Consider the following 144,179-nt stretch of genomic DNA (forward strand, 5'->3'; position numbering starts at 1 on the left):
CCAGTATTTGCACATTTTGAGTGTTATACTCATTACAGAATTATGAAACTTGAAGTGAAGGCATTTGATGGAGTATCCTTGACACACTAGCCATTTTTTTTTTCACCTAAAAACTTGTATCATACTTTGAAGTCATTATATTTTACACAGGATCTATCAAATGCCACAAGACCAGATATTTACACGTCATTTACAAGACCATTTTTGGTAAATTAATGTCCAAACAAGCACAATTTACGATTTTATAGTTGACATTATCTCATTTGTCTATAGAGGCGCGAGGTGAGAACTCAGTCTTTCTTGTACAGATAAAGGTTGCAATCAGATGTACCGTCAGGAGTATCTGTTGCCGCATTTAAATGTACGACCTATAGCTAATTCTCTGACATTGCCATGAACAGTTGGCCAAATGAAAATATGCCAACTCTTTGTATTCCACTGGCCATGAACATCTCACGCTGACATCGCTGCCCTGCTTTAACTTACTCAAGTGACAGTATTCCACGTGTAATATAAATGTGACTGGTTTAGGACTTAAATCTGGTATTAACTAATGTCAGATATAAAATCGCGTTGGTTTTGTATAAGAAATTGTTTATACCATCATGAGCGCAGCAGAACTGGGTGATAACGTCAAAGTTTTCGGCTTACCTGTTGTATCTGGGTCTCCAAAAAGAAATGTGATAACATCAACGTTTTCGGCCTACCTTTTATATCTGAGCCCGAAAAAGAACTAGGCCTTAACGTAAAGGGTTTTCAGCTTTTCGGGCTACCTGTTGCATCTGAGCCCGCGACAGAACTATGTGGTAACGTCCTTGTCTTCGGCTTACCTGTTTGTATCTGAGCCCGGAACAGAACTAGGCGTTAACGTAAAGGTTTTCAGCTTACCTATTGTATCTTGACCCGAATCAAAACTACCTGAACGTCAACGTTTTCAGCTTAACTGTTGTATCTGAGTCCGAAACAAACCCAGATATTAACGCCAAAGTTTTCAGCTTACCTGTGGTATCTGGTGGCCCATGCTCTACATCATTACTTTTAGACTCCGAGCTATCGCTATTGCTTTGATCTCCAATTACCACTGCGGTTAGCGTCATCAGAGCTAAAAAAAGTACCGTGGCTGACTTCATCACTACGTCTGTGCTATCCAACAGCGCCGCGCGGCCGACGTCTAATGCTCAGTAATAACACTATCACTTTTATAACTCAGGGACCGACATGCTTGAGATGATAAGAATCAGCATCCATGCGGTGAATTGGAAGAATTTGAAATATCGAGGATAGGACGAAAAGGTTTGATTAGTTGAATGACACTATAATGTGATTGCCTAATTGAAATTTTATTGAATATGTCCTGTAAGTGTTGTGGCAGTGTCAAAGTCCTTCTGCGTATTGTGCAAATGGAATTATTACTGCTATTAACAGGATATTGCTTTCTGACTTTGACTAAAACCTGGCACCTGACCTGTTCTCTTCTTACAAATAGATGACGCCGTAAATACTGATATTTATCACTGCAGTGCTTCAGTTCAGTTTGATGAATTTCTATTGCAGTCAGAACCCTTGACATCGGATCTTCCTCTATATATTTTGTGAGTACTACAAATAATGATTTAAACATTTTTTTTTGCTGCTAGGTTATTTACCTTTGGCATACTTAACTTGTTAAGCTAGTTCCCTCCCCCCTCCCCCAATAGCATGTATATGTCATATACTCCTAACTGCATGCAGCGAGTGGACTCTGAACAGAAGAAAAATAGGAAGTCTAATTGAAATTCAATTGTTGCTGGTGATAAATGGTTGTGTTATTCTGCAGTTTTCTTGTCTGGCCATATATGTTTGCAAAAGGCATCGAACTTTAATTCCACACAGGTCTATACATGTATACATGTCACATTCAATCAGTGTTAGATCCAACGATATATCATTCTGATGTCACAATGACGCTTTTGTGTAAAAATTCCAGTTATTTCAGTCCCAGCTGACATTCTTACAAGACGTGTGAGCTTTATATCACCGTTTATTGAAATTTTTCACCATTTGCCTACGTGCTAGGCTATAATCGTATACATCTTTATCCAACTTTATCGTTGATTATTCACCATATCCAGCTATCCATCCTTGTCCGGCCTTCGTACTTATCCCTCCCTATCCACTCGTAACCATGACTATCGAGACTTACCCACTGTTATCTGAGCGCATCAAAAATGACCAGTCCTTATCCAGCCTTACCCATCCTTCTTCTGATTTATTCATCCTTACCCAGTCTTTTCCATTCGTATCCATCATTATATACCTATATCTTCATACCTGTTTATCATGTATCCATCCGCATCCGTCCATATCAGTTCTTCTCTACTTTAATATCCAGTCTCATCCAGCCAAATCCATATTTATCGAATCTTATCCAGCTTTATGTTTTTACCAAACTGCCCTAAAGTCGTATTCATCATTGTCCAGCCTTTATCCATCCGTCTGCATCCTTATATCCTTATCCGTCCCTATCTTTTTCTTTTAACTTTTTCTTCTCCTCGCAAAACTGAAGACATGTGTTTCTACAGTTACAAAAGGATGGAGATAGGCCTATAGGGCGTAAGATCTACATCGAGTTATTAATCAAATGTCTCTCTCAAGAAAAGCAACTCTAACTGAAATCATGTATACATGGTATTTAGAAGTTCCTTTGTAAACCTCTCAACAGTCTGAATCATTGTCAAAGTCCGATGTCAGAGTCAACAGTCTGGATGATTGCCAAATTCCGATGTCAGAATAATCATCTGATTTACAGAAATAAACACTGACATCAATCAGTTAGAATCAGTGATATGTGACCTTCAGCGTGGGCATTATGTGACAACCCTCCGCCTGATACAGATATCACCCCAAATGTCATCGTCATATCCGGGCACTTCTGTCTTCTTATGAAAACTAATTCCCAGTGACGGACAACGCCATTTATAGATTAAGGTGATTGACGATAATGTCAGGAGTGATTTGGGGGATCGAAATAAAAAAAAAATAAGACTTGTGCTTCCCAATGGGTTATTAAGATTACCTAGTTGATGAAGTGGGAAAGGTTACAAATAATTGCATCCAGCGTATCCACGCACACACCAGGGTATTGTAGTCTTATAGTTGTAGGTTTTTATCCGGATAACATTTAGTAGCCTAAAGGGTAGAACTCGAGGAACAAGAGTTCTGATCTTCATCAAAATCATCGTTGTGGTGTAAACGTGTATTTGCGATAGGTCGGAAGGTGATGGCGACGGTGGAGTTAGCGGGGGTGGTTGGTGGTAATGTTTTGGGAGGGGTGGGGTTAAGGGGGTGGAGGGGAGAATGGTTTTCTACATCATCGATGAACCAAGCCGAACCTCACGAATATCGTTGTGTTTATTTTCTGTTTTCATCCCACAGATACGCAAACATCTTCCTAACGGAAATTAACAGGCCGTCATCCTTATCCAATCAGATGTTTTCCTGTTGGCAAAGAATTGATGCAAACATAACATCTCAGATGTGCCAGGCAAACGCACTGTATACTGAAAGAACTTCAATGCCTGATGGACTAACTTTAGGAGGTTATCAAAGAAGTACTTTGAAATCACGTTTTAAAATGACAACTGTATTTTACTTCCGTTTTAATTCTCACTCATATACAGGAAGGGAAAAGTGCATGTGCGATTAGACTTTACCTGCCATCAGCCGTGGTGCATGCCAACTACATGGGCATGTTGTTCTTAATTCGTCATTGCTTTCCATCGCTAGGGAAACTACTGTCTGATTGGATACTGTATTTATATCAATATGCATTAGTCGGGTGGATGGGTTATTTCTGTCTGTTGCATCAAAACAGCTAACATAACTGTCCACAAAGTGTCGGGCTTGATAAATGAAGATGTATAGGCTGAAGCAACTTCGTATATTTCTGATCGATGTTGAATTGACCAAGATCCCTTGAGGCCCGTCATATAAATTCCCTTGGTTTTAACGAACGAATGAATGATAATGGCTTAACGCCACATCGGTTATATTTCAGCCATGTCGTGGCGGTTGTTATAGTCGACCAGTAAGCCATCGCTTCGAGAGGTTCAAGCTCAAACAACCACATCTTTATAAATGGTTTCTTCTTAGACTTATTTGATGAAGCAGTTATTTAAATTTGAACACAACCAGGGTATTATTCGTTAAATGAAATTACAGTTTTGAACAGCACTGTTAAGGAAACGGTTTGAAGAGATTTAACGTGACCGAGAAAAACTCGAAAACTGTAGCAAGACGATACTGCATAGACTGTTTCATGTAAGTACAGTAAGAGCTGGAATTGCGAATCATGTGAGTAGTGCATATTAGTGCACAGGATCTCCGGGTTCTGATGTGTATATTTGTGTGTGCAAAGCATCTAGCCTCCTAGAAACTTATAGATGCTTTGTAAAAGTGCGCAAGTGCCAGTGCATTGATCTAACGTGTGGAAACGAATTGCCCTAGCTGGCTCATTAGTCTAAGGCGTTGCTCTCTCCGCAGACTCTCAGCCCATTGTGCACTGAGATGGTGTATGTAGGTTCTATTTATACTCTTTTAGATTTCTTGCAGCCATAAAACGGACCGCTATCCGTATAGCAACTTCTTGAGAACAGCGTTAAAACTATATCAGACGAATATAGCAAATACTTAACGACTGAAAAATTGGAAAATTGGAGAATACACATTTATGCATGCAGGTTTACGCCGATGTCATCATTACCAACTGAAAGATGATGGGACGCCATCGTGTCAGTGGGTTATAACAGATGGGCCTGACATCTCTAGTTCTCCAGGTACATGTAAGTTAAATGACTTCAGCCCAAATGATCAAAATAGGTCTTGAGCTATTGTCCAGAAGACTGAGTGAGTGATTGAGTGATTTTTTTTAGGTCATATGACGACGAAGGAGTCCTTAGAGTGCATGTACATGTAATGTGCCTCCTTGTAGGACGGATTTCCACCGCTCTTTTATCTTGCGCTGTTTCACTGAGACGAAAGCAAGTAAATCGCCCCTCCTGAGCCATTATACAGCTAAAGGTCAACCATGCTAAACCATGCTAAATTCATGCTAAACGCCAAGCGAGGAAGTTACAACTTCCTCTTTTAAAATCAGGCATGATCCGACCCAAGATTGACCCTGGATCTATCACCTCCCGAAGCGGTCGGAAGATTGAAGATTGAAGCAAGGTGATTGACTGAAAACAGGACAACTGAAACAAGATGGTTTACATACGATCCTTGTACAGGATTACATCTAGGTTTATTATTTCAAAAACTAATTTTCATTTTACTACTGGTCTTATCGAAACACGGTTTTCGACCAACAACAAACAAGATGGTATTTTACGATAAAAACAAAGACGAAATGCTTGAGTTATTTTTCTTTTCAGCTAAGGAGCTTTGACCGGTTTCTGTCAGTTGACATGAATTATTGACTTATGCTTACCATTACATCATGCACATGTAGTGATGTGTTCCAACAGGAATAAGAAGCACTCACAGGAACGACTCAACGGTTCTGGAGTGATGCCCTCCGGCAAACATTCGTTTGTATACGGTGAAATAAACCAACAACTCCATACATTTATCTCTAGGCCTATAACCAGTAGTATACAAAAGAACAACAGTTCTGTCACTTGAATGCCTTGACGTGTATAATTATGGTCGCCATTTAAAACCCAAGGGGCGTGTTCAAAAACAACAGAAACTACATGCACCAAATAAATCGTCTCGTAACAATATAGCTAATATAAAGTCTATAGTCGGTTTAATGGCCCGTGTCATCCAGAAAACAACACATTCCTACGTACAAGCAGTCTTTCGAAGGAAGTGCAGACCATTCTGTTAAACTATGTCATATAATAATAATATATTATTTGATACATATGCTAAAATAATTTGCTAAAAGAAGATGTCTGATTGGTTTAATTTTCTTGCTTGTTTTGATTTTTGAAAAAAGAAACCTACAGACATGGGGGACACGTTTTTAGTAACGTTTTCTAGATATATTGTCTGTTTATATGGTTTGTTGTTTGAGCACTGCTTATGTTTATTTACTTGTTTGTAGTTTAACGCCATATATAATGATTTTCCATTTATACCTCGGTGATAAGTTTTATGGGTAGAGAAAGCCCAAGTACCCGGGAATAAGCTGTGTTTATAGATTGTCGTAAACTCCCCCCTCCCCCACCCCCACCACATCCCAAGAACTTATTCCTAGCTAATATTGACAGGAGTGGTTTGCTAAAGTCAACACAACAAAACATTAACGTCACTTGAATTGCGAAGGAAAGCGGTACAAAACAGTTGTATTTGTGTTTGCGGGTTGTTAGGGACTTTTATGTCTCTATATGTGAATCTGATCAAAATAGAAAACAATGCACGGCTGTAACTAACACTACGCACTTTAGCATGCACTAATTGCCTTGGGGTAATTATAGTCGGCGGTATCAAAAGCCAACAAGAACGACGCATTAGGCTGTTGTTGTGAAGACATTAAGAAGTTTGTTGTGAGATCAACTGTAGAGAACAATGGCATAAGAGCACAGAAAGTGCGGGCCATAGAATGGGGCCATGACAGGATATAGTCGTTCAGACACGCTCAGTAAATAATACATTGTTGTTGTTGGACTCACAACCTCGCCACAACAAAGGTACGAGCCCTCGAGGACACTGACGTCACCGTTACACCTCAGCGCACCAACGAAGACAGAGGATTTTGAGTTGATATGATAAGAGTTTAATAGTGTCATGTTTGCGAGAACTACGAACTCCTCTGCGTTCCACTGTTCGTTTACGTTGGGTTTTTTTTTTTTTTTTTTTTGTTGATTGATTGCTTGAATGATTAATTGATTGATTCCGTTTTTTGACGCATTACTCAACTAGGCCTATTTCAACCGACACGGCTGTGGTTTCTTTCTGGTTGGAAGAGCCCGGAACGTCCAAAATAACTTGAATATCCACTTCAAGCTCTTGGCATGAGCTTTTTATTGAGACACACACTGCACAACTGAAATAGCTGTTGGTAAATATTAGAAGAATGCATTTATCCACATTCATTTTGAATCATAAATCATACTTTTCACCAAACACTTATGCAAATGAATAAGTACCCATACACATAAGATTGAATTGTTTCTCTGCCTAAACGAACACAGGTATATACAACTAGAATGGGTTTTAACACGACGCGCGCGTGTACACTTTCAACGATCTTCGTCAAAGAGAGCCCATCAGACCATTCGGCGAACGTTGGTCTTACATGCAGAAAACTGCATACACATAACATAAAAAAGCAACAAATTAATAACAAAAATTCAAATTAACTTTATATTACAAAAATAAGCGGGAATATAATTGTTACCAACCTGTTTTTTGTCTTTTGACGTTTGCATTTTCCCTTCTCTTGTTAATAAAATACAAACTCATGCTGTCAATCCTCTCACCATACTGCTGGCTGCCGTCGGATATAAATCAAACATTGAGAATGTCCTGAAACTCAAATTAAGTAAATCAATAATATCCTGGACACTTCCACACAGGCTCGGCACTAAACTTTCTGATTATGTCATATGTATGATCAAATGATTTAAATGCCATATAAGACATGACTTTAATGTGTACGTAAAGTAAAAACAGCTTGTGCTTCAAATGAAAAACAACAGAAAACAGTGCCCAGAAATACTTAATATATATGTTGCATTTTTTCGAAGGCCAGATATGAGAGAATGGATTAATATTTCTACATTATGTTGAGTGTCTGAGAGCTCAAACTTACCAGAATCATCCTAAAGTACTTCATGGTTTCACTGAAATTTCTGTAGACAATTAAGAGAAATTCATATGAAGAAAAGATCACCTTATTATTTATCTATTTATTTGACTAGTGTTTTGGGACTTACTCAAGAGTTTTTCACTTACACCACACTGGCCAGCATTATGTTGAGAGGAAACCGGCCAGAACCCGGGGGAAGCCAGTTGAATTGAACTCAAATCAGGCCACCTTATTATATTCTATTTTATATGACTTTTGTCCGCAGTATAAACATATATTTATAAAAAAAAATTGGCCATATAGTTTTGACCATGACAAAGCATATTTATGTGTACATTGTAGGTTATTTGAACAACTTAATTCACTATGTTAATCGATTGATGGAATACAAATGCGTTTAAATTATATAGCAGCGTTATTTTCTAAGCTCCCATTAAACCGGAATAATATGAAATATGTATTAGGTTTGCATGTTAGGTTTTATATTACAGCAAATCATAAATATGTGCTGTAGATGGGACAAAATAAAAACACACCGTGATCTCCACTCATGGGTAAGTTGAAAACAGATTAAAATTTAAACTTAACGTTTGTAAAGGCTAACGATTTGTAAAACGATAGTTCTAGTTGTTTTGAGAGGACATTCGATATTTACGCAGTAAACTCCCTTTTGACTTCCAATAATTGTTATCACTTTTCAAACCTTCATGATATGTTTCCAGCAGAATGATATATTAGGCCAGCAGAGCGAGTAATGGCAAGGTATTGTGGCTGGACACAAGCACTTGATTCCATGATAAGGCTCTGTTCATTAGGAGCTATAAATGTAGGAGTATAAAAGAGATATGTTTACCATGGCGGCGATAAAATTAAGCGATTCTTTATCACAATTATGACGATGCGCTGACTACTTCCGGTCAACTGAGGAATCTTTTGTGCAGCTTGCAAGTGTGAATGAAATCGCCACAAAACACTGTGGGTTACTCATACCGCAACTTATACTGTTGCAGGGGTATATTATGTTACCCAGGAACTTTGGAAAATATGAATTGGTTAATGGTCATAGATTCTGATCTGGGACCCGTTTCACAAAGCGCGCGAAGCGTTAAATACATATATCTTCCATGGCGAACTGTGGGCATTACGTCGCCATAGTAGTTACGCGCACGTAGCGCTACGTGCACTTTATGAAACGTGTCCTGGTGTAAATCCTATGTAACTGATACCGGCACAGCTAGGCATCTGGGTTAGGTTTTCCTGAACACAAATGAGAGAGATTGGTGAATCTAGTTTTTGTATACATGTATATAAGGAACCGCTAATGTGAGATTTATTTTTTTATTTCGATTGGGGTACTATCAAGAACAGTTCACATATACGATGGCGACCAGCGTCATGGTGGGAATAAAGCGGATAGATCACAGGTGAAGTGCTGGTTCCATCCCGCTCAAGGACATGTTACTCAGGGAGTTGTTTCTCCCACGCTCTCACTCTCCGAGGGACTTTGGTGTCAACAAGCGGTTAACGATGCCCGTATGGCCATTAGATCAGTTTATATAACAATCGTTAAACACCTTTCGTCTTCCACCAATATGGCGCAAATGTTTGAGCCACACGTTGGAAAATTGGTCAGTAACCTACTAAAAGTCAGTTTGTTCTTCCCTGTGACTGCCGCTCCTTCCATCTGGAAAACTGACAATAGTGGCATGGATGGTCGCCTAGTTCATATATAGTGGCATACGTGGTCACCTAGATCTTTTATAGTGACGGCCTGCCAGCAACCGGACGTTCGTGGGTTTCCACCGGGCTATGCCTGGTTTCCTCCCACCATAATTTTGGCCGCCTTCATATAAGTGAAATACTCTTGAGTACGGCGTAAAACACCAATCAAATCAATAAATAAAAAAATAAATAGTGGCATACATGGTCACCTAGATCTTATATAGTGTCATACATTGTCACCTAGATCTTATATAGTGGTGTATATGGTCACCTAGATCTTATATAGTGGCGTACATGGTCACCTAGATCTTATATAGTGGCATACATAGTCACCTAGATCTTATATAGTGGCATACATGGTCACCTAGATCTTATATAGTGGCATTCATGGTCACCTAGATCTTATATAGTGGCATACATGGTCACCTAGATCTTATATAGTGGCGTACATGGTCACCTAGATCTTATATAGTGGCATACATGGTCACCTAGATCTTATATAGTGGCGGATATGGTCACCTAGATCTTATATAGTGGCATACATGGTCACCTAGATCTTATATAGTGGCGTATATGGTCACCTAGATCTTATATAGTGGCGTACATGGTCACCTAGATCTTATATAGTGGCATACATGGTCACCTAGATCTTATATAGTGGCGGATATGGTCACCTAGATCTTATATAGTGGCGGATATGGTCACCTAGATCTTATATTGTGGCGTACATGGTCACCTAGATCTTATATAGTGGCATACATGGTCATTTAGATCTTACATAGTGGCATACATGGTCACCTAGATCTTATATAGTGGCATACATGGTCACCTAGATCTTATATTGTGGCGTACATGGTCACCTAGATCTTATATAGTGGCATACATGGTCACCTAGATCTTATATAGTGGCATACATGGTCACCTAGATCTTATATAGTGGCATACATTGTCACCTAGATCTTATATAGTCACATACTTTGCCGCGCAGGGATCTTGTGTGTTGGTCTACATGGCTGCGTCACCTATCTGTATAGGGCATGAAACAGAACAAAGTTTTTCAAAGACGTCATAACGTCATACTTTACCATTTTATTGTTATAGGACACCGGTCTCTTTTACGGAAGGATGAAACGGGAGAGCACGACGTAAACCACGGCCAGGTTTGAAAAGTCATATTGCTGGACCAAGGGATTGAAAGACAATCATGTGTAATTGTGCGGTACCACATCCTCTGGGCAAAGAAAGTCGCCATGGTTATAGAGAGAAATGAAACCATATGTTGCACTCGTTCTTGGTACGACAGGCATTAATTTGCTACAGAGCAAACGATTTTTTTTAAAACACAATTAATACACATCCTCATGCTAAGGCCTCATGTAAAGTCACTAAAAATGAAAAAAAGTCTTAAGAAGAATTCCGTATTCTGACGTAAAGGACTACGTGGAAATTTGTGAACTCGTTCCGATCTTGTTGATAAACTGTCATGTAAAATGATACATTTGTCCACTCTCTTCAGACTGAAATGTTATATACAACTTTTACAGTGTTTAATTCACTTCTGATAGAGTTTAAAGGCAATGGCCACTCAATAATGAAGGAAAATAATAAAACTGACCAGGAAAATAGTTATTTATTTTTTAAGATCAGATTCTACGGTGGTCTGTTGTAACCCAGGAGGTAAAATTACATCACATCTATACTTTTGCCTGTAATAATTTGTTCCAAGGTTAAATCGGCGAATGCATTCATAGATCTATATATATATGCATTCTGAATGATGAAATGTAGCAGTCTAATGAGTGTTGTGTAGTAAAAAAAAACTTATGTGACATCGCTGGTCCGATTATGATCAAAAAACGCCACCACAGAATAAAATATTCAAATCCATTTTACTAGGCCAAAAATTGTAAAAGAAATAGAACCAAATATTTTCCTGGACAGTTTTTAATGTTCTTTCGTCTCATACATGCTTTATTTTAGTGTTTTCTTTGCCTTTAACCGAAAAGATGCGTCCTATATCGATAATCGCAAAGACCCATTTCCAAAACAATACAAAGCAACAAAAGAATGTAAAAATAATATATAGTAAATAAATGTGGTAAGAAGTATGTAAACGAACAGTCAACAGTTTTCAATAATGCCATTGCGACAGTCGCTTTGTCGAGTGTAGCTCGGTTCACATGGAATCATGAAACCCAATTCAACTCAACCGGGCCGCTGGGTCGGGCCAGCAAGCGCTCAAGTACATGCCAAATAGCGCACGACTCAACCGGAATCGGCACGGGTTGGAACCAGTCGTAGTTTCCATATGGCCTTCGGCAAGTGATAATAAAGCTGTATCACCTGTTGAATAGGCTCGTGTGTTAAGCTCCCATGTATGCCCCAGCTTTGGGTTAACAGCTTACCCCAGGACACAGACATTTCACGCTTATTAATTACTCGGTAAAACAAGGCATGGGGTGATTAAAATGTGTTATACAATACGCCATGTTATGTTAAATTCACAGTGTCAAGTGTTGTTTTCGTTTCGTTTTCTGAAATGTTTAACATCATGTAATCTAAAACTATGTTCCGTCTGCAAGTAACCATTACGAGTCGTAGAGTTTAAGATAGTGGCATTCATATTTTACACCATTTAATAAAATCCACCATATTAACTATTATACAATGTTGACATCTAAACATCTACATTTTGTGTGAGTATTGTCAGTAGTTTTACATCCCCGTGTGTTTTTTGGTCATATAGGACCACAGCATTTATTTGTACACATGGATACGAGAATCGTGACTTTACTTTGGTTCTACCAAGCTATCTTTGAGGTGCCAGAGGAGTTTAGCTACAACCTCCACCCATCAAGCTGTAATCACGAGGTTAATCACGACTGGATCAAAACACAACTGAAACACATGTTCACTTTTGCCTTCTGCGATGTGTGGACACCGTCATAAAACAGTATCTGTTTTTTGCAGTAGCCGTTTAGAATTCATGGGTTGTATTGATGGGACTGACAGACGGCAGGAGACGGGGACTTGATACAGTCGTCCCGTGGGTAAATTAGCCTCACTAACTCGTTAATGGATATCGCCGCTAATACCGAATCAATAACGGCTTTTCTTGTCCTAGCTAAATCCATTAAATACTCATAAACTTCTTTAAGAAAATGCGTCGGTAGCTTTTATGGGACAAAAGTTTGCGTATAATAACTCACATTCCGACAAGATAAGAAAAAAAAGCACGAACAATTTTTTTCTCGGATATAGGCATTTCATCACAAGGTTGGCTAGATTAGTGCTCCGGCCTTTATTTCTACCTCCCACCACAAAGATTTCACAACTGTTTTAGGGAAATGATTAACAGTGGGTTTTTTTTCTGTTGTATAGGTTTCCGGTACTGCACTGGGTTCAGGTCACATAAAGCACCAAGTTACATTCGTTACTGATCAGTAACATTTAAGTTCGGTATACGTGGCTGATACGATCAGAGGATATTGCGAAATACGCGAGCACATGCAGTCATCAAGCCGAGGACTATACTCCAGTGAAATACAGAGTTTACTCATGCGCAATGAAGACGTCCGCGCCACTCCTATACAAAATGCCAAAAACTAGAAATGGGCGGTGAACAAACATGCTATAGCCCACATCATACTGTTGAAGAATTTACATGTGGGTGCACCCCCACAAAAGTTAGTTAACATCATCCATATTGATATATATGTTCAGGGAAATTGTATATCCAAGACATATCATAATATATTATAATCAAATATATCTGTTTCTTTGACCTTTTCGAAACACTTCTTCCAAAAAAAATCAAAAAATCAGTGAATGTAGAATACATATAAATTAGGCTACCGATGCTCCAGGTCTACAAAATTTTGAAATAACATTTTCCCTCCATGTAATTTCCACGACAACATATACTGCTGAACTAAATTTTTGAGTATACCATTTAACGTCAAGCAAATAGAATCGAAAGTCTTCCCATGTCCGTACCAAATCTAAAATAGCACGAAAAGACAATTGAGCGTCCTCAGACTTCCTTCAGTACCAGCTACATACATGTTGCGGCTTTACATCATGGAGTTCTTCGGTTTTCTCCGCAGAAAACGCTACCTGGCTGGAGTCATATACGTAAATTGTTCTTGAGTACCAAGTAAAGACGCCAATAACAAATAAACAAGTGGATCAGTACACAGTTATGTACATATACAAGTCGCCTGTCACTTTTTGATCTTCAACAATTTAAATATTTGATATGAAGAGATGATAGGTATACATAGTATAAATATAGTATTGTTGGCTAATTTTTGGGGTGTAGATTTTTCATGATCACAATGTTTATTCAGGGTATACGCAGCTATAACTCCAGTGGGTCGTAGCAGCATGGCTCTGTTTCTGACTTTGGTGCCGGATAGATCTCGTCGAAACCCCAGGACTGGTTCAAGCTGTTGTGTTGATCCACTAAATGCCCTAGAAGCCCTACAAAGGGAGATTAACCTTCTATCCCAACAGAATCATATCCATGTCAAATATACATATATAACAAATAAATAATGCAAACAATTGTGCCATGTTGCAATGAACAGGATTTTCTGCCTGTGGGATAGTGTTTTGTCTCCTACGTGAATTTCGTTCTGCCACTTTTACACTGTTCACATGGCCTTCTGGCTATCGGTGTGGCTTGACACAGTTAAAATATGGCCATATAAGAATGCTGTTTGGTTTCATATTATTTCTTAGGGTGCAACGTTCTCAGATCAAACCTACTTGTTTTTGTTTTTTTTGTTTAATCCGTATTGTAGAAGCAAACTAAATGTTCCAGACACTAATATACATTTATTACGCAGGCTCTCTTCTTTATCTTCTTTATAACTCCAAGCAAAGAAGGTACCGTTTTGGTGGGAATGGATACATCCGGAATGGAATATCTCTTAGGGGTTTATAGCAAACTGCCTTTTTGAATAATGGATTTATTACGTGTCCATTATGCTGGACAATGATTAGGTAAAAGCTCTACCAGGAACCGAGTTATAACTATACCGCAAATCAGTAATACTTTAATAAAAGGTTTATTCTGTATTTTTCACTTTGGTTAGGAAATATTTTAAATATATTTTCTTCGTGGTATTGTGGATACAAAAATATGTCTTTTTCCTAGTACTTTTAAAATTTACCACATAATCATTCATTATATATTGTCTCACGGATAGTTACCGTGACACTGTCTGTCTGTTCGTGGGACAGGGATAGGTTATTAATCTCGCGTATTCTCGTGAAACGACCTATTTTCAAGATGTGACACGAGGTCTCTGAGGTTATAGGTCGTTTAAACATGTCGGATTTTTATTTTATATATGTGTGTCCGACTCACCCGGTTGTTAAGGAGGTGTTTTAAGGTATTTGCCTGGCAAGGTTGGAGGATCTGCTATTGTGATCGGAATCCGCGGTCATTCAGCTGTCTCCTGCCCCAACGTTGATCATTTGCCACCTAGGAGAGATCCACAATAGCCTGGCGTGTGTATGTATAAAGACAGGCCATAGAGAGGGGGGTCCGGCTATAGCCTATATATACAGCCACGCCACCCCGGAGAGCGCTCACTCTTGACAGCACCTCACCACTGATACTATCTCCCCGTGCACCGCGCTGATTTGGGACAGTCCCTTCGCTTGTAGTATCGATCGCCGCCACAGACCAGGGTGTTAGTTTGGGGACAGCCGCGGTGTGGTCCGTTGTCAACAGAGGCGCGTCACTTTCCCAGGAGCCCACCTATTACCTCTACGCTAAGGTCTTCACCCTGTCCTAAGCAGCTAGGGGGGAAAGCCAGGAACGTATACTCACGTGACAACTGTCCACCGCGGTCCTAACTTTTAACACGGACAGGACGGAATCAATCTGTCTTTGTGGAGAAGACAATTCTATCCAGACATGATGGTGGCCATTAGGAAATGTTCAATGCTTCTGCTTGTATTGACTTTGTCTGTGTGCCTCGTCCAATGTAGACCAGGTGAGTTGACCGCTTGACACATTCCTGCAAGCATTTTATCATTTTATGATATCTGTGTGTTCACTCAGTCAGGTGTCTAAATTAAACTATACTTCAAATTAATTCTGCTTCCAGAGCTTTTCAAACAAAACATTATAATTTTTTCCAAACCATTCGTTCATCGTTATTTCGTTTACGTACTATATTCTCACCTTTTATTTAATTTTATAGTATTTTACTTTGTGCGTTTCCATCAATGATTTTTTTATTTAAAACGTTGCGAAATTGTTTGTTTAAATTATTAAACAAACTCCGGTGTAAGCTACATTTCACGACGCGGCCCCATGCTTTCGGCCCTTATCTTGCCAAGTATTATATACCCATATATTTATACCACTCCCTACTTTCTATACCTGTGTGAACTTGAGCCACTTTTCCACGGGAAATGCGACTCTAGTTTTTGCTCAGTGTCAGGTGTTTTCTTTCCGCATATCATAGGTAGCTGTTTGTATGTCTACTGTTGACTCAGCTATAGAAAAATACGTGCCCCAAGATAGCTTGAGATAGCTCGGTGTTCAGCCCTTTCCGAATCGCCACTCACAAAAGACTGATCATTCACCTCAGTGGTGACAGTAAACAGATATACGCACAGAGTTAGAGGTCTCAGGTGGAGTTGAGAAACTGTATAATTCATTCTGAACAACATCATAACGGCAGTTCCAAAGTCCAAACCCGTTAATTGCCGGCCGAATGGGATCTTGCTGAGAAGTAACAACACTTAACGGTTTCCTGATTTAATTTAAATCATATGAAAACCCGTATAATTCTGAGTATCTAAAGGCAATGAGCATTTTGTTTCTCGAGCATTATCTGGTATTTTCTCAGAGAAATCTTACAAGAAAGTTGTAAATCATTCTGACAGCTCGTCGATGATATTCTGTTTTTCCTTTTTTTCATTTCTCATCATCGGGTAGGCCTATATTTCACCAGATGGCCCAACCTGCGGATGGTCGCGGGTTTTCCGAGGGCTTTGGCCGGTTTCCTCCCACCATAGCTTTGGTCGCTGTCGTATGTCACATATCCTTGAGTACGGCGTAAAACACCAGGCAAATAAATAAATAAATCAGATGGGCACACGGCATTACTGGACCGCAAAAGCATTTTGTATGATAAATAAATATGCGCTTTCAAAAACACCAGATCCGTCAAACTTTAGAAAAAGAATCTTAAAATTTATAATAGCGGGTATCTGGCGCCTTAAAGCAAAATTGGCATTGAGAAATTACCTGATGACAAATTTTTCAATGTGGGCATGCTTCTTGATGACTTGATATCACGAGAGACGCCACTTGATATCACTTGATACAACGGTGACAAATAGTGCCTTTGTATAAACCCCTTGTTTGGACATATTTGTTGACAAGAAAAGTTGTGGGATCGTGATGATTTTGTAACATTTGTTTCGATGCTTTTGCACTCAAGTCAACAAATTGTTAATTCAAAGTTAATGTACAAATCATCTAAAGTTACGACATATGTAATTACCACGCGGATGAAGCGTTTTGGCACGTCAAGATCACGTGATTTTTGAACTTGGTGACCCCCGTGTTCGAATTCTTCTATGGACTCAGTTCAGATTAGGTTACATAAATACCTTAATAAGTGAGGCACTTTTCCACTATGCTATACATACGTACGTGTTGAAACAGTTAAATTTCAAAAACGTAAAAAGAAAACTTCACCCGCGTCTATGCATGAAAGCAATACTCGTATGAGTATTATGTTCTATTTATCATTGTCATTACAAATTCGATCCCTACAATGGCCAATATGTGGCTGTTTCAGCCAATCATTGCCTCTGTAATATTCACGAAGTGGAGTTTAGCATTCATTCAAGGCAAAGAAAACGATGGAGGCAGGGCAATGGAGGCCGAATCCATGGAGCTGAGACTGTGTCTACGGGTTAGCGCGTAATCAGGGCAAATTCCATACAGTAAATACATATAGATCTATATGTCGTTCGGCGAATGTAAATTCATATAGATCTATACGTCATTCGCCAAATGTAGGTACGCCTGGGTCTCTGTAGACGACCGTAGTCACTGATACCGATTGGGTCACTATAGACGACCGTAGAATGAGATCTTTCAAAATCATTTCACACGGTTGGGGAAATTACCCATCTAATTATTTTCCTGGACAGTGAATGCTCTGTCGTCTGATAAGGTTTTTATACTTCGCTTTAGTGTTTTCTATGCCATTCTGCTTAAACGAAAGTCGGGCAACAGCACATGTTATAATATACCATGCATGAGAGACTGAAATCTACATGTACAGTTCCTGACCACAACCGCGCATGAGCTGGACATTGTCACGTTGGTCTACACTGGCAGTAACCGCAATGGATTCACGGTCATTCCCAGGCAATGGAGGCCGAATCCATGGAGCTGGGACATTGTGACTACGGGTTAGCGCGTAATCAGGGCAAATTCCACGCTAATACGACGGATAAAACTTGCCCGCCATCGCTCAAACCTTTTCTAGTACATGGCATATATACCGGTGCTAAACCACAAATAAATTAGAAAAAAAAACATATGAGTAAAATAGGTCAGGAATTTGCGAGATAGTCACATTGGCGACGTTCTCTCTCGATGCTCAACAATTAGACTGTCAGATAAGACCACTAGTTCATATCGTATCAAAGAAATGAGTTTGCTGAGAAGTTGACAAACTGTGGTAGTTCCTTCCAGGGCCGGATCGACTCCCTCATAAACTTTTGTTCTGTGATCACAGTTATGGAAGACCAGTAGTACTGAGAGCAGCACCAAACATCAATCACAAAGACGAAATGATTCAATTGAGCAGGGAACACACATTTCACGTTGACAAGAACTGTGTGTTGGAAGTGTTACTGTATGCATATCGATATAGAATACTTAAAGGAACTCTAAAATGTTGTAAAGTCATGCCGAATGATTAAATATGGCTTAACACCTGCATTTCTAGAAACTTAGCAGGGACATATGGTCGTGGCAATGCTCCATTTATAGAGCGTATAGTAATCGCTGTTCTTTTTCCATGCGCATTTTCTTGGCCATACTTGTTTACACAAACTAATAAACAAAGATTTGGTTGCCATCCGTCATTTTTTAACTTTCATTTGGTAAATGCAACTCTTGGTATCACGGGAAGGACAATGATTCGAGAATTTTTCCGTCCATTTCTCGATCTTATATATTTACATATGTATATAGATATGTTAGTTTGTGGTATTTGCTATTTTTGCAGGTTTCTGCGTAGAAAGCCGTTGGTTTGTGCCTAGCATTCTATGATTGATATCACACGACGCGTGCGGCAATCATTCACTGACAGCGCGACCAGACAGCCATAAACCTAATGTCATCCACCAGATCAATATTCATGTAGTCCTAATTATTAAAAATTTACTAGATCCGTTGACATATCCATTAGTCGCTTTCTCCATTACAAAACGTGGACGGTATATGAGGGTTTTCGTGTATGTGTATACGTGTATGTGTGGGTAACCTATACGTGGATTTGTGGGTAACTTATACGTGTATAAGTGGGTAACCTATACGTGTATGTATGGGTAACCTGTACGTGTATGTATGGGTAACCTGTACGTATATGTATGGGTAACCTATACGTGTATGTGTGGGTAACCTATACGTGTATGTGTGGGTAACATATACGTGTATGTGTGTGTAACCTATATATATATATATATATATATATATATATATATATATCAAGGTTATCAAGGTTCTATCAAGGTTAACTACTGATACCAGTTTATTTTATGATAAATTGATATTCTTCTCTAATAACGGTAAAGTTTAACGTTCTTTCTGAAATACTACATCTGATGATTATCTTGTTTTACAAACATGTATCCCCATTTAAGATATTAGGCAACATTATTGAAACATTACTGGTACATTTGGCAATAAGCTTTTCTAGCCTGAATAAAAATAACTGTATAAAAATGCTTCTCTAATGATAGATCTTTTCTTATAGAGGTCACCTGCATTTTTAAGCCTTTCAACAAATTAGTATTTTGGTTATATTTGGCTCATATCAGGTGAGGATTTCATCACAGCCGGGGTAGGATCGTGCATGAATTCATTTGCTTGTAATAGGCCTACGTCAAGTCATATGGATGATTCTGACCAGGCAGTATAATCAATGATGGAGGAAATGAGAGCAAAGTCTTCTGAAATATTAAATAACATACAACAAAAAGTGTGTGCGGGTTAACATATCCATCAGTAGACCAAGTTATCCGCTTGGTGGAGTCGGGGGTGGAGGGGGGAGGGGGGGGGGGGATGGGGACAGACTGAAGCTCTGCAATACCGAGCTCGTGGTGTAGATAAAATATGTCCGATCCAGTGTGTAGCTGTACTCACTTGTTCTACATGTCTGCAGGTGTGAAAACTTGGCCCATAAGCCATTCACTCGATCTGCATGACTGCATGGCTGCATGACAACTTGTTCCATTAGTCGTTTACTCTACATGACAACATAGGAATTTGTTCTGTTAGTCAAATGTTCTACACACTGTGTGAAAACTTGTTCTGTTAGTCAACTGTTCTACACACTGTGTGAAAACTTGTTCTATTAGATTATATATTAAATCTATAAGACTTGCTCAAAGAATATTTCAGTTTACCTGATTATGTAAAAAATTTATTTTGCATTACGCCATGAAAACTTTTCCATAAATCTTTCGTTCCACATGACGGTATACCATGACTTGTTCTATAAGCTATCAATTCTCTAAGACCGTGTGAAAACTTTTTCCGTAAGTCGTTCAGTGTACATAACTCTGTAAAAACGTTTTCCAAAAGTTGTCATTCTGAATAACTGTGTGAAAACTTCTTCCATAAATCATTCATTGTGCATAACTATGGGAAAACTTCTTCCATAAATCATTCATTGTGCATAACTGTGGGAAAACTTGTGCCTGGGTATCAGATGGAAGGGTTTAAGGGCCGTTGTGTCTCCACACAAGAACCTAATCGCCATAATTGGAGGGAAATGTTTTTAAATAAGGGCAATAAGCTTTATTTCATTACATTAAATCCAAGTTCGCTGAATTCATTTTAAAAATATTTTAATGTTAGTTTCACTGAAACTAATTTTTCTCTCCGTGGGTATACTTAGGCGGTGGGTGGGCGATATATACTTTAATCGTACACAGGATATACAATCCGTCAAATCCGTACACAATGTGAGCTTGTCAGACAACTCCCTTAGATACATGTAAATATTTCAAAATATTTTTTTCTCCAGCTAAAATTCGCCTTTTTTCGTTTGTTTGCCCTGTATTAAGCTGGACCATTCGCAATGAGTTTTGATACCCTTATCACTGCTGGCGGATTAAATCTGACAAAATTAAGTAGGACGCATGTTAATGTAACTGGCATTATATTGGTTTCTCTGTGCTTGTGCTGATGTGATGGGTTCACGCCTCTCTCTGGCTACCTCTGGCTTCATCCGTCAGTATTACCCCTTGATTAGGTCAGGTTTTCTCAGGAACCCCTGCTGCAGCTACACCGTTCATGAGTTTCATGTTGTAAGCAGCTAATTATGATTTATTTATTTATTTATGATCGGTGCCGTGCTCAGATTTCACTGCACGCATGGGATGGAATTCACTTTGTTGTGATTGAAGAATTTACTTGGTCATTTCGTGCACATTAAGTATGTCCGCGGTGGGTTATGACGTGTGGAGAAGTGGAGATATGATCGGAACAATTGTAGTCAGGACACAGAGTATCCAGCCTTTAACTGTGTTAAACTCGCGGGGCTGGTAGTTTTATATGCATCGTGTTGAATGAAATCGCCACGTTGGATATACATACATTGTACCAACAGCTGCAATCAAAGCACTGGAAAGATATATACTTTTTATTAACAAACAACTCATAAACCAGTATGGTACACGAATTTGATACTGATTAAAACATAAGACAAGAGTAGATCAGGTGGCGCATAGGAAGCTTGAAAAGCATAAGCATTTATTTTCGTGATATTGTATAACCAAAATATCGTAGTTCAATGCAAGCAAAATCGCGCACTTTGAGAAAATCGAAAGAGCCGCTGTGTTATCTATTTTAGCCAACCAGGCGCGACTTATTTCTGTAACCCGAGAACGCACTTGTTTTCGGTGACGTAACTCGGACACAGTTTTGCCTTTTAGAAATGTAAACGTTGGATACGAGTTACGAGGCATCGTGCTTTCGGTCGCCCTAACCTGACGGATCACATGGTCTACTAAAAATTGCAGATTAAAAGTTCATTTATAGAATGACCAAGAACGTTGGAACGAAATTACTGTGTCCGTTTAGGTCAGTATCCATCTCTCTTCTGAAATAACCAAGGTTATATTATTTGTTGTCTTTTTATCTGAAATGAACGCGTCTTTACAACATTCCGTGCCCTTGTCCAACATCGCTGAAAACTGCCGAGCGCAACTCCCTGTCCAGACCTTTTACAGTCTCTGTGGTGGTTTGTAGTTCAAGGTTGTTTTGGAAATTGGTCTTGGCGATTGGTATACGAGTTATTGTTTTGACGAGTAGATTCACTTGTACGAGGCCTAATTAGATGCTTGTTCTATAGCGCTGAGTAATCGAAAAATGGATGATTTCTCAACCGTTAAGTAAAACCGATTGTGTTTGTTGAGGACGTATAAACTTATTTTGATAAAACTTGGGTTCCCGCTTTTTTACTTATATGGTTTGTATACCTGGCCTCGGGATCACGAAACGATCCTAAACTTAAATCATAATTTCAAATCACTTTTAAATTGTTGTTTCTTAGAGAACAGTGTCATACTATTACTTGACAGCGTAAATTCTGGGTAACTTATTAAAAACATATGCCAGGTAAATAACGAAAAGGAACATACCGAGTGAAATGAAATTTGGACTTGTCTAAGATCGCTTCGTGATCCCGGGCCATGTTGATCTGGTCTACTTTTTCATTCACTTGACGTCACTGGCGTTGTCTCATTTATATCTGTTATCCTAAAGCTTGATGTCTTTGGTGCGAAATTGCAACATTTTCAGGCGCCAGTTTTCAATATTATCACCTTATATCGAGAATGGTTTGTGTCGTCAGAAACAGGCGAGAATGGTTAGTATTCTCACCTATAAATCTTAAGTCTGTTAAAAGATTTCCTTGAGCACAAAGCATTCCCTTTCTTGAACGAGGCACCTTACACGTGTATTGAAATGTGAATATGTAAATCTGTCATATCTGTTCTTGCCCGTCGCAAAGGTATTTATTTTGCTCTTTTGCAGTTAATGCAACCGGTGATAAATTTAAGTTTCTGAACAAAGGCAACTTATTCTTTGTAAACGTGTGACATCGCGTAGATTACCATTCTTTTTGAGGACCTGTTATAAATACCTGATGCAAACAAATCTCTCTAAACCGATACCCAGCGAACACTTCATTCAGCCACAGCCCGTCGGGCTGTATTTGGAATCTTGGGTATTTATCACTGACATAAGTGACATTAGTGTATTGTGCACTGGTGTTCTTGGTGACTTTGAGTACAATACGGCCGTACTGAGCGATACAGGGTAATGCACCATCGATACGATAATCCAGGCTACTCCACATAATGCGACTTAATCCAGATCAACCATCACGTGACGTGTGAAGAGTCGTGCCCTCGCGCGGATCAGTATAATATAAAACTGTTTCGACACGTTTGACAGACGACTTCAAGCAAAAATTAATCGTTCTTTTTTCCCCAGAGAAAAAATGTGCAGCCCAATAAAAAGCTTATCCTGCCCTAAATGAAAGCTTTGCCCAACAGGGCACTTAGAGAGGCGGCTTCCTTTGATAAAATATTAACATCGATTTAATTTTACTAATGAGCTTTTACCACATCAAACCTATCCCCACTCCCCTCTCCACATAGACATTTGTCACTTCCCTTCCCCTCCTCGCGTATTCAGTCACCTGAAGAGTGAGCGCTAACAAAACCTACCAGTGAGCTCTATATTATTGGACATCTTCCACATCTATATGCATCTATATATAGTTCTGTGTAGTCTGGAAACGTACCGTAATCGGCAATAGTTGTATGCAGTCTGGAAACGTACCGCACATTGTTAACTTTCGGAACACGCAGACCATAAAAAAGATGCACAGGAGCAAACATTTCACGCTAAATGCCTCTTGCATGAATGTTTATATCGGCAACACAGGTGACACCCGCAAATATGCTAACGCTATTTAGGACTTTGTTTGTTTATTTATTTATTTATTTATTTATTTATTTCTTAGCGCAGTACTCAAGAATATTTCACTTATACTACTGCGACCAGTATTATGCTGTGAGGAAACCGTGCAGAGCCCGGGGAAAACCAACGACCATCCGGAGGAATTAGTGATCAAACTGATGATTTTCATGAATTCAGTCCAACAGTGCATGATGATTCATAATTAAAGTTGGCCTGAAGTGTATTGTTGCAATGACGACAATACACTTTCCATGTACGCTTTCGTGATTTATTTATTTATTTGATTCATTTTGCTTCACTTACATATATGTGACGTTCGTCAGAAGTAGGAGTTGATAAAACCGTGCAGGGCTCGGAGGTAAATGTACTCAGCTCGTCACATTTCGGTCTAACCATCATAACCTCCAACCTCCGAACCCCCAATCCCAGTGGGCGTGGGAACTTTCATGTGAAATCGTTGTCTCTCTCAGTCATTGAGCTCTTCGTATACTTTGCCAACAGGAAAATTTGGCCTTTGATGACATTGTAAAAGATCACACTTAATATTTTCAATAAATATGACAGTTGTCCTTTACGAATATCTGATATATAGCGATACGATAAACAATACATTAGCCCGATCAGATGACGCCATCATACATATGAATTCATATCAGTCCACCCACGTCATTAGACCTGGTCACTGTTATGGAAATAAAAAGTACAGCCGAATGCGTTGGACCGCTAGAGGGGAAACTCGGAGAGATTTGAATTTATGGCTGTCTGTTTACGTTACACCTACACTGCTATATATTTGGGTTGATCTGACAGTGGGAATATCAGACTAAATGAATTGTCACGTACTAAATTATGAACAAGACGAGATAATCTTTTGTGATAAACGAAACCTTTAGAAGCTTCTTGTATGATTTGAATTTTAAATTTCCGCGTTAACATAAGACCCCTTTGGCGAGAAGACGCTGTATCTGTCTAACTTAAAGAATTAACCCTTGTGCATTGCCAGCTTACTCTCGACGCCCGGCTCACAATTGAGTTTGTCTTCGTATAATATCTGCTTGTAATACGTTTAGAGGTGAATCTGTAAAATTTGCCATTATGCAATTCTCAAAAGGTTCTTTCTTCAAAGCTGCAAAAAACCCCAACAAACCTTCTAAGCAAAAAATCAATAATATATCAGAAGCTTTCTAAATAATTAAACAAGAGCCGATTGGAATGAAAATGCATGATAAATGTTGGTTAGAAGTTTAGGGTGGCCATAATCCCTGGAGATGAGTTGTTGGTGACACAGCAATGTCCCCTACCATGGCGGACAACCAAGCCAAATCGCTGAGATCCTTTCTGACGTACAGGAAGCAGCAGTCTTCCACAAGAATCCAGGCGAGATTTTTTTTTCCAACGCCGTCCATCATGAATGTGGATTTGAAACATTCACGATGGTTTGTATCAACCATTCACGTATTAAGCAAGCGTTCACATTTGCTTTATTATCTCGAAAAGGCCGATTTGTGACAAATTGGCCGGTGTAGTGTAGGTTATTTTTACTGCTATTATATCGAGAATTACATCGTGTGTGCCACTTACAACCCATTTTTATGCATTGGCATATATATTTATAATCACATAATGATGGTTTACATGTTTGCGGTTAATTACAAGTACGGGTCATGTCAGATATGTCATCGGAGACAAAGTTTCGAAATACACCTAAGTTGCACGCTCAAAGTGGGAAAGACGAAAGATAAACTTTAAAGAAATTTTTCTGAATATGGTATAATGGGCAGCAGTCACTATTCGTTTGTTAAAAAAAAAACACAAAAAATAATACAACCTGAGTTATTTAGGAAGGTAGACCTAAGTGGCCAGTCATTTTTTCCTGAAGTGTTTGGTAACTCTATAAATCAAGTTTTAATCAGGAATCCACGGAGGCAACTGGACGCGCAATATTAGAGCAACCAGAAACTCAATATCGCGTCACCAGTGCCCCATGCAAATGTGGTAAAAACAGGGATCGGGTGATGTTACGGACAACGTCTTCGGATTATAGAAATAAATCGTCCTTCTTCAGCTCAAGTTGATAGCCTGGCGGAGCTTTCGATTTTGTTATTGTGCGTGATTTAGCTTTCTTTGAAATGCGATTTGTGGGATGTGCAATATCACAAAAATAAAAAGCTATTCTTCTTATGTTTCATGTTGGGCGCTTTACCAATGAATTTCTGAATTTGGCCCGGTGTTGTCTTTTCTTTTAAGGGTGAGCCCGCACAACACCACTTTCAATACTGATGTTGTTTCACTCACATTGCCACTGGTTTTTGTCTTGTATATGCCATACCCAGATGGTATCAAATGTCAAGGTACGATGATTGTCCCTTTAGCCATTGATATTAGAGAGTGTCTGGTTTAGGAATACCTTCTTGGATTTTTTTTCCAAACCGACGACCCAGAATCCTTTTACGTATAGCGTAGCATTCATTTACTAGTCGAAGGCGTCACTATTAATATATGCGATATCATTCAACTCTGGGCGAACCAGATGTCTGTAGTTGTATACACGGACACACAAACGGAATAGTCTCATGTTTATACTTTCTGTAAATAGGTTTTAAAATTAAATCGTCCAAGATAACTATAGGTCATAATTTCATTTATGCTGTAATAGTCACAAATGTTTGGTTTTGTTCAGTAACTGCTTGTAATAACTCAAGATTCCTTTAAAAATATATCTACGTTATAACCAGCTTTTTTAGTTATTCTGGGCGTTATGTACATGTTACTCCTGTTAACCTTATCCATACAACGAAAACCTGAGAAAGGGTCGTAAAATTAGGGTAACGTATCAGTGCATGCCGGATGCCTTGGGTAATGTGCCTGACCAATAACTAGTTACCAGCTGTCATCATACACCAGCCTATTATGTACATCTGGCAGCAGTGTGTGATTTCAAGGACAGTCTGATCTACCCATTCAGTATATTTTTTCACATTTGTTTGCTAAACTCTATACGGGTATCTGGGTAGACGGAAGTGTTTTGTGTGACTGACACCAGACCGCACATTTCTACAAACCCGGTGTTACCCTGTTCTTTGTCATTGCTTGTATTAATTTCATAGTTCCGGTAGAGAATTTTGCAATAGTTGGATCAGTGAACGTATGTCTGAGTCAGCAATATGCTTATGGTATATACGCGTTGAGAATGCACAAGGTCTACAGCCAAACTGATTCTCATAGCATTTTAAACGTCGAAGCAGTTGAGATACAGTTTACTTATAAGGTATAAAGTTTGATAACACGGGAAGTATTTAACTCTGTCCTCCATAAAAGAACAAAACCAGCTCTGGTATGTGCCAGAAATATAGGATTTGTATTAATTCTGATGCTGGATTAATAATTTGGTCTAGGCTATTATGTGTTTTAATATCGGCTTTTCACATAAATCAAATTAAAAATTTATTTATTTCATTGTGAAGCCCTTCATTCGAAGAATTTCATAATATACGGAATACATATGCTTTATATAGTTAAATTAGCAATGAATGCATACAAAACCAAATAAAACTTCCAGTGCCATGCGTAAGGGCTCAGTATACCTAGAGCTCAGGAAACAGCTAACAAAAACCGTTCTGCGGAAGATGTCAAATCGACGAAACATGATTGGCCTAATTTACACCCTCGTGAAGCTAAATTTATACTCAGTGTTCTCGCAATTACATGGGTAGTTTATTTTAAAGAGTATATTTTGTCGTCACTATTCTCCGCGTAGGAGCCGTGTATAACAGACAAACAAAAGACACTTTATTCTTTTTGTGCCCCGCGTTTTTCGATGGTTTTTTTATTTATTCATACATTTAATAATTTGTTATTTCAAATAGTACCCAGTTTACTTTGCTCTATCGACCAGACAGCTAATACAAGTGAAATAATGTTGAGTACGGCCTTGAACCTCAATTTAATAAATAAACGAATAAACTTTTATAGGCCATCCTTTAAAGACACTTCCTTTTGACGTTCTCTAGTAACACATATCTCTGAAACATTATTGAAAGCACTACGGTTTTTACCAGGACACGCACAAAGACACACTTCTTTCTACGTAAAATTGTACGGGTTAATTCTGTAAGATGGAATTTTAAGAGTTGTTGCATGAAGTGAATCTTTTTGGAATTTTCCACTGCATTGCACAGTGTGGTACTTGATTATTTAGGCTTTTGGCCACATTGGCAGTTTGGTACTTGATGATTAGGGCTTTTGGCCGCATTGGCAGTGTGATACTTGAGGATTTGGGCTTTTGGTCACATTGGCAGTGGGGTACTTGATGATTTAGGCTTTTAGCCACATTGGCAGTTTGGTACTTGATGATTTAGGCTTTTGGCCACATTGGCAGTTTGGTACTTGATGATTTAGGCTTTTGGCCACATTGGCACTACCCCCGCCATAACGCAGGGATACTTCGAGTAGACTCACACTTGGGATTAAAGTTACTTCGAAATGTGCGAATTAAAAAGAAAAGAATGTAAATGTATGCATTGGGATATGGCCACACCCTTCGTATACGATAGGCTAGCCTTTTTTAAACGCAAAATACCTACACTGTACCTGGTATTAAGCTTATTCTGCGTGGGTGAGTTTACCTGAGACTAAACACAGATACAGACCTGCAGTATAATCAGATGCACTTTATCGTCTCCAAAGATAATATACATTCCCACCTGTGAATCACCTGTTAACCCATTCAGGTTTTCACTGTGATCAATGGTGTGTTCCGGTCACTCAGGCTTACTGAGATCGTGGCTATACAACCTTGATCCCCTGCGCACCATTCATGTATATGTAGTGTGTGGGGGTGTCAGTGACTTAGATATTTAGGGTACGGTCCTGATTTGAGCTGAACGACAGACTGGCGTGTGTATCTTTATTTGCATACAGATTATAAGTCAATGCTGGGCAGACAGCGCCCTCTTACGGATATCAGGTTACCTGTGTATATAGACCGAGAATTGAACTTGATCACTAAAGTACAACACAAGTGGATAGGATTACCAGTCTTTACACAAGATCGTGAGACGGATAACGTCAGATAAATCCCACACTTAAATCCTTACTAGTGGAAGGTAAAACCAGGAACAGATAGAAGCTTGACGGGATTTATGTTGTACACCTTTGTTTCCGTGCCCCACCCATACCAATTCGTTAGTACCTCAGCCTTTCCCACTGAAATCGCCACATTGGTGATTTATGTAAATGGTTTGTCTGTTCCTCAGTGAGTGGGAATCAGAGCACGTTTGATTGAAAGCTGGGTATTCCCTGCAACCATTCCATAAGCAACTCCACACATGTATTCCATATAGCCATTCCAATCTACCGTTTCTTACACTAATCCTACACTACCATTCCGTACATCAATTCCACACTACCATTCCGTACAACAATTCCACACCATCATTCCGTACAACAATTCCACACTACCATTCCATACAAAACTGCCACACTACCATTCCGTACAACAATTCCACACTACCATTCCTACAACAATTCATCACTACCATATGGTACAACAATCCCACACTATCTTCCGTACATCAACTCCACACTACCATTCCGTACAACAATTCCACACTACCATTCCGTACAACAATTCCACACTACCATTCCGTACAACAATTCCACACCATCATTCCGTACAACAATTCCACACTACCATTCCATACAAAACTGCCACACTACCATTCCGTACAACAATTCCACACTACCATTCCTACAACAATTCATCACTACCATATGGTACAAACAATCCCACGCTATCTTCCGTACATCAACTCCACACTACCATTCCGTACAACAATTCCACACTACCATTCCGTACAACAATTCATCACTACCATTCCGTACAACAATTCCACACTATCATTGTGTACAACAATTCCACACTACTATTCCATACAAAACTGCCACACTACCATCCTGTACAACAATTCCACACTACCATTCCATACAAAACTGCCACACTACCATTTCGTACAACAATTCCACATTACCATTCCTACAACAACTCATCACCACCATATCGTACAATAATTCCACACTATCTTCCGTACATCAACTCCTCACTACCATTCCGTACATCAATTCCACACTACCATTCCATACAAAAATTCCACACTACCTTCCGTACAACAATTCCAGTCTATCATTCCCACAACAATTCATCACTACCATATCGTACAACAATTTCACACTTCCATTCCGTACAACAATTCCACATTACCATTCCATACAACAATCCCACACTACCATTCCCACAACAATTCATCACTACCATATCGTACAACAATTCCACACTACCTTCTGTACAACAATTCCACACTACCATTCCATACAACAATTCCCACACTACCATTCCGTACAACAATTCCACACTACCATTCCATACAACAATTCCCACACTACCATACATAATACCTAACATACATACCTGCGGATGGTCTTAGGTTTACCCCATGGCTCTGCGCGGTTCCTCCCACCATATTGTTGGCCGCCCTCGTGTAAGTGAAATATTCTTGATTACGGCGTAAAATCAAATAAATAAAATAAATAAATAACATATAACAATACATACATACATACATACATACATACATACATACATACATACACACATACACACATACATACATACATACATACATACATACATACATACATACATACATACATACATACACACACACATACACACATACACACATACATACATACATACATACATACATACATATATACAAACATATACCTGAACGTACGTACTGGCCTACACGGGTGAATAATGTCCATCTTTAGAAATGTCATTTTTGTGTTTTTGACGTACCTCAACAAGACAAGACCAGAGAATTATTCGTTAACGTAGGTACTTGAATATATACTGTTTTGAAGTACCCTATTGAGGCTTTCTTTTTTTTTATCTTTTTTTTAACCTGTTCTGTGACTGTTTTATAGAAGAGGCTGTCGACACCTCTCTCCAATATGATGACCCACATAGATTCACAAAGCAAATTCCTCAGCCGTGGGGTATGCCTGTGTTGATAAATCAGGTAAAAAAAACTTTCAGCTGCCCTATTTTGGATTTGAAAATTGGTATTTGGCTTGGAGTGTAAGATGTTAGACAACAACCAGCCACAGAAAAAACGGTAAACTTGGCATAGAATCAGATCATAGCGTTTGGTTGATAATAAGTGTAAGTGGAAAAGAACATTAACTCTACAACATCAAGTTTTAGTGCTAAGTTAGCATTGGGAATATCGTACAGTTCATTTATACTATAATCTTTTCCTGAAAGCCGAATTGAGCATTTTGAGGGGCTCTAACAAATTACATTTCTTGTAGAGGTGAATAAATTCTTGTTTCTGTGTTTTTCACAAGAAAAATTAAACAGCAACGGGGATGTAATGCTGCGCTTCTGTACGACCTTTATGGATCGTCGCTTTCTAACATGCACGTGTATGTTATGTGCTTTAATCCTACACTGCCACATGGCTACACTTATGAATTTCATTTCATTGTTCAGAACTAATTTCAGTTCTGAAGTAAATCGAATTTCAGGTCACGTTCCTTCATTGTGTTCTTGTCTTGGATATAAAAGATTTATGTTATTAAACCAAAGGTAACTTGACTGTCACTTGAGTTGGCTTCAATCCTGCCCTCAACAATTTTTTTTTTGTACCACGGAAGGTCAAAATCCCTCCGCACCCTATCGCAAAGGTGTGGAGCATTGTGGTGTATGCACGTTCTTGTCGGTACCACTTGGAACCTAAACATATGCTATTACACTGTCTTCAGCCTTTGTAGTGACACAGACCGGAACGGTGTGGCTCCATTACCTCTCCTGAAGGTTTTTATGAAGCTCTTTGCCGTCTCTCACGGAAAATTTGCCTTTTATTTATGTTTTGTGGATCAGAACAAGTCTCCAGAACTTCATTTTTACGTTCATTATCAAGTATGCCTGAAAACATTTAATTAAAGGTGAACACATGTTGTCACACCAAGCCCTAGTGCCTATTCACATAAGAATGTGTTTACTTTATAGCCATTAGACAAGTCAAGGGCCAAAAAAGTATTTCCAAGACAAAATTTAGTACGGTAAGTTTAGACCAGCACATAATTCTTATAGCGCATACGCCGATCTCATTTCACATGCAAATCAAGGATATAGAGAGCGGCGCATGCGCTGTAAAGGCGTGTGGTGTGAACGCATACCCATTTAATTGCTGCCTCACTGGAACGCCATGTTGGGTACACGAGACATGACGCCTTATATGGTCACAGTACATTGACAGTGGGACAACTATACATATTTGCCCACGCACATTTCCTTATGTCGAGCGACAAAGGTTGAAGTATCAGCTTGATTTTAAAGTCATGACGCAGTTAATTCTGAACTGAACCAAGGTGTCCCGCTCAAGGGAATCCCAAACTACACATAGTATATATCGACACAACTTCTGCCTCTGAGACGTATCAAACGTGTTGACGCAGGTACAACTGTTCCATCCTTTTTTTTTTACCTAATTCTGCTTAAGGCATGACGATAGATGGCTTTTAACTTGCTTCTATTCACGCATTTACAAGCACAGTTAGAATAACATCCTAACTGGGGAAACTGTGAACGGTCCGAACTTCACCAGTTACGCGTGTGCCCATTCGCCAGCTACCCTTCTGTCGTCGATGCTCATGTTTCGCTCCCTGTGTCGTAGTCTTTTGATACTTTGGACTGCTAATCTTTTATGCTTGTAAGGCATTCGTAAACAACTTCAGCAGATTTATGGACAGGAAAAGGTCATAACTTCTTAGATATGCATCTGGAGTCTTCCACACACACAAAATGATCTCTAGGAATAACACTGGAATTTTTTCCGAAAATCGGCAAAATAGAGTGTTATATTTCCCGTATTAAACGAGGGTCTTCCGTAGAATTGCCAGCAAGCGCAATTTGACACATGTGTAGGAAAACTGGCTTCCGGAAAAGGTCTTGTTATCTTTGCATTATTAAGCTCTGGGCGTCCTTTGGGTAGATTTTTTGGTAATTTTCTGTGAAATTCTGCCATACGACCCTTTTAGGCGCCGAGATACCACAATAATTGCAAAATAATTTACAGACAAAATGTATTAAAGGCAATACCCGGTTTGCTATGAAAATCACATTAAACGCATTGAGGAATGCCAGAGAGAGTTGTGGTTGATATTTTTATCTTTTTTAAATGTGTTTTTATTAATGCCATGCCGTCATGGTTCATTGCATGACATAATTCGTTGGCTTTCCAATCGGTGTCCGCAGCAGAGGAAAGGTGGGTGAGTTGCCGAACCTGTCTATTTTGCCTCTCTGTCTGGCAGCAGAGAGAAGGTGGGTTGAGCTACCTTACCTGTCTGTTTGCTGGTCTGTCTGGCAGCAGAGGGAAGGTGGGTGAGCTACCTTACCTGTGTGTTTGCTGGTCTGTCTGGCAGCAGAGGGAAGGTGGGTGAGCTACCTTCAGCCATTTTTCTCCATAAATACCAGTTAACATATACATGCACCCTTCTCCTTTACTTTGTAACAAGGTTCGGCGCAGTGTTATTCCTTTGTTGGACCATGTGATCGAGGGTGGTAGAGTTATAGGGTGTGGATTTGTAACCTGTACGTTTTAGCTGTGCGTAAGTTTCCGCTCTAAAAGTGCCCATTCGTTTTGTAAGGTATAGTTCAATACTGAGACAAGTCTGACTTATCATTTCTTTTCACTTATGAGTGAATGATTATGGCTTAACGCCACGTCGGTAATATATCAGCTATATCCTGACCAGCCCGCGTTTGAAATTGTTTACTTAATAAAATCTGATATATGAAAACTTGGCGTGAGGGTCAGTCAATGAGTCCACAACACAGACTAGCAAAACAGGTTGTCAGTTACATCTGCCATGACTTCTAAGCTACAAGAACAATATTGTGTGGGCTAAAACATATCTGTGTATTACGTTACTATCCGCGTTCAGTACAAGTCTGAACCCAGTCCATCTTCCCTCACCACAACTCTGTTTTACTTCCCACTTAATCACTAGATCATGCACCCGGGTGGGGGGGGGGGGGGTATTGTGCCATTGTTTCCCGTCCATTGTGCTCTGTGAAGTGTGCTTATCAGTATATCTTATCTCTAACTTATCTCTTAGCTCTAACTATTCTCAGTCGATCTGATACGTTACCTGTACAAGTTCTTACCTGTCCTGTGTTAATGAGTGAGCGAGTAATTGACCCGGTACAAAAACTTAACCTTGTATTCATACACACACTTCTCTTTAATAGCAATTGTATTTTAATTCGTTTCTACAGCAATGATAATTAAATAAACAAATAATTAGATAAGCATTCAATGTTCGACCCCCGCCTCCACTCCCCGCGACAACTGCACTCTAGTAGTCAATCACATGTCAATCTTGATTTTATTTTTTAGAATCATTGTGTTCTCAAAAAAAAACAAGGGAGAGTAAATAATAACATCAGATGCAGGAGTTCGGTTTATAAGTTTTATGTGACTAAAGGAAATAATAAGTCGTTTATACTGTAAGCCACCTGATGGAGTTGTCAAAATGACAGTTATTAACACGTATTCTGTACCACTCGAGTCAACGGTTTTAAATGTCCACATCGTGGATGGAGGAGTTAAAACGTAGGCATGTTGTTGATGTGTCGCCGCATATCCTGTTTGTACTAGTGTATTCGACAGGTCTCCACGAGGTCAACCCTTCCATGTGCCATCGACGAGGTAATTAGGTAGCCACATGGCTATAATATCACAGGCTTTCTATACATTATATGCAATTATCACATTTTTGCGGAGTTCTGAACGAATTAAGCGTGTTGTGATGTGCGGTCTACAATCAGCAGCCGTCCCTTGGTGGAATCTTATCCGTGACCACAGACGTGAGTCAGGCAGTTTCCGGAGAGCGGACTATACAGGCAACAAATGTGATGCCGAATTTGACAACAGTATGCCAACACGTTCGCCACTAATACACTAGTACGTTGTTTTTAAGCTGAGTATTTTCTAGAGATTGTACATTTGTTTGTCATAAGTAACACGCATGACAAAGGAGCCGAGTGACTGATTCATACATTCGATTCTTCACATGGGTGTTGGTTGAGGAAGATGAAAGCCTAGAGTCAATCACCTTAGTATCTCCTCTCCAACCCGATGTGTAGCTAATGGTCTAATGCTGAGTAAGTTTGTGTCAAGTCTGAGAATGTTTGTGTCAAGTCTGAGAATGTTAAAGCGTTATTTGACCCCCCACATGTGCAGAGGCTAGTGTCTTCGGCATGGCGTTCCGGTGAGGTAGCCCTGTGAACATCGCTGAGTAAAGACACGTTACCATAATGATATGGCTGAAATATTGTTGGAATTCACACTGCAAATTGAGCTGCATCACCTCCAACGGATTGATTTATGATTGACGCGCCACTCCTCATTACACTCCCCTACCCTCTCCTCATTACGCTTCCTTACCCTCTCCTCATTACTCTCATCTACCCTCTCCCCATTACTTTTCCCTACCCTCTCCCATTACGCTCCCTTACCCTCTCCCCTTTATGCTCCCTTACCCTCTCCCCATTACTCTCGCCTACCCTCTCCCCATTATGCTCCCTTACCCTCTCCTCATTACACTCCCTTACTCTATCCCCATTACTCTCGCCTACCCTCTCCCCACTACTTTTCCCTACCCTCTCCCATTACGCTCCCTTACCCTCTCCCCATTACTCTCCCCTACCCTCTCCCCATTACTCGTCCCTACCCTCTCCCCATTATTCTCCCCTACCCTCTCCCATTACGCTCCCCTACCCTCTCCCATTACGCTCCCCTACCCTCTCCTCATTACACTCCCCTACCCTCTCCCCATTACTCTCCCCTACCCTCTCCCATTACGCTCCCCTACCCTCTCCGCATTACACTCCCCTAACCTCTCCCCATTACTCTCCCCTACCCTCTCCAATTACGCTCCCCTACCCTCTTCTCATTACACTCCCCTAACTTCTCCCCATTACTCTCCCCTACCCTCTCCAATTGCGCTCCCCTACCCTCTCCTCATTACACTCCCCTAACCTCTTCCCATTACTCTCCCCTACCCTCTCTCATTACGCTCCCCTACCCTCTCCCATTACGCTCCCCTACCCTCTCCTCATTACACTCCCCTAACCTCTCCCCATTACTCTCCCCTACCCTCTCCCATTACTCTCCCCTACCCTCTCCTCATTACACTCCCCTAACCTCTCCCCATTACTCTCCCCTACCCTCTCCTCATTACACTCCCCTACCCTCTCCCCCATTACTCTCCTCTAACCTCTCCCCATTACCCTCCCCTACCCTCTCCCAATACGCTCCCCTACCCTCTCCCCCATTACTCTCCCCTACCCTCTCCCCAATACTCTTCCCTACCCCCTCCCATTACGCTCCCCTACCCTCTCCTTATTACACTCCCCTACCCTCTCCCCATTACTCTCCCCTACCGATCCCCTACCCTCTTCTCATTACACTCCCCTAACCTCTCCCCATTACTCTCCCCTACCGATCCCCTACCCTCTTCTCATTACACTCCCCTAACCTCTCCCCATTACTCTCCCCTACCCTCTCCAATTACTCTCTCCTACCCTCTCCTCATTACACTCCCCTACCCTCTCCCCCATTACTCTCCTCTAACCTCTCCCCATTACCCTCCCCTACCCTCCCCCATTACGCTTCCCTACCCCCTCCCATTGCTCTCCCCTACCCTCTCCCCATTACGCTCCCCTACCCTCCCCTCATTACACTCCCCTAGCCCCGCACCATTACACCCCTCTACCCCCTCCCATTACGCTCCCCTACCCTCTCCTCATTACACTCCCCTAACCCCTCCTCATTACACTCCTCTAACCCCTCCTCATTACACTCCCATTCCGTTCCCCTACCCTCTCACCATTACGCTTCCCTACCCACTCCCCATTCCGCTCCCCTACCCTCTCCCCATTACACTCCCCTAACCTCTCCCCATTACGCTCCCCTACCCTCTCCTACCCTCTCCCCTCTAAAATCCTAGCCACATCCACCTACACAAACACACCCTCGAGGAGACTGGACGTTCTTTAAGGACACCAATATTTTACAGCGTGGCCTTCACGTGTGGGTCGCTTCGAGTCGGGTATGGTTAATGTTGAGTTTAATTATCACATGCAGTCTGGGGTAATGGCTAGGCTATTCAGCGTTTTAGCGGATAAGGTCATTTTGAAAATGATGTGTGATCTGATGAATGAATCTGCCAAATGTCGCACAAACGAACGCAGCTAAAGTTGAGTCACCACACCATGTTGACATTCTTATGTCCCTGGGACGGAAAAAATTAAAACGTGTCAGACTGGCATAGGCCTTTGCGTATCGTTATAAAAAAAATTCACCATGCCTGAATTACGGTTGTTAACACATTCTAATATTTATTTATTTCTTCATTTATCTATTTACTTAGATACTTAAATTGAGGTTTTCCGCCAATGGTTTGACTGTTGCATACAGTGTCTTTAGCGAAGTTAATCATACTTGATCAATGCAGTGTCATTTACAAAGGGCTTCTTTTGCGTTTTATATTTTGCGATCTAAAAAGGGTAAAAAATATTGATGTATATCAATTATTTATATGGTAAGTACTAGCGCAAAGGTCACTTACATGGTTGAGTGAAGGCTTTTATGGCAAGATACGAGTCGTACTAATAACGTTCTATCAGGGCGCAGTACGAGTCCCATGGGGAACGCTCAGGTGCGCGCTGAGGCTAGGCGCCTCTCTTTGTTGTGATCAGTGTGTATGTGTTAGTCTTATCGCTCTCAGCCGTCCATGGCGTTTCTACAGGAGGGTGAAGCGGTGCACCTGGGAGCTGCTGTGCGAACGGATGACGGCCCGCCAAGCCCACAATACCAGCAAGGTCGATTGGAGAAGACTTCCACGTCTCTTCAAGAATAGGTGCCAAAGGTCCCATTCAGGAAAGCTACCTTGGTCAATTAGCAGCTTATCGTGCTGATTCACGCGCGAGAGTGTCAGCAAAGATAATAAACTAATCAGCCGGGGCAGCCTCTTAACGGAGTGCATGTCACGGTGAAATTAAGATCTTTGAGTCGAGAGCTTCGCCTGCTATATTTTGTCGATAAATTCAACATATTCTTGACAGAAAATAATAGTAAAACAGAGTATAAGAGCTAAATGAAATAAGCCCATCTTTATCTTTCTTTCCTCTATGAACCCATCCCGTACTAAAAACATTCCGTTATAAAATTTTGTATATTACTTTGTGTAGCTTACCTAATTCCATTCAAATTAATGAGCTGACCATCGTGCTAATGTTACAACTCTAAAAAATAAGATTATCGTGAACGGTTAGAATAAAAGTCGACCTGAAGTAGAAACCTTAGCTGCTTGATTATGTGAGACCAGATGTGAATTATCACACTGTCGTCAACGCTTTGATTGCAGTTATATGGGACCAGATGTTACTTATCACACTGTGGTGTCCGCTGTGATTGCCGGTTACGTGAGACCAGATGTCAATTATTACATTGTCATGTCCGCTTTGATTGCCGGTAATATGGGACTAGATGTTAGGTATCACACTGCCGTGTCCCCTTTCATTGGAGCTTACGTGAGACCAGATGTCAATTATCACACTGTATTCGCTAGTTTTGACTTCAATTCACTTTTCCTACGTGTTGAGGTGATTCACATTTGTACATATTTAAAAACAAATTAAAGGCATACAAGACGCATCCACTGAGTGATGTAATGATCTGTGCGCACTCTTGGTTTGAATGGTACTGAAAGGGTTTAAATTTACAAATACACCTTTCGTATCCGTAAATACGCCTTTCAAAGCTGCATTAATTTTCTTCAAAGGGTGTTTATATGATTTGAGAACGAAATAGAGCTTGATTTTGTCATTTTTACACCCTGAACAGTTTTTTCACATAGCTTGTCATGAATACTTTCTTTTAATTAGAATGTGCGTTGGCCTGGATCAGCTGTATTTACAATACTTTGGGTGTCACAACACTCATGTATTCAAATATATGATTTTTTCCCACGCCCGCTTTTTATTTGTCAATGGATACGCTGATTTATTAAAATAACGTTTTAGTATATTGTAAAATATTGGTTTCCTCATGCTTAACTTGAGCTAAATAGAGTGAAATAGACTTATCTTTGTGTCACGTGGGTGTTGCCTTAATGTGGAGGGGAAGGGGGATCTTTGTGATGATAAACAGCCATATTACACCTTATAAAAGACCTCAGCATAGCGATGGAGTTCAGAAAAGTGGTTATCCGTTGTCAAAACGACATTAACTGAAAGCAGCACATTTTGCACGCCCTGACAAATTCTGTGGTAACTTTCTGACATAACAAAAAAGCCCTTGGTTGATTGCTTGTGTTACAAAAGGCGAATAACTGCATGCATGTTCACCATTGAACACACAATCCTGAAGTCTACAACATAAATGTGCGTTCACCACCGAAACACAGTCGTAAAGTCTACAACATAAATGTGCGTTCACCACTGAAAGACAAGCCTCAAGTCTACAATACAAATGTGCGTTCACCATTGAAACACAGTCGTTAAGTCTACAATATAAATGTGCGTCCCACTGCTCTTTTATCTAGTGCTGCTTCACTGAAACGACTTACCGAAGGCACGTAAGCTGTCCCACTTGAGCCATTATACTGTTACGGGTCAACCAGTCGTTGCACTTGCCCCTTAATGATGAATGGATTAAGGTCTTAGGTTTAGGATCTATCTCTCCCGAAGCGGACACTCTACTAACTGGGCCATCGGGACCGGTTCTCCTGACATACATATTTGTTAGAGGAAAAATTTTTATAATTCCACAGGATATATTTGTCGAAATACACCCCGTATACCTGCCTTTAACGAAAATACCAACAGTGGGTGTTCAGTAATTTTTGTAGGTGACGAAATATTTTCCCGTTTTCCTGCAAAGATGCAAGACTGAGATGTTTTGAGCGCCTCCAGCGTGCGCACGTAGAACATTTGCCAGTCTTCATAACGCCTAATTCAATCAGCTTTACCAAGATGTATGAGTCTGTCAGTTCTTGTGAAAAGAGGAACATGAATTATAAAACGACATACTGGATGGAATTGATGTATTGGTTCATATAACTGATACATTGAGCTCATGTTGACAACTGACGACCGGTTTATATTCTTCCTGTTTGAAAGTTATACGTCTGTGGTGCTGATAACCGTACATGTATTGTTACAAAGCAATTAGCTCTTCATTAGCTTGCATAGCGTAAGAGATAATCAGTTTTGACTTGGAGTTTGCTGACGTATGTTTTAGCATGTACGGTACCTGGATGAGATAACCCCAGCCCTATGTACCTCCATATGCATGTACGCTGTTTGCACAGTCTTTTGAACAAATGTTAATATATGAGAAAACACATTTTTTTTTTATTTGTGTCAACTTCTTATAGTTTTTATTCCACAGCGACGAAAATTAATTACATAAAATGGAATGATTTGGGAGGTCATGTGTACCTAATGTACATACGCAATTTTTCGAATACTCAGTTTTGTGTTTCCTTTTGTCCTCAGCAAAAGATCTGGCAAATCTACCGGATGTCCGGTTTTGTGGAAAGTCATAAATACATGCATATATACACGTACACTTACATGTACACACGCACGCGCACATACATACCTACATATACATAAACACGTACGTTAATACATATTTGTATTCTTCATAGTTGCATTAAACACGTTTGCACCTCACGATATGGCTCTAAAACTGTGGGAGTGGCCTTCATCCATCATCTTTTACTTATGCCTTTATTGCCAGAAGTTTGCCAGTTGAAAACACGTATATATATAATAATCAGTCATATTCATGCAAATGTTTGTATTATTTTTTTTAGCTGACCGTGTAAAGAGGCGGTCGTGCAGGGAAGGAATGGTGGACCTGGCAGGCGATTGTATCCCTGTGAAGACGGTGAAGAGTTTGGGACTGTTACTTTGTGAATTAAGCAGATACATGAGCAAGGATAACCCTCTCTCAGGACTAGACAAGTTCTGCATACACAGTAAGTTTCGTTTCTTAATTTCTCTGATTTTACGCCATTTTTGAGTGCTTTACATCGTGCTGAAGGACCTTTCACTAACGTCACGATGGTCAAATTTGTGGGCGGGGAAAATCGGATAGACCTCTGGGAAAAGACCACCAGGATAAGCTTGAACGAAACATGTTGGAGATTGTCTTTCTTCCGCCACATATAGGAACAACGACGTGGTTAAGACCATTGTCCTTCAATTGCCACATGTAGGAGAAACCACGTGGTTAAGACAGTCGTCTTTCATCCGCCACATGAAGGAGAAACGAGGTGGTTAAGACCATTGTCCTTCAATTGCCACATGTAGGAGAAACCACGTGGTTAAGACAGTCGTCTTTCATCCGCCACATGAAGGAGAAACGACGTGGTTAAGACAATTGCCACATGTAGGAGAAACCACGTGGTTAAGACAGTCGTCTTTCATCCGCCACATGAAGGAGAAACGACGTGGTTAAGGCCATTGTCCTTCAACCACCATATGTAGGAGAAATCACGTGGTTAACACCATTGTCTTTCATCCGCCATATGTAGGAGAAACCACGTGGTTAAGATCATTGTCCTTTGTACGCCACATGAAGGAGGAACCACGTGGTTAAGACCATTGTCTTTCATCCACCATATGTAGGAGGAACCACGTGGTTAAGACCATTGTGTTTTGTACGCCACATGAAGGAGAAACCACGTGGTTAAAGACTTTTGTCCTTTGTACGCTACATGTAGGAGAAACCACGTGGTTAAGGCTATTGTCCTTTGTACGCCACATGAAGGAGAAACGACGTGGTTAAAGACTTTTGTCCTTTGTACGCTACATGTAGGAGAAACCACGTGGTTAAGGCTATTGTCCTTTGTACGCCACATGAAGGAGAAACCACGTGGTTAAAGACTTTTGTCCTTTGTACGCTACATGTAGGAGAAACCACGTGGTTAAGACTATTGTCTTTTGTACGCCACATGAAGGAGAAACGACGTGGTTAAAGACTTTTGTCCTTTGTACGCTACATGTAGGAGAAACCACGTGGTGAAGACTATTGTCCTTTGTACGCCACATGAAGGAGGAACCACGTGGTTAAGACCATTGTCCTTTGTACGCCACATGAAGGAGGAACCACGTGGTTAAGACCATTGTCTTTCATCCGCCATATGTAGGAGAAACCACGTGGTTAAGACTATTGTCCTTTGTACGCCACATGAAGGAGGAACCACGTGGTTAAGACCATTGTCTTTCATCCACCATATGTAGGAGGAACCACGTGGTTAAGACCATTGTGTTTTGTACGCCACATGAAGGAGAAACCACGTGGTTAAAGACTTTTGTCCTTTGTACGCCACATGAAGGAGAAACCACGTGGTTAAAGACTTTTGTCCTTTGTACGCTACATGTAGGAGAAACCACGTGGTTAAGACTATTGTCCTTTGTACGCTACATGTAGGAGAAACCACGTGGTTAAGACCATTGTGTTTTGTACGTCACATGAAGGAGAAACGACGTGGTTAAAGACTTTTGTCCTTTGTACGCTACATGTAGGAGAAACCACGTGGTTAAGACTATTGTCCTTTGTACGCTACATGTAGGAGAAACCACGTGGTTAAGACTATTGTCCTTTGTACGCCACATGAAGGAGGAACCACGTGGTTAAGACTATTGTCCTTTGTACGCCACATGAAGGAGGAACCACGTGGTTAAGACTATTGTCCTTTGTACGCCACATGAAGGAGAAACCACGTGGTTAAGACTATTGTCCTTTGTACGCCACATGAAGGAGGAACCACGTGGTTAAGACTATTGTCCTTTGTACGCTACATGTAGGAGAAACCACGTGGTTAAGACTATTGTCCTTTGTACGCCACATGTAGGAGAAACCACGTGGTTAAAGACTTTTGTCCTTTGTACGCTACATGTAGGAGAAACCACGTGGTTAAGACTATTGTCCTTTGTACGCCACATGAAGGAGAAACCACGTGGTTAAGACTATTGTCCTTTGTACGCCACATGAAGGAGAACCGAGGTTTGGGTTCAATCCTCAGGCCGTAAATAGGGAATCTGTTTCCGTACTGATGTGTATATCTGTGCATAACACGTGACAAAGTTCCTCAGTAACTTGCCAAAGATCTGTGGTTTACTCGCGTGTCTGTCTATTGTAAAACGACCTAACGTTAAACAACAATCAAATAAACACAGTAGAACAATGTCTCGGCCTGCAAGCTCCACTCTGCGCTTCCTCGACCACCTTTGACGTTTACGTTCCCAAACCACGTTTACTTTCCCCAAGCAATTTAAGGTTTATGTATACCAATCACTTTTTTACGTTTTCCTTCCTGTCGTTTACTTCCAGTAGTCTTCTGCCATATAACTGACCGCTGTGGAATATGTGAAATATTTTTCGTAGTTACATGTATAAGATAACAATCAGGAAAAGTTGTGAATGTTTTACGATGGACGGTGTAACATATTATTCCGTACTGGCCTATTTTACGATGAACGGTGTAACATATTATTCCGTACTGGCCTATTTTGCGATGTACGGTGTAACATATTATTCCGTACTGACCTATTTTGCGATGAGTGATGTAACATATTATTCCGTACTGGTCTGTTTTACGATAAACGGTGTAGCATATTATTCCGTACTGGCCTATTTTACGATGAGTGGTGTAACATATTATTCCGTACTGGCCTATTTTACGATGTACGGTGTAACATACTATTCTGTACTGGCCTATTTTACGATTAACGGCGAAACATATTATTCCGTACTGACCTATTTTACGATGAGCGGTGTAACATATTATTCCGTACTGACCTATTTCAGCTGAGAGGCGGATCTGGGGTAATCATGGATTCCTCGACGATGAAGACAGCAGGGAGGGTGAGTTATTTATTCATTTATTTATTTGACTGGTGTTTACGCCATAGTCGTGCTCCAGAATATTTCATTTAAGCGATGGTAGCCAACATTAAGGTGTGAGGAAACGTGAGACTGAGACGCTTATACAGACATGATTTACCAAGATGGGGGTATAGATGAAAGCTGCGACGTTACATGTGGCTGACTTCAGGAACTGTGAAATTGTGTAGGTTTATTATATCACTTATTTAAGGCAGTCCAGTTTTTTCTAAAAACTATTAGCTTATACTGGTATTAAAGTAAAAGAAAGAAAGGAAGAAGTAAAATATGAAATAAGATTCATCATTGATTGGTGTTTTACGCCGTACTCAAGAATATTTCACTTATACGACGGCGGCCATCATTATGGTGGGTGGAAACCGGGCAGAGCCCGGGATAAACCCACGGCCATCCGCAGGTTGGTGCCAGACCTTCTCACGTACGGCCGGAGAGGAGCTGGACTTGAACTCACAGCGAACTGTGAACTACTGGGTAATTACTCTGCGCTAGCGCTTTAACCAACTGAGCCACGGAGGCCCTCAGATATCTGAGAACTATGCGTAAAAATACTTTTTTAAAAGTATTGAAAGGCATTCAAATATTTGAAAACTATGGTGGGGTTTGTAAGCCATACTGACGGTGTCTAGGAACTCACGTCACATCACCTTTTTTTCTTGATTTTCACCGGAAGGAAGGAATTTTGAGGAATCTTTTATCAGTAGTCTTTTATTCATGGGGCAAAACTTCCTGTGACGTCAGAGCTCCTACATTTTCATAGTGTGGTCCATAAAGCCCACCTTAGAATTCAAATGTCTGAATGCCTTTAACTCTTCACAAAAATCTAAAAATATAAATGAAAGCATATTTATTCATGGTTTACGTGGTCTACATGGTGATGCCTTCTTCTCTTTTTGGAGGTATTTTCCTATAGCCAGTGCAGTTGTCCAAAGTCAAAGTATAACAGCAGCAGATTTAGTTAATAGTAAATATGCCGTTACGCAATTATGTTTGTGCTAATTACTGAGCCTTGTGTTTAGGCTAAATCTGGTGTTAAGCCTTGACGAATCTGGCCCATGGTTTATGATTTAGTGGACAATGAGCAGAACGCGGAGAAGACCACCACTTCTCCTGATTTATTCATGTGGCATGGCATGATGTATTCATGTGGCATGGCATGATGTATTCATGTGGCATGGCATGGTGTATTCATGTGGGATGTGGCATGTCAGGATATATTCATGTGACATGGCATAATGTATTCATGTGGCATGACATGATGTATTCGTGTGGCATGACATGATGTATTCATGTAGCATGACATGATGTATTCATGTGGCATGACATGATGTATTCATGTGGCATGACATGATGTATTCATGTGGCATGACATGGTGTATTCATGTAGCATGACATGATGTATTCATGTGGCATGACATGATGTATTCATACGGCATGACATGATGTATTCATGTAGCATGAGGTGATGTATTCATGTGGCATGACAAACCCGCGAATATAAAATTGCAGCCAAACAAAATTGGGGTGAAACTATGGAGAACCCTACCAATTGGGGAGTTTTGCCGATCAAACTTCTTCATTGTTATATGTAAAAATGGCCTACTTTATCATTTCGCTACTTTTGTTGACGATTGTTTTACCGATCACTTGTTTGGCTGTACTTCGGTGCCTCACATGGCACCCCTTTCCTTCTGAAAGTTTTCAGTTCACAAACGCTCAACTCTTCAATTTTCTCCATCGATCGTGCACTGTAAACGATATATGTGCAACCTTTTTTATACGGCTTGTTATAGTACATGCAACCAGAAATATAGAAATAACATTTCTGATGGGTTTATACGCTAGTGCTAAGGGGCTTCAGGCAATGTTTACCCCGGCACTCCGGTTTTCTCCACGCGATAACCTGAACATCATTGTATGAGTAAAACATTCTTGAGTAGGGCCTATGTCGTTAAAGAGGCTATTGGGCAAAAAATTCATTTCTCCTAATCAAATCAGATTTTCAATACTTACCAAATAGCTCATATTATCGCATTCAGACTCGCATCTGTAGTGTTTACAGTGATTCTAAAGTTTGAAAGAGCTATAATTCGATTGGATTTGCGCTAAGCCGTTTTTTGCCAAGAAAGTCTCCGGTATACTCTGGTTAAACAGCAATCAAATGAATAAATGAATCTTCGGACCAGTTGATGGCTCAAATATTTCGATAGATATGACGTTAAAACGATTGATTTAAAGCGATGGTAGAACGCGCGTGTTGCCAAGACAACGCCGTAATGGAATAGTTTCATTTATTGATGCTGACCTCTTTCGCATAAGTTAATTAAACAAAATTTCATTGGCCTCTTTAAAGGCGTGTTGTTTATTTGTGACGGTTAAGCTTATAAATATCATTTCCTCGTGTCCTCTGGCATAGTTGTATAACATGCTCTTCCAGAAGGCGGCTAGTTAACCCTTGACCAATCGGCAACCTTTCCCGCCGAATGTCAGTTCAGCTTGGACCCAAGACATCATTACAAGGGAAAATACCCAATCAGGTCACATATTCACATAAGACTTTGGCTGGTTTGGCTGTGCCTTTAAATCAGGAGGTTGTGGAAATATCTGGTGAAGTCCGGTAGCTTTTTCTTTGCTCCTCACAGTTTTGTCTTAATCCCTATACCACATTCGGTCAGCTTGGCCAAAGTGATCATAACAACAGACGTTTTATAAAACTTGTTTTAACGATTTTACAGAGTGGATAACAAATCATTTAGAAATATGTTTTAATGTACCGGTACAGTTTAAAGTTTAAATAGATCAACTTATAGTTGCAAAAAACCAATGTTAATCCTGTCTATATGGACTTTGTTTGTTACAGACGAGAAGAGGGCGTGGTGGCATTCCGGTCTAAAACCTGACAGGAGATGAAAGGTCAGGCCCAGTCACATGACCAAGTCACATGTGCAAGTGCTCAAACGCAAGCTTTCCCACCGAGGTTCATGTTTTATTAACTCACTCGCCGTCATTGTAATGGATTTTTTGCGAGATGTGGTCATGCGATCGCGTCGTTTTAAGACACTTAGCTCATCAGCGTAACAATAATTGAATGCGCTCAGGCGCCTTTTTTATTATATTTTTTGGGTTCTTTTGGATTATCGATACTTAGGCAAAAAAATTCTTTTCAGTGCAAAATAATTAGCTGTGTTTATGCACGGTGGTTACTATGTGTTTCTTTGTTTTGTTATAAACTGCAACAAGTCTAGGACGTAAAACACAGTTGAGTACTGTAAACTGTTAGTTGCGATTTTCGTCAGTATGTCTAAAAATACTGTCGAAAATACAGATGTTAGAACTTTATTAGGTTTTAGATCTGTCCATAAAAAAGCATTCCTAGCTATTTGTAAGTTATGGACCCTATTACTATATGTGAACCATAAGAGAACTCTCAGGTTTTTTGTCATCTGATTGTTCACTTTTATTGCATTTATCAGCGACATTCATTTATAGAAAACGTCACTATGTATAAGAACAAATATACTATGCTGAAATATACATGCATGTTAATACTTAGAGCGCTTACGATTATGTGGAAGCACCAGTGTTGTCAGATTATGAGGACCAATCACGAAACAATAACACCGAATATCGTGACATGATTGGCTAGGCTAGGTTGTCGAGATCGGTGTTTCCGTGTTATCGTAAGAGCCCTTAATCTATATCTATGAGCTAAAAGATAGGAAAGGTCGTAGTTTTATCACAACAGAACTGTAATTGTTTGAGTTATGGCCAGTTTTAATTCATCATCGTTCCTGTGTGAAAATACATCTGAAATCTAATAAGACTGCGTACACACAAGACACTATTGAGATGTCTAACAGCTGCAAATAACATTGGCGACCAAACATGGTATCTTGTACCAGCACACCTGTAAGTTTTTTGTGTTTTTTTTAATTTAATTGAAATGCAAGCATTTGTGGACATTTCAGGTGTCCAGGGTAGAGCCATTTAAAATACCATCAAATTTGAGAAGGATCTGTTTTTTTGCCCATGTCTGCACTTCTCTGATCGCATGAGGCAAGGTGATAATTAGCTCTCGCTCTGTTTCCTTCTGTTGACAACGATTGCTACTTAGGAACATCTAGGCTTCCTCAGGCTTCAGAGCTTTCCCCTAATTCGTTTTGCATCATACTTAAACCTGTCGTACATTTCGAAAATGCTGTTGGTTTCTACGTACAACCAGATCACAAGCGAAACAAGCAAGTACCGGAATGTAAATTCTTTATTACAAAAATAATATAATGTTATCTTCTTTGTCCTGTTCTGTGATGCTATTGCGAAAACCAGTTATGTATATATTGTTAAATAAGTCTACAAATGGAATAAATAATGGTACACATAAAGAGTATGTTTTACTCCCATGAGAACGACTGATTGAAGAAGTCGTATGTCATGTCATCCAATTAAAATCAGATCGTATATGTCAACGACTTATAATATATTAAATGACCTCTTGCAGTGGGACCATAGATTTTTTCCTACAGCATTTTCTTATACGTATCCATGGCCCTGCGAATAGCATAATCCTCAGCTATAACGGTTGAAGGATTTACTGGGTGTGTCACACCAGCAACGGGGCTCGAGCATTAACAGTTGATCTAAAAGGGACATTTCCTTTGGCAGCTGTTAGTATAAACACTAACAGGCTGCACCTATTACTGATAACTCTTGGTCAGTTTCCTTAAATGGAAAAGCATGGTGCAGAGGACATGTCGTCACCCTAGCGCTGCTGATCTGTGGTGAATGCATGAGAGAACAGTCGTGCATCACAAAGAACCAACCAGTTCACATCAAAGTTGCCACCTGTAAAAGAGCAGCTCCCACAAAACGTACTGGGTGTTTCTACATGCAGAACCCTTGTAGTCACCATGGCGATGGTTGGGCGTTCTTATTCTAAATTCAACGTTTGTCGAAAGATATATACATATTTATTGTTATTATTAAGGTAAGCACTAGGATAGGCGTCTCACACAAACCCATTTATAGCTGACATTACGAGATAATTTAATGGCTACAACATGTGCCGACAGTAGTTAGATAGACATATATCTACCTGTCTCTCTGGTTGTGCGATTTCGATAGCTTTATCCCTTTGCTTTTTTGGAACTGCTGCCTCACCGGAATACGGGAGCCACAGTCTACCAATAACAGATCGTTTTGCTCAGTACAAATACGATATTCATCATTTTTTTTCCATTAGTAAGCATATTCCTTTCGCTGCCTCGCTTTTTTGTAGCACTATTGCACTCCATATCCTGTGACCAGGTAGAGTGGGCTTTTGAGCAAGATGTAAAAGAAGGCAGCATTTTTTTTCACTTTTGCAGCTCTTGCGGAGAGTACATGATATGATGTCAACATTCGATCAGACAGAGTGAATAATTGAGCATACGTTTAACGCTCCAGTTAATGTAATCGCTCAACCTGGACATACTATATTCATTGTGATGAAACCATATGTATGTACATTTGCCGAAAAGGAGGAATGTTTTGCTACCAAACTGTATGCACGCAGCATTGCACTTAAACGTGTGTGAGGGCAAAACGCCGCATGATTTGTGCTCCGGGATTCTGTTACTCGCAATCTAATACACACGTTTTCACGAAAACAACTTTTTACCACAAAATATTTATCCGATAAAAATGTGTTTGCTTATGAAAATTATTTGATTTGCCCATTCGTTTATCAACTATTTTCGCTATAATAAATGCCATTTTTGAGTGATCCTTACGTTTTAAGGGTTTTGTTTCCTATCAAAATACATATAAGTTTATTTCGAACGTTTGGCTACGTTCTCTAAGTCATTCTTTTCACTTTGCTTTACAGAAGACTCTTTAGGCATTGCGCATGTGCTATGATGTACCGACCTATCCATAAAGTAGCTTCCGGTCAGATTTTATAGAGCGCAAGGAAGTGATGGCAACAAACCTTAAATAATTTCAAGGAGTACTCTAACATATCTGACGTACACCCGATGTTTTACCGTCGGGCGAATATGGCATAAACTCAGGAGCATTCGATGAAGTATTACCTCAAACTGCAGCCAGATCGGCATTATAATTTACACGTGAACTTGATGTAAATTCGTGTAATAAACACACTAAATCAGTTTCAATAACCAAACTGGAGAGAAGCTCAGGAATTAATAAAGCTCATATATATTTACAAGTGACAAGACAAATGAGAGAGACTGTGGATGATTGCCCGTCCCTGAGATGACTTCCATATATGTGTGCTGTAGAAATGGCCGCAACACCATTATAGTCAACAGCTCTGAACTTAATAAAATATCAAGCAGACAAGCATTTGATTACCGGTATGTAACTTAGCGCCGTTTTTAGTGATAGGGAATCCAACACTAATGGTTGTGCTATCATCCATGTTTATACGCCTAATGAGTTGTAGTTCTCCCGGACTCTGCGCGGTTTCCTCCCACCATGATGCTGATAGCCGTGATGCTGACAAGTGAAATTCTCTTGAGTACGCTGTAAAACACCAATCAAAAAATAAACAATTAAATATAATGAGTAGTTAGCGAGGATACAGGAGGTGCGAGTTCGAGCCCGGCTTTGGGCAGAACATTTCCAGACAACTCTTGTAATTCGTGAGGCCCTAATGATGAGGCCCGTGGGGCTGTTTGGGCAAACTAACGTACGCAAAGTTGTATACGTCACCATGAAGTGGGGAAACTCCATCCATAACTTGCAGTTGGTCAGTGGTTTACCCCAGGCAATCCGGTCTCATCCAAGCACAAACCTTATCGTCGTCGTATTAGACAAAATTAAATAAGCAGTTTGAGCAACACTATTAAACGAAACACTGAGCAAATTTCGGCGGCTTCTATGCACCCGAACAGTGAGAGATGAGATAAGAGAAGGTAATCTCTGGACATTTGTCTATATTTTATCCTTTTTCTCTTCACAACAATTAATAAAGGCGCTTAGAGAGTTCAATTCTTTGACAATTTTCGTGTCTTTATTTCATTGTTGTTTAACAAATTGTGTGGACAAAAGAAAAAATAACATAGAAGTGTAACGGTGTATAGTTACCTGGATGTAGAGGTGAGTCAACAGTTTTCAGTGATGCCGGAAAGACGTAATAACCCGTGCGGCAGATTCAGTAGTGCGTGGTCTCCATAGCTTCATCTTTATTTGTATTATACACAATATCAAATAACATGAAGCAAGAAAAAATATATCTATGTAAATACATGTAAAGTTATTGTATATAACACACATTTTACATGGTTGCACATTTATTGTTATAGTACGCATGTTGACAGAGGTGATATTAAAACTGTGCCATGTTATTCAGCCTCTCATAAAACTAAAGTCTTAGATTTAACACTCTGAAGATCACCCCAAGTGACCGCACTTATAAGAGTTACATCTATCTGACCAGTTTTTAGTTTTTAGTCAACACTCTTCAAAATTGTTCATAGTCCAACTTCATCAAAAGTGTTAATTTTTTAAAACTTTGTTTCAAGCGTTGATTTAAGGCGTTGATTAACCAACTTTTGATGGAGTTGAAATATGAACGCTTGGGCGAGTGTTAAAACATTAACACTTTATTAAGTGCAGTCACTCCTTGTGATCTGTTCAGTACCAAATATAACACTTTAGCTTTAAGAATGTAACTCTGGGTTAAGGGGAAATGGATGGACGCACATACATGTACTTACAAAACATAATGCCTCACATCTTCTACGATTTTAAGTTGTAATTAATGGCTTGTAAGTCTGGCAATAGTCAGTAAATTTGAATGGAGGTGCTTTATAGTAAATCATTGGCTACAACATTAACGCTTAGCTTCCTGGTATATTGTCATCCATAAATAGTTTGTTAAAATTGAAGTCATCTCTTTAGTCGTGCAATCAGCGAAAGAGGAAAATCCAGAAATTCAGTGTACCACTCGTGGAATCAGTAATCTCCTGTGATTCCAGCGAACTGGGATACACAGGGGTTTATGTACCACAAGAGGGCGTCTGTGTGGCCTGGTGGATAGCGTGTTAACAGAGTACAATGACCCAAGAGCCTTTCACAAGTACGATCGATGTCGGATCAAATCCAGCTCATGCTGGCTCCTTCTACAGACGTATTTGGGAAGGCCTGCGGGTCGTCGTGAGTGTCCCATGGGCTCCGTGCGGTTCCCTCCCACCATAAAATTGGCTGTCGACGTATAGGTGAAATATATTTGAGTACGGCATAAAACAGCAATTAAAAAAATACATGTACAGTTTATATAACGTTTGGCTAGCGTAAAGGATCATGCTTTATGAAGCACCGCTAACAGGGGAGCACAGTTAAAACCCACTGCATGGGACACCCACATTAGTAATTCGAGTTTTATAAGTCGAGCAACATCTCAAGAATGATAACATGCTAAGGGTTTTGAACTAGAAAATGCCTGGTGAGCTCTGAAATTTACGAAATGGTGGCCTGTCTTTTGAAACACCAGAACATTCAGCTTATTAAGACAGCGGATTAAATCTTGATGAGGAACGTACGTAGTATAGAGAATCCCTATGTGGCTACACGTTAATTCTGTCATGGACCTTGCAAAACTAATTCCTCGGTGAATGCCTTTGATTTGTTTAGAATGCGCATGTATTATACATCGTACTTTTTTTCCAGAGAACTGTGCAATATTTTCCCTCGGAAGTTTTAACAAGTTTTATGGGGATTTTATTACTGTGGACGGGAATTCTGGCCGTATCCGGAGTTTTGCGCATTCTAGATATCCAGTATATTACCGGCGTCCTTGTTGCACTGTCGAGCGCTCAACTATAGAATCATACACAGCAAAATAGAAACCAGGAATAACACCGTAGTGATTATTTGCCTAACTGGGCTTTAATGTCGTTAAATATCATTTCGGTGAAATCACCATGGTGTCTCGTAGCAGGCTGGACCCAATGCCATCACATTTATAGTGCTGCCGTGGAGGAACGCCATGTCGAAGATACCAGACAAGACACCCGCCACATCAGGTCGACTAGCATTTGGACCATTCCTCTTCTGTTGAGAGCAAAGCGTGGTAGATGCAAGACTACTAATGTTGAAGACTCTGCTACGAATCGATTCGGGGACTGAACCATGGATCTACCGTTTTGGCCAAACTCTGACATGTATTTCTTTGCACCATGAAAATGTTGAGCCACTTATATGCCTTGTAAAGATGTAAGCACTCGCAAATTATTTCCGAACACTGTCAAGATGGGGGTGAGGCTGGGGGTTAGGGGCGAGTAGCCGCACGTCACGAAAAACAGCAACACTATTAAACAAGCTAGGTCTAACACAACGCACATGTACAAAACTGCAATGTTTTTTTTTGTAGGAAACGCTTATAAAATGGTATGTATTAGGTAAAGCTTATCTACTATAGCAATATACGAGAACAGAAAAGGAAATATACTTTGTTTCTTAAAACAGTTCACAGTAAGAACGGCAAAAACTGCGCACATTACATTTTGTGTGGCACCTACACTGCGCACATTATATTTTGTGTTCAACCTACACGGCGCACATTACATTTTGTGTGGCATGTACACTGCGCACATTACATTTTGTGTTCCACCTACACGGCGCACATTACATTTTGTGTGGCATCTACACAGCGCACATTACATTTTGTGTGGCATCTACACGACGCACATTATATTTTGTGTTCCATCTACACGGCGCACATTACATTTTGTGTGGCATCTACACGGTGCACATTATATTTTGTGTTCCACCTACACTGCGCACATTATATTTTGTGTTCCACCTATACTGCGCACATTATATATTGTTTTCCACCTACACGGCGCACATTATATTTTGTGGTCCACCTATACTGCGCACATTATATTTTGTGTTCCACCTACACGGCGCACATTACATTTTGTGTGGCATGTACACTGCGCACATTACATTTTATGTGACATCTACACGCCACACATTATATTTTGTGTTCCACCTACACTGCGCACATTATATTTTGTGTTCCACCTACACGGCGCACATTATATATTGTGTTCAACCTACACAGCGCACGTTACATTTTGTGTTCCACCTACACGGCGCACATTACATGTTGTGTTTCACCTACACAGCGCACATTATATTTTGTGTGGCATCTACACTGCGCACATTACATTTTGTGTTCCACCTACACTGAGCACATTATATTTTGTGTTCCACCTACACGGCGCACATTACATTTTATGTGATATCTACACTGTGCACATTATATTTTGTGTTCCACCTACACAGTGCACATTATATTTTGTGTGGCATCTACACTGTGTACATTATATTTTGTGTGGTATCTACACGGCGCACATTACATTTTGTGTGGCACCTACACTGCGCACATTATATTTTGTGTTCCACCTAGACGGCGCACATTATATTTTGTGTGACACCTACACGGCGCACATTACATTTTGTGTGGCACTAACACTGCGCACATTACATTTTGTGTGGCATCTACACGGCGCACATTACATTTTGTGTGGCATCTACACGGCGCACATTATATTTTGTGTTCCACCTACACGGCGAACATTACATTTTGTGTGGGATCTACACAGTGCACATTATATTTTGTGTTCCACCTACACTGCGCACATTATATTTTGTGTTCCACCTACACTGCGCACATTATAAATTGTGTTCCACCTACACGGCGCACATTACATTTTGTGTGGATGTACACTGCGCACATTACATTTTGTGTTAAACCTACACAGCGCACATTACATTTTGTGTTCCACCTACACGGCGCACATTACATTTTGTGTGGCATCTACACTGTGCACATTACATTTTGTGTTCCACCTACACAGCGCACATTGCATTTTGTGTTCCAGCTACACGGCGCACATTACATTTTGTGTGGCATCTACACGGCGCACATTACAGTTTGTGTTCCACCTACACTGCGCACATTATATATTGTGTTCCACCTACACGGCGCACATTACATTTTGTGTGGCATCTACACTGCGCACATTATATTTTGTGTGGCATCTACACTGTGCACATTATATTTTGTGTGGCACCTACACAGCGCACATTACATTTTGTGTGGCACATACACGGCGCACATTACATTTTGTGTAGCATCTACACGGCGCACATTACATTTTGTTTTCCACCTACACGGCGCACATTGCATTTTGTGTGACATCTACACGACGCACATTACATTTTGTGTTCCACCTACAAGGCGCACATTACATTTTGTGTGGCACCTACACGGCGCACATTACATTTTGTGTTCCACCTACACGGCGCACATTACATTTTGTGTGGCACCTACACTGTGCACATTACATTTTGTGTGGCACCTACACAGCGCACATTACATTTTGTGTGACACCTACACGGCGCACATTACATTTTGTGTGGCATCTACACTGCGCAGATTACATTTTGTGTGGCATCTACACAGCGCACATTATATTTTGTGTGGCACCTCCACTGCGCACATTACATTTTGTGTTCCACCTACACGGCGCACATTACATTTTGTGTGGCACCTACATACGTTGCCATCCTTACCAATAAACATTATTAATACTGATTTGAATAGTATTTTGCTTTGTGCGTAAGCGTAGTGTCTCTACGTGTTGGTCAGGTTCACGGTTTGGGAAATCTGGGAAGATAGACAATTCCATACACAGTCTTACACAATGTCTAATGCTAGAATAAGGCTCCATGGTGAAATCCACCAGTAATTGCAGAAACCTATAATTGTCGCACATGGCCCGTAAATGGACTGCACATGGCCAATCGGGCCCTGGACAACGAAATATTACATCATTTCGCCGCAGCATTCTGGCTCAGATTCCAGGAAAGCGTTAGCCTTTCAAACCTTGTTCCGTATAACGTCCGTAACTTTTCCTTGAAAGAAGTGTTATTTTTACGATACATGTTGATATGTGATTATTTCCTTGCTATTATAATCCTTCCGAAAACGAAGGACGGTACGAAAAGACTATATTTGCCCAAACGATGACCCAAAATTGGCTCTGCCGTCATAAAAGCGAAATTTGGAGTATTGACTGAAAACCAATGAAATCCCAGTACGATGTCATAAAACCCTCAAAAAATCTTTCTATGAGCATTCATAATAAAACAGTCATTTACTCTCATTTAAACATCACTTCTGTAGTTACACGACAGTTTCGCTCGTTTGATTTATTTATTTATTTCATTTCATTGGCTTTTCACGCTGTACTCAGGAATATTTCTCTTATACCACGGCGACCAGCATTATGGTGGGTGGAAACCGGGAAGAGCCCGGGGGAAAGCCACAAGCATACACAGGTTGCTGACAGACCTCCCACGTACGCCGGAGAAGAGCCAGCATGAGCTAGACTTGAACTCACAGCGACCGCATTGGTGAGAGGCCCCTGGGCCATTATGCGGCGCTAGAGCTCTAACCAACTGAGCCCCCTCGCTGAAGAAGACTGGACGTATTTATTTACGCACTGTCAGTTTTCCGCTTTGCAAAAAATAAAGGCACTGGTTTCATCTTTCTTTGTACCTATATCGATTTACTTCTATATTATTGATAACAAGGGTCATCTTCAGTCAATTCTTAACAGCATACAAGATATGGATTATTCTATTTTGTGTGTTTAATTTACTCTTATGTGTATATCTATACTTTTTGGGGTGAATAAACAAACAAACAAATAAGTTAAACAAATGAAAAGTAATGTCATCTGCTTTGCAGTATAATTGTGCCCAGCTTGTGTGCTTCGGGGGCTAAACTAAAGACACTATCCTTCTAATATTCATTTATTTATTTGATTAGTGTTTTACGCCGCACTCTAGAATATTTCACTTATACCACGGCGGTCTGCATTGTGGCAGGAGGAAATCGGGCAAAGCCCGGTGGAAACCCACGACGATCCGCAGGCTGCTGACAGGCCTTCCCACGAACGGCCTGAGAGGAAGCCAGCATGAGCTTAACTTGAACTCACTGCGACCGTCTTGGTGGGAGGCTTCTGGGTCATTGCGCCGCGCTGGCGAGTTAACTCTCTCGGCCGCGGAGGCCCCTCCTCCTAAGTAGACGGTCCCATTTTCCGAAATTCGATTTACCTTTCGTGGTACCAAAATCTAATTCTGTTCTTGATATTTAGAGGAAGCATTCATTTCTAACGATGGAAATGGTTAGTTGCTTGCATAGGTCAATGCGGACACAGAGCCTTTAACCTCCGGTCTACCTTCTCCTATGAGGGTCTGTATCAACTCTGCGCACTTTGACAAACAAAAACGACAACTGAAAGGAATGCTGTGTATATGTCCAGTAATTCACCTCTGAAGAGATTTGACACTCACAGTGTATGACAGTCACGATGAGTTACTGAAGAATCAAAATGTGCAAATTGGACATCATCAAGGACTTTGTGTATTGTCAACAGGGAATAACGTTCCCTCAGCTCTGAACGTGCAGACTGTCCAATGACAGACTGTCATGGACAAGATGACAGCTGTCAAAAACTGTAATAGTTTAGACATATGCAACCATTTTTCTTGTTGAGAGGACGGAATGTCTTCAGTGAGATCAATTCACTTCTGAATTGCCAGTACCATAGCAACATTACAGCCATGATATGGCTAATCTTGCTATAAACTGGGCCCGGTTCCCTTTACATGAGACTGAAATCAATGAACCGGCTATGGGGGACAGGACAATCAAAATATTCACTGCATAGCTACATGCACTGATATGCAACAAATACAGGTACCCACAGCACCATGCTAACAAACAACATGTGATGTATCCCAGATTTTATTACAGAAAATGGGGGACACGGCTTTACTCAACTTCTTTTCACAATGTTGTAACTTATATATTTATTACATTGACATAAAACTGTCCACATCAAAGAAGAATAGAGTTAAAGTATCGTAAAATGTGTGGAGTACAAAAGTACAACAAACACAGGCTAAACTGATGTGGGCCGATATTGGACAGAATGATATCATCTGTTGTGATCAATAATTATCTATCAAAATACCAAGTATCACCTCATACAAAAAAGTGTAAACTAATAACAGTATATGTATATATACATTATTCATTAATAAACTAGTTCATAACAATTGTATACAAATAAAAACGGTAAAACGTTAAGTGTTGTTATCCGACACGGTCATATAAACAACAACACCATACAGGTACAAATCAGTGATCAATTTACATACTAAAAATACAATTGTATTTACGTATATAAACATATAAAAATACCCGAACATCAGTTGCTTTCAGGAAATTTTGTCTTGGGGTTAATCAATGACCCATTTACAAACTAAAAAAGCAACTGTATATACTTATAAAAGTATATACAAATGTCAAATGTAAATATAAATATAACTTAACGTCACTTGCTTTCAGCCAATGTAACTTGGGGTTTGTGTTTCCCATGATCTGTTTTTCCCAACAATCCCAAACCTAGCTGGTTAAACATCTCCACTTTCTGGACTTTCTTGTCAAAACTGTCAGCTGCATATTTCCTCCGGAGTTCGTCTCTTAGGCATTCTGAAGCGTGGGCCATGGCACGAGTCTACAAGCACATGGGTGAAACAAAATATGTCAAAGTCTTAACTCCTACTTTCTCAAATGAAGAGGTGTAAATTTGCAATACCTGCTTAAGTGAATCACTGGGTAACAAAGCATGTCTAAAACTGACAGACCAACCAACATACTGAAAGATCAAGGCTGCTTAGCGGCAACTAAAAATGCTACCTGCATGTCAGTTAAATATCATCTCTGAGCTATTTATATTACAATATACGTAAAAGAGTAATCTCTGTAACTTATCAGAAATCCCTTTTGAAAGCCTTGAGAAGATTGCACAAAACCATGGCTCTGTTGATTTCCATCACATTATTTTAATATCTCGACCCAGTTTCAATGGGACAATAGAAACTGATACACTGTAATGCTGTAGACGTTACAGTACAATCCTTTCTGGACCCTAGAGGTCTCCCTTCACACTAGCGCTATCTCACGGGGTTAAAAAATATGCCACTTCCACATTCAAACTGGAGTAACATTTTAAAGCAATAAGATCTGATTTATTTGTTTACTTATTTGACTCTAGTGTGGATGTGTGACCATGGGACTCGTTCACTTATAAGACATTGGTATGCTTTATGGCTCAAGGAAGCTGACAGATCCTGCTGTACACTACCAGCCTTCCTCTCTTATACTTGAGGGAGCTCCAGCCTGACAGCCAGCCATCCACAGTTAAACATGAGGGACATCTAGCCTGATGGCCACCCTTCCACAGTTATACCTGAGGGACCTCCAGCCTGACAGCCATCCTTTCCACAGTCATACCTGAGGGACCTCCAGCCTGACAGCAAGCCTTCCACAGTGATACCTGAGGGACCTCCAGCCTGACAGCAAGCCTTCCACAGTGATACCTGAGGGACCTCCAGCCTGACAGCAAGCCTTCCACAGTGATACCTGAGGGACCTCCAGCCTGACAGCCACCCTTCCACAGTCATACCTGAGGCACCTCCAGCCTGACAGCCATTCTTCTACAGTCATACCTGAGGCATCTCCAGCCTGACAGCCAGCCTTCCACAGTAATACCTGAAGGACTTCCAGCCTGACAGCCACCCTTCCACAGTTATACCCGAGGGGACCTACAGCCTGACAGCTACCCTTCCACAGTCATACCTGAGGGACCTCCAGCCTGACAGCCACCCTTCCACAGTTATACCTGAGGGACCTCCAGCCTGAAAGCCACCCTTCCACAGTTATACCTGATGGACCTCCAGCTTGACAGCCACCATTCCACAGTCATACCTGAGGGACCTCCAGCCTGACAGCCACCCTTCCACAGTTATACCTGAGGGACCTCCAGCCTGACAGCCACCCTTCCACAGTTATACCTGAGGAACCTCCACCCTGACAGCCAGCCTTCCACAGTCATACCTGCGGCACCTCCAGCCTGACAGCCAGCCTTCCACAGTTACACCTGAGGGACCTCAAGCCTGACAGCCAGCCTTCCACAGTTATACCTGATGGACCTCAAGCCAGACAGCCACCCTTCCACAGTCATACCTGCGGCACCTCCAGCCTGACAGCCAGCCTTCCACAGTTACACCTGAGGGACCTCAAGCCTGACAGCCAGCCTTCCACAGTTATACCTGATGGACCTCAAGCCAGACAGCCACCCTTCCACAGTCATACCTGAGGCACCTCCAGCCTGACAGCAAGCCTTCCACAGTCAAACCTGAGGGACCTGCAGCCTGACAGCTACCCTTCCATAGTCATACCTGAGGCACCTCCAGCCTGACAGCCACCCTTACCCAGTTATACCTGATGGACCTCCAGCCTGACAGCCACCCTTCCCTAGTGATACCTAATGGACCTCCAGACTGACAGCCATCCTTCCACAGTTATACCTGATGGACCTACAGCCAACAGCCATCCTTCCCCAGTGATACCTAATGGACCTCCAGCCTGACAGTCAGCCTTCCACAGGCTGTGGAAGTGGATTTATGGAGACCTGAGGCACCTCCAGCCTGACACCACCCTTCCACAGTTATACCTGAGGGACCTCCAGCCTGACAGCCACCATTCCACAGTCATACCTGATGGACCTCCAGCCTGACAGCCACCCTTCCATAGTTATACCTGAGGGACCTCCAGCCTGACATCCACCCTTCCACAATTATACCTGAGGGACCTCCAGCCTAACAGCCACTCTTCCACAGTCATACCTGAGGCACCTCCAGCCTGACAGTCATCCTTCCACAGTCATACCTGAGGGAACTCCAGCCTGACGGCCACCCTTCCACAGTCATACCTGAGGCACCTCCAGCCTGACAGCCACCCTTCCACAGTCAAACCTGAGGGACCTCCAGCCTGACAGCCACCCTTCCACAGTCATACCTGAGGGACCTCCAGCCTGACAGCCATCCTTCCACAGTTATACCTGAGGCACCTCCAGCCTGACAGCCACCCTTCTACAGTTATGCCTGAGGGACCTCAAGCCTGACAGCCAGCCTTCCAGTCATACCTGAGGGACCTCCAGCCTGACAGCCATCCTTCCACAGTCATACCTGAGGGACCTCCAACCTGACAGTCACCCTTCCACAGTCATACCTGAGGCACCTCCAGCCTGACAGCCACCCTTCCACAGATATACCTGAGGGACCTCCAGGATAACAGCCACCCTTCCACAGTTATACCTGAGGGACCTCCAGCCTGACAGCCATCCTTCCACAGTCATACCTGAGGCACCTCCAGTCTGACAGCCACCCTTCCACAGTCATACCTGAGGTACCTCCAGTCTGACAGCCACCCTTCCACAGTCATACCTGAGGCACCTCCAGCCTGACAGCCAGCCTTTCCTTGTTATATTTGAGGGACCTACTGCCTCACAGACTTATCTTCCTACACTGACAGCACATACCTGGTTTACAGTGGCCTGCCTCTCTGTCTGTAGGTCCTCCACCTTCCTGTGTTTCACCTCCAGCAGTGTCTGTGTGCTCTGTCTCCATAAGTCCACTTCCTCAGCTACTCTGTAACACACAGCATTCCACATATACCACATTTCACCTAAAGTTTTGCATTTTGCACATTCTGACTGATTCTGATTGATTTGTCCCCATTAAAGAGTCTGACCTGACAGATTCATCCACATTATAGGGCCTGACCTGACCCAATTCATCCACATTGTAGGGCCTTACCTGACCCAATTCATCCACATTAGAGGGCCTGACCTGACCTGATTTATCCACATTATAGGGCCTGACCTGACCCGATTCATCCACAGATATACCTGTGCTGCCTGACTTGACCCGATTCATCTACATTACAGGGCCTCACCTGACCTCATCAGGAAAAAGTAACGTAGATTAGTATTTCTTTTCATCAGCCAGGATCAAAAGGAAAACAAGATAACCAGGTAACTTTGGGTCAAACAACTGTTCCTTATTGTTCCTGATTGTTGATTGAAACATATTGTGGCAGTTAGTTTCATGGGGGGAGTAAATTGATATGCTCACGGTAAACCACCCACCTTTGGTAAATAACCAACAAACGTACATGCCATACGGGTAGAAGTGAGCTTCTATGGACACAAGGCTGCTCAAATGGCACCGTATGTGTAATCGATCACTTACAATGTACAGTCGCCAAAGTTCTACGAACAATCAAACTCACACTTTACAGTCTACATTTATTTTGCACTCACTTTTTAATATTCGCTTTCTGCATCTGCTCTTTTTCCCGTCTATCCCTTGCAGCTTTTTCCACCTTCAGCTGATTTGTTCTGTTCACAGCATCAGACACTCGACCTTCCAGCTGAGTAAAAAATAATAGAAGCAATTTCTGTATATTACACAGAATGATTTTGCTTCTGATTCACCCCAGACTATAAGAAAGTCAGACAAGAAATCCATTGATAGTGATGCCGTGGGGACAACCAGTATCATCTCAACTCTCTCTCATCTGGAGGGTAGAGCGGACAACCCCGTTTATGTCTAATCAGTAATCATGGAAACCTGGGTTGAGGTATTGCTAACGAGTTATACGTTTGCTGACAGTTCACATATGTACCACTTGTTTAATTCAATAATGGGGAAAAAAAAGCCATCTACTTTGCCCCAATTGTTTACTCATTAAGGTACAAATAGTCCAGTGACGTAACATGTATAAGTATCATGGTACAGTTAAATGCCTGTTCATGTAAAACAAATCCAAACATAGCAATTTTTGGTAATTCCCAGATACAAAGACAATGTGCCGCCAAATATCTAATTGCTTACACTAGTATAGTGATAGCTCACCCAAATTACTTTAAGAGAGTAATTTATATCTGAGCAACAGCTTGTTTACACAGTTTGAGGAGAGGCATTGTACAAATGGTGCTATATAGCCAAGATTGCAAGAATTCATCAGTTAGATGACAGTGGTCAAGTCTTATGGGTTGAGTAAACCAGTGAGTGGAGTGACCAGCCAGGTACCTGGCCAAAATTTTCACTTGCAGCTGAAACAGCAAGACCTGGATTTGAACTCCATCACATTAACGATCTGAGACCAGTGAGGCCTTGCCACTAAACTGAAAAAGGGGTTGTCTTAAGAACAAAGTTAGCCAGACATGGTCCGTGGACCAGAAAGCCACTAACTCCATACACCCCAGAATCTGCAGGACTTACAGACTGTCTGTATTGACACAGGCTCTGCCTCCACTGCTCCATCTCGCCATCTCGCTGCTTCTGGTTCAATTTCACTAGCCTTTGTTTCTTCTCTCTATCATGCCTGAAAGATAAGATGCAAACTTCACTTTAAGCCATCTTAAAATTCAGCCCATCTTTAAAAATATAGTCGTTGGGCATACCGCTTCAAGAAAAGGGGGCTACTGAAAAGGTTTTATTTGGATTTTGATACAAGTTTGAATTTTTTTCTCTAATTGTCAATTTTTAAAAAATTTTTCATCAGCAAGGATAAACAAAAGATCTAGTCTACAAACCAAAGCTAGCTGTAGCGAAAGGGTCGGGTCACACCCAAAAAGATTTTTTTTCACATGTAGTTATAGTTTTGTTTGTACTTTCACAACGGCGAGTTAGGTTGTGTTTGTACTTTCCCAACAGTGAGTTAAGTTGTGTTTGTACTTTCACAACAGCGAGATAGGTTGTGTTTATGCTTTCACAACAGCGAGTTAGGTTGTGTTTGTACTTTCCCAACAGTGAGTTAAGTTGTGTTTGTACTTTCATCACGGCAAGTTAGGTTGTGTTTGTACTTTCACAACAGCGAGTTAGGTTGTGTTTGTACTTTCACAACGGCGAGTTAGGTTGTGTTTGTACTTTCACAACGGCGAGTTAGGATGTGTTTATACTTTCACAACGGCGAGTTTGGTTGTGTTTGTACTTTCACAACGGCGAGTTAGGTTGTGTTTGTACTTTCACAACGGCGAGTTAGGTTGTGTTTATACTTTCACAACAGCGAGTTAGGTTGTGTTTATACTTTCACAACAGCAAGTTAGGTTGTGTTTGTACTTTCACAACAGCAAGTTAGATTGTGTTTGTACTTTCATAACGACGGGACATTTCTATGGTATATATGCACATGAATGCTTCATAAATTAGAACAAGGGGGATAACTCTTGCAAGTATGTCCAGGAGTGAACACTACTTTATCTTGTCATTTGATATGCTCAGGCCACATAACAATTACGTGTGGACCTTTTGTTCTTTCTGATGACTACCATATACATAAATTATACAACAAAGTTATTGGTAATCCCCTCACTACAAGCTGAAATATTTATTAATTTATTTAGAAATAGGTCACAAGAAATGTTCTATAATTAAACATTATGAGCAGCTCCCATCTGTCAAGCACAAAAATGTCTGATTGAGAAATTTGCTCTAAGGAAACAAATTAAGGGACATAATTTTGAAATGGATTTGCCAAAACAGCTAACTAAAAAGACAATGATTTAAAATTTGGACATTAATGTCTTTCAAATTATCAATATATATAATAAAGTTGTTTGCATCGTGTGCATTAAACAAAATTATGCCAAATTTTCTAATTACTACATGTTTTTATTAGCATAAAGCAAACAGTAAAATATGTTCCATCATATTTTCTGGCCGACTGAATCAGCTTTTGAAGGCTTACATCGGAAGTCACAATAAAGCATATATCAATATTGTTGAGAGCATTTAGCACCGCACATTTTATGGAGAAGAAAAGACAAAAATGATGCCAAAATCAGATGAAAGAGCATCAAAACTTATTTGCAAATATGATTTTTAATATTTTTTTTGGATTTTTTTTTTACAAGAGAAAAGGGTATTGGAAAATATTTTTGTATGGTGGGTTTTTGTTGTTTATATCAAAAGATATGCTTTTAACCTAAATTATGATAATACTTATGAACATATTAAAAATATAAATATGATCCGAATTGAGGTTTAATACACTTGTTAGTTGAAAAGAACAAATTCTATCGCAAATTCTAGCGCAAAAATATTTATCAAACCTGTGTTACATCCTCATTTATAATATTATTAAACAAAGACTATAAATACCAAAAGGTGGTCACAAATAACCATGATCACAAAAATTATTTTCGAGTGTCTTCTCCATGAGGAAAAAACAGAAAAAATATTGAAGGCCACATTTAGGAATAACTTTTCAAACTCTTTCATCTGAACTTTATGTCATTTTTAAGTTTTCTCCACCTTTAATACTGATTGTGGCTATTGGTAGGTTAGTGGCTCTTACATGTACTTATTCTGATTGGCAATGACTGATTACCTCAATAGGAAAGTGGCCAGAAAAACAGACCTCTACGTTTACATATATGTGGGCACAGTTTCGTCACTTACTGGCTATGCCTCAGTTGGATATTTCGCTGATTCTGGAGCTCCTCATACTTAGAGATGGCCTTGCTGTGTTTGCTGTCAATGGAAGATCTCAGATGTTCTGTCTCCAGGCTGAAACAAATAACACCTCAATGTCACTGGGATTCTGACAGAGTTTCTTCAAAATTATTTCACAAAATTATTACAAAACAGAGGAGGTTAATATACAATGAATTCCTGATCATTTTTTGGCTTCTTCTACCCATAAACCTGCCTGTCATCAAATCAATAAAAAAATCCTGACTACACAAATCCATCAATAAATTATTGCAACATTTGACATTTGGACAGTTATTTGAGATCATAGCCCTGCAGGATGCACCCGCAGAATGCACATTACCTGCTAGCACTCTGCATATATTTCTTCCTGAGGTCATGTTCTTTCTGTCTATGGTTGTTTTCCAGCTTAAGTCTCTGTAGAAAATACACAAATTTATAATATTCAAACTAATATTCACTATATTTCCATTTATGAAAGTATGCTAATGGAAAAGTATGCCAATGTAAAAAAAATAGATGTATCAAGGTAATTCAGTACAATAAGCCAATCACTTCATCGCTATCAGTGAATCTTTTACATTAACATCGTTTATATATTTTAATGTTCTAAAATTCTCAGCACAATAAATTCAGTCAGTATTAAACTGGTAATTTTTGGTAGTCTGCATATATAATTTGTTCTGTATCCTATCTTATCAACAGCAATGATGTCCTCTTCTCTGTCTAGTTACAGCCTCCCACAGCACATGTCTCTGATATACCCCTGACCTACCTCCACATCCTCTATCAGCCTGCTCTCCTGTCTGGTTACAGCTTCCCCAGCACGTGTCTCTGATATACCCCTGACCTACCTCCACATCCTCTATCAGCCTGCTCTCCTGTCTGGTTACAGCCTCCCCCAGTACATGTCTCTGATATACCCCTGACCTACCTCCACATCCTCTATCAGCCTGCTCTCCTGTCTGGTTACAGCCTCCCCCAGCACATGTCTCTGATATACCCCTGACCTACCTCCACATCCTCTATCAGCCTGCTCTCCTGTCTGGTTACAGCCTCCCCCAGCACATGTCTCTGATATACCCCTGACCTACCTCCACATCCTCTATCAGCCTGCTCTCCTGTCTGGTTACAGCCTCCCCCAGCACATGTCTCTGATATACCCCTGACCTACCTCCACATCCTCTATCAGCCTGCTCTCCTGTCTGGTTACAGCCTCCACAGCACGTGTCTCTGATATACCCCTGACCTACCTCCACATCCTCTATCAGCCTGCTCTCCTGTCTGGTTACAGCCTCCCCAGGACAGGTCCCTGACATACCCCTGACCTACCTCCACATCCTCTATCAGCCTGCTCTCCTGTCTGATTACAGCCTCCCCCAGCACGTCTCTGATATACCCCTGACCTACCTCCACATCCTCTATCAGCTTGCTCTCCTGTCTGGTTACAGCCTCCCCAGTACATGTCTCTGACATACCCCTGACCTACCTCCACATCCTCTATCAGCCTGCTCTCCTGTCTGGTTACAGCCTCCCCAGTACATGTCTCTGACATACCCCTGGCCTACCTCCACATCCTCTATCAGCCTGCTCTCACGCCTGTTTTCAGCCTCTCCCAGAACCTGTCTCTGCCTCTCCTTCACCAGTTTTCTCATCTCCTGCTCTTCAGCCTCTAGTGCATTCCGATTCTGCTCCTGGTGGGATTTTAGTGAACAGCATATGTTCAACAACAACAGTTCAGTCTGAACACGCTATTAACAAAGTGTATTTTCAAAAATGTTAATCTGTTTCTGGCATCTAAACCAAGGGAGATAACCCATACAATAAGCACATCAGAGGGGAATACCTTTTGAGAGGTGTTGCTCACACCAACTGGAAGTTATTTTCATTACACGTATGTGATGAATACCACTGCATTCGACAACATATCCGAGAAATTGCCTGGCATGTATTAGTCTGCAGCATTTGACAACATATCCGAGAAATTGCCTGGGCATGTATTAGTCTTCTGCATTTGACAACACATCCAGGAAATTGCCTGGGCATGTATTAGCCTGCAGCATTTGACAACATATCCGAGAAATTGCCTGGGCATGTATTAGTCTGCAGCATTTGACAATACATCCGAGAAATTGCCTGGGCATGTATTAGTCAGCAGTATTTGACAACATATCCGAGAAATTGACTGGGCATGTATTAGTCTGCAGCATTTGACAACATATCCAAGAAATTGCCTGGGCATGTATTAGTCTGCAGCATTTGACAACATATCCGAGAAATTGACTGGGCATGTATTAGTCTGCTGCATTTGACAACATATCCGAGAAATTGACTGGGCATGTATTAGTCTGCAGCATTTGACAACATATCCGAGAAATTGCCTGGGCATGTATTAGTCTGCAGCATTTGACAACATATCTGAGAAATTGCCTGGGCATGTATTAGTCTGCAGCATTTGACAACATATTTGAGAAATTGCCTGGGTATGTATTAGTCTGCTGCATTTGACAACATATCCGAGAAATTGCCTGGGCATGTTTTAGTCTGATGCATTTTACAACATATCCGAGAAATTGCCTGGGCATGTATTAGTCTGCTGCATTTGACAACATATCCGAGAAATTGCCTGGGCATGTTTTAGTCTGCAGCATTTTACAACATATCCGAGAAATTGCCTGGGCATGTATTAGTCTTCTGCATTTGACAACATATCCGAGAAATTGCCTGGGCATGTATTAGTCTGCAGCATTTGACAACATATCCGAGAAATTGCCTGGGCATGTATTAGTCTGCTGCATTTGACAACATATTTGAGAAATTGCCTGGGCATGTATTAGTCTGCTGCATTTGACAACACATCCAAGTAACTGCCTGGGCATGTATTAGTGTGCTGCACTTGAACATCTCCTCTCATTTGATATGAAAGCTGAAGATTTAAAGATCATGTCATGTATAACACTATGTGTATACCTACCTGAATTTTCTTCCTATCACTGTCTTTCTTCTTCTTTTCTTCAATTTGAATGAGCTGAAGTTGAAGAGCACACATGCACAGTCCAAAAATAATGAAAGTTGCTACTATTTAAGCATTTATGTGAACAGACAGAAAAATACCATAACTGAGGCAAACTGACATGGCTGATTTCACCGGTTACGTGGGACCATTTGAAAAGTGCCAAAGTCATTACAGCTCTGGACATACTCCATATGCTTGTATACCATATTTTTTGGAGTGTCCTATCAACCAATCAACTCTCTATGCTTGTACACCATATTTTTTGGAGTGTCCTGTCAGCCAATCAACTCTCTATGCTTGTATATCATATTTTGTGGAGTGTCCTGTTAACCAATCAACTTCCTATGCTTGTAAACCATATTTTGTGGAGTGTCCTGTCAACCAATCATGCATGTAGGTTTGCTACTGTAACACCAACAGAGAAATAGGTCTCAAAATTATATACATCTCCAACTTCTTTACATTCAAATCCAAACTGCTTTTAGGAAAAAAAAAACAAAACAGGAAAACTGTTCCATACGTGAATTTTTAAGGGAGCATCCTTTACTTTTTATGACTGAAAATCGAATTCAAAAATGAATGACGTAAGCATCAATCGTTTTAATATCAGAGAAAACAAAACAAAGCTGACAATCTGAAGTGCTTGTTTGCATTTCTAATTCAGGTTTCATAAGAAGTCTAAAACAAGAATGACGAATGGCACAGCTGGGGTATGCTTTGCAACAGGGGTGAGTGGTGAATGGGGTGAATGGGGTGAAGAATGGGAGGGGGTTGGGCTGGGTGATGCTTTGTGTTGATAAAAATGATCGTTGAAATGAGGTGGAACAGATGCACGGACAGGTGTTCATAACAGTCGCATGGATTCACCGGCCTGGTCGCCATAACACGCAGGTAAGAGGACAATGCTAACCCCATTTACGGTAACAAAGCCAAATTTAACATTCCTTGACAAATGGCCTTTCACACTGACCTTTGATATTTCACACTGGTCTTTCAAGGTCTGGCTATGGCGTAATTTACTGTCTATACTTTTCTCTCTTGTCTCACGAGTGGTTTCGTCCAGTCTTGACCTCTCAGCCAAAAGCTCCTCCTGTACCAAGAAAGAAGCATGTCACAGCCAGCATACAGAATTACACTTCTACAAAAGTTAAACACTGATAAAAGCAGAAAATTATTTCGAGTTTACACCTCCTGGCCTCAATGTTCAGCCCATTTTGTAGACGAGAAAAATGTATCACTGAGTGTAAAGTTTGCCAGGGTTTGTCGTACCCAGGGAAAGATTTGAATTATAATCACATAAAAAAAAGAATCTTTAAAAATGTAAAAATAATAGTTTGTATGAAAATAAGTTTAGCAGTTAAAGATGACCATGGACTCACCCTCCGATTTTCCCACTCTTGTCTGTCCCTGGCCAGGTGCTGCCTCCGCTTGGTCTCTGCCTGATTCTGAAAGGCCAGCTGCCGCCGGCGCTCCTCGTCCCAGGATAACCTCGCTGCCTGTCGGTCTTCGTGGAACTTGATCTCCTCTTCTCCCTTAGACATCATCAACTCCAGAATCTTCTCATCCTGAAATCCCACATTATAACATTTGGTAGCCTGTTTGTTTCTTTGCTTAGTGATTTATAACCGGATATCAAAATAATAATGGTCAGCATAGTAGTAACTAGTAGCAACTTAAGATGAATGATAGGGACATGGAGTGTTTTAAAAGACAATGAACTGTAAATCTGTGACAATGAGAATTATTTGACTATTTGACAACCTCACACTTACTTTTTTGGGGATCTCTGCATGCACCATGTCTGACCCTTTAAGAGCGTGTCGTAGTTTAGGGTTTGTAATTGGCTGACTCTCAGACAAATGGTGACTACCGTATGATGTACTCAGCTTTGCTTGATTAGAGTTTCTGCTGATGTTCAACATCTGTTCTTTCTTCAAGGATGGGGTATTCCCCCTTTTCAAACTAAAAGTAACAGACCAGAATCTTCCTTTACTCAATTATTTATCACATGCAGACATCAGCTTTAATCTTTTTATGTGACTTTAATCTTGGAATCAGAAACAAAAACACACTGGTGATATCAACACATACATTTCGCAATTCAAGTATTTTTAAACAATGGAAACTACGTGTACAAATACTAAACTGTATGCTTTGCTAGGTCCAATGTAACAAGATGTGTGCCGAAGAGTGATCACTTCTTCTTTTCTGAAAATAACACTTTCACATTTGTGTAAATTACATAAACATGTAATCTCATAGTAATTACTATTTTTGCAGACCAAATTTGATTAAATACATAATCTGAAATATTATACTCATAATAATAATCAGTTTAATGACAGCTGAATATTCACCGTTTCTTGCGTCTTTGACTCAATTTGGAGGCCACTGGGCTCACTCTTCTGCTATCATCATACATCTGTTTGGCCCTGTTAAAAGTTATTATCACCGTGTGCTACACAAGCAATATTGAGGGGATCAAAGACAAAAATGATAAACTGAAACATTTACAAAAAAGAAAGAGGATAATATCCTGTTAAAATTAAAGTTGAAAAGTTCATAATTTAGACTGTCAACAAGTACTTGTAAATAAAGAATGACGATCCCAAATCAAAAAATGATAAAGACAAGGCACTTTCAAACCAGCTAAACATTTAAACAAAAAACATCATATGTAAAATTCAACTAGGATTTGGTAGCAAGTCATGAGTTTTGTACTTTACAGTATTTAATTGCTTTCCCTGTTACTGGACTCCAAAGCAGATCCTCAAGGTGTGACATAAACCACCTTTGTGCAAGCAAAGTAAAAAAAAAATGCTTTAAATGTTTCGAACATATACAGAAATTAGGACGAAACATTATAAATATTTATTGACTGCGTCATATAATGATGTCAAACAATTGAAACACATGTATATTGCAAAATGTAGAATATTCGCCAACCACCCCAGTACATGTAAGAGTTACCTCTGATTTAGCTCCTGACGACTCACACGCTGATGCCCGATGGATGACACCCACTTGGTTCTCTCCATTTGTGCTCGTCCCTCTTCCCCAGTAGACTCTGTAATCACACCACAAAAACTACCAGCTTCACTTCATGAAGAGCTTTGCAAACTTCAGACATTCCATAAAAAAAATTAAATTGAAATATAAATAAATAAAATAATTTTTTGACTTCAAAAAGAAACAAGAGGCATCAAAGCACAAAAAACTCTGAATGTCACTGGAGTCGGGCCAAACTACATGTGAACAATAGCATGAAGAAAAATGGTACCGCCATCACTGGAGTCATGTACATTCAACATTCCATATCATTATGTGTTCAATATTGTAGTCAACACAGACTCAGCTAGATTCAACAGAGATGCTAAAAAATCAGACCATCATCATGAGGGAATTAAAAATATTTTGGTTTTGCAAAGAATTCAGAGCACAAGAAAATCAAGGAACCTGCATATTAGAGGAGCAGTAAAGAGATTTATTATAACACACCATGAGACCCATCACCCAACATCACTTACATTTTCTACATCACTCACATCATCTACATGGAAATGTAACAAGATGACACATGTTCAATACAATACCAGTAAGAATTCATATCTAATTTATTCTAAACATGGGAATTTTTAAAAGAGCCTAATGCAAGGTGACAAAAAGAGCACATACTCTATAAATTTTGGGTGAGAGCTATCTGTCATGAAGAGGGTTTAAAGTCAAGTAACAGATGTTCAGGGTTAGGAAAATTGGACCCTCTATTATATATAAACTTTGTCCTTAGATTTCAACCCTGATATTTATTATTTCATCCCCAAAAACAATTGTCTTTCATATTTGTAAAACATCATCACTGATGTAAGCATGATTCCTAGTATTATGAAAAAATTTGATTCCAGGCATTTTGGTTCAGGGGTAGCACAATCCTAAATGTACTATGTCTTAATGACTGGTTGAAGAAAGTTGCTTCATTATGTGGGTTTCAGGATACTATGTTGCGACAACAAAGTGCCATCCCTTCGTGACATGATGTTGTTGCTATACAGCAAGGAAGGTTCAATCTGTCAGTTTTAACATGGCGTGGTATACAGACTACAGAAAATTAAGTAAACAGGATTAGATATATCTGCTGAACTATGACATCTTGTGGGCATTGGTTCACAATATTGTAAAAGTAATTATTTTCTGCATGTAGTTTGATCTAAACACAAATACTACCATGTTAAAGGGCAGGCAAGTAGCCCTACCATACCGTAAAGCAGCCATGCTATCTTGCATTGGGATGTCATTTGGTTGTCTTCATAACTTAATTCAAAAACAACACATTTAACCATTTACTTTTGTAAGTGTATGAAGACTTAAGGAACCATAAGGACTGAGTCCTCAGTCATCTCAGTGTGCTTATCAGGTGTCAAAATCGTTGATATTTCGAGGTCTTCAAAGTGATGACCTAAACGAAAGCTGAGGTCATCCAATATAATTTTAAGGTATCCAATGTATCAGATCTCAATTATATCATTGTAAAAGAATATGAAAGAGAATAAAATACAACAAACTGTCAAATTTATGTGTTTGAAATTATGAATGTTTGCATTATACAAAGTGATGATACGTCATCTCTGTGATGATTTGAGTTCATCAGTTTTATTTTGAGCTCTTGAAAACGAGTGGATAACCAAACATACCGACCCCTGCTTTATAAAGGCCAACCTTACGTTTCAGACACAAGCTAGCCCTTGCGGTGAAAACCTCTCAGCAAACTGAACGTTGTGAACATGGAACAGATGACATTACCTGCGCCATCATGCCTGCTGTATCTGGACATTGTCACTGAGGGATAATCTTGATCACCGTCTCCCTCAACGATGCTTCTTCGTTCCTCTCTACAGCGCCGTAACTTTCCTAATGAACGAAATATGAACAATGCTGTAATTACCGTAATTTTGGGGACAGATAATAATAGCGCTGAAAGCAAAAAAATTACATTTATCTCTCATTTTATTCTGAAAAGTAAAGATATACATGCGTTCTTCATGAGGACTACATGTCAGAGAAGACAAACTGCACCTTACAGTCACATGTGTATGCTGCCTGAAAAAAGCACACCAGAGGTCACATATAAGAAAAGAATTACAGTAATGAACAATTAAAGGAAACTTTCCCACATGACTGCTTGTTGTCACCAAGGACCTCAGAGCAGTCCAGGCAAACCAACATACGCTGTCTGTCCTGTTCGTGGTCATCGTAGATATTGAATATCGTCCTTAGGGGAACGTCTTGCGGCAACAACTCCTCCTGAAAGTCGGCCAAGGGTTTGTACAACAGGTCCACTGGCTGCAGCGAAAACACAGGAAAACAATGCACACTGTTATTATGGGGAAATAAGCACAAAGTACAGGTAAGAGATCTCTTCAGTTTAATACAGGTACGTGTAGCCCTACATAAATGTCAACATTACGATACTCATATCGAACGTCTGTCATGAGGCAGGGAATCAAAGTTATAAAAACGTTCTTCCAGACCAGTATCTTTATTTCTTGAGCTTGAATGAATACAGGTCAAAAAACAACTTTGGACCTGAATATATGTGTAGGATAATTTCATCTCTCTTCATATTCGACAAAACAAAAAAACATTCACCTTTATCTGCATTCTAGAGCACGCTTCGAGAGACCTTGGGCTAGTCAGCACATATTTGCTGTCTTCATATCGAGGGTCTTCAAAATTGTGAAGATCCAGCTTTAGCTGAAAGTTGTAACCCAGTGAGTCCATGATATCCTGATAACACTCTGACACTGGAGGCATTTCTTGCTACAGCAAAACTGCAAACAGAGAACATAGCAAGGAATTTAATTATATTCTTTATGCGATTAAAACTGTACTGGGTGTTCTATCATCCACTATCTTGGACCCTCCATGGCCAAGGTGGTTAGCATGTCAGCACAGTGCAATGATTGTGGTGCCTCTCACCTCTGTAAATAAAAACATAAGCTATTAGGAAATAGTTCTAAATCTGTAGACTGCCTAGCAGATCACACATTCGTGTCACCTCCATGTATCTTAATCCCAGTTTAGTATGAAGCGGGGAATGGGTGAAAAGTTCGGAAAAATATAATTCACGACAAGGATTTTGCAACATCAAGACACACACTGCATTAGTTACATAAAAATCTGCAAATGCAGTAGCAGGCAAACTTACAGCACGAGTGGCAAATTATTTGGTCTATAACAGCAATAGCCAAACATCTACAGTGACGATAAGTATGAAGGAAGGCTTGTGGAGTGGAAGTGTCAATAACAAGTGCATGTTAGAGCAGCCATACATGGAAACAGTGAAAGCACATATTGCATGTACTGTCATTCCCGTGGTCTTTTCGGTTCAAATAAATTCAAACCAGCAGACATTTACATGCCTTCGTACTTACAATCTTATTCTTTTGACAGTCGGACAGCCTTAACTGGCTGTGGATGTGACTGACATATCCCTGTGCAGCTAGCCGGTACAACGTGTTCAGTCTTGTTGACAAGCACCCGCTGTTATTGTTCAAATTCCAGGCGCAAGATCTGTCCAGGCACTTTGATTCATTCACAGCCGAGCATGTACGCAAGGCACGATCATCTGTGCATTTGAAAGGATTTGTTTTGTTTCTATCCTTGAAGCGGTGTCTTGCCTCTCAAAGGAGAAAGGTAGGGTTCATTTTGCGTTTAAAGTGTCCCGGGCAAAACTCGCGGACCTGCTTGTTGACAACCGGAAGTTCAGAAAAGTCAGCCTCGGTTTCGTCTTCCGTGAAGTTCTAAAATAGCAGACAACACGAATTTCTGACATTTCCTTTGGCTCATGGTGAGTTGTTAGGACAAGGTGTCATTCATGGAATATTAGCAAGTGTTTTTCAAACGTCCCTCTAAATGAACTGATGCCGTTTTCTGGCTGTGCATGCATTGTTACATTTGATGAGTGAGATTGTGGTAGCGTTCATTGAGTGTTGTTGTTGCAGACTAATCGTTAAATATGTGCAAGATGGCTGTTATTATATTTCTGACAGTCATATTCAGGAGAAGTCGTATAAAGTATGACGGGTCGCGAAGAACTAACCATTTTCTTGTGCACATCCCCATCTCGTTATGCTTTCGCATCTGTAGCGTCGGGCGCATTTACTATAGTAACTGTTGCCATGGACATTGTGCTAGGAGGAAGTTACGACTGCTTCGCAAAACGGGCTCGACAGGCTCCCAAAATTGAATGTAGGCCTACTTCTCTACGTAACTGAGCATTTTCCGCGCATGTAAATCAATTTAACGTTTGGGTATCTGATATTATCAGACTTAGCCATCAGACTGTTTATCTGAAATTCAACAGTTTCTGTATAGTTGTTATCTAAAGCAGTACTTGTTTTTTGCTTGATATTTTATCCCTTTTCTGTAGGCCCTATTACAGATTCAGGTGGGGCCGCTCACACAATACCAGAAATTGGGGTTAGAATCCTGGTGGTGAATGGCTTTCTCTTACAGAAGTGTTGGGTGAATGGAGCATGTCCTCAATTAAAAAAAGAATCTTCTCTGTCTTTGCTTATGACTTATTTGAGTTCTTATCTTTTGTGGCCATATCCACGCATGTCAGTAGTTTATTTAGATTACACTAAGCATTATCCCGAACATGTGTCACAATGTGAGTTTACCGTGGGCCTAAAACACAGGCTACCCGGGAACACACTGGCATAGGGCCTAACATGTGCATACCGTAGGTTTTTATGAGCAAGTCATCGGTCTCTCACAAATTCAAAGTCAAGGAATAAATAAATTATCCATGTAAGGACTATTTATGAAATATAGAGCTATATGAAATCCGTTTTTGATTTAAACTTCATGGAGAGGAAACACCGAAATGTAGAGAGATATAGGGCCTAGGCTAAGTTGTTGTACTGGTCGTAGTTGATATGGTTGAACATGTCTTTACCACTAACGTGACAAAATGGCTTTATGAGATTAAAGCTAATCGGATTAAGAACTGGTACGACAACCCCCTACCCATCTCCACCCAAAAAGACATGTCAAGACTGGAGCCCTAATCTCAGTTTAGTTTTTATCAGTATGATCCTTTTGATTTAAACAGTGTACATCTTCTGGCATTAAGCACTCACATGTACTGAGTACATATCTAGAACACCATATAATATGATGACTTTCTTCACATTTGACTCAAAACAAAATTCGTCATGGATGTGTTGATTGAGAACGCGCTACATTTGCCCAACACTTATGTAACTATGCGAAGGCCGATCACCGCCAGGATTCTCATCCCAATTTCCGGTGCTCAAGCGCCCTCAGGGGCAACTCCTGAGAACCTGAATCCAGAATAGGCCCTATACATTTGTACTTAAGAGTAGTAATGGCATAGCCATATCAGAAAACTTGAACTCAAATATGATATTAATTATAAGCAAAATGCCACTCATCTTCCTTACAGTGCATGCGTCACTTTACATCACTGCCACCACAAGCAAATTTTGTAGAGAATCTGTAACAATGCTGAGGTCACTGGGGGTCATGGTGATGAGGCAGGAAGTGATGTCAGAAAGCATTCTTGTTTATTTATTTATTTATTTGACTAGTTTTTTACACAGTACTCAAGAATATTTCACTTATAGGACGGTGGCCAATATTATGGTGGGAGAAAACAGGGGGAAATCCATGACCATCCACAGGTTGCTGACAGACCTTCCCACATACTGCTGAATAGGTGGACTCCCAGCGGAGTGCATTGGTGAGAGGATCCTGGGTCATTACAGCCCACTAGCACCCTAACCAACAGAAAACACTCTCCCGTGTCTTTGACTACATGTATAATTGATACACTTGCATTCCCTTCATCTAAAATATGCACACTATGATTCTAATGGACACCTGAAACAATTTTATTGATGTATGCTGATAAGTGATGAGGTTAAGCTCAAACAAGCCTACATGCAATGCACATACTACAAGTGTCAAGCTTGTCTACTGGTGGCAGTGATGTAAAGTCAATATAGAGAGCGAAACATGCGCTGTGAGGAGTATGAATGCCATTGAATAGTATCAACACAAGTTGAATTTGATATAAACCTGTGTAAACTTACATATTATCATAATATTTTAAGGCATATACAATGATTAGGATGAGTAATATCTTTATTAACATTAATTTAACATTAATCTCAGCCCGCTTAGTGGAACTGATTTGCCTTAACCCTGACAACCCCCCCCCCCCCCCCCACTATAAACCATTCATATTTTTCGGCCAGCATTGATGTTTATGAATTTTTGATTGCATCCTATACTCAGCAAGATTTTGGACCATAGTGAGTTGCCTAAGTTAGGTGTTTAATTGTTCATAAATGAATTTATTTATTTATTTTTTTTTTTGGTGATAATTTCAGGTGAAGCACCAGCTTTACAGAATGGAAGTCCAGTATTCGAAACAAGCTGTTCTGTCATTGTATCGTATGCTGTTGAGAAAAGGAAGGACACTACAGTACACAGACAAGCAGTTTTATTTCCGTAGGGTTCGGGCTGAGTTTGAGAAAAATTCTGAGGTTACAGAGAAACAGCAACTACTGTTTTTACTGGAGGTAAGGTGGATAAGAGTCAGGCTTTTGGAGGAGGGATAAACCAGTTAATGAAATGGAAATGACAATATTTGATAAAACTGATAAAGCTATAGGTTGAAGTCCCGGTCACCCGAGAGCTAAGACTACCTACAATGACCGTGGTCAGTCGAGGCCCATTTACACCTATTGAAAACCAAGACATTGTATGCATGCAGTCATACCTCCATGTATACTGACCTACCAACTGTTGCAGAACAACAATTATCCATGGTATTTATTCATCTGATTGCATCAAATCAAAGACATCCTGTTACAGGAATATGCATACAGTTGGTATAGATCGCTTGTGATCATACCACAAAGCTTGACCAATTTATATTAGTCCCGCGTCTTATCGTATGATTAACCCAAGACTTCTGAAAATTACCCGCAGTATTTCTCTCACAGGTTTCCTTAATTAGTCGTAAGTGCACCCAGTTTCTTCTAAAATTTGAGATACCTAGTCTGCTCATGTTAACTAATATGTATGTATTTTGTATAAATTTTGGCAGGAATATTGATTTTTTTTTTATCTCACATAGTTAGACCTTCTAATGAACCACCTACTCATATCTTTCCTTTTCCAAAAGGCTGGTAAAGAAATATAATATTCTACTTTCAACGCTACTAATATCTGTCCCAGTTTTTAGAAGAATTAGATTAGGTGTCTCTAGTCAAGAAGTTCATGCATGTAGGCCGGTTCCTGGTGAAGGGCAGTGATTTTTTTTCTGGGCTCTGTGCTATTTATTTAGCCCATATGCCTTACCACAGTAATACACATGAAAGACAGTCCTGAAAATTGTCATTTAGTTCAGTGGAAAATATTGAAGATCCCATGGAAAACTAGCAAACGTTTTAAAGTTACTTATTCTGACAAACATATGTACAGATATGCATACACACCACATTGGTGGGAAGTGCGCCTTGGTCTTCAGTTCACACAGATGCTGTTGACCATACACACCACATTGGTGGGAAGTGCGCCTTGGTCTTCAGTTCACACAGATGCTGTTGACCATACACACCACATTGGTGGGAAGTGCGCCTTGGTCTTCAGTTCACACAGATGCTGTTGACCATACACACCACATTGGTGGGAAGTGCGCCTTGGTCTTCAGTTCACACAGATGCTGTTTACCGTACACACCCTATTGGTGGGACATGCGCTTGGTCTTCAGTTCACACAAGTGTTGTTGACCATAGACACCACATTGGTGGGACATGCGCTTGGTCTTCAGTTCACACAAGTGTTGTTGACCATAGACACCACATTGGTGGGATATGCGCCTTGGTCTTCAGTTCACACAAGTGTTGTTGACCATAGACACCACATTGGTGGGACATGCGCCTTGGTCTTCGGTTCACACAGGTGTTGTTGACCATAGACACCACATTGGTGGGACATGCGCCGTGGTCTTCAGTTCACACAAATGTTGTTGACCGTACACACCACTTTGGTGGGACATGCGCCTTGGTCTTCAGTTCACATAAGTGTTGTTGACCATAGACACCACATTGGTGGGACATGCGCCTTGGTCTTCAGTTCACACAGGTGTTGTTGACCATACACACCACATTGGTGGGACATGCGCCTTGGTCTTCAGTTCACACAGGTGTTGTTGACCATACACACCACATTGGTGGGACATGCGCCTAGGTCTTCAGTTTATACAAGTGTTGTTGACCATACACACCACATTGGTGGGACATGCGCCTAGGTCTTCAGTTTACACAGGTGTTGTTGACCATACACACCACATTGGTGGGACATGCGCCTAGGTCTTCATTTTACACAGGTGTTGTTGACCATACACACCACATTGGTGGGACATGCGCCTTGGTCTTCAGTTCACACAAGTGTTGTTGACCACTTATCGTCACCAAGGACCAACAAACAGAGAAAGGGAGAGAACAGACAGAGGAACTGAGAGAACACCCAGAGGGAGAGAATCATCACACTTCAACAAAGAGTATTATATGTGTTTTACTGGCAGCCACTTGTGCTAAAAGCATGGTTACAGAGCAGGACTAGGAAATCCTTCAAAACTAAGTATTTCATTGCCTTTGTTGCTTGCCATTGTTAAATTAAATAATCATGTTATTTTGTTTCCCATTGTTGCTTTCAGAAAGGTCACCAATTCCTGAAGAAGGATGCGCTTATCTGACAAGTCTCAGTGTGATTAGTGGCATGAATGCTGAAGACAGTGATAAGAAAACTAATGGTGTACATTTGCATATAGAGACTAAGCAATCATGCAGAGTACCATAAATCTGTTAACGGCTGTACAGCAGGGTGATACTGATGCCATTCACGTCTTACTTTCGGCTGATGTCCTGCAATCTGACCTGAACAGCGCCCTCTGCTGGAGTGCCAGGTTAGGATCATGTGACATCACTGAGATGCTCTTGTCTGCCGGTGCAGATCCAAACTGTCGTTTGTGGGGTGGATTCTCTCCCCTGTTGTGGGCCACTATATTCTCAGAGAACGCAGAAATTATGCACCTGTTGCTTAGATCAGGCAGCAGTGTGAACTGTGCATCATACAGACGGCGACAAACTGTCCTGCATGCTGCGGTCATTCGTGGTAGCGCAGAGTTTACATCAATCCTGTTGGGACACGGAGCAAACCCTGACAAGCAGGACTACCTGTCCAGGACTCCCTTACACTATGCCATTCAGAGGAGTAATCTGCAGGCCATCAAAATGTTACTGACTCACAACTGCAACGTCAACATCTGTGGTGTCCATAACGGAGAATACATCTCTCCTTTGTACTGGGCTTTGCTACAAGACAATTTAGAAGCGGCGAAAATGTTACTGCTAGCCGGTGCTAAGTTCAACCAGCCCACCATCTACTGTACGGTTACTGTGAACCAGTTTTACCGTACGATTGAGGAGACTCTGAAAATGCAGGTTCGTCCCGTCTATCTCCAGCAGCAGTGTCGTGTCTGCATACGCCATCAGTTCAGCTATGACATTCTGAAGAAACTAGAACAACTTGTGTTCCCAAAACGGCTGAAGGACTTCATTCGATTAGAAGAACTTGATCATTGCTGTTGTGGACATTAATTGTTTTATTAGTCCCTTACTGGGACCCAAGGGGTGGGGTGGGGGGATTTGGTTGGAGCTTTAGAGCTGGAGTTTTGGGTGCACCGTTTGTGATTCCATGTGTGTGTCAATCTGTCACAAAACAGTATTCCAGACTTTTTTTCATAACAGATCATCAGATTGAATTGGATGCTGGTAGAGGCTTCACATTGACGAGCTACAGATCAAGTTTTCAACAAAATTGTGGTTGTTTTTGTCTCTTCTTGAACTAGGACAGTTTTCCAGACTTTATTTTTGGTTTGTCCAATTGAATAGAAAATTGGCACCTGGCTTCATCATGACCAGGAACATACTAGGTTTGAGTTTGGCACTGTTTCTGGTTTGTCTTATTTTCAACAAAGTCATGTCTGTTTGTGTCAGTTTTGTTCTGCTGTTGTCTGTGCCAAAGCTGTTGTAATAGTCGGGCACCTCAGACTGGCAGGGGACGTGTATTGCAAAACCAATACTTACAGAGTGCTCGCTCAGGTGTTTTAATACTTGTTGAGATTCCTTGTTATATGTAAAATTCACATGTGTAAGTGTATGTGTAAGAGGTTATCCAGCCCCAGGGCCAGTTTAACAAAGCAGGACCTTGTAGCATTACATACAAATAATTTTCCTTTGAACATTCACTCGAGTGATTGTATTGTCCTGATATTTCAATTTTACAAGGATATACAGATTTTTAATGAATTTATGACCATTTGTTACATTTTATAACAAACACATAAAAATACTAGTTAAAGTAAATACAAGTTTAGGTACATTTGTAGTCTAGAAAAAGGTAGTTAACATGACAATAATGTGACATTAATAGGATATTAATGTGATGCTAATGGGACAGTAATATATTTAATGCAGTGTTAATGAGACGTGAATGGAACATTAATGGGATGTGAATGGAATGTGATTGTGATGTTAATGTGTGTGGATGTAATGTTAATTGTATGTGAATGCCGTGTTAATGGGATGTGAATGTGATGTTATTGGTATGTGAGTGTGATGTTAATGGGATGTGAATGTGATGTTAGTGGGTGCGAATATGATGGTGGTGGTATGTGAATGTGATATTAATAGGTGTGAATGTGATGTTATTGGCGTGTGGATGTAATGTTGATGCTGTATGGATGTGATGTTAATGGGAAGTTAGTATGATGTTAATGTGATGTGATGTTTGTGGGTGTGAATGTGATGTTAATGATATGTGGATGTGATGTTGATGGGATATGGATGTGATGTTAATGGGACGTTAGTATGATGTTAATGTGATGGGATGTTAATGGGATGTCAGTGTTAATGAAATGTGAATGTGATGTTAATGGGTGTTAATGGGACGTTGATGGTATGTGAGTGTGATGTTAATGGGTGTGAATGTGATGTTGATGGTATGTGATTGTGATGTTAATGGGTGTGAATGTGATGTTGATGGGATGTGGATGTGATGTTAATAGAATGTGATTTTAATGGGATGTGATGTTAATGCGATATAGATGTGATGCTAATGGGCATTAGTATGATGTTAATGTGATGTTGTATAATGGAGGTCAAGTAAGAGTTGTACATGGACAATGTAATACATCACTGTGGCGCCAGTATGCATGTACAGACATGGTTGTCTTTGTGTGGCTGTGAATGTAGCGTAGCATCAGTATACATGTACATACATGGTTGTCTTTGTGTGGCTGTGAATGTAGCATAGCATCAGTATACATGTACAGACATGGTTGTCTTTGTGTGGCTGTGAATGTAGCGTGGCATCAGTATACATGTACATACATGGTTGTCTTTGTGTGCCTGTGAATGTAGCGTGGCATCAGTATACATGTACAGACATGGTTGTCTTTGTGTGGCTGTGAATGTAGCCTGGCATCAGTATACATGTACATACATGGTTGTCTTTGTGTGCCTGTGAATGTAGCGTGGCGTCAGTAGACATGTACATACATGGTTGTCTTTGTGTGGCTGTGAATGTAGCGTGGCGTCAGTATATATGTACAGACATGCTTGTCTTTGTGTGGCTGTGAATGTAGCCTGGCATCAGTATACATGTACAGACATGGTTGTCTTTGTGTGCCTGTGAATGTAGCGTGGCATCAGTATACATGTACAGACATGGTTGTCTTTGTGTGGCTGTGAATGTAGCGTGGCATCAGTATACATGTACAGACATGGTTGTCTTTGTGTGGCTGTGAATGTAGCGTGGCATCAGTATACATGTACAGACATGGTTGTCTGTGTGGCTGTGAATGTAGCCTGGCATCAGTAGACATGTACATACATGGTTGTCTTTGTGTGCCTGTGAATGTAGCGTGGCGTCAGTAGACATGTACATGCATGGTTGTCTTTGTGTGGCTGTGAATGTAGCGTAGCGTCAGTATACATGTACAGACATGGTTGTCTTTGTGTGGCTGTGAATGTAGCGTGGCATCAGTATACATGTACAGACATGGTTGTCTTTGTGTGCCTGTGAATGTAGCGTGGCATCAGTATACATGTACAGACATGGTTGTCTTTGTGTGGCTGTGAATGTAGCATGGCGTCAGTATACATGTACAGATATGGTTGCCTTTGTGTGGCTGTGAATGTAGCGACCATGTAGCGACCATGGTTGTCTGTGTGCCTGTGAATGTAGCATGGCGTCAGTATACATTAGAGACATGCTTGTCTTTGTGTGGCTGTGAAAGTAGCGTCGTGTCAGCAGACATGTACATACAAGGTTGTCTTTGTGCGGCTGTGAATGTAGCATGGCGTCAGTATACATGTACATACATGGTTGTCTTTGTGTGGCTGTGAATGTAGCGTGGCATCAGTATACATGTACAGACACGGTTGTCTTTGTGTGGCTGTGAGTGCGGTCCAGAGGCTAAGATGCTTTTCTTTTAATTACTAGCATGACTAGAAGACAAAGAAAGCATGGGATTCCTGAGTGAACAATCTCCTCTGTTCTCAGTGTGTTAGTGGCAGTCTATTCCTTAGTTGTGTATACTCCAGTATGGTAGTTTAGATGGTCCTAGAATGTACATGTGCAGTTGGCCTTTTCCCACTAGTCTGGCCTACATGTATGCATAGCATGTTGAATAATAAAAATCTTCTTTATACAAAGTATTCTTCAGTAGGCCTAATGCATTTATCAAATAAACAAGTAAACTGCAATGTATAACAGCATAGTTAGATCAGTAAGACCAGTAAACCAAATACAAGTCTCAGTCACCTGTCTCGCTCAGCTGTTCTTCATCCCTCCCTCTGCAGAGCCTGCAGGATTATGAGTCATTTTAGGCTAGAAAATTGGCTCTGAAATTTCGATTGATAGATCTCAAAAAACAAATTTGATTGCGGAGTATTCCAGAAAAGTTCAAGTTTTAATTATAAGAAGTTATAAAGTAAACTCTAAAAGTGAGTGTGATAGATCAAATAGGCAGTCTTATCAAACTAACTTTGTCTTATTTCTTCAGCGAGCATATGCTCACTCGTGAACTATTCAGTGATTATTTTGTTATTAAGTTGTCCGTGGCTGCGTTGGTTAGCGCACCAGCGCGGGGCAATGGCACAGGAGCCTCTTACCAATGCGGTGGCTGCGAGTTCATGTCTAGCTCATGTTGTCTTCTTCTCCAGTCATTCGTGGGAAGGTCTGCCAACAACCTGTGGTTGGTTGTGAGTTTCTGCCAGGCTTTGTCCAGTTCATCCAACCATAACGCTGGCTGGAATTGTCTAAGTGAAGTATTCTTGTGTACGGTGTAAAATACAGATCACATGGAAACCCAAGATCATCGAGGATTGGAGGCAGACCCTCAGTGTTTGACATCATCAAACCTGATGGATTCTGTCTTTTGCATAAAGCCAACTTAAAGTAAAAGAAAGCTGAGATATGAAGTAAGGTTCATCATCCAGACAACGGAAAACTATGAGTAAAAATACTGTCAATTATTTTTTCTGATTTTTTTTTAAGAGTGTTGAAAGTATTGGAATACTAAGGTGAGCTTTATGAGCCATACTGACAGTTTCTGGGAACTCTGACGTCACATCACCTTTTTTAACCGGTGATCTCTAGAAGGAAGGAACTTTTAGGGACATTAATTCAGTAATCTTTTACTGATAAATAATAAGAGTTATTCAAACATTCAGTGTAGTGATTAGAGTTAGATAAACTTCCTGTGACGTCAGAGTTCTTAATGTTTGATAGTATGGTCTGTAAAGGCCACCATAAAATTCAAGTGTTTGATTTATTGATTTGATTGGTGTTTTATGCCATACTCAAGAATATTTGACTTATATCACAGCGGCTGGTATTATGGTGGGAGGGAATCGAGCAGGGCCTGTGGGAAATTTAGACCATCTGCAGGTTGTTGGCAGATCTTCCTGCGTCCAGCCAAGTGTTTGAGCAATGGAAGTATATTTATGTATAGTGTTAAGTGGTCTATCTATGATTTTTAGACATATTTTTCTTTGACTGCTTTTAATTTTGTGGGAAAACTCTTTTTTTAGAACAAAGTGGGAGGGGGTTACAGATTTTAGGGTCATGTATGAAGTTACACATGTAATTTTGTGGGAAAACTCTTTTTTTAGAACAAAGGGGGAGGGGGTTAAAGCTTTTAGGGTCATGTATGAAGTTACACATGTACATGTATTTTAACCTTTGACACCATGTGTACTGTACACATACATGTAGAGTATACACTGGTGTGTCAAACAATACTATGCAGAACACGACCAGCTGTACCACAGAGGCCGATGTTTTGACTAGTTAGTGAATCATGACTAGTTAGTGAATCGACATTACAGTTAACTGCATACTATAAACATATATACATACTTGGGATATGGGTCTCTTTGTAAAGGGAATAAGCATGGAAATTTTGGCCTCAGACAGATTGCTAGTGTGTTCAAATGAGAGTTTGGTTGTATCCTTAAGATATAACGAATCATACCCATCATGGTGAAGCTAAGTGAGTGACTTGGGAGAAACCCACACTGAGGCTCAGGCCCAAGGTGGTTAAAATGAAATTCCAAACTTTCCTTAAAGAACTCCTGAAAATTTCACTTGTATGTACCCATGTACGTGTATAGGGCATGCGAAGAGTGGAGTAAAACAAAGTGCTGGGAGTAATCCACAAACCTTTGGCAGTTTAGTGGCAAACTTTGTCATGTGTAATGTCATATTGGTGGAAAGTGAACGGTCTCTGTTCGATCCAAGATCTGTTCATTTCTTCCCAGCTTAGCATTCAGAAATAATGTGGAAGCTGAGCTGGGTACAAGGACAACCAATCTCAAAGCTAGGTCTCAGTGAACGTGCAAAACCACACAAAGGGCACAGGGGCGAACATTTTATATTGCCATCAAATCTCAGTGAACAACTGGACACGCAGAATCCTGAACGTTCCCGGAGAATGAGAATGAAATTATGATGTGATCTTGGGACTGAAATGCAAATTAAGCCATGGACAACATCCTGATTGATGAACTTGATAATTTTGTTCTTATATGACGGAGGAGGCAGAATATAGATGTATACTACCACCACTAGGTACACTGTAGGTACCTGACAAATCTCTGCAACCTTCTTAATCAGCGGAGAACTCGTTGGCTGTGGCCAGAACAATACTGTAGATAAATATGGGTCAGCAACAGCCTCCTCTCCGGTTATAAACAACCTAGAAGTCATCCAGTCTAAAGCATCAAGCAACCATTTGACATATACTGTATTGCTGGCGATTACGTGCCATGCTGAAGTCGTTGGTCGAATTACAGAATGATCTCAAGCAGTTTTCAGAAACAGAATTCTATTATAGTAAACACAGGTATTACGGTATTTTGAGTTGGTTTTTAGGGTATATGGTCTTGGGCCCAGTTTCACGAAGCTCTCTTAACGTTACGACCTAGCAACCACAACAATGACGTAATGCCTACACCACTGGTCATCGTGCTAGTTTAGTGAGCGTAACGTTAAGAGAGCTTTATGAGTCCTGCATCCTGCATGTGACATAGCCCTGTCTTGCAGGGCACGGCTTACTCACATACCTATCAGCACGTGTACTTCAGTGGGCGACAAAAAATGAACGATGCAGATACGACATACAGCAGAAATGCGCAGCTTTATTTCACTCCAAACAATAACTAGTATACATGTATATGTGCAGCAGTGATCTGGCTGAGAAAACATGGAGTATTCGGTACAGCCACACTTATCCTGTGATTGGTTACTGGCTCGCTACTCCTCAGTATGCATGAGTTCCTGCATGTTGTGTGTCACATGAGCTCTGGGTACACCCTTATTCTGAGTACACCAGCTCATGAGACATTAACATGATACATGGCTAGTATCATGGCTAGCACATGTCGTGTGTCACATGTGTGTCACATGAGCTCTGGGTACACCCTTATTCTGAGTACACCAGCTCATGGGACATTAACATGATACATGGCTAGTATCATGGCTAGCACATGTTGTGTGTCACATGAGCTCTGGGTACACCCTTATTCTGAGTACACCAGCTCATGAGACATTAACATGATACATGGCTAGTATCATGGCTAGAATGTTCAAATAGAAGACAACAAACAATTCAAACTTAATTATGTTGGAAGAGATAGAAATAATCACCCACAGCAATTTTTTTCTAAGGAAGTTGGTAGCTCTATAAATTAACTTTTGATTTGGAATTCTTATGAAGGCGTGGATGGCACCATGTTTGAGTAACAGTAAATGTGAGGTCTCGTCAATGGTACCCCAGGATGATATGGCCAAAAGACAAAACAGGGTTCGGCTGACGTCAGCAGACACAGGTGCTTTTTAAACTTGATACAGGATACTTTATTGATGCTTATATGATGTCATTTGGTTTGCTGCCTTTCCTTTAAATATGTCCGAGCTAAACGGCTGGTAGCATTCCTTAGCAGACTAGCATGACTGGTGAGGAGCACCACAGTGTGGAGAGTGGGCTACTTCAACTTCAGAGCAGCAAAAGGAACAGGAAAATATGACCAATGTACATACATTGCACGCAAACTAAGAAAACTCATATCCGTGATAAATAAATAACTGATTATGGGTTTAAAACCCACTACTTATCATTTGGAGCGGGAAGTAACGACGGTCAACAAACCTTTGGGTTGCTAATAAGTTCAAAGCAAAAATTCACACTACAATGTATAAAAGAAAAAGAAAAATCCCAAATAAAAATGAAAAAAAGAAAATCAATATCATATCTCTGGAAGCAATTATCAGGCCACTTTTTCCTTCAAGACACAGCTCCCAGTTATATATTGACAAATATTTCACCCAATCCATCACATAGGACTACACATGTACACAGGTTAAAATGGGTGCATAGCTGCAAAACGCAGACATGTGGTCAGAGGTGTATTTATAGGACTTCAGTCTGGTATTAAGTTTCGTGCTATAAAGTTCATGTTCATGAGGGCTGTATTACATTTCTGAATAACTGGCTCAATTTGTCCAGAAGTGTAATGACAAGCCCACTATGGCAATACGATTGGACCTGTACTGGATGAAAGGCACATATTTTGTTCAACAGGCTAGAGATCTTTTCAGCCCAACAAAATGTCTCCTATTTGTTCTCCAATTCCTGGCCCATGATTAAATCTACCAACCAAAGGAATTCGTCCACCTTACCTAAACGTTTGCTACATTACACCCAAACTCCATCAAATTAAATTTTGATTTCTAAACCAAAAAAGAGTTATAGAAATAATAGGATTTCTAGGATGAATAGAACTCCAAGAATCCGTTAAAATATGTAACTTTAGTCTGGAGCAAAACTTTGGTGATTTTACCATATTCTTGACACAGTATATCCACACATATGAAGTAACATGTACAAATTAAAGCCCTTGGGAAATTTAATTAACATTTAACAGGAGTGTTTGATTCACACAATATATGCATTTACATTTCACAGGTGACATACCAAAATACGTCATGTGCACACAAAAAATTCCTTTCGTTTGGTAAAAAGAAACTCAGATGAGTTGTAAGGATTCACACATTCTGCAAGTCTAAACGAGAAGACTGTACTGTATTGGGCTGTACAGTTTACATATTTTTATAGATATAGATAATCAAATCAGTATATAAGCGTAGTTCATGGCTAGATGCTGTACCCACAGGAGTGACACTACCATTTGGTATGGCTGAAACTCATGTAGTCACCTTAATCACGCCACTGTTAAGTACACCAGTGACAAATCAGTAACATAAAGGTGACTGAAAAAAAGCCAAAAACGTTTTCAACAGAAAGGACGAAGCATGGTTATACCTACACACACATTACATAAATGTAGCTAACTCATGGCTACACCTACACACACATTACATACATGTAGCTAACTCATGGCTACACCTACACACACATAACATACATGTAGCTAACCCATGGCTACACCTACACACACATTACATACATGTAGCTAACTCATGGCTACACCTACACACACATAACATACATGTAGCTAGCCCATGGCTACACCTACACACACATAACATACATGTAGCTAGCCCATGGCTACACCTACACACACATAACATACATGTAGCTAACCCATGGCTACACCTACACACACATAACATACATGTAGCTAACCCATGGCTACACCTACACACACATAACACACATGTAGCTAACCCATGGCTACACCTACACACACATAACATACATGTAGCTAACTCATGGCTACACCTACACACACATTACATACATGTAGCTAACCCATGGCTACACCTACACACACATAACATACATGTAGCTAACCCATGGCTACACCTACACACACATAACATATATGTAGCTAACCCATGGCTACACCTACACACACATAACATACATGTAGCTAACCCATGGCTACACCTACACACACATTACAGACATGTATGTTAAATATATACAATGGATAATAAGGTAGAATATGTGCAAAGACTAGCAATGGTATGTATAAAACAGTTACTGAGTATCAATAAGAGGACGGGTTGAGGAGCGTTTTGCCAGGCTGCTCTTGCTTCTAGATCGACCAGCTGAAATCCAAAACAAAAAGGCAACACTTAAAAAATATTAATAAAGAGCGGTATATACATGAAAATGACAGTTTTTCATACAAAAATTTACTCATGACTTTTTCACATAAAAGAAGAATATCAGTGTCATGGATAAATGAAGCCAGAGAGCTAGAGGTAAACCAGCAACCTTTGGTTTAACACTCTTTCACGCATGCCAGGCATTTTGCTCGAAAACTGGTGGTCTTCAACAAAGGTTAGACTGTCTAACGGCACACTTGACCACAACAAAACAACTTAGATGTAGATTAATTTTTCAACAGCATGAAACACACATCATGATAGTTCAATTAAATTAAACATTGAGGTCTATTTTCAACAATTTCTGATATTTACCTCCCTCAAAGTTTAATCATTGAATTAAAAAAACGCAGTAGGTTCATTCTGCAAGGCACATTGCAAAACAAAGTGGGCCGTTAAATCCACTCCAAAACGACTTCATTCGCCAATTTCTGGTGTGCATAAAATAGAATATGACCTTTATTACCATTACTGCGAGTGTAAATGCATTCCTTAGTCGAACTCTTGTTGAAATACACAAAAATATTTCTTTATCGCTCGTCCAACTAACTTTGCACTGTTATAACAAGTCTAATTTACTTAAATCTCTGAACCGAGCACAAAAGGATATGCAAATCAACCTAACAAAAACAAGATGATGTAACCAGTCTTGTATGACAACTTTAACGATGATTTCATCAGTTATCATGGATGTACAATAGAAAGAACAATTTCTCCAATCCATCGATGAAGAAAACATAATTCTGAAGGCCTCAGTGAAGGCTTGCAGCTATCAGGCATCTGCTTCGTTATCCATTTTTTCTGGCTGTGACAGATATAATCCGCATTTTGGATGCACCCGATGCATCATGCGTGCACACAGTGATTTTGAAGAGACGAAAGTCAAAACTTTATCAGGTTTTCTGTATATAACTACTCTGAAATCGATTGAAACTTGCAGGAGTGATCGAAAAGACCCATCTCTTCTCAGTCCACACTAGAAATCAGCATGTGGCACCGTTTTGAAGTAGACTTAACAGCCCACTTCATTCCACACAGTACCTTGCGGAATGAACCTTTCGGGTTTTTGAATTCAACAATTAAATGCTAAGGCAGGTAAATATCAGAAATTGTTAAAGATAGACCTCAATGTTTAATTTTTAGGTAAATATCAGAAATTGTTGAAAATAGACCTCAAGATTCAATTTAATTAAACTAACATGATGATGAAGAGCTTCTCTCAAATACAGCTGAAAAAGATGAATGTGTAACTCATTCAGCTACATGTATATTGGTTCTTTAGGAAAAAAAACGCTCCAAGTGCATTATGAAAAGTTTACATGCTTTTCACATGATTAATCACAACTTCTTACCCACAAGTAACAGACACCCCGTATACATGCACATGTAAACTTAACTGGCAATCTTCCACTTAAAAAAGCAAGCAGTACATTTCAGAGATTAGCAATAGACTGTTTGATCTGAACCTTAGTGTCTACTCAAGTTGCCCAGGCTAAACTTGTGACAACTGTTGCAGTTTTGTCTTAGATGGTCAGATTGATTGACTGATTGATTGAATTGGTGTTTAATGCCATGCTCAAGAACTGTTCACTTATACGACAATGGTCAGAGTGGAGGAAAGTAGGTGGTTTGAATCAAAAGTTTAGATAGGCTTAAATTTTGTAACTACAAGAGCTTGTAAATGTGTTGATTATAGATTAGTTTGGACATTCAGTGTATCTAAAATGTATACACATCTGTCCCTAGGATCATGAAGATGTCTTAGGCTTCAGTCAAACTTCAAAGTAGTGTACAACACCAAAATTGTGATTTACCCCAGGAATTTTTACTTCAATACTGATAATTATGTTGGTTCTTCATAAGAAAATCAAAAATTAGTGTTCAAGTTGAAGTCCAGAAATAATACCAGAAGTTAAGGAAAAGAACTCTAAAAATAAAAGTAGGCATCTCTAAATAGACCACTTAAAACTATGCATAAGTATACTTTCATTTACTATCTTACGTTTTTGTGAAAAGAGTTACAGTCGTTCTAACATTTGAATACTAAGGTAGGATTTATGTACCATACTGTCAGTGTTTAGGAACTCTGACGTCACATGAAGTTTTCCCAATGCTAATCACAATACTGAATATTGGAATAACTCTTTTTCCCCATGAGTAAAAGATTACTGAAATAATGTTCCCAAAAATTACTGGTAATGTGACGTCAGAGTTCCCAGATACCATCAGTATGGCTTGTAAAACCCACCATAGTATTCCAATAATATTATTTGAACAAAAAATCAGAAAGAATAGATGAAAATGTTTGTACGCATAATTTTCAGTTGTCTGTACAATGAACCTTATTTCATATTTTAACTTGCTTTTACTTGTTTTACTTTACACACTTAAAGTTGAGACTAAGGCAGCTTTGTGAACCTGGGACCTGGGACCTTACGAAGCAGTTACAACATGTGCCTTACTGTAACACTCATGGCAACAAATATCATGAGATATATCAACATGGTAAATGTACAAAACGTAGCGTTGTAACTGATCTATGAGATGAGCCCCTGGAACCATTTGTTCACATAGCCTTGTAACTGCTATGTGACATAAGCCCCTGGAACCATTCATTCACGAATCTTTGTAACTGCTTTGAAAGATAAGTTCCAGAAATATTAATTCATGAAGTGTTGTAACTGCTTTGTGAGATGAGAACCTGGAACCATTCATTCACGAAGCTTTGTAACTGCTTTGTAAGATGAGCCCCTGGAATTATTCATTCATGAAGTGTTGTAACTACTTTGTAAGATGAGAACCTGGAACCATTCATTCATGAAGTGTTGTAACTACTTTGTGAGATGAGCCCCTGGAACCATTCATTCACGAAGTGTTGTAACTACTTTGTGAGATGAGCTCCTGGAACCATTCATTCATGAAGTGTTGTAACTGCTTTGTGAGATGAGAACCTGGAACCATTCATTCACGAAGTGTTGTAACTGCTTTGTGAGATGAGCTCCTGGAACCATTCATTCACGAAGTGTTGTAACTGCTTTGTGAGATGAGCTCCTGGAACCATTCATTCACGAAGTGTTGTAACTACTTTGTGAGATGAGCCCCTGGAACCATCCATTCACGAAGTGTTGTAACTACTTTGTGAGATGAGCCCCTGGAACCATTCATTCATGAAGTGTTGTAACTACTTTGTGAGATGAGAACCTGGAACCATTCATTCACGAAAAGTTGTAACTGCTTTGTGAGATGAGCCCCTGGAACCATTCATTCACGAAGTGTTGTAACTACTTTGTGAGATGAGCCCCTGGAACCATTCATTCACGAAGTGTTGTAACTACTTTGTGAGATGAGCCCCTGGAACCATTCATTCACGAAGTGTTGTAACTACTTTGTGAGATGAGCCCCTGGAACCATTCATTCACGAAGTGTTGTGACTGCTTTGTGAGATGAGCCCCTGGAACCATGCATTCACGAAGTGTTGTAACTACTTTGTGAGATGAGCCCCTGGAACCATTCATTCACGAAGTGTTGTAACTACTTTGTGAGATGAGCCCCTGGAACCATTCATTCACGAAGTGTTGTGACTGCTTTGTGAGATGAGCCCCTAGAACCATTCATTCACGAAGTGTTGTAACTGCTTTGTAACATGAGCCCCCAGAACTATTCATGCAGTGTATTTGTATAAATACTACCTTTCTTCTTTGTTGGCAGTTCGTTTTCTCCATACACTGAACTTGTGTATTTGTCCCCTTGTCGCAGTTTACTGGAATATAAGAAAATATGCAGAATCTGAAGAACTCTTTCAACGACAGTTTTTGAGTCGAGGAAAATAAAGTCCTGGGTAAAACCACCATAGTCACCAAATACATCACAAAATTTCAGCCAAAGAACAACATGCAGTCAGATCAGCATTTTTTTCTAATTGGATTTAGTGGACTTATGGAGAAAGACTGGATTTGAACTTACACCCAATGTGCCTTGCAAGTTAGGAGTCGCACAGCACCATAAACTGAAAGCAGGCCATCTGAATGTGCAATGAATACAGAAGCATATAGCTGACAGTGGAATGTCACACATCTTGTCATGCTCGACTACTGATCTGTATTGATACAGTTCAGGCTACAGACGTTATGAAGTTTTAGAATGTATTGACACCATATTTACAAGTACATGCACGTATACCTTCTCAGTCTTGGCTCCTTGTAGCAGACATTAGTGGCACCTCTTCGTCTACGTTTCCTGGAGTTTTCATCATCTTCACCGCTGAAAATAAGTCAGTAGATGTAAGCCCTGTTCTGTCAAGGATGTCTTCCTGTTAAGCAAAACTCAATTGCAAAATATTGAATACTATACTTACTGTTACAACATACTGATAACAATTCACAGACCTTCATAGGCTTCGTTTTTGTTTTCTTATCGTTTCTTTTTTCTTTGGGTGGGCGTATTTTTTTGTAACACCCTACTCAAGGCCATTTCATTTTTATAACGCCATATATTTTTTACACAAGTGGAGTGTAAGCCACTAAGTTTCAAACTTTTCCATGAGGAGGTAAAACTTGCGCATGCTGGTGGCAGACAAATGGTGGTGATTTAGCTTAATATTAAGGGTTGCTGATACATCTACTTTCACAGGCTGTTACATACACTTTGTAGCAGTGTAATAGTTTTTGAAAAGACACAGAGGCAAAACAAAAGAAGATATATAAGCATGCAATGAGCTATAATATTTGGCAATTTCACAATGAGAGAGGAAAGAAAGCACAAAAAAGAATTCAGGACAAGTCTACATAACATTAACCAAAAAACTTACAACTGATCCAGTTGGTTATACAATGCCAGAAGCTCACTGGATGTACGTTTATGGTTGTCAAGGCACGCCTGCAAAAATTCCCCCGGGAAAAAAAGTCATATTTAGGCTTTTAGCTCATTTAAAAATTTTATGGCAGGAAAAAATGCCTTCAATATACTAACATATATTAATATATTAACATCTGCAGTTTTACTGGCAACTTATGCAAATCAAGCAGACTAGTCATAAGACAGATCATCATAATTTTTTCTGACTACACACATTTGAAAAATTGTTACAAGAAATCACAAACCCACATTAATCATCTCACCATTGAACTATTATTAAAAAAAAAAAAAAAACGGTCTTGGCCAAAATCCCTGTCACAACTATTTCTATCAATATTGCATGTACATGTACATGTTATTGTACAAAATTTCATATTTTGATTATAAAACTCCATGAACAGTTTTCTATCCTCCATAAATAGTGAGCATGTTTTGTATTTGGTACAAAATATGCTAGTCTGTACATTTACTTAGTTAAGAGTGTTGATGGTAATGGTACTCAGTGTTTTGGGTGGAGGAAAGTGCAGAGCCCAAGGTAAAACACTAACCTTAGGGTAGTGACAAACTTCTCCCAGATGTGACACAGACTGATTTGTATATCTGCACTGGTGGCAGATAAGTGGTGTAGAGCAAAAGTACATCCTAAGGTTGTGCACGTGGCTCTATGAGCGCTGTCAACATCTTGTTGTCACCTCAGCACCAAGATAAGTAAGGACAGGAACAACAAGAAATTCACTCAGCTGTAGGATTTGGAGGCACCTGGACAGTGGTTTACTATCTCACCTGGTTGCCTTTGCGATTACGGGGGAAGTGGCCGGTGGTTTATTCACCTGGTCATCTGTAGGATTTGGAGGCACCTGGCCAGCCTACCCCTGGTTTTCTATATGATTAGGGTGCACCTAGCCAGTCGTTTACTCCCCTGGTTGTCTGTAGGATTAGGGTGCACATGGCTGATCCTTTACTCACCTGGTTGTCTGTAGGATTAGGGTGCACCTAGCCAGTCGTTTACTCACCTGGTGGTGCACGTGGCCAGTCGTTTACTAACCTGGTTGTCTGTACGATTAGGGTGCACGTGGCCAGTCGTTCCCTCACCTGGTTGTCTGTATGATTAGGGTGCACGTGGCCGGTAGTTTACTCACCTGGTTGTCTGTAGGATTAGGGGGCACCTGGCCGGTAGTTTACTCACCTGGTTGTCTGTAGGATTAGGGTGCACGTGGCCGGTAGTTTACTCACCTGGTGGTGCACTTGGCCAGTCGTTTACTCACCTGGTTGTCTGTAGGATTAGGGTGCACGTGGCCAGTTGTTTCCTCACCTGGTCGTCTGTAGGATTAGGGTGCACGTGGCCGGTAGTTTACTCACCTGGTTGTCTGTACAATTAGGGTGCACATGGCCAGTAGTTTTACTCAACTAGTTCTCTGTATGATTAGGGTGCAAGTGGCCGGTAGTTTACTCACCTGGTTGTCTGTAGGATTAGGGGGCACCTGGCCAGCCGTTTACTCACCTGGTTGTCTGTATGATTAGGGGGCATGTGGCCAATAGTTTACTCACCTGGTTGTCTGTAGGATTAGGGGGCACATGGCCAGTTGTTTACTCACCTGGTTGTCTGTAGGATTAGGGTGCACGTGGCCGGTAGTTTACTCACCTGGTTGTCTGTACGATTAGGGTGCACGTGGCCGGTAGTTTACTCACCTGGTTGTCCGTATGATTAGGGTGTACGTGGCCGGTTGTTTACTCACCTGGTTGTCTGTACGATTAGGGGGCACATGGCCAGTTGTTTACTTACCTGGTTATCTGTAGGATTAGGGTGCATGTGGCCGGTAGTTTACTCACCTGGTTGTCTGTAGGATTAGGGGGGACCTGGCCAGTCGTTTACTCACCTGGTTGTCTGTAGGATTAGAGGGCACCTGGCCAGTCGTTTACTCACCTGGTTGTCTGTAGGATTAGGGGGCACCTGGCCAGTCGTTTACTCACCTAGTTGTCTGTATGATTAGGGGGCATGTGGCCAATAGTTTACTCACCTGGTTGTCTGTAGGATTAGGGGGCACATGGCCAGTCGTTTACTCACCTGGTTGTCTGTAGGATTAGGGTGCACGTGGCCGGTAGTTTACTCACCTGGTTGTCTGTAGGATTAGGGTGCATGTGGCCAGTTGTTTACTTACCTGGTTGTCTGTAGGATTAGGGTGCATGTGGCCGGTAGTTTACTCACCTGGTTGTCTGTAGGATTAGGGGGGACCTGGCCAGTCGTTTACTCACCTGGTTGTCTGTAGGATTAGGGGGCACCTGGCCAGTCGTTTACTCACCTGGTTGTCTGTAGGATTAGGGGGCACCTGGCCAGTTGTTTACTCACCTGGTTGTCTGTATGATTAGTGTGCATGTAGCCAGTCGTTTACTCACCTGGTTGTCTGTAGGATTAGTGTGCATGTGGCCAGTCGTTTATTCACCTGGTTGTCTGTATGATTAGGGTGTACGTGGCTGGTCGTTCACTCACCTGGTTGTCTGTATGATTAGGGGGCACTTGATTGTCCATAGGATTAGGGGACACCTGGTTGTCATTAGGGTTAGGGGACACCTGGTTGTCTACAGGGTTAGGGGACACCTGGTTGTCTACAGGGTTAGGGGACACCTGGTTGTCTACAGGGTTAGGGGACACCTGGTTGTCTACAGGGTTAGGGGACACCTGGTTGTCTACAGGGTTAGGGGACACCTGGTTGTCTACAGGGTTAGGGGACACCTGGTTGTTTACAGGGTTAAGAGGCACCTGGACCGATTCCACAAGGCCGTTTTTGTCTTTATTTATTCTGACTTTAAGTCCAAAATTATGCCCAATGTTTAGTATTGTACAGTGTATTTTGAAATTTGAACACCTTTGTCCTAAGATACCAATGGTGAGATGGACAAAATTTCTAAAGCTCAAAAATAAGCTTTACGACAGTATATGTATTTCAAATTTTAACTGGAGTCATCTGTTTGTCTGTAGGACAAGGGGGCACCTGGATGTAGGATTGGTGAGAATTTGGCTGGTGGTTTACTCACCTGTTTGTCTGTAGGACAAGGGGGCACCTGGACGTAGGATTGATGAGAATTTGGCTGGTGGATTACTCACCTGTTTGTCTGTAGGACAAGGGGGCACCTGGATGTAGGATTAATGAGAATTTGGCTGGTGGTTTACTCACCTGTTTGTCTGTAGGACAAGGGGGCACCTGATCGGTCGTTTACTCATCTGTTTGTCTGCAGGACAAGGGGGCACCTGGATGTAGGATTAATGAGAATTTGGCTGGTGGTTTACTCACCTGTTTGTCTGTAGGACAAGGGGGCACCTGGATGTAGGATTGATGAGAATTTGGCTGGTGGTTTACTCATCTGTTTGTCTGTAGGACAAGGGGGCACCTGGATGTAGGATTGATGAGAATTTGGCTGGTGGATTACTCACCTGTTTGTCTGTAGGACAAGGGGACACCTGGATGTAGGATTGATGAGAATTTGGCTGGTGGTTTACTCCCCTGTTTGTCTGTAGGACAAGGGGGCACCTGATCGGTCGTTTACTCATCTGTTTGTCTGTAGGACAAGGGGGCACCTGGATGTAGGATTGATGAGAGTTTGGCTGGTGGTTTACTCATCTGTTTGTCTGTAGGACAAGGGGGCACCTGGATGTAGGATTGATGAGAATTTGGCTGGTGGTTTACTCACCTGTTTTTCTGTAGGACAAGGGGGCACCTGGATGTAGGATTGATGAGAATTTGGCTGGTGGTTTACTCACCTGCTTGTCTGTAGGGCTGGCAGGCACCTGATCGGTCGTTTCAGGACACTGGTTCTCAGCCCCTCCCTTCTGCTGCTGTTCCTGGCCCCTGTGGTCTGGAGGGGAGATGTTCTGGGAGAGTCTGGATAGGTGACGTCTACTGGCTGGCACTGGGGTCTCCTCTATGACAGGATTAACCTGAGCTGCTTCCTCAACCTCCTTTCCCACTTCCTCCTCACTGTCCGTGTCAGGCATAATGGCAATAGTCACCCTCTTCTTCAGACGAGCCTTCTTCACGACTGGCGAGTCATCATCCGAGACTGTCCCTGAATTGATGAGGATACCTTGCCGACTGCCTTCTTTAGCTTGAGATTTTCGACACTCACTTTGCTTCTTGTTCTCAGTTGTCTGTGACTTGGGGTCTTTAGATGTGACATTATCAGTGTTTTCTTTTTCCGAATCGGTGCTCTTAAGTGATTCTAACCGTGCAGATGCTCTTCTCTGATTACTCCTGGGTTTTGGAGCCATCTTTTCCTTGCTTCGCTTCTCTTCTGGATTACTATCACTTTCCTCAACAAGATTATCCACTGTGTCGTTTTTTTTGGCTTTTGACCTGGATTTGCTTCTTGGCTTTTTAGCTTTGCTTTCTTTGCCAGCCTGAAGCTGATCTTCATCTGTGGAGGCAGACGAGCATCTGGACAGCTGTTTGCGGAACTCCTGGAAAGTAAACTTCTGCCCCACACACGATTCATTCATGGAGACATCAAAAACAGATTTGTGTGAGGAGGCTGTCTTCTCCTTAGTGACCTGAGGAGTTTTGTCATGGTAGTCAAATATGGAAGGGGGTTCTGTAGATGTACGCTCAGTTTGGAGCACGTTTGACTTGCTGCTTGACTTAGCCGAAGCCTTAGGCTTTCTCTGCTTGGATCGAGTTTTGGCGGGGAGTTTTTCGGGGACTGCTTGTCTGACACCATTATCGTCTTTGCGGCCCACAGCATAGCGGACATCACCCAGTTTGCCAACTCGGACCTCCACGAGACTCTTGGCAGACTCGTTACCTTTCCCTTTACCCTGGTCATCCTCAGACTCCTCAGTGGCTGGAAGGGCGTTCTCCATTTCTCTGATGGCACGTGTGGTTGTAGGGTCCATGGGCTCACCTTTAGCTTTACCCTGGTCATTATTAGAGTCCTTACTGGCTGGGAGGGCACATGTGCTTGTGGTTGCAGGGTCCTTGGGCTCACCTTTACCTTTCCCCTGGTCATCCTCAGACTCCTCAGTGGCTGGGAGGGCCCTCTCCTTTTCTTTCACGGCATGTGTGGTTGTGGTTGCAGGTTTGTTGGGCTCGTAGGACTTGGGTTCATGCTGAGCCTTCGTCGCTGGTATTGCCGATCCACTGCCTTGCTGTGCCGGCTGTAGGACAGGCACACACGACATTGTCATGGACTGTCCCCCCAGAATCATGGGGATGTTGATGACTTCTGTGAACTCCATATCCATGTCCATAAGGACAGTGGCATCATCCTCTTCCATCATGTTGGCACCATACTGGTCACTGGCTGCACTTTGAGCAGGCTCAACACTCAACTGTGGAGCACCACTGTCCTTATTACTAGGCAACTCAAAGCTTCGCTCAACCAAAAGGGAATCCCCTTCACCTTTGAAAAACTTTTCTATTTCCTCCTCTGTGTCAGAGGTCAGGCCTCCGTCTGCCGATTCTTTGGCATCCGTTTTTCTGGCAGGCAGAAGAAATGTTCCCCTCCTTGCTTTCCCTGAGGTCTTGGCAAGGACAGAAGAAGAAGCATTTTCGGCTAGGTTGTCCGCAGAACTGCCATCCTGCCGTTTAGCAGCCATCTTCTTGCGTCTTTCCTTCGCAGTTGTCTCTGTCATGTCATAGCCTTTCATCTGTTGATCTGCACGGTCTTGTGTCTGATCGCTACATTTTGATGCCGGTTTGAATGGGTTGGGAATACTGTAAGTCTGACGTTTGCTGGTTCGCTTCTCCCCGCGTTTGTCTGCTTGCTTTTCCACTTCTTCAGACTCGTCCACTGTTTGTTCAGAGGGTCTCCTGATGGCACGAAGCACTGATGGCAGCGTAAAGGCTTCCTTACGGCTTGGCTTTGATGACTTACAGCCTTTGCTGTGCTCGTTTGATTCAGCTGGGTTGGCAGGCAAAACAAAAGTTCCCCTGCGGTCTGCAGTCTTTTCCTCAGCCTTATCAGTGGGCGATGACAACTCTTCCTCACTCTCAGGTTGTACGCTACTTTTTCTGGGCTCTTTTCGTTCTGCTTGTATGATTGGGAGGACAAAAGTCCCCCTGCGATCTATGCCTTTCTGCTCAGTCCCGTCACCAGGCATTGCTATCTCTTCCCCACTTTCACAATGTCCTGTACTGTCAAATGACTCTTCTGTTTCAGGAGACCTTTTTCTCTTGCTCCTTTTAGAGGGTTTTCCAGCACCAAGTCCTGGCTTTGTAGCCTTACATGTGGCGACAGTTGCAGAGGGCTCCTTACTGGGCCCTGGCTGTTTTCCAGTCCCTAAAGGTTTGCTGATACTAGAGCTTTTTCCTTGGCCTGACCATTCACCAGCCTCTGTGGCCTTTGTCTTTTGACCCCCAACATCTGTTTGTTGTTCTGTAACAGATTCTGTTGCATTGTCACTTGATGAACCTGCCTTTTTCGGCACACGTTGAGGAAGGAGAGACAGCAATCTCTTTGGTTCTCCAGGTTCGTGTACACTCCCAGGTCTACCTCTGGCTCCCTCTGCCTCCTCATCCTCTGAGACTATTCCCACAAATTATACAAAAAGGAATTCATGCTTTCATTTAGAGGTTGTTGTTATAGTCAGGTATTTGTAAATATCCAATGGAAATTTGGCTCATTTAAGCTCATGTCAACCCTGGGATTATCTCACTTAAGACTGTCTTTTTGTTTTTGGCAGTACCTACAAATTATTGATTTAAGACTGTACTGTATTATGACTTACACTGCTTACAGGAACAACAAAAATACTTCCAACAAACAGGTAATTAAAATGACGCCAATTTTATTTCGTGTTTTAAGAGTGAGTTGAAACTAAAACATTCAAAATATGGAACAAAAATAAAACTGAAAATCCACTTTTTCATTGCGTCCAATATTTTTTATACCTTGTGATCATGTAAATATGTCCACAACAGAAACAATTCCAGAGATTGTCCACATATTCTATGAATTAGATGATTTTCACTTTTTTTTTTTGAAGACCATGTAAAACAACACTTTAAACTGGTGTGGCCTTATGGGGTTTTGCAGGCATTGTGAACTGGTTGATTCACTAAACTGTTCTGGTTTAACAAAAGTTTATACATTTTCTGAGTGCCATTTTTAATACCAGGAATTCTTTAGACAGATATGATGTACTTGTACTTCAAGCACTTTCCAATATATTTTAATAATCTCAATAGGTTCATGCTAGGGCAAAGGTGCATTTCCACAAAACTCAGTCTGGATCAGAGCCAGATTCTCTTATACCTTGTTTCTCAGGCAAATTATATATATTCACAGAAAAAAAAAGAGGTTGGTAGATACTGGACAATGTTCTGAGAAAGTGTCTTGATCTTCTTACACACTTGTAATTATGACATACCTTTGGTCAGTAAATTAGGCTGCTGGTCTGTGTCCATACCGTCCAAATGGTCTACAGACTCTGCGATCAGACTGAGGTTAGCCGCCACACCGGACAATTGCACTGGAAAGTGACCAGGGACGGCTTCACTCCCAGGCTGTCCCCCAGACAGTCTCGGCACTCCCTTGTCAAAGACGTTACGGACGGGTTGGTTGTAGATGGATCGCCTGGCAGGCACAGAGAGGGCAGGTCAGATTCTAATCACTGATAACTTGCGTACATGTACTGGTGTGTAATATGCTATCAACAAACAGGTATACCAAAGAATGATCTCACTTCCACAAAGCTGGTCATGTTCATGAGTTAAGAAAATCAGAGTGCCTGTAGTAAAGCTGAGTCAACAAGCCAGCTTTGCCTCTGTATGTCAAAACTTGAAAATTTGATTGGAATTCATATTTTTGGACACCAGATGTTTAAACCTTAAACACATGGAAAACATGTAGGTGTGTTGAGGGCGACACTGATTAATTTATTGGATTAGAATTTTATGCTGTACTCAAGGATATTTCACATATTCTGGTGGAAGGAAAATGGGCTGAGCCAGGGGAAAGCCATGGCCATCCACAGGTTGCTTCCCACAAACGGTCCAGTGAATGCTCGCTCAGGGTTTACAATCGTCCTTAACAATTTTATGACGATGAATTTTATCGTCATATGACAATGAAGGAGTCCTTATAGTACATGTATGAGTAATGAGCCTCCTTGCTGCAGGACTCTTTTATCTAGCGCTGCTTCACTGAGACGATTTACCAAAGGTAAGTAAAACTAAGTCATCCTACCCAAGCCATTATACTTATACGGGTCAACCATTTGTACTATCCCCTTGATACTGAATTTGTCATGTTACTGAAGCTTGGGGGCAGTATTTAGTAACAAACCAAATTAATGGGAAACACATAACGCCTTCTTGCCTCCAGCAAAGCGTTCCAAACCATTGGAACATCAGATCCCAATTATCAGTGCATGTGAGAACATACAATGCATAGAAGACAAGTTACTTCTGCAGTCTAGACCCTTTTGTGTTGCCCGTCCTACAGTCTCCTATTGTAATTTCAATGCCTGATGTATACTGTAGTTGCTAACCTGGAGACAGAGATACCCTCTGTCAGTTCGTCGGGCTCCCCCGTGGCAGAAGCCCGTCCAGACCCCAGGGACGAGTGCCGTCCACTCGTCGTCTCCAGCGCTTCTCCCAGTAGCTCCACCACTCCCAGCAGCTGGGAGCTTATTGTGTTCAGCAGCTTGCGATTGTCAAACATCCGATTCTGAAACACACCAGCACAAGGCTCTTTGTCATCACTGTCAAGTCCTAAACCACTTCAAACACAAGATCACTTGAAAACAGCACCAGGTAATGCAGGCTTGTGTTAAGTATTCAGGACAATATAACAACATGTGGTCCTTGCTGGAATGGCAGTGTAAGGCATGAAATGATTTTGTTAGTTATTCGATTGGTGTTTTATGCCGTTGTCAAGAATATTTCACTTGTACAATGACACTACCATGGTGGTCACCATCATTGTGATAGGAAAAAGGGGCAAAGCCCATGGGAAACCCATGCCAATCCACAGGTTGCTGCCAGGCCTTCCCTTGTATAGCCAGGAATGAAATGAGTTCTGTTAAATCATTACCAACCTTTGACCCATGCATCACATCTTCGCTCTTCAGATAAGCTTTTGAAAAGTTAAGCAAGAATTTCAAAAAATAATTGCGTACCACTGTCACCGACAATATCAAAAGTAAGTCTGTCAGTGAAGATGCCTGGAAACATTAACAAGACAGCGTCCACCAGGTATATATATTACAAGTGGATGCCATGACCGACATTATGATCAATCTCATTGACACTGAACTATAGAATGTTATTCAGACATACAGCTACCGAATACTTAAACATGAGTATAACAGTTTAACGGCAAACAAGGATGTCACTACGATTAAGGAATGAGTTTCCACATACATCAAATCGCTTCTGGACTTCAGCCTCTATGCTATCATTGGTCAGTCCAGCCACCCTGTTCAGAGTGGTCAGTTTTAGCATGATGTTCTGTCGCTCGGCCTTCTCCTCCACCAACGCCTGGTTCAACATGCGGTTCTCCTGTTTGGCATTCTCCAGAGCCTGGGCCAGAGCACGGTTATTAGCTCGCAATGTGCTTCTTGCGATCAATGAGCGGTTAGCTACAACAACAAGCAGCAAATATAGCGTGAATCTATGGTATGTTGGTTAGCCTGAAATAAGGTCCACACAATCAATGAGTGGTATTAAAGCTATTATAGCATCCTTGAAAAAAAATTCTTTGTTTGGGTAACCCAACGCTATCAAAAAAAACCAAAACAAATAGAATATGTCCAGAAGGATTTTCTATTTATTCTGACCTGGAAAAAGACAGGGGTTTTATATAAGTTAATAGTGAACGAATAAAAAATAGCATGAAAAGCCCAATATAAACTTTTTGGCCCTTTTTTGGAGGGTCACACTCTAGGGACATATTTTTAATAATGGCCTCAGAGAAAAATGTAAATTGAATACAGGTTCATATTTAATTAATTTTTTAGATTTGTGTTAAAGCCATGTATGATATACAAAATTTTCCAATATATGACATTGGCACACTGGTCAAGTTAATGAGTAAAGGAGTCCAACCACCGTCGTTGCTGTGCATGGTGTGACAAGTACAAACCTCCTGACTTAAAAATGATGCTTCACTGGCAACAGTTGAATTAGAGCCTGCTACCTCAATGGTCAGGGGACCATCAATTGCAGTGAGACCAATGCCTCAAATCGCCAATAAAGCTTGGCAGGGCTCCTCTGTTTTTTTCACTAATGTTGCTATATCCAGAGGAAAGATATGCGTTGGAGTGGAAGATGGAAAAATTAGCCATTATTGATTAGATAAACAACATACATGTATTTCTAAGTTTGTTGCACTGCGGTCAGTTTACTATAACCAGCTGTAGTCAGTTTTATGGGTGGAGGAAACAGGAGCGCGCAGCGTAAACCACTGACCTGGGATAACCTGGATAGTCTGCCCAGCCTCTATGCTACCTGTGGTTGTACAAGCACAATATACTGCTATAACATACATCTACATATTAAAATAAGTAGGTTTTTTGTATTTATATCTGCTGTACGTAACAAAGCACTAGTTGGATTGATAAGGTTTTGAAATTAGTCTACCAGAAGCCTCACAAAGGTATTTGCAGGCCTGAAACTCTTGAATTATCTGGCAGAAAGATGCTGCCAAGAAATTCTGTGAAAGCCATTGAACAGGTCTAATTATAAAGCCTTACCTGCACTTGTATTCAATCCAAGAGCTTTAATTATACGATTCCTAGATAAATTCAAGTCACTCCTGATGATCTTGCGTCGCACTTTCTTTACTCTTTTGACTGCAGAGGCAGGTGTAGTAGCAGAGGGGTCCTCTGCATGAGTCTTCATCTACAATCAGAAAACAAGATGAAATAAAACATAACCATGTGAAATGAAATCATGTGACCCATATTATTATAGTGAGCTTGATGTCTAGTTTACTTCACCAAAAGCCTTTCTCTTTTCTCCAGAAATTTCAAAAGGGGCATTGTGACCAGGCGCCTTCTAACTCCAATATATGTATCCCTATAAGTTGTCTCCCTTGTAAAGGAAGATAACCAACACAGAAAAATTCCTAGTCCAAGCAAGATGGCGTGTGAACACCACCAATGTTCTATGGGCTCAGATAGGACATGTTAGTGCCACTGGGACAAAATACAGTTGATCTGGAAATCCTGACGATGGATTTGAGCAGATAATAGCTCCAGTTTGAGAAACGAGTGAAAAAGTTCGAATGAATGCTTTATTCTTTATTTCGGATACATTGTGTGGTGCCTGTCGAAAGGCATTTCATACCTTACTTCTTACATATGTATGTAGGAGGCTGGTAGATAGGATATGTAAGGTTTACAGACTGGATTCAAGCACCTGTGGTTACAATGAATGTCAGGATATTAAAACAGCACACTGACTCCATCTAGATGGACTAGGATTGATACAATGTAGTCTCACAATGAAAATAAAACTTTTTAAATCGTTGGCTGAGTTGCTATGGGCTACTGGGTCAGGAGCTGTCAATTTACTAAAGTTCATTTTTCCATTATTGACACTGGAGCGAATGGTTTTATTTTATTGTAAGATGACAAACTGGCAAAAGGAGTCTGCTCTCAGGACAGCTGTCTGGAAAATTTAGTTTCAAGGTGTGCTACATATAAATACTTGTAGCATTGGAATAATAAATAAAGGTCCTTTGTTATAAATCCACACAAGAAACTGACGTGTGCTGCGGTTTTAAGATAGGTTTTATCACTTGGGATTATTAGTCTCTTTTCACTTCGATATGTTCGAGGATGAGACGCTGGCATGAATGAAAGCGAGTTGAGGTGTAGCAGTGACTAAAACAGATAAAATAATAGGCTTCAGCATTTAGTTTGATTGGAATATCAGTTCGATTTCAAGGTATAAATACTAATGCATGTAAAGATCTGAACAGCTGAAAATATACCTCAGCGCTGAATTTTACTGCACCTGGACACTACTAGACAGACTTGAAACAAAACCGCCTTAATTTTCAACACACGTTGTTGTTGTTTGGTCTCGTTTAGTTTACCCACACACGCAAGCCTGTGCTAATAGACTCCGGCATTAAATCAAGTAAAGAACTAGTTATTGTGCGTTACTGTAAGCCGCTCTGTGCGCTTGATTAAAGAAAGACATCTTAAGATCAACACAAACCTTCACCATACACTTTTAAAATCCCAACGTTCTTCTTAAAATTGAAATTTCCGCCAGCAGTGTAACATTCAATTTGATTGGTCAGTTTCCCTGTGCCGCTTTCAAGGGGGGATAACTCCGGCGACAAGTCTCGGCGCAGGCACAGTTGTAAGTTCTGACTGGACAAGGCATGTTTTAACAAATTCACACGCTAACATAAAAAAAAAAAAATAAGTTAAATTTCGAATTCAATCCAAATATTTGTTAATCTAATATAGACCAGCAATTGATTCAAGAATAACAAACCTGTTTGGAATGTTGCATCAAAATCAAACCGTCACAAACAACAATTAATCTACCGGTACCCGGTAGGCCTAAATAAGAGGATAGGCCCTAAGCCTAATAAAAGACCTCTAGCCCATTTTAAAATCACGATGAAAATGGAACTAATGCAAAGGATACATTTGTTTTCAGGACTTCTTATACATTATTGGTAGCTGTACATGAATAAAAGATTTAAACATTTAAATAACCACAAAGATTGATGTCCTAGAGGGCTAGCCTATATATTAAGCCATACGTGTGGGCCTACCAGTAGGCCTACGTACGACAGATAGAGTAAGCTACATTCTTAAATTAAATTTATCTTCTTGGAGAGGAATAGGCCTAGACAGGTAGACATGCCTAACTTCAATTTTCTCACATGATACAGCTATATAATAGGCCTATGTGTTTCTATAAAGTAAATAATTCACAGCCAATTAAAGTATTTGGTGTCAGTAACCTGCGGATGGTCGTGTGTTTCCCCCGGGCTCTGACGGTTTCCACCCACCATATTGCTGGCTGCCGTCGTATAAGTGAAATAGTCTTGAGTACGTGGTAAAACACCAATCAAATAAATAAATAAACAAAATATTAGGCTTACAGATATTCTGGTCATCTTTAGATAAGGCCGACATGGTCGCTCCAGCCTCCTTCGGCCATTGATCTTTTATTTATTTATTTTTGATTCCTTGACATTAACAGCCGGGCATTAATTTGTCATAACGTAATACATCATGGCTTCAAAAGTTTTCCAAAGCTCATCTTGCGGAAAATATGCGCCCTATGTAGTGCCTACCGTGTACTAATCATGTTCCCTTACAGTTGGGCATTACAAAGTACTCTCCCTTTGATTGCCTACATATGCTCTATATACATATTATTTATTTATTTATTTATTTATTTATTTATTTATTTATAATATCGATTGCTTGTCAAAGATCAGTAAAAAAAATTCATGACCAAAGCTTCTAGCAATGTCTAGTTGTTTTGGACAGGAGAGAAGTTGCCCTGCATGTAGTCTGGGCGAATGGCAACATTCGACACCATTCGTTGGTCCCAGGTTAAATGGTGTCCCAACAGATAAATAAGGTTCTCTTGACTTGCAGCAAAGTGTGTTTATATGATGTACATGTATATGGTGGGCATGTATATGATGTAAACGTCAATGGTGCACATGTATATGACATAATATGGTGTGCAGGTATATGGTGGGCATGTGCATGGTGAACACGTATATGATGCAAATGTATGTGGTGCACATGTATATGTTGTAAACGTGTATGGTGCACCTGTATATGGTATACATGTATATGGTGCACATATATATGATGTAAACGTATATGGTGTACAGGTATATGGTGTACACGTACAAGGTGTGCATGTATGTGATGTTCATGTACATATGGTGCACATGTATATGGTCTACATGTATCTTGTGTACATTGATATGGTGTACACGTATATGATACAAATGTATATGGTGTGCATGTATAAGATGTACATTATATGTGGTGTACATGTATATGACACAAATGTATATGGTGTACACATCTATGGAGGAGATGTATTTGGTGCACATGTCTTTCGTGTACATGTATATGGTGTACACGTGTATGGTGTACATGTATAAGGTGCCCATGCATGTGGTGCCCATGTTTATGGTGCACACGTATATAATGCAAAGGTAGGTGGTGCCCATGTATATGGTGAAAACGTATATGGTGCACATGCTTATGGTGTACAGGTATGGGTCTACACACATATGGTGCACATGTATATTGTTTTTTAAAAGATGTATGCTGTACATGTATACGTTCTTTATGGTGTGCATGTATATGGTGTGCATGTATATGGTGTACACGTATATGATGCAAACGTATGTGGCGCACATGTATATGTTGTAAACGTGTATGGTGCACTTTTATATGATATACATGTATATGGTGTAAACGTATGTGGTGTACATGTACATTGTGTACATATATATAGTGTACATGTGTATGATGTGCATGTATATGCTGTACATGTGTATGGTGTACATGTACATGGTGTACATATATATGGTGTACATGTATATGGTGTGCATGTATATGGTGCGTATGTATGTAGTGTACATATATAAGGTGTACGTGTATATGGTGTACACACATATGGTGTACATATATGATGTACAATTGTAAGGTGTGCTTGTATGTGGTGTACATGTATATGGTCCACATGTGTATGGTGTACATGCATATGGTGTATATGTGTATGGGGTACATGTACATGATGTACAATTGTAAGGTGTGCATGTATGTGGTGTACATGTATATGGTGCACATGTGTATGGTGTGCACGTATATGGTGTACATGCAGATGGTACACATGTATGGTGTACACTTATATGGTGTACATATACATGGTGTGCATATATGTGATGTACATGTATATGGTGTACATGTATATGGTGTACAAGTATTTGTGTACATGTATATGATGTGCATGTAGATGGTGTGCATGTGGGTACTTGTATAAGGTGTACACGTATATAGTGTACACGTAAGCCCATAAGATCTGCATACAGCAAGAAATGTGTTTAGTTATCTGTATATGTACATGTATATTGTGTACATGTATATGATGTGCATGTGTATGGTGTACATGTATACGATGTACACGTATATGGTGTACAGGTATGCCCATAAGATCAGCATACAGCAACAGAAGTGTTTTTTTATCTGTATGTGTACATGTATATGATGTACATGTATATGGTGTGCAAGTATATGATGTACATGTGTACGGTGTATAAGTATATGGTGTACAGGTATGCCCATAAGATCAGCATACAGCAACAGAAGTGTTTATTTATCTGTTTGATTGTTGCATCCGACCTGTAAATCACCGACCTCGGACGAACTTTCCAACTATGACGCATGGATCTGTATGCACACCATATTGGTGGCGGTGAGGTGGTTTTCAACAAGTGTAATATGTATGTGCAAAAGGGCTAAAGCAGAACCAGAAGCCCAGTATAGGCGAGGCTCCATGCTCTATCGTCTTTCAGATAGCCCGAGACGCGATTCCTAGCCGATTTAATTTTGGTAACTAAAATCATGGTACATGTAAGCAGATAAACTTTCCCTTCAGTCAAATATAGTACCATTTGTTTTGGGGTCCCGGTGTGGCGGAACTACACAGGCCTACACGCATGTATTATCCCAGCCAAACAGGCGGGCCCATTACGTCCAAGAAGCTCTGGTCTTCTGTATACATATACGTTTTTATATCATTTTTGGTTTCTAAAGTTATGATAATAAACTGCGATAAACACCCTAAACACCGCATATTTATCTTTTAATTTTATTTTGAGGGAGGACTTCGTCCCATCCCGATTTACCTTCAACTTCATTGTTATTAATGTGAAGCAATCAGAAGTGAAAAAAATATTTGACAGGAAACAAAATGAAAAAGCAGGCCCTGTTTTTATTCACTATAAGTGACGTCAATAAGGGCTTTCAATACTTGGATGTTAATTAATCATGAAAAGTAAAACTTCATTTTCAAGTCAATGGAAGAACATTTACAGAATGACATTAGCTGGTTTAGGGAACAGCAATACTGTATATCAAAGAGTATATAGGTTTACAGACATCATCAAAACACCAGACAGAGTCAGCTGTAAAATCTCGAGACATTTTGTCAAACCACGAGAGGTTACAGTGCTAGTCCCGCGTTATCCCGCAATTTAATTGAAATCTGCCCCTTGAATACCTATCGAATGAGAGACAGAGTGGTCCCATTCGTCCTCGTATTGCTGTCAGGAATATCAGACATCTGAAAAGCTATTCAAAAAATTTAAATTTCAGACTTAGGGCCTACAAGTGGATTTGGCCGGAAAAAAAACAAAAAGGCCTACCATTTGGGATATTTGCAACCTGCTTCCTTGTCCCCCGTGAAAGAAAAAAATCAAGTTAGGTTCATTAGACGGACCACTGAATTTAATATGCGTATATTTTTTCAGCGTTTTAAGAGAGTTAAATGGAGTTAAAGATTTCGGTATTGGGTGAATATAGAAAAAATGACATGTTATGACGTTTGAGCGGTTTACTACTGGCCGACAAAACCCACAATATTCAAAATTTAAACATACAGAATACATTTAAGTGTCAAAGTTAAAATAAAGATATACTGCGGCTTGTTTCCCGTTGTCCATCCAGGGAATCTTACTTCATTTTTTTTTTGTTTTCCTTTCCTTGTAAGGACTCTGGCGGGTTTGGAGATGGAGGAAGATGACTGCTTGAGGGAATGGCGGGAGGTTGTTGGCGGGTGGAGGGGGGGGGGGGGGTGGTGTCTACGACAATGTGTGACAATACCCTCAGAAAAGCCTCGTCTAAGACCGCTGCAGTATTTCCATATATAATCCTAGTCTTAACACTCCTAAGACCTGTTCTGCTTTTATTCCGCTGTAAAAGTTAGCCCCTGGGTATAACAAACCTTTATCTGATCGATTCAGGTACCACAAAATGAAATTCTCCAGTTCAGCTCCTTGTCTCCTTTACCCGATCTTCCCTTTCATGTCTCCTTTCATTGCCATATCTACGTCAGACTGTATAAGCGTTCTGACATTCTTTTAAATACAGAAAAAAACATGAAAGATAATACATGACATGCAATGTGTTTGTACTTCTAACTTCCTCAATACACTTTCTAGAATTTAACTTACAAGTAAATCACAACAGAGGCAAAAAATATTCACACGATTTAAGCCTTTGCACAGATCAGTACGTCGTCTTTCATCACATCGGTATGTCATCTGTCCCCGCACCCGAGTTTCCCACAGACCAATATGTCATTTGGCACCACACCAGAGATTCCTACAAACCGGTATGTCATCTGTTCACACGCCAAGGTTTCCCACAGGCCAGTTTGTCATTTGGCACCACACCAGAGCTTCTTACAAACCAGTACCGTTATGTCATTTATACCCACACCAGAGGTTCCCACAGCCCAGTATATCATTTGGCAGCACACCAGAGATTCCTACAAACCAGTAGCGATATGCCATCCGTCCTCACACCAGAGCTGTGTATATCATCTATTCCCACACCAGAGATTTCTTACAAACCAGTACCGGTATGTCACGTATCGCCACACCAAAGCTGTGTATGTCATCTATTCCCACACCAGAGATTCTTACAAACCAGAACCGGTATGTCATCTATCGCCACACCAGAGCTGTTTATGTCATCTATTCCCACACCAGAGATTCTTACAAACCAGTACCGGTATGCCATCTATCGCCACACCAGAGCTGTGTATGTCATCTATTCCCACACCAGAGCATCCCACAAACCAGCATGCCATTTGGCACTAAACACACTAGACCTTTCTACAAGTCAGTATGCCATCTGGGATCAAACCAGAAGTTACCACAAACCAGTACGTCATAATATAACAGACCAAAATTTCCCACAAACCAGTATGTCATCCGCCATCCCACCAGAGATCCCTCAAACTAGTACGCTATCTGATAGCATACCAGAGCTTCGTGTATGTAGCCAATGTGTAGCCAATGTGTTCGTCATTCGGTTGACGTATATGTAGCTCATGTGTTCGTCATCTAGTGAACGTATACGTTTATTTCTTTTTATTGATTCATTAACTTGATTGTTGTTTTACGCAGTATTCAAGAATATTTCACTTATACGATGGCGGCAAGCATTATGATGGGTGGAAACCGGGCAGAGCCCGGAGGAAACCACAACCATTCGCAGGTTTCTGACAGACCTTCCCACGTAATGCTGGAGAGGAATCCAGCATGTGCTTGGCTTAAACTCACAGCGACCGCATTGGTGAGAGGCTCCTGAGTCATTACGCTGCGCTAGCGCGCTAACCAACGTCTTATATGTAGCCAATGTGTTCGTCATCCGACTGATGTCACCCTGTTGACGTGTATGTAGCCCATGTGTTCGTCATCCGGCTGACGTATATGTAGGCAATGTGTTCGTTATTCGGCTGACGTATATGTAGGCAATGTGTTCGTTATTCGGCTGACGTATATGTAGGCGATGTGTTGTTATTCGGCCGAGGTATTTCATCCATATTGACCTCATGCACATGTTCTTGGGGATTCAGCTTGGGATACAGACAGTTCTATATAGCTGAATATTTGTAAATTTGTGCATATTGCAGAAAATAGCAAAAAACACGATTTTCCGACCTCATAATGTACTAATTCAATCTATGTGCAAGTCATTATGCAGAAATTCCCCGGTATAGAATCTTTATTTTTCGTTTTTATCGGTGTCTCATTGAGTTTGCCCTGGGCTGTTTGTCGAAAAAGGCGTCATTGTCTACGTTGGTGGCTTCAAGTTAAAGTAGAAATGTAGCGTTGAAGCTAATGTTCGTACAAGTAGGCCTACTGACAAGTTCATGTGATCAAGTCATGACTGATCGAGTTCAAAATCGCTATCCAGGTCAAGATACATAATTACGATTCGGTACCCTTGCACTACATGTTCATAGTTAAAAAATGAAGTGTGTAAAAAGAACATTGAAGTACTGGGCAAAAGCACAGTAATTACATTAAACTCTAATGAAACATCCATCACACTGAAAAAGAAAATAAACATTACGCTATTAACAGAAAATTAGTGTCTTTTAAAAAGCTTTTGAGTTGGAAGCTTTAAACCGTGGATCTGCATGGACAGTACTCCGTCCAATCGCCGCTCAGAAGACAATGACGCAAAGCCCATCCATCGTTATATGGTAACCTACACATCTGCAGCGATGTCAGATGAAAAACCACTTGACGTAAACCCTCCATGCAGACAGGGAGGGAGTTTCGCCAAATTCCATGAGCAGGAACAAACTGGCCTCTGGCCTTAGCGACGTTTACAGAAAACCTGCTTTTGGGGAAGAATCGACGTCTTTTCTGCATCGATTAAGCCGAGACCAATGTTCAGAGCTCAGGGGTTTTATCGCCTTTTAAGCGTATTCTGCCACGAACCCCTTTGAAGTTATCTGCATCAGTGATTTCCGGCTACTCGTTACCGACTATAAACAATGTTTGACGATGTCCACTAGGCTCTTCATTCTGACACCCAAGACAAGGTCTGGGCGGTTTAGTGGCCCATTATGCCGGGGTGCCGCCAATGTTTTGGACGTCGTAAGAGAGATACCGATAAGGTTGACAAGGCTAAATCGCTCCCATCCAAGAATTAACTCAGTTGGAAGCTGACCCGTTTTAATGAACGCCGGTTGACAATGACTGGCCCAAGGATTGGTAATCTTGACATTTGTTTTCAAGCGGCGCCAATAATGTGGTACCGTTGGGTGCATCGGAGTCAAGTTGGTGACGGCCGCAACTGTATTCTCACCGGAAGATCACAAACTCTTGAGTAAAGAAGTCTCTTTTCTGAAGCTGTTTTTCGTCAGGACAGTTGACTAGATTCTCGGTTTTATCTGACCTCATTCCCTAATTCTTCAACCTTGAGCCCTAGGAAGACATGGATTTACAAGTGAAATATTTTTGAGTGCAGCCTAATGCACCAATGTAATACATGAACAAACTGTTAGGTATAGAGTCATAGGGTATAAAGTATCTCTAGTTGCCGGACAATCCGTGCCGTTAATGGAAATTCAACACAATCCAAATTTCAAATACCAAAAGACAACTGATTCAAATTTCCTTCCGTTTAAAGGAAGCTTTCTCCACTGATACATCTCAGGGTCGCTGGTTCTAGTACAAATCACAGAAAACCGCTGTAATAAACACACACATGCTGGAGCACACTTTCTACGCGTAAGTGCTACATGTTCTACTAAGTTCACAATCCTTGCCGTCAACTGCAGTCCAAATTGGCCATAGGTTAAATTGCACATAACATATTTCATTAATGGCCACTAATGTCTTCCAAACCTACGACCCTTTCTTCTGTTCTTGATTTGACAATAGACTTCGGTGTGTTTATGAGCCGTGTAAATTAACACTTTTCCATGGATTTATAATATATAAACTGGAAAATTATATATTCTGGCTGACTTGAGATTCATGTGACTGCAGTCCAAGTCATCGATATACGTCACCTGCATTTCTGCATGTTTATTATAGAGTACATGTCACGTGGAGCATTGCGTGTTTGTAATGAGCCATAGGTCGCGTGCAATCTTACACATGTGCGTGCCCTGTAACCCATTATAAACATGCAGTACTATGCTTGACCTGTAGCCCATTATAAACATGCAATACTGTGTGTGATATTTGCCCCAATATAAATATGCAGGACTGCACGTGATCATGACCTGTGCCAGACTATAAACACGAAGGATTGCATGTGAACCGTACCCCTTCATAAACATGCAGAACAAGTCGTGATCATGACCTGTGTCCCATTGCAAACACGCGGAACAGTGTGTTAGCCGAGCGACATGGTAAGCGAGGAAAAGGGCTCGTGGTCATGACCTGTGTCCCATTACAAACAAACAGAACTGCATGTGAGTCGTTCGACATGCTAAACAGGCAGAACGCCGTGTGATTATGACCTGTGTCCCATTACAAACATGCAGAACTATGTGTGAGCCATGTCACATGATAAACATACAGAACGGCACGTGTTCATGACCTGTGTCCTATTACAAACACGCAGTACTGTATGTGAGCTGTTCCACAAGACAAACATGCAGAGCGGCACGTGCTCCTGACCTTTGTCCCATTACAAACACGCAGAACTGCATGTGAGCCGTGCCACATTATAAACAGGCAGAACGCCGTGTGATTATGACCTGTGTCCCATTACAAACATGCAGAACTATGTGTGAGCCATGTCACATGATAAACATACAGAACGGCACGTGTTCATGACCTGTGTCCCATTCCAAACGCCCAGGGCTGCATGTGAGACGTGCCACATAATAAACATGCAGAACGGCACGTGTTCATAACCTTTGTCTCATTAAAAAAAAACGCACGTGATAAACATGCAAGAATGCACCAGCTTGATCTCTTGATAGATCTCTTGATGTATGCCCCAGCGTTAACATGTAAACCTGTGCGCGACCCATGCCTCTTGAAAAACATGAAGTATTTTGCACGTTCACTACGGTGCACAGGTCATGGACAGTCGTGTATCTACACCATGGGAGACGCAATGTCCTGCGCGCTTGTAATGGAGCACAGATCAGGTGTGCTTCTATATGTTTATTAGGGAGGAAATGTGACGTGCAGTCCCATATGTTTATTATGGGACGCAAGTCATTCGCCAGGAAGAGCCCTTTTCTGACCAAATCACTGACCACCTTAGCCTATTTCAACGTTAAATCGGCTGCAGTACGCGGTGATTTGAGATTTCCGCTCCCAGACAGCGGTCAGTAATCAGGCTTGACCGGCGGAGTGCTCATCTGATGCCTGGTCATCGGGCATTTCCTGCGGCAATTCGCTTCACCTCGACTGTCTGTCAAGTAGCTGCTCGGATCACCAACTGGCTTCTGCTTCTCCTCATTACTTTCCCTGCCGGAAACAATTCGAAACGTTGCACCCTTTTTACCCAGTGTCGCATCAAGTCTGCTCGCTACTTTCTTTTCACTCCCTGCAAAATCCAATAATTAGGATCTTTGTTAAGCCGACAATGAGACCGCGCATTATCGCCAGTAATACAGGAGAGGGTTTGGGGGGGGGGGGGGGGGGGGGAGGGGGGTGTTGGGGGGTGGGGGGGTGGGGGGGTGGAAGGACGATGCAGACCCGGACAGTCCAGAACGTAGAGAAAAAAGTTCATCTAATCGAGTTATTTTACATCTCCAGTTGAGGGGAACATCCAGTTATATACGCGCCCTGTGGACTTTTAAATAGTAACGTTCACAAACACATTGTTCCGATTTTATTGTAGGTTCAATAGTCTTTTATTTAGGTCTTAGATGTCACCAGGCTGACAAGGAACCTAGCACAGGGGGTACATGTACTTTTCTCTGCGATTTGCCGCCTTCGTACATGTAAATATCCTTGGGTATGGCGTTACAAACTCAATCAAATAAATGAATATTTTTTTTCTGTAATGTACAGGCATCGTGATAAGCGTAAATATAAAAGACTACACAGTGACACAACACAGTGAGTAAAACACGAGCAACGTCAGTGCGATGGATGGCATATGAACACACGAAACCGATGAAATACAACCTCTTGTCACTTAATTCCTTTAGGGTTTTATTCTAAGTGTTCATGTAAATGCTTAAACAGTAGCAAAGTACACGCCCCTATCACCATGACTTAAGTAGAATTAGGTGAATGCGCAGTGATGCTGTTGCATTATATTAGACGTCAATGGTCTAAACTTAACTGAAATGCCATATTATCTTGACATTTAATATAGGCCTACAAAGGCATTAAAACAATGCAAAAGGGCAACACCTCGTTTCTTAGACATCCTAATAGCATCCTTTAAGAATGGTGAAGTTTTCACCCGTGTTCTCTGTTTGGTTTTTCCATCCCTGTGTTACTGACGGAATGTTCAGAAGTAATTTACGATTTATTTTGATTTATTTATATTTACGTATTTATTATTTAATTTAATAAAAAGATTATTACATTGTGTACATAAATCGTTTCGTGATCAAGTTGCAAAGAGAAAAGCAATGATTCCGTTTGGATTGAAGCCATGAATTGTAGTTCCTGTAACCGTGTTACATCAGCGTGTACACCTGCGAGCCATGTGTGAGCTTCGCGAATCGCTCTCATCGCATGCATGACCCATGTCGGGTTACGGCGCCAGTCACGTGATACCTAAAACGATATTAAACAACATTTGTGCAAGTGGTATTGCAAGTGACTGAATAGCAGGGGGTAATCAGCCCCTCCCCGCGGGCTTTGTGACTGCCTGGCCGCTCCATCACTTAGCCCTCTGATGGAGCACTAAAACGTTGGATATTTGACAGCCAATTGGCGAGAGAGCGAAGGTCGGGGAATTTCAGTTTCCCGACATTTGGATTAAGCGCTGCGCCAATTTGTGACACGAGTTATCGCAAAATTGATAAAATATGGCACCCCCTTAGGGCAGTGACTGTGTAGCAGCGAGGCAGTTCCGCAGATTCCCGTACGAGAGCCGCTTCAATTATTTAATGTCTGCTTGTCATTCACGCTCCAACGCGTACATGTCACAGGCGTCTTTTCCTACCATTTGTTGGAATATATGTGGATCATAGATCAGAAATATTAATTGATGAAAGAGAGATATAAAATGTCGGTTATGCAATGAAAGACAACACATTTATGTACTATATATTTACTCTCATTTTCTTAAAACTCCATACAATACGAGCATTCTCCATGTAGTTTAATTCGATGTTTATCAGGGCTGAAAAACACAGGATGTGAAATAAAATATTTTAATGTACTGTGAATTAAACGGTAAAGTCGCCAAAGACATATGCTTTTCATGTAACATATGCCATTTAAAACGCCAGCTGCTGCAATGTCGATTCACGCATATATTGGTACGCCATACTGAAGAGTACTTCTCTTCTATTTCGCTGTTCAAGTCAGTGGAATTGGGCCAGTTGATATTGTGTGTGTGAATGTCGTGGGGGAGGGGAAGAAGGGAGGTACCGCACAGAGAAAACCGCTGGAACTCGCAAGGAAACCTCGTAAAGTTAAGAAGTAACATTTGACATTTTGGTTTAGATTTGAAGACACGAAAATAATCGGCCAGGTGTTCTTAGTACACAAGTACATTTAAACCTCGAAGGTAACTGTGGATTAATACCGAGAGCGCCCTCGCAGAGCTCGTAGATCGCACTCTCAGAGCTCGTAGAGGTCACTCAAAGAGCCCAAACATCCGCTCTACTTGGAAATATGTACATGTGACTCAGATACGTTTTAATTTCCTAATATCCATCTCTAAAACCACAGTGCCATATACTCATATACTACAAAATATAAAGTAAAATTCATTTACTAGTATTGAGGTTATATCATACTAAAACGTGTGAAAATTTCAAATATAGAGTTTCAGAAACTGTGTTTACAGTTAAGTTGACAGCAGTTCAGGGAACTCATATCACCCTCCTTCAAAAAATGTTGAACTTCATCCAGTATCCTGCGTGCCACCGATTTTTGAATATCTATGGCGTCACCAGAGGCAATGAGCGTCGAAACTAAGCTTGTGAAGTTTACCATTATGAATTAGAAACAGTATTCTAACTGGAATATCTTTATAATAATATGAACGTCCAAGATATCCATGTGTAGAGCTTGTGTTGTTACGTGTCACTGACTAGAGGCAATTTTTGTAGCGAGTATAACTTTACAGGCAGCTGAATATAGGTGACACGCTAAAAGAAATAGACAATAGGACACATTTGATCTCATTTCGCATTGTAACTGTCGTAGATGCGCCACTCGAATCAGAGCGACATGTTATAACTAATCTCTGCCACAGCTAAATGTAGAAATACTTTATATTTCTATCCCTTCCGCCAGTCGTTAAGAATCGTTAAAAAACTTCCTTCACCAAAATGTATTGGATGCGCCCTTCGCCTGAGCTCTGGACAGAATTTCATTCAAATCCCTGCATAATTTTCCTTCCGGAAGATTCTGACTGGCAGATAGAAGGACAGACAGAAAAAAACCGCCGGTAAAACACCTCACCCCTTGAGCCAAAGTAATTAAGTTTTAGTTTATGTGTCCGTGTGAATTTCGAAACACGGTTTGCCCAGAATCAAACTTATTTCCCTGAAGTCGTAGTTACACAGCCATCTGTTGTTCAAGAACATCAAGTGCAAACACAGAAGATGACGACAGAATCATTTGTCTTCATATTGGTCAGTGCAGTGACAGCCTTATGACCAGGTGCAAGTGCACTTTGCAACACCAAAATGCCAGATAAGTTGATTTTCACGCCGTGCTCTTTCGACATGTGTTGTTTAATGCTGGGAGAATTTGGTTTGATTGAAAGTGGTACTCGACGCCGCAGTTCTAATTAGAAAGTCTATTACCATATCTGGCGCATTGCGCTGGACGTCATTAGCCCCCATTATACTGCAATCAGTCTTAGACGGGGACGCGTGAGTGTCGGGAAGAAAAGTCAAGCCATTACGGAGTGGGCCCCACTAAAGGAGTCTCTGAGAGTAGGATTGTAGCGCTGTTGGTATCTGTCAGCATAACTAGAAACAACCATTGGAACACCGTATAGTCCTGCAGAGGTTTACACCAGATGGGCGGTTTATCTCCTGTACATCTTTCGCAAAGCGATTTTAAGCTACCAGTAAATCTTAAATTTGTAACCTTATTTATGAAACAAAATACTTGAAGCTGGAAGTTCAAACTGGAATTACGCTATCACAACATAAAATCTACCGCCAAAATTGAATCGCATTGATGGATATATTTCAGGGTTTTTTCTTATTTTCATAGATCAGCAATATGAACTTGTTTCGTTAGCTACAGCTGGATGACAACTTTTCCAAGCGTGATATATACAAGGCATTAGCAGGAAAGTTTGCATGGTCATAGAGCGATAGACGATCTTTGTTTTCTGGCTTTGTAACTAAAACAGGATATTCCCTCTTTAATTTATTTATTCGGCATTTACGCCGCAGTCGAGAATATTTCACTTATGCCACGCCGGCCAGCATTGCGGTAGGAGAAAATCGCGCAGTGCCCGGGGGAAACCCACGAACATCCACCATCTGTCAGTTTGTTGACAGACCTTTCCACATATGGCCCGAGAGGAAACCAGCATAATCTTTTGGATTTAACATGATTTATACAAGCAGAGAGCATTTTGACCGCCAGTGGGGTAACAGTTATCCACTCTATTTCAAGATAACACCTTTTTAATGCAGGACAGCCCACCTCTTTACTCACACAAAAATTATACAGATTTCAAACTTGCCGAAGTAAGAAGTTTATGTTTTACATATTTTGCGTATAAAATTGGCGTTTTTGATCGGGAGTCCATTTTTGACGAGTTATTAATAAGCCACCATATTTTTTAGGTCCATATAACTTTTATGGGTGCTTCAACCAAGTTTCATACCTCCGATTTGGAGATTTACAGAATCCTGCTGTGATTATGAAAATTTGCGCTTTCTTTTCGTACTTCTCTGGGGCCAATTCTCCGCCTTACCGTGACAGGTTCTTTAACGCATTAGTACTTGACCCAAGTAAAGGCCAAGCTCCGCAGGAGATTTTATTTATTTATTTGATAGGTGTTTGTATTTGACCTATTTTATACCGTACTATAATGCCGTTCAGTATTATAATGTGTGTGTGTGTCGGAGGGAGTGGGGGGGGGGGGACCCACGACCTTCCGCATGCAATCAGAAGAGTTTATAGGAATCTGTGATAAACGTTTTCACGAAATATTCACGAGACGGACGCAAAAAATAAACAGCGGCGACAACATAACCTCACTAGCGGATTACATCACAAAGTTTCTGTATGGATAACACATCCTGATCTATTTTCAACGACGATTCGATGTACATTTTAACATTGAGCAAGTAAGATCCATATAAAACTTCGTGATCTTACTCTCTCATCTTCTATATTCTTCAAGACTCCCTTAGCGGTTGTTATGAAAGTATATTTACAATATAAACAGTTAGAACAAAAGAAAGCATTGTACCATAAACAATAATAGGGTAATAGCAAGTTGCTATAAACAATGATAGGGTAATATCATTTTACTATATACAATAATTGGGTAATAGCATTTTACTATAAACAATAATTGGGTAATAGCATGTTACTATAAACAATGATAAAGTAATAGCATGTTACCATAAACAATAATAGCTTAATAGCATGTTACCATGAACAATGACAGGATAATAGCATGTTACCGTAAACAATGATAGGGTAATAACATGTTAACATAAAAAATGATAGGGTAATAGCATGTTACTATAAACAATAATTGGGTAATAGCATGTTACTATAAACAATGATAAAGTAATAGCATGTTACCATAAACAATAATAGCTTAATAGCATGTTACCATGAACAATGACAGGATAATAGCATGTTACCGTAAACAATGATAGGGTAATAACATGTTAACATAAAAAATGATAGGGTAATAGCACGTTACCATAAACAACGACAAGGTAATAACATCTTACTATAAACAATGATAGGGTAATAGCATGTTGCCATAAACAGTGATAAAGTAATAACATATAACCATAAGCAATGATATTCTAATAGTATGTTACCATAAACAATGATAGGGTAATAGCATGTTAATATAAACAATGAGAGGGTAATACCATGCTACCATAAACGATGAGAGCCTATGACGAAGTGTGTTTATCAAAATGTGTTAAATGAGTACATTCGCATGCACATACTTGCAAATTAGCCTTGGGCAGTGAGGTATCATGGAAAATGGCTACACCAAATATGTCGGCTTAACCTGGGTGAATTTCGTAAAGAGCCAAAAGCATCACAGACATGTAAAGATGTCTATATACTCGACGACGATTATATTTACGGCTAAAGAGAATCGTCAAGTCTCTAGAATCAAAGATGCAACCAAACCAACGGCAGTCGTGTTCGAACTTACAATGTCATCACCATCCAAGGGCTAGGGACCGTCCAATATAAACCATTAGTCCCTACCTGTATAATAAGATTTTTAGCATGCGGAAAGACTTTGCCGACTTCTGCATGGTATATTTATATATGTGTTTGGCCTATATAAATTGTTAAGTATGACGTTAAAACCCCAAGCACTCACTCGCTCACCTAACCAAGATACACACGAAGTTTCTGCATCAGCCGGCTCTCATTTGGTGACATTAAGAAATCGACAGCGCTCGCAAGGCAGTTTGTGCCATCTTACCGTCGCTAAACACTACTTATCGTTCAACAATATGGCCACCAGTGTTTATTTATTTGTTTTTCAAAACAGTAAGAAAAAAATCTTGAGAAAACGCATGAAGCAAAGCCTATATTCTTTTCTATATATTCTCTGAATTTGATTTTGATTCCAGGGAATTTCATGCTGAAACCTGATGCACGAAGGCTTCAGGACTTCGACTTCGTACAGCGTAAGGGTAATATTTCTGTTCGTAAATTAGGAGTCGCACGGAATCAGCCTCCCCTTCATTATTGTATTACCTAGTTCCAAGAAATCTGTTGAAACAAGGACAAAGTAAGGTTATACAACCATGGACAGGTCAGGTGAGTTTGAAACTTTCAAATGTCTTGAGATAATTCCGCACAGTTTCCTGATGGACGTTTTGGCACTGGGACAGAGAATCGCACACGAGATCCCGACCGGACTACCGTCTACATGCAAGACTTTGCACAGCGGGTAGGTTGGACGCTCGCCTCATCCAATTTCCCTGCCCCAAACACCACACCAAAACGCTATACCAAGAACCCTCCCCTGACGCAAACATGTTAACTTTTCCATTAGCCTAACGAGGATCTATTCATTATGTGACCAAGGTGTCACGACAAGACACCGTACATCGGTTCTACGACATGCTATGTTATTCGCTTTTTTCGGACGCCCTTTAACGCCGATTCTTGGAACTGGTAAAAGGTGGCCTGTACTTTAACGTCAGTGATAATTTAGTGACCCATCTGTGACCCATGTGATAGTAAAATAGTTGTTTCGGGCCACTATAGAACTTGACAAATGAAGTCACGTGTACGGATGCATCTGCCGACATCTGTGGCCTGTCATCTCTAAACTCTCATTTACACCTGGCCAGGCGCGGTGGGCTTTATTGTTGTTCCGATACACTTCAAAACATGACGGACGGTATAAGAGAGTAACAAGCCATACATATATTCTAGTTCATTATACAACAATGACAATAATTCCCTACACCAGTTTTACTACTATCAATGCGCATTCAGACATCGAGAAGTCTAAATTATAAAATCGATTTATTTCATGATTAGTTGGCTGACCGTTTGCATATTTGACCTTCACGCTGTCCAGTATGTTGGGTGTACAAATGTCCAAATACTGATTCGAATTCAACGTCAAAAGCGTAGAAAACTTATGGCAATATTTGAGGATAAGCTGAACTTGTGCTAATTGACATTAAAGCTGATAGTGAAGGATTTGTTACGACGTCTCTCAGGGAGTCGCACTTGGATAAAGACTAGAAAAGAGAGTATACTCCAATAATAAAGATCATTTCCTGGTTATAAAACTTATCAACATCCTCAGCCGGTGCTCACTAAACTCCTACGCCAGTCACCGTTAAACACAAAGAGAAAAAGTTATATTAGAGTAGTGGAAACATTTATTTATTTATTTATTTGATTGGTGTTTCCTCCGTAGAGAAGGATATTTCACTCATACGATGGCGGCCAGCATTATGATGGGAGGAAACCGTGCAGAACCCGGGGGAAACCCACGCCCATCCGCAAGTTCCTCGTAGACCTTCCCGCGTACGGGTGGAGAGGAAGTCAGCATAAGATGGACTTGAACTCATCGCGACCGCATTGGCGGGAGGCTCCTGGGTCATTGCGCCATGCTGGCGCGCAAAACTCCTCGGCCACGGAGGCCCCGTGGGGGAATCAGATCTAAACGGACACGGCTATTTTTTCGGATGTGCGTGGTAACTCAGTGAATCAATTTATAATCTGGGATTCTTAGGAGGCCATATTAAAGAAACCGGAAATGCAATACTACGTCACGGGTACCCCACGCTCATGAGACTAATAGGCAAACCAAGGTTTGGGTGAGGTGAGCGAAAGTGCGATCCAGTCACGTATTACCGTTCAAAATCAGTAATAAAGTCCTTAAACTGTATAGAGCGGGTTCCAGGATAACTAAGTTTCAGATCATTTTAACACAACAAATAGTACAGACATGAGTCTTATACGAATTGGAAGGCAAAAATTTGAGCTATTCTTGGTCAATGCAGAAAATATTATTTGATTAGCGAATATGGAATTTTCCGCCAAAAAGTCTTCGATATAGTTTTTTATACAACACTAAATCATGTAGTATGTGGTCATACATAATACTGGAGATATTAATCATTTAGATCTTGTCAAATCAAACCTCTTTGGCGGACTTTTCATGTTTGCTCCTAACATTTCCTGCGCTGAATTTACTTGTTTCGATTCTAAATGACTTAATACACCGGTATTTCAAACTTAACGTATTATTTATAGCGCATCATATTTAAACCATGTGACCAGTGTCTGGATTATGAACGTAAAGTGTCGTCACACTTTAAGATTTCCCAGACAACGATTTGTAGAGCAAAGTTTAGCTAAAAGAAAAAAAAAAGAAAGAAAAGAAAAAAAAATTCCAGAAGATTTTCTGTACGATGGAATACAGCCAGGAAGGGAAACTGTTCATTGAAGTACTTCACTGAAAGGCTTTCCGGCATCTGGGGGCAGTAAAGTTCTCACAGCCTGAGAAGATCGCACTGGAGGAAAGGGTATTAACCAAGCCGTGTTAGAGTAGTGTAGATCCCAAGCCGGGATGGATGCCAGTAATCTACCAACCCGTTGATGGATTAACTGACGGCAGCAATAAGAGCTAAGAAAAGGAAGTAAATCTACGAATTTTTTCGCTAATTTGAATGTGCGGCTAAGGGATAGATATGACAAGAATATTAATTCAGTGCGGTGCTTTGTTGAGGTGGGGTTAGACGTAACTCAGCACCTAGAAGCCTTGTTCTTCGTGTAGCTCAATTACTATCCTCTGACTCGAGCGTCGAGCCAACTGGATTACGTGAACGGCATGCTCACTGCATAACTCATAGGATCGGCCTCAATCCAGTCCAACCCTCAATTAAATTAGAATAGATCAATGGGATCTTGTCGATGATTCACGACATTTCCTATACACCTCAATCAAACACGGATAATTCGGGCGGAGCTAGTTAGCACTCTGCTGCTTACATTTTGCACCCCTCTTTGTCATAACTCCCCGTTCAGGACACACAACCCCAGAGCGTATAATTGCTGAACAACGCATCGGTCCTGAGCAGGTACCCAGCACTATTGATAACGCCATGGCAGAGGAATTTTACTATTATGAGGCGAGGTTTCAATATCTCTTCTTCAAGGACAAAACACCAGGGATAAATTGAGAAATTTGCTAAGCCGGTCTATTGCCAAGACTTGAAGAGTGAAGAGCAGAGAGAAAGGTGGATAAAATGACAGACAGAAAAGCATGCAGAGTACAGATAAGAAAGAAAGACGTTGTAAGTGAGAGACACAAAAGCATGCAGAATAAGAGAAGAAAGAAAGGCAGAGTAACTGACAGACAAAAAAGCATGCAGAATAAGAGAAGAAAGAAAGGCAGAGTAACTGACAGACAAAAAAGCGTGGAGAGCAAAGTAAAAAGGCAGAGTCAGTGACAGACATAAAAGGACGCAGAGAAGAGAGAAGAAAGAAAGGCAGTGTAAGTGAGAGACCCAAAAGCATGCAAAGTAAAGAGAAAAAAGAAAGGCAGAGTCAGTGACAGACATAAAAGCATGCAGAGTAAAGCGAAGAGAGAAATGAAGCGTAAGTGACAGACAAAAAATGAGTAAAAGAAATGATATACATGGCTTGCCAAAGGTCGGTGACTGACAGAGAAACGTTCAGAATAAAGAGAAGAGAGAAGGGCGGGGTAGGTGACAGACATATAAGCATGCCAAGTAAAGGGAAGAGAGGAAGGCAGTGTAAATGGCAGATAAAAGAAGCATGCAGAGTAAAAAGAACAGACATAGGTAATGTAAGTGACAGACAAAAAAAGCCTGCAGATTAAACAGAAAGGCAGAGTAAGTGACAGACAAAAAATGCACAGTAAGAAAAAGGGAGAAAGGCAAAATAAGTGACAGACAAAAAAGCATGCAGAGTAGAGAAGAAAGAAATGCAAAGTAAGTGACAGACAAAAAGACATACAAAGTAAAGAGAAGAGAGAAGGGCAGTGTAAGTGACAAACAAAAAGCATGCAGAATAAAGTGAAGAGACATACGCAGTGTGAGTGACAGTCAAAACAACCTGCAGAGTGGTTATCTGTTTAGATAGAAAGGCATTGTACGTGGCAGACAAAAAAGTATGCAGAGTAAAGAGTAGAGAAAAAGAACGTGGAAGTGACAGACGAAAACGCATGCAGAGTGAAAAGAAGAGAGAAAGACAGAGTAGGTGACGGACAAAGAAGCATCCAGAGCAAAGAGAGGAAAGAAAAGCAGAGTAAGTGACAGACAAAAAAGCATGCAGAGTAGAAAAAGGAGAAATGCAGAGTAAGTGACAGGCGAAAAAGACATACAGAGTAAAGAGAAGAGAGAAAGGCAGTGTGTGTGACAAACAAAAAGCATGCAGAATAAAGTGAAGAGACATACGCAGTGTGAGTGACAGTCAAAAAAACCCTGCAGAGTGGTTATCTGTTTAGATAGAAAGGCATTGTACGTGGCAGACAAAACAGTATGCAGAGTAAAGAGTAGAGAAAAAGAACGTGGAAGTGACAGACGAAACCCATGCAGAGTGAAAGAAGAGAGAAAGACAGAGTAGGTGACGGACAAAGAAGCATCCAGAGCAAAGAGAGGAGACAAAAGCAGTGTAAGTCACAGAGAGAAAAGACATGCAGAGTAGGGAAGAGAGAAAGGCGGAATAAGTGACAGACAAAAAAGCATGGGGAGGAAAGAGTAGACAGAAAGACAGACAAAAATAAGTAAACAAAATGACGTACATGACTTGCAAGAAGGTCTGTGACTTACCGCGGGCACTGAGTGAGTGAATGTTTTGGGTTCAACGTCGTACTCAACAATTTTTCAGTCCTATGACAACGAAGGAGTATTTAGAATGCATGTAATGTGCCTCCTTGTTGCAGGACGCTCTTTTACGTTGTAGTGCTGCTTCAAGTAAGTCACCCCGCCCGAGCCATTATACTGATAGGTATCAACCAGCCGTTGCACTATCCCCCTTAATGCTGAGCGCCAAGCAAGCAAGTTACAACTCCCTCTTTTAAGGTCTTACGTGTGACCCGACCCAGAAGCGGACGCTCTATAAACTGTGCTATCGGGGCCGGCACCGCGGGATCAGAATTTGACCGTGAAATGATGCACCCATAAAACTGAGCTGTATTTCGTCCGTGGAGAATCCTTCAACATGTGGTTAAACAACTTTCAATAAGTCTATCAACCAATCAAAAATTATGTGAGGTAGATTGTTTTTGGGATTTATCTCCAGCTGCTGATAATGGAAAGCAAAACTGTGTCGAAACACGCCAGGCAGGCTATTCTTATCTTAACACTATGGTGTGCTATGTTCTATTACAATGGTATGGTTATTATGTACTGAACTGACAAGGCCTCCTAAAGCACATCAGGTAATATTTCGGCTTTTATCTTCCCGGAGAAGAGCAATTTTCATCAATACATATGGAATTGTTTGGCTGGTATAGTAAGAAGTAGAACTGACCAACTGGTAACACGAGCGTCCGAGGTCTTAGCAAGCCTTATGGAAGTGGATGATATTCTTAAACTTCTCTAAGACAGAATTAAATCCGGATATATCGCTTCGGACACAGACTGCTGCATGGGTTAAAACCCAAGCAGCGACAACATTGTGATGGTTGGTAAATGGTGTTAGGTATAACCAATGATATCCGGCCTCTTGCCAAAGCGAAGAATTCAGCCACGGAGAACGCCAGGCAGTGTAGTGGACAACGTCGTTTAGTCATGCAGACAAATATAGGAGTCGTGAAAGGGTAAAGTCTTTGAACAGGTCAATAAAAAGTCGGGCCGATTGCCCTGCTGGTCAGCTGCCGTTGGCGAAATCGTCTCGTGTGAACTGATGATTGTTCGTGGAGCCTCTCGGTATTGTGTTCAGCAGAAGGAGTTACAGGCCTCCCATCAGACCAGTCCCTAGCCCCGGGCGCACGACCTAATTGGCCACTGTGCTAAAGTGCCAGGGTAATGGTACGTCTATGTACAATATGTTACCAGCCTGCTCTTTACGCTAGGATAATGTTAACTTTGCCATTCGGGCCACATATTTCCAATTTAGACAATATCCGTTGCCGAACACGCCATAGAACAAGACCCGTGTTGTGGTGGAACCAGGTGTCAATTTCTGGATTCCTCCACCAAAATGTGGGCCCAGTTTAGCCGGAAGCTCTTTCCCCACCCCCGCTTTCACGCACCCATGTTCTATACAACCCACCCAGTAGCAAGGAACTCAACATATCTCAGCTTGACAGAACCAACATTGACCGTTACGATTGCTACCCTTGTAAAATCTGCAATATTTCATTTTAGAGCTTGCTTACTAGTAAAGCTGAACCAGTGACTGCTGACACATATTGAATGGGTGTGAAGGGATGAGGCGGGAAAGTATGTTTCTTTATATGTATGCTTGTAAGTGTTAATGTCGTTTCCAATAGCATTGCTATCATACCACGACCATTGCCAACATTCTGCCACGTTGCCTCACTTGAATACCATGTCCAAGACACCAAATGAGACACCCCATCCTATAACAGTATAATGACGCAGGGGCAAACGTGCTAGCGCATATCTTGTACTATTTTGCAGAATTCGAAGCGAATTAATAAGTACCAAACATTGCAAATTAATTAATTTATTTATTTATTTGATTGGTGTTTTACACCGTACTCAAGAACATTTCACCTTCTGACGGCGTCTAACATTTTGATGAGATAAGCAGAACCGGGGAGGAAACCCACAACCATCAGCAGGTTGCTGAGAAAATCTTGAACTAACAAATATCACATTGATAAGAGGCTCCTGGCTCATTGCACCGCGATGGCACGCTACAAACACCTCGTCCAAACCCCACCCCCCTCTTCCTCCACCCGCTTCCAGCTGTTGCGAAGGACTAATCCATCAATGCGGTACCGGCAGATTTTCCTCTCACAAAGGATGGCGCTAGTGTGTCAACATTTGCACATCACAAGTCTTTTGTTACGCAACGCAAAACATGTTGCATTCTGCTGTGACGTATTTGGCTTACCCAATATGACGTATGTGGTCTACCCACTGTGACGTAATTGGTCTCTCCACTGTGACGTATTTAGTCTACTCACTGTGACGTATTTGGTCTGCCCATTGTGGCGTATTTGGTCTACCCACTGTGACGTATTTGGTCTGCCCATTGTTACAACTGTGACGTATTGGGTCTACCCACTGTGATGTATTTGATCTGCCCCTGTGACATATTTGGTCTGCCCACTGTGACGTATTTGATCTGCCCACAGTGAAGTATTTGGTCTGCCCGCTGTGACGTATTTTTTCTGCCCACTGTAATGTATTTGGTCAATATTTCAAGAAACTGGATTGCAGTTAAATTGTGAGCTGTTGTCGAAGGATGTAATGCTGTACACTTGTCCTAAATGTGCTTTTCCTTGTCACACCTACGAGACATTACGCACATGCGTACTGAGGCATCACTCGAAACAGCTATCTGGCTTATTCCAATCCAACTACCTCTCTCTCGGCCGTGCCTTTAAAGTCAGGAAGTTTCCCAGGTACATAGTGAGGGTCACTCATAGTTCTGTATATGAAGTTTCCTCCACTCATAACCACCGTCGATCACATCACAGAAAAGGATTTGAGTATGGCGTGAATCGTCAATAACTCAGTATATATACAAAATTATTTTATCCGTAACCAAACTACATATCTTTACTGCCATTCAGTCTAGATTTGCGATTCAAACACGAATGGTACAGCTTACAGGGGCCCTTCGAGTACATGCGCAGTGTACGTGCCTCTGCTGTCTGCTTGTCATCAAATCATAGCCAGATTCAGTTCCTTTATTCTCGACTTAAAACACTAATCTAATTTCTAGCGTTAGAATCGACATTCGCATTCGGATTTGACAAGATGTTGCACTACTGTCTTCCGTAAAACCGTAAAAATTGGGATAAATTCCCACTGCCAGTGATGGTAAAAAGTCGCCGGTGTCGAGAGGAACTGATAATTGTAAGTGGTAATTGACAATCAGCAGGTAAATTGTACCCCAGCCGACCTGTGCTCTGGCCGGCCATTATCCGCGCCCTATAACTGACTATTATCTCCATAGGCAAGCCTATTACAGTCGTGATATTGTATAAAATTATGGGATTGCTGTGATTTATTTAATATTGTGCGAGTTTTGCTGTCACTGCATTAAGCATAGCCTTTGTTCTTGGCCGGGAGCTCGTCTGTCACACCGCTCCGCGCATGTCCCTGGTTGTCACGGAAACCAGGGGAGGCCGCGGATGTCAAAGCAAGATATCCGCCTTTCGGGACAATTAGCTGGTCGCAATTTAATCCGAACTACCTTTTTACAGAGAAGAAAAAAACTGTCAGGGCAGACAGTGCAAAGGGCATTAACCCCTTGACGTATCATTTGGACTGTCTTGGTAATTGGCGCGACAAACAGAAGGAGGGTTATGCCTGGACCGTTGGCTCCCAAGAGTAGACGAAGCTTCCGAGATTAAGTTAGACCGTTTTACTTTTATGATAAATTAGAACCCCAGCATTTTCTCTCTCGTCCCCTCGTGTCTCGCCCCGCGGGTCGTGGGCCGCGGGCCGATGCACGAGAAAGGAACAATTCACGCGCATTTTGGCCCTTCTTCGTGCCGCGGGCCGAGACCCACGGGGTGAGATGCCCTCATCTGGCTTCCAGAAACAACATTACTTGGGAGGTAGAATTTATAAGCAACACCACTTGTGCTAGGCAAAGTTGTAGATAACAAGCACAATAAGCATATTGGCTGAATTTATGTAAGTAAATGCAGTAATTAATATTCATAACTGGACCCTAGCATTTTCCTCTCATCAGACAACACGTCATTGTTTAGTTGGAACACATACCTAAACCCTTGACCGGGACGTAGATGTCGCAGGAAGTGTCGAAGTTAAATTGACAAGAGATCGTATTTCACCCGTTACATGTGACCATTTGCCAACTATCACACTAGTGTCGTTGCTCTGGATTTACTCTCTTTGTTGTACATCTTAAATTATATTAAAACAATGTGGATTTGACGTTGAAGAGGACGGAAAAATACAATGAAGCACTGAGCAAATCACTAACTGACTATATAAGGTTTCAAAGATTTACTGGTTAATATGGGTTAATGGCATTGCGGATTGCTGTGTAAATATTCCTTGACCAAGTTTGATGTAATAAAAACCACCGAAAGGGCAGCCTAGCGTAAAGGTCATCGCTTTATAAAACACTTAAATTTTTTTCTTAAACGCAGCTTTACTCACGCACGTATCAACAACCATCAAGACAACTGGAGAATCTGATTTTTATCTCACGTGATTTCGCCCAACGACCATGTTTCTACCGAACTTTCTAACATAATTGAGATTTATACTGATAGCTTTTTTGGCTATGCTACTCGCTTCTATACAGAAAACTGTGTTCCATCAAAGCGTGAAGAAGTAAAATTGTGATGTATGCAATAGAAACATACTAAGTACATTTCAGTGAATTTCCATTGATTGGTTCAATGGACTGATAAAGAATTTAATGTATCTAAAGGAGCGGTAAGTTTCATGCAAAGACAGGGTTAATCCCTAGGCCACCGGAACTAAGGAAACATTATACGTAACCGACCCATCCGAATGAACTTATGGTGGGAGTGAACTTTAGGTGTAGCCACAATGGCGTCCTGGAAATTAAGTTTGGGACCGCTCCGTCTTAGAAGTCTTTACAAGACAACAAACCTTCATTACCAAACCGTAATCTCATGGATGAAGAAAAAAACGGTACTTTTGACATTTGTGATATGAGATGAAAAACAGTTTGCCCTTGTGCACGCGGGAATGCCACAGGTTTTCGTTTCTGGCGAGGTGATATCCTACAGACTAGTGATTGACACTATTGCATAGGGCCAACCTCACTGCGTCAACAGCCATTTTCACAGCTTGTCGTCCTCATCACCACGCCAGAGTCGTCTGTTGGCGGAGTGTCCATAAATTCGAAACAGAGAAATTTACAGAAATAAGTATCAAATGAGACGCGTTTGGACGGCATGAGTTGGGTTTAATTTCGCATCCCTGTTGTTAACTTCCATTACCCTGACTTTAACAGGGCCGTGTTTTCCGCGTGGGTGAGCGGGCTATGCTGTTAGCGACTGCCGCCAATGATCGCTCATTGCTGAAAGGCGGCTGGGGTAATGGTGATATACGCTCGGTGGTCAATGCTTCGCTGACGGCCTCTTTATCCACCAATACTCCGCTTACGCCGATCGGGTTCGGACAATGGGCCACTGATGGAATGGACGAAAAGTGGATTTGTATTTATGTTGTTTTATCTCACATGTGCATGTGAACTTCGTGTCAGTGGCAAACGTGCTGTTATTGCATATGGGTCATGGCAATGTTACGATCATGGCTGTCTTCGCTATTCTCCTGAAAAGCCCGGCCATTAAGTTTCTGGTTTGCCCTTAGTTAGGACATAGCCCCATACAATGACTATGGGTGAATTTTCTCAAATGAAACAATTATCCCTTTATGGTTTCGTGCCCTTCATTAATGACATACACTTAGAAGAGATTTTACCGCATGCAGAGTTTAATACCATTTCGTGTCCTTATGACAAGATATATATCGACCAACTGCTGGATAGACAAGTCTGTGTGCTCGAGCGTGTCGTCAAGGAAAGTACCTGCTCGGATCATTAAAAAGCGCATAAAGAAACTACCGGTCAAATACAAATATCTGATGACAGTTAACTGTATTGTTTTAACATCGAATTACGTACTCTCATTATAGCTGTAAGTTTACATCACGTTGGTGGTCATTTGATTGGTGTTGCTAGCTTTACAGCTTTGTCTGAGACAATATCGTATCTTTGTACAGCACCTTGGTTTCGTAACGATGCATATGAGTGCTCATTTAGAGTCAGAACATGGCTGTTTACCAACAAAAAACACACCGTTGTTCAAACTGGAAAAATACCCCGTTTATCACTGCAGGATGAGATCGATTACTAACATATGCTAACGTATGAAGATGTAAGCTTGAACCGCGCTCAATTAATTGATCTCAAAATCTATTCTCGGCCTATTTCCTGGACATCAACCGTCGCTTGTCTCAAGCCTAATGTGAAGTTCGAATGACAAAGCATGGTGGTGGGAAGAGTCAGAAATTTGGCGGTGAATATGGACATATTGTTTGCATTCCTCGCTGTTGACTATTCTGTATTTGCTCAGATGCGTTCAATAGTCTTCTTTCATTTGTCAAGAGGACACAGGGTAATACAAGATGTTAGGATTCCTTACATATAACCAGTGCACTTGGTTTAAGTTCCATCCTCTTGCCTGCCTGTTGTAGAGAAATAATAGAAATTTAGCTTCCGATGTAGAAATAATGTGGGTGCTGTCTTAAAGACAAGCAACACCATTGTCTAACCAAACACCTAAATAACTGATTGCTCACCGCCAATAACATACATGGTCAATGCACCAAAGCAACTATTGAGCCAATCAAGCGACGCCAGGTTTTGCAAACTGACACAAAATCTCAATCGTCTGTATTGTGAACCGTTCGCGTTTAGATGTAACAGATACAGACCGAATGACCGAACTCTGCACTGAACAGCCTCTGAACGGCTAGACAGAAAAGGACAAATCTTTGATTTTTATGCCAACTAAGCCATTAACAATAGGAAATTGACGCCAAAATGTTTGTCATCTACCTTAGACTAATAGATCGTGTATTGATGACTGTGTGACGTTAAGGAATATGTAACCTGGCATCACAGTTGTTCCCGACGCCTGCCACCTTAGGTGTAATCTAAATGTTGATGCTTGTACGCTATCTGGAACGCGTGTGATAGCCGACCTGACAGTGTCATTTTTCACGAAGACCAATCTTTCGGAATCCGCTATCTCCGTGTGAATTCGCCATAATATAAACTTCAAATTCGGTGAAACAAGGAAAGACATTCTCAGACTTCAGTTTCGCAAAGCGTTCGTAACCATGTTTGCATGTGACTAGATGTATCAGGCAGCGCTGTAGCCATAGAAATTACATGATTGTAATTAAACACAGGCGCCCTTAAACACTCCTTGTTTTAACACCAGGTTTCCAGCAGTTTCATCGAACTGCTTCTATGGTATTCCGCATGGCTCATACACTCACTTCGCACTGACTGAATATGGGTACATGGAAACCGGAGTGCTGGGTGGTAAACCACCGATCTTTGGCAAGTTACTCGGTAACATTCCCACGTGTTAAGTACAGATAAGCACATCATAGTGTAATGGTGGAAGACGAGAGCTCTTCAACAGTCGACGGACTACACAAACAACCACACATACGAGCCTCGTCAACAGTTCATTTATTTATTTATTTATTTATTTGTTTGATTGGTGATTTTCGCCGTACTCCAGAATATTTCACTTATACGACGGCGGCCAGCATTGTGGTAGGAGGAAACCGGGCACCCCCGGGAAAAACCCATGACCATCCGCAGGTTGCTGAAATTGAACACTTTATATATAGTCACTAAGGTCCACGGAACAGAGGGCATGGCAACACAAGTGCTGTATCAAATGTAACAATATAGGGCATACTTGGCTATTGGCATGGATATGTCTATCGGTAGAAGCAAAATTGACCCTATCACTGACAGTATCTTGGCTTAAATTGTTACTGGCTGCGGTAGTCAATCATTAGTGTAACAGCTGTACTTATTGGATGCCACAGGTAAACCCTTGATAATAGCAAACTAAGTTAAGTCTGTTAAACGGTTCGAGTGATGTCAAGTTGTAGTCTGCTTTTTATACTCAAGGGGGCAATTCATTCTGTCAGGCCCTGCAAATGATTAAAGACATTGTGCCAGAAGAGTATTAAAATGAGATTAAATCGGTCTAATTACTTGTGATCTATAAAAGGCCTTTAGAAACAGTTTTTCATTTGAGCGATCAAGTGTTCATTCTGAGCAAACTATATGCGTACTTGTTCATATATGTTTATACTCGCATGGGTTTACTACAAAGCGATTCTTGCTGATTTCATCGAAAGTGAGCAGATGTGTCAGCCACACGTTATATCAACCCGTCTGTTTTCTCTCAGTGAAGGGCGAACGAGATTCACCGAAATCCAAACAGCGTTTTGTAGCCGAGGTGTATAAATAAACATCAATGCGAGCAGAAGAATGTATATATGATGAGTCTAAGTAGCGGAGAGTTCCGAGCAATTAGACGCCTAAGCTCTTCTCGGCGGAGCGTTCTTCCTCCAGTCCGCATACCGGACCAGGTCGCTATTATCACTGACCGAGCTGTAAGGACGTATGATTGGGGAACGCGTTGTAATCGAAAGCAAATGGAGCCGTCATTGCCCAGAATCATGATGTATTCCGCTAACGTGTTGCTTCTCTGTTATAAAAAGCGTCAGTGGAAACAGTGGTATTACTTGCTATTCATTGGCCCGCTGTCCCTTCAATCTCTCATCCGTGGATCGATGCCCGTTGGTTCCCAGGTGACCTTTTCGACCTCTACCACGACAGACATGTCCCCTTCAGCACCTCTCCTCACCACCAAAGTCCCCGTGGCCTCAACTTCTTGGGTAATGAAGGTTGTCTGAGTTTGCGTAGACCAGCTGACCATAAAGGCCAGCGGATTTCACCATTTTACTATTAATCATTACATTGATTGCAGAGGGCTTTCACTTGATGCAACAAGAGAAGCGCAAGAGCTCACACACCAAACACTCGGACTTGCTGTTTCCATGATGACCTGACCCTCTCCTTGTTTACTAACTCCATACTTTAATCAGTCATGGAGAACAATCAGTGGACAGTGGAAGCCTTACCAGCGTTATCAGCGACTCCTTCTCTTTGACATCCAGATTCACCCTCTTCAATGGTTTACATAAACTCTCACCAAGATAGGATAGCAATGGTCAAACCATCAAAACGAATCTTCTCTGAATATTTTTGCCAATTTTTACCCGACTATACAGTAATATTAAACAGTACACATACTGTTGAGATAGTTGGATGCCTGAGTGTTATAATCTGAGGAATTGGGGAGTTTCGATTTAGAACTCTTTTGTCGTTGAGGGTAAAAGCAGTCCTTCTGTATCAGTTGACTTATGAAAAATGTTAGGCAATCTTTGTAGACAATAAATTACCTATCACTTGTTTCACGGTGTCACAGAGGCACAAATGACATCTCTTTCTCATAGAATCTTCTCAAAGTTCACAAATGTTCAGCTATTCAATTTTCTCGATCGTTTTTGAGACACTTTTTCACACGCCCTTGTTATATTAAATGTGTTCATGCAATAGTTGCCTAGCATTGTTGACAGGTCACATGATACATATGGCCTTTACTCATCTTTAACGATTGAAGAGTTCCAACTCGAAACTCCCCTATTGTAGGCCCATATAAAAGAGTAACTAGGTGTAACAATATACATATATTTATTTATTTATGTACTTATTTACTTCACTACTTTAGATTGAAGGAATTGTTCACGGTCGGGTTTATGGCTTGAAGAAACGGGAGTTGCCACAAGAAAAGCACCGCCTTTCATCAGATGAATTTTTACTTAAAAGCGAACACGTGGATAGACTGGTCAAAAGCCAGATATATGCAATGACCCACCCCAAGGCCCTCAGAATCCGTTGTTCGTCTGAAAATTCGTCAGACAGTATTACGCTGAATCCATTGTTCGCCTGAAACTTCGTCAGACAGCATTACGCTGAATCCATTGTTCGTCTGAAAATTCGTCAGAGAGCATTGTGCTGAATCCATTCTTTGTGTGAAACTTCGTCAGACAGTATTACGCTGAATCAATCGTTCGTGTGAAAGTTCGACAAACAGCATTACGCTTAATTTATTGTTCGTCTGAAACTTCGCCAGACAGTATTATGCTGAATCCATTGTTCGTCTGAAACTTCGTCAGACAGTATTACGCTGAATCCATTGTTCGTCTAAAACTTCTCCAGACAGCATTATGCATAATCCATTATTCGTTGAAAACTTCCGGTGATAGTATACGCTGAATCCATTGTTCGTCTGAAACGTCGTCAGACAGTATTACGCTGAATTCATTGTTCGCCTGAAACTTCGTCGGACAGTATGACGCTGAATCCATTGTTCACCTGAACCTTTGTCAGACAGCATTATGCTGAATCCTTCGTTCGTCTGAAACTTCGTCAGACAGCATTATGCTGAATCCATTGTCCGTCTCAAAATTCGTCAGACAGCATTATGCTGAATCCATCGTTCGTCTGATACTTCGTCGAACAGTATTACGCTGAATCCATTTTTCGTCTGAAACTTCGTCAGACAGTATTACGCTGAACCTAAGCTCAGTAATCTAGAGAATCATGACTTACTTGACTTATTCCATACAGATATGTTATTCCCTGACCCGACGATTCGAATAATATCCGTGACGTCTTTAACAATGGGTCACTTTGTTATACTATAGCTCACTCGAAAGGACCGTTGTTTTACGACAACAGGTTTATCGTATACGTGGCGGAGCGTGGTGGATTGTGCCGCGTGTAAGCCTGTCGGCTGTCCAACAGTTTAAGTGACGGGAGATGGCTGTGTAGAAAAGGCGTTACGAATAAAAAAATACAGAAGTCTCCCATGGGGAAAAGAAGTACAATGGAAAATCAACACTGGGTGTGAATGACCCTTTTTTGTTCACTAATCGATCAACCAATCAATGAATGGATCACTCATTCAATGGATCAAGAATTCATTGAGCTAATCAACTAAGTCTGTTTGATTTCTTGTGAGTTGTATACAATATCCATCTGTTCAGTGCACGCCCATGATCTGTTGTATGTACGCCCCTCAACTGCTGTATGTACGTTCCAGATCTGTTGTATGTACACCAATTATTTGCTGTATGAACACCCAGGATTTGTTGTATGTACGCCATTGATCTTTGTATGTACACCCCGGGTCTGTTGCAGGTACACCCAGGACTTCTTGTATGTACACCGCGGCACTGTTGTATGTACACCCAGACCCGTTGTGCGTACGCCCCGGATTTGTTGTATGTACGCCCCGAATCTGTTGTATGTACACCCTGGATCTGTTATATGTACGCCTTGGAGTTTAGTATGTACACCACTGTCCTGCTGTATACCTGATTCGCGTCCCTGATCTGCTGTTTGTACGCCCAGGATCTGCTGTATGTACACCCCTGGTCTGTTGTTTGCAAGCTCTGGACCTGTTGTATGTACATGTAGGATCCCATTTATGTACACCCAGGATCTGTTGTATGTACATCCCGCAACTGTTGTAGGTACATCCCGGATCTGTTGTATGTACATCCCGCAACTGTTGTAGGTACATCCCGGATCTGTTATATGTACATCTAGGATCCTTTTATATACACCCAGGATCTGTTGTATGTACATCCCGGATCTGTTGTATGTACATCCCGCAACTGTTGTAGGTACATCCCGGATCTGTTATATGTACATCTAGGATCCCTTTTATGTACACCCAGGATCTGTTGTATGTACATCCCGCAACTGTTGTATGTAGGCCTACATCCCGCAACTGTTGTAGGTACATCCCGGATCTGTTATATGTACATCTAGGATCCCTTTTATGTACACCCAGGATCTGTTATATGTACATCCCGCAACTGTTGTATGTACATCCCGCAACTGTTGTAGGTACATCCCGGATCTGTTATATGTACATCTAGGATCCCTTTTATATACACCCAGGATCTGTTGTATGTACATCCCGCAACTGTTGTATGTACATCCCGCAACTGTTGTAGGTACATCCCGGATCTGTTGTAGGTACATCCTGGATCTGTTGTAGGTACATCTAGGATCCCTTTTATATACACCCAGGATCTGTTGTATGTACATCCCGCAACTGTTGTAGGTACATCCCGGATCTGTTAAAGGTACATCCCGGATCTGTTATATGTACATCTAGGATCCCTTTTATGTACACCCAGGATCTGTTGTATGTACATCCCGCAAATGTTGTAGGTACATCCTGCAACTGTTGTAGGTACATCTAGGATCCCTTTTATATACACCCAGGATCTGTTGTATGTACATCCCGCAACTGTTGTAGGTACATCCTGGATCTGTTGTAGGTACATCCCGGATCTGTTGTAGGTACATCCCGAAACTGTTGTAGGTACATCCCGCAACTGTTGTATGTACATCCCGCAACTGTTGTAGGTACATCCCGGATCTGTTATATGTACATCTAGGATCCCTTTTATGTACACCCAGGATCTGTTGTATGTACATCCCGCAACTGTTGTATGTACATCCCGCAACTGTTGTAGGTACATCCCGCAACTGTTGTAGGTACATCCCGCAACTGTTGTAGGTACATCCCGGATCTGTTGTAGGTACATCCTGGATCTGTTGTAGGTACATCCTGGATCTGTTGTAGGTACATCCCGCAACTGTTGTAGGTACATCCCGCAACTGCTGTATGTACATCCCGCAACTGTTGTAGGTACATCCCGGATCTGTTGTAGGTACATCCCGGATCTGTTATATGTACATCTAGGATCCCTTTTATGTACACCCAGGATCTGTTGTATGTACATCCCGCAACTGTTGTATGTACATCCTGCAACTGTTGTAGGTACATCTAGGATCCCTTTTATATACACCCAGGATCTGTTGTATGTACATCCCGCAACTGTTGTAGGTACATCCCGGATCTGTTGTAGGTACATCCCGGATCTGTTGTAGGTACATCTAGGATCCCTTTTATATACACCCAGGATCTGTTGTATGTACATCCCGCAAATGTTGTAGGTACATCCCGGATCTGTTGTAGGTACATCCCGGATCTGTTGTAGGTACATCCCGGATCTGTTGTAGGTACATCCTGGATCTGTTGTAGGTACATCCTGGATCTGTTGTAGGTACATCCCGCAACTGTTGTAGGTACATCCCGCAACTGTTGTATGTACATCCCGCAACTGTTGTAGGTACATCCCGGATCTGTTGTAGGTACATCCCGGATCTGTTGTATGTACATCCCGCAACTGTTGTATGTACATCCCGCAACTGTTGTAGGTACATCCCGGATCTGTTATATGTACATCTAGGATCCCTTTTATATACACCCAGGATCTGTTGTATGTACATCCCGCAACTGTTGTATGTACATCCCGCAACTGTTGTAGGTACATCCGGGATCTGTTGTATGTACATCCCGCAACTGTTGTAGGTACATCCCGCAACTGTTGTAGGTACATCCCGCAACTGTTGTAGGTACATCCTGGATCTGTTATATGTACATCTAGGATCCCTTTTTTATACACCCAGGATCTGTTGTATGTACATCCCGCAACTGTTGTAGGTACATCCCGGATCTGTTGACTGCACGCCCATGGTCTGTTGTATGTACGACCCGAATCCTGTGTGCATGAAAATCCGGCAAATCAAGGAGTCAAACAGATCGTTTACTTTACTATCGCTGGATGTATTACAGTCGTTTCGGTTATGACTTCACAACGTTAAGATGACGTCATCTTTTACGGTACGTTGGAACAAATAGATTCATTTTGAATCAATATTATCCATAATCAATGACACAATTCCTGATATTTACTTTAAAGGATTTGTAAGTTCCAAGATTGGAAATTAAAGTCATCTTTTAATTGATACTTTTAATGCTGATCTGCCCAGTCGCGTCGTAACGAGGTCATGACACAAGGACCTCACCATGAGATCGTAACGTCAAAACACGAAACGCCTGTGTTCTCTGTAATTTTCGCCGGCAAATGCTGCGTTATTTTCACTGTAACTACAACTTGCATATAATCGAGAGGCTAATATCCAAATAAACAACAAAGTAAACTTTCAGAATGTCTAAATAAAGTTTATTTTTAGTTTCAGATCCAAAGAAAATAACATGAAAAAGAACTGATGTTATGTTGAGTAGAGTAGAGACTGTATAATAAATGTAGAGACCCAAATGATCCAGGCGCTCCTTAACACATCATTGAGTTGCATATAGAGATGTTCAGATTGTAGGATATGTTTTGATGGCAAGCACTTAGGCCCAGAGACATGCGTACCCTTATATCTAGATTTAACCCGGTCAGACACAAAGACGGTTAGGAGAAATAAAACTCCTTTATTATTATGAACATTTCATATAAATTTAAAGTAAGCTGATCTCTTTGGTCTTTGCTGATGAGATAGACAATTCGATATTTGCTTTCCACCGCATCTCTTGAACACATAATTCCACGAATATATTTATTTTACTTTCTCCTATCTGGCATTTACCAGAGATGACGTATTCTTGTAAAGACAAATGTTCAGAAATATTATTTAGCAAATGTCAGCGATAACTAAGTGTAAAGTGTACTGAGATATTCTGCCCTTGACTGTACAGCTTTCATGGATTTATCGCTTCTAACGTAAACAGATTGGTAAATGCCTCAGTGCAGACAAACTTCATTAAATCATTAACATGGGGGATTAAGAACCTTGATAGGTTTAAATGAATTTAATATGAGTCAATTAAGTCGGTTTTTGGAGCATTCTGAACATGAAGCCGGGGACACCTGTTGCTAAGTGACATTGGCAATTACAGAGTACTAACATTGTAACATTAGATGTAGATGTACAGATGAAGCATCCTGCTACCCCCTTCACGATATCTTAATAGACAAACAATGCATCTGAACTACAAATGCGTACTAGTGAAAAATAAAATAAACTTTACCCATTTAAGAAAATATCCTCTTATATAAAGCCCACAGATGCAATATATAACTCAGTGCAAAGGTGAACTCGTTATTAAAATTTATTTAGCTCTTTAGTTCCTTTGCGTAGAAAATCGTGGTCTGCTCGAGAGGAATGATTGAAAACACTTCCGGTATATTCAGTCATCACCTGCCAGAACGAGCCTACCTACTCAGCACAAATAGACACGCGAGATGATGCAAGAGTTTGCGTAAAAACACCGAGGTATATTATGTGATTTGCAAGCCGAAGTATGTATGGAAGCTAGAAACTAACAAAATACTAAAAACTATACAATAAGTAACAGTTCATATGAGCATATAGTACAATCAATGTCACAAATTACACTGTATTTTGCTGAACATGAAAAAGTTTGTGTTATGAATACATTTACTTTAAAGCAGGGGCGATATATTCTATACTGTGTTTTATCATATCGCTTTTCTTCAGCCATTAGTGACATCACTCCAATAGTTACCACAATCAATTTATTGCTATTCGTCAGCGTCACGGGACACCACGAGCTCTATACACCCACTTGCACTGAAAAGTTCGAATGCTTTTTCTAGTTAAAACCCCTTTGATGTTAAACTCCATTAGTTATTTTTTAGACACAGACTTCATTGTCTGAGGTGACAAAAATTATTCAAACAGAATACAAATTACTTTACAGATAGCTTTAATTGTTTTACAGATAGCTGGATAATAGGCACCAGATTAAATGAAACAGAGAATAACTGAAAAATCTATACTAATGCATATATTTGAAGAGGGAACCAAACGTTACATTTCAGCATCAGACATAATAATGGGCGTTAGAGAAAAAAACAAAGCTGATGACACATCTTCATAAATATGACCAGTTTGTCTTCTGCTTATTACTATATATAGCAAATATTTCTTTATGATGCCGTTGCCAGTTCTACACCGTATTGCTCCGTTATTCTACATGTGATCACAGATGTGGTTAAGAGAAATACACATATGTCATGAGATGTCAATCACAGCTAGATGAGCTCATTAACAACCAGTCAGTTGATAGTAACAGGTAAAGTGTTCAAACTGACAAGAAACGTAACAATGGGAGTGCAAGGTGTAGAAATTAATCGTACCGTCACCTACGCCCGTCTTTGCTTT

At 40.9% G+C, this 144,179-nt stretch overlaps 4 protein-coding genes across 4 annotated transcripts; 2 read left to right on the forward strand and 2 right to left on the reverse strand.

Annotated features, from left to right (window-relative positions):
* The first annotated feature begins 14,938 nt into the window (after window positions 1-14,938).
* On the forward strand, window positions 14,939-49,612 carry LOC135478056 (uncharacterized). Its single transcript, XM_064758322.1, has 4 exons — window positions 14,939-15,525; window positions 40,743-40,907; window positions 43,745-43,801; window positions 46,698-49,612. Exons 1-4 carry the CDS (start codon window positions 15,447-15,449, stop codon window positions 46,745-46,747), a joined length of 351 nt encoding a protein of 116 aa, XP_064614392.1. The 5' UTR covers window positions 14,939-15,446; the 3' UTR covers window positions 46,748-49,612.
* Window positions 49,613-57,687: 8,075 nt separating this feature from the next.
* LOC135477997 (coiled-coil domain-containing protein 177-like) lies at window positions 57,688-74,995 on the reverse strand. The gene is made up of 17 exons (XM_064758244.1): window positions 74,714-74,995; window positions 73,929-74,110; window positions 73,508-73,622; window positions 73,083-73,190; window positions 71,256-71,352; window positions 70,643-70,717; window positions 70,058-70,247; window positions 69,665-69,850; window positions 69,256-69,375; window positions 68,244-68,297; window positions 66,838-66,963; window positions 65,613-65,686; window positions 65,237-65,344; window positions 63,056-63,158; window positions 62,092-62,201; window positions 61,309-61,417; window positions 57,688-58,440 (listed from the first exon to the last, which is right to left on the reverse strand). The coding sequence occupies exons 2-17, from the start codon at window positions 74,091-74,093 to the stop codon at window positions 58,258-58,260; spliced, it is 1,923 nt and encodes a 640-aa protein (XP_064614314.1). The 5' UTR covers window positions 74,094-74,110; window positions 74,714-74,995; the 3' UTR covers window positions 57,688-58,257.
* Window positions 74,996-80,042: 5,047 nt separating this feature from the next.
* Window positions 80,043-82,798, forward strand: LOC135477668 (ankyrin repeat and SOCS box protein 8-like). Its single transcript, XM_064757851.1, has one exon. The coding sequence runs from the start codon at window positions 80,165-80,167 to the stop codon at window positions 80,978-80,980; it is 816 nt and encodes a 271-aa protein (XP_064613921.1). The 5' UTR covers window positions 80,043-80,164; the 3' UTR covers window positions 80,981-82,798.
* Window positions 82,799-89,779: 6,981 nt separating this feature from the next.
* Window positions 89,780-107,151, reverse strand: LOC135477771 (uncharacterized). The gene is made up of 10 exons (XM_064757974.1): window positions 107,099-107,151; window positions 105,625-105,772; window positions 104,294-104,511; window positions 103,420-103,598; window positions 102,298-102,503; window positions 98,695-101,453; window positions 94,891-94,958; window positions 94,263-94,343; window positions 93,773-93,843; window positions 89,780-90,023 (listed from the first exon to the last, which is right to left on the reverse strand). Exons 1-10 carry the CDS (start codon window positions 107,105-107,107, stop codon window positions 89,953-89,955), a joined length of 3,810 nt encoding a protein of 1,269 aa, XP_064614044.1. The 5' UTR covers window positions 107,108-107,151; the 3' UTR covers window positions 89,780-89,952.
* Window positions 107,152-144,179: the final 37,028 nt, after the last annotated feature.

Source organism: Liolophura sinensis, chromosome 11 (genome assembly GCF_032854445.1).
Source record: "Liolophura sinensis isolate JHLJ2023 chromosome 11, CUHK_Ljap_v2, whole genome shotgun sequence".
NCBI classification, from domain to species: Eukaryota; Metazoa; Mollusca; class Polyplacophora; order Chitonida; family Chitonidae; genus Liolophura; species Liolophura sinensis.

Coding starts and splice junctions, on each gene's coding strand:
- LOC135478056 (XM_064758322.1), top strand. CDS start 15,447: ATGATGGTGGCCATTAGGAAATGTTCAATGCTTCTGCTTGTATTGACT. Junction 15,526..40,742: donor CCTCGTCCAATGTAGACCAG/GTGAGTTGACCG, acceptor TATTTTTTTTAG/CTGACCGTGTAAAGAGGCGG. Junction 40,908..43,744: donor AGACAAGTTCTGCATACACA/GTAAGTTTCGTT, acceptor GACCTATTTCAG/CTGAGAGGCGGATCTGGGGT.
- LOC135477997 (XM_064758244.1), bottom strand. CDS start 74,093: ATGCCTCCAGTGTCAGAGTGTTATCAGGATATCATGGACTCACTGGGT. Junction 71,353..73,082: donor CAGCAGGCATGATGGCGCAG/GTAATGTCATCT, acceptor GTGTGATTACAG/AGTCTACTGGGGAAGAGGGA. Junction 62,202..63,055: donor TGTGTCAATACAGACAGTCT/GTAAGTCCTGCA, acceptor TTTTTTACTCAG/CTGGAAGGTCGAGTGTCTGA.
- LOC135477668 (XM_064757851.1), top strand. CDS start 80,165: ATGCAGAGTACCATAAATCTGTTAACGGCTGTACAGCAGGGTGATACT.
- LOC135477771 (XM_064757974.1), bottom strand. Junction 104,512..105,624: donor TGGATTGAATACAAGTGCAG/GTAAGGCTTTAT, acceptor TTGTTGTTGTAG/CTAACCGCTCATTGATCGCA. Junction 90,024..93,772: donor ACTGCCAACAAAGAAGAAAG/GTAGTATTTATA, acceptor TTTGGATTTCAG/CTGGTCGATCTAGAAGCAAG.